The sequence below is a fragment of the Peromyscus californicus genome, unplaced genomic scaffold (assembly GCF_007827085.1).
Source record: "Peromyscus californicus insignis strain IS unplaced genomic scaffold, ASM782708v3 Scaffold_8__1_contigs__length_139910024, whole genome shotgun sequence".
Taxonomy (NCBI): domain Eukaryota; kingdom Metazoa; phylum Chordata; class Mammalia; order Rodentia; family Cricetidae; genus Peromyscus; species Peromyscus californicus.
Genome location: NW_026294606.1, coordinates 104598319 through 104718679, shown reverse-complemented (window position 1 = coordinate 104718679; position 120361 = coordinate 104598319). Strand labels below are relative to the sequence as shown.

The window sequence follows — 120361 nt, the reverse complement described above, 5'->3', positions numbered from 1 at the left end:
TTTGGTTAATCGTCTGTGTTTTATAGTGTGTGGGTCCTCCAGTGTCCCCCCCCCCCCCCCCCCCCCCCCGTGTGTGTTGCACCCACGTTTTGTGGTACACTTTTGCAGAGCAGCTTGCCGGCCCCTTTGCTGGCTCCATCACACCCAGTGTTTGGTGTTGATTTGCTCTCACCGCCGTCTGTGAACACAAGTCCTAGGGTTTTGTTCTGTTTCTAACGACGTCACACAGTCCAGGGCGTCCATCTTTGTAGAGGCTTCAGAGCCACCCCCAACCTGGTGACCGAGCTGAGGATACAGTTCTGACTGAGATCAGGGCGGTCTGGAGTGGAAAGTTCAACCTGGGATGACTAGTCGGCCCTGAAAAGACCTCTGGGGTTGGCTCTCTTCAAGTCTCAAATCTCTCCCCAGACTTCTAAAAAGCTCCCAGCCCAGGAGAAAAGAAAAAGTGAATCTTTAAGGATGGATGTGGTGGCGCATACCAAAGCTCCCAGTCCTGGGGAAGGTGAGGCTGGAGGGGTGAGAGTTCCAATCCAGCCCCTGCTTCATGGTGAGACTGTCTCAAACAGCAGCAAAACAAAAGTTCTGGAGCTTTCCAGTGAGAAAGGTCTTCCATTCCCTGAGGCCTGTCTCCTCAGCCGCCTCCTCCCATTCTTCTCACTAACTCCCCTCACCCCAAGTGAGGTCAGCCTGGCTCGCTTCATAGCAGGCCTCCTACCTTGTGGCTGACCTAAGCGATGCTTTGTTTCCTCCATCAGGGTGCAGGTAATTCCATACGCCCAGTCATTGCATAGCCTGAGAGGGGTTTTAAGACGCAAGTAGAGAAGAGTGCCCGGGTGTCCAGTCAAGGCAGGGGCTGTCTGTGAGGTCAGCTGGGTGACAGGCCACCATGACAAAGTTGGGGCAGTCCCCCTGGGAAGCCCCGCCAGCAGCCCACCCCGTAGATGTCTAGTTTGGCTCACCGGGGAACTCTATGGGCCATCTCCCATAAGAGAAGTGATGGCAGAGCCTTCCTCCCGCCTCCCACCAACTCCTCTCCCCACCTCCACCCCCGCCAAGACAGGCTTTCTCTGGGTAGCCCTGGTTGTCCTGGAACTCCTCACAGAGATCTACCTGCCTCTGCCTCCTGAGTGCCGGGATTAAAGGTGTGTATCACCACCACCTGGCTTCCCTTACAACTTTCCTAAGGAGGCAAGGTTCAGAGGTCAAATTCAGGTCCTGCACTTCTGGATAAGGCCTTGGGCAAATCGCTTCAGCTTTCTGTGCCTCATTTTTCCTATTTGCAAATGGGTGAGTAAAAAGTTTTCATCTCAGCAGGGTGCCTGGCGCTGGCGGGCTGTGTAAGGGAGATTGCTAGCACCACTGATGTAGGAGGTTGAGGGAGTGATAGGTTCCATATATGTGGAACCTTCCTGAAGAGTGAACTTCAGTGGGAAGAATTCCTGGAAACTCCCGACTGCTTGGGACATCTTCAGTGATCTGAGGTTATCCCAAAGGAACTTCCCTTTCCCCCCAGCAGAGGGCACCATTCTCCAAATCAAACCACATCTGTAGCTTGCATTCCCAGCCTGACTTGCCAGGGTAGGGACTCCAGGAAGTGGGAGGGCACACACCACAGGGCCACTGGCCGTGGCATACCTTATGTGGAAGTCCGCTTGTGAAGACAGACCTGCCTGCACACAGCACATGCTCAGTAAATACTTGTTGAATCACCGAAAGTAAAAGCTCTGTGATGGAAAATGTACCATTCTCAGATGGGGAGGGAGGCTGTGTGGACAACAGCAGTCCCTGTTTATTGGGCTGTGATTGGCCATGACCTTCACCAAAGAATCACTTACATTCTCTCAAACCACCTGGAGAGGGAATTTTTTTTATAATTTCCTTTTTAAAAGGAAATTGAGGGCCAGAGAGATGGCTCTGGTTAAAAGCACATATTGCTCTTGCAGAGGACCCAGGTTCAATTCCCAGCAGCTGCATGGTGACTCACAACCATTCATAACTACAGTTCCAGAGGATGCAAAGCCCTCTTCTGACTTACATGGGCACCAGCATTCACACGGTGCACAGACATACATGCAAGCAAAACATTTGTACACACAACATAATAAGATGAATAAATCTAGCCAGGCAGTGGTGGCCTACTCCTTTAATCCCAGCACTTGGGAGGCAGAGACAGGCAGATCTCTGTGAGTTTGAGGCTAGCCTGGGCTACAGAGCAAGTTCCAGGACAACCAGGGCCTACACAAAGAAACCCTGTCTCAGGAAAAGAAAGAAAGAAAGAAAGAAAGAAAGAAAGAAAGAAAGAAAGAAAGAAAGAAAGAAAGAAAGAAAGAAAGAAAGAAAGAAAGAAAGAAAGAAAGAAAGAAAGAAAGAAAGAAAGAAAGAAAGAAAGAAAGAAAGAAAGAAAGAAAGAAAGAAAGAAAGAAAGAAAGAAAAGAAAGAAAGAAAAGAAAGAAAGAAAAAGAAAAAACTAAATCTAAAGTAAAAGAGGAAATTGAGAGTTAGGGTCAGTGCTGGGCATAGTAGCTCACCAGAGTGTGTGTTTGCAATCCCAGTAATTGAGAGGAAACCTAAGACATGGGGATTGAGAGTTCCAGACCAGCCTGATTGACACAGTGAGAGGAAGAGCTATGATGGAGACAGGTTCAGATCTAGTTCTCTTGGAGCCCCAAGGATGGGCTCTCTGTGTTTTCTTTAAGGACCATGTCTCAAATATCCCAGGCTGGTCTGGAATTCAAATTTGAACTCACTATGTAGCCTTCAACCCCAGATTGTCCAGTCTCTGCCCCCCAAATGCCAAGATAACGGGAGTGCCCCACTACACCTTGTTTATGAAGTGCTATAAACTGAATCTAAGGCTTCATGAGTGCCAGGCAGGCATTCTGCCAACGGAGGTACCCCTCCAGCCCTCTTCATCATCAAGAATAAAACCTCTGACAGGCATGATGGCAAATGCATGTAATCCCAGCACCCAGGAGATAGAGGCAGGCAGATCTCTGTGAGTTCTAGACCAGCCTGGTCAACACAGCAAGTTTCAGGACAGCTAGACTTACACAGGGAGACTCTGTCTCAAAAAAACAAAACAATAAACCACAAAACAAAAGCAAAAAAAGTCGATGGCTTCTAAAGAACAACATCCAACTGAGGTACCTCCCGGCCTACACACACACACACACACACACACACACACACACACACACACACACACGAAAAACAGGAAGAAAAACCCTGCAAGGGCTGGGAAAGTAGCTCAGAAGTGAACCCTTGCCCAATATGCACAAAGTTACACAAAGGCACACCCACTCTGCCGGAGATTACAGCTGGGGCCAAAGTGCAGGCGTGCAGGACAAAATGCCCTTCAGATGGTTGGCTGGTCCTGCACTACGGCAGGACTGCTCGCCTGACTGTTGAACTCCGTGCTCTGCATCAGCCCTTCCAGCCTCTTCTGGGGTCCTTTGGAGCGAGGTGGGCGTTATCTCAGGGCTTTTGTATTTGTTCATGTAGCAACTATTTATTAATCAAACTTGTCCTATACCAGGTACCATGTTAGCGCTGGAGAAAAAGAAAGTCAGTAAGCAACTAAAAATCCAAACTCAGACATGTCAGGGGCTCTGGGCAAAAATATCTGTAGAGAGGCTTGGTGCAGTGGCATATACCTGTAATCCTAGAACTCGGATCAGTGTTCAAGGCTGGCCTTGGCCATCTACTGTATAAAGAATTTGTGGCTAGCCTGGGCTGCGTGAGAAAGCGTCTCATAAAAACAAAATGTGTAGGGCTTACCATGCGGTAAGAGGCTAGCCAAAGGGGGAGAGAGGGCTGGGATCGGGCAAGAGGGAGAGAGGGTTGAGATCTGCAAGGGGAAGGGCTGGAGTGAGGACTCCATTCTAGCAGCCGATAAGGCTGTGTGAGCAAAGACTTCAGAGAGCAAGCATACAATTGTTGTGCCTCAGTATGAGGAACAGAAAGTGAAAAGCTCTGTGCAGAGGGCCTGGTGGGGTTCAGCAGGCAGGCTAGGATGTCTGGAGCGGAACAGCCGTAGCGGTAGGAAGTAAAGAATGGGACCCAGGGTGCCCAGTGCTGGGCATCTTCCTCCACGTCTGGGCTAAAGGCTGAGTGAAGGACCAGGCCCAGCCCTGGAAATCCTGGGAAAAGTCCTGACTCAGCTCGGCTCTGGAGCTGGCGAAACCTGATTCTTTCACTGAGCCATCCCCAGTCACCAAGGGGGAGGCCAGGGCCTGCCTGGACCTGTGTTGGTTGCAGACCTGGCAGACAGGAACAGCGAGATTCTTCTCTCAGGGCCCCAGGGCAGACTGGGAGCGGGTCAGAAAGTAGTGTCCTGGTTAAAGTGCAGCCCCCCTTGTGTGGCAGGGATGTGGGGTGTGTGCGTGCGTGAGCGTGTGTGTGTGTGTGTGTGTGTGTGTGTGTGTGTGTGTGTGACTTCTCCCAAAGGGCCCAAATGTGAGGTGATGTTTGAGGAACGCCCAGTGTCGGTGCCTGGCCTGACATGCAGCTAAGTTTCCGTAAGAGGAACCTGCTGCTGTTCTCCCGGTTATCTGTTCTCAGGCCCTCTCCAAGTTCAAGGTGGTCCAGGAGCCCTGCCCGCTCCTCCCCATCACTGTGTTCTCTTCCCAGCAGGCTGCACGGTAGGGTGGGAATCTGAAAGGGGATGGGTGGGTCAGGAATGCTGGAATCTGGCCCTGTTATTCCTGTCCCCACTGCCCTCTTAGTAAGCCAAGGCTCGGTGGCTATCAGGGCAGGACAGACAGAAAGGGCTTGTGTGTCATCCTGGGACCTGACTACCACAGCACTCCTGAAAGACAGTGCTGACTCATACATAGGGCTTACTAGTGCTTGAGGTTCATGACTGAAACACCTCCTCCCACTGCAGGACACTCTGGTCAAAATTCCCTCCCTCCAAATCAAACCCACTACCTGGGGGCCTCTACATTTGCCTTTTGCCTGGCATGCCCTTCCTCAGACACCACCCAGCCTGTCAGGGATGCCATCCTTGGATAGCCCTCTTGGTTTTCCTTTTAGTGTGTGTGTATGCGCAGGTGTGTGCTGGGGATGTGAGAGACTGATGTTGGGTATCTTCTCAATTGCCCTCCACCTTAGCAGCATCAGCAGCATTATTACTATTTCTTCTCTTTGAGACAGGGTCTCACCTTGTAGCCCTGATTCACCTAGACCAGGCTGGCCTTGAACTCACCGAGATTGGCTGCCTCTGATTCCCGAGTGCTGCAATTACAGGTATGTGCCATCGCATCTGGTGTGCTGGTGAGTTTTTTATTAACTTGCCATAAGCTAGAGTCATCTGGAAAGAGGGAACATCAGTTGAGGTATTACCTCGTCAGACAGGCCAGTGGGCAGTTCTGTGGAGCATTTTTCTTTCTTCCTTTCTTTCCTTATTTTTTAAAGATTTATTTTATTATTTTATGTGTGTGAGTGCCTTGCCTGCATGTATGTATGGACACGATGGAGGTCAGAAGAAGGTGTCAGATCCCCTGGAACCGGAGGCACAGACAGTTGTGAGCTGCCATGGAGGTGCTGGGAACTGAACCCAGCTCCTCTGCTGGAGCAGCAAGTGCTCTTAACCGCTGAGCTAACTCTCCAGCCCTCCTTTTTCTTTCTTTTTTCTTTTTTTCAAGTCAGGGTCTTACTATGTAACTCTGGTTGCCCTAGAACTCACTATGAAGACCAGGCTGGCCTCGAACTCACAGAGATCCGTCTGCCTCTGCCTCCCCAGTGCTGGGATTAAAGGTGTGCGCCACCACTGCCAAGCCTGTGAGATGACTTTAAATGGTGGATAAAAGCCCAGCATGGTGGTGCATGCCTTTGATCCCTGTACTTCCTAAAACAGCCAGGGCTATGCAGAGACCAATGCCTTTAATCCTTGCACTTCCTAAGACAGCCAGGGCTATGCAGAGTCCAATTTAAAAAAAAAAAAAAAAAAAAAAAAAAGAAAGAAAAGAAAAGAAAAAGATGGATGAGCAAAGGTATTAAAACATCGGGTAGCCGGACGGTGGTGGCGCACGCCTTTAATCCCAGCACTCGGGAGGCTGAGGCAGGTGGATCTCTGTGAGTTCGAGGCCAGCCTGGTCTACAGAGTTAGTCCAGGACAGGCTCCAAAGCTACAGAGAAACCCTGTCTCGGAAAAAAAAAAAAAAAAAAACCATTGGGTGGCACTGAACCACATAGAGAGTAGACTTCTTTTTAACCCTTCTCTCAGACCTACTTCCATTGAAGAAGAAGGTTCTGCTTTGCACTGGTGCTTTGTTTGTTTGAGGGGGAGGTAGATGCTGGGCTTTGGACCCAAGGCCTCACTCGTATTAGGCAAGGCTCTACAGCTGAGCTACGTCACAGCCTTGCTATTTTATCCTAAAGATTTTCTGGTGTTCCCTTTCTTTGGAAAGAGGGTCTTTACATCCAGAAACTAAGAGAAGAATCAAGTGCTCAAAATTGCCCGGGTGGGAGAGACTGCTGGAGAAATCTAGGAAGGCAGTTTGGCGGAGGCCTGTAAGAGTGATTGTGAGGCTGAGGCAGGAGGATCACCAAATTCAAGGCCCGTCTTGGTGATAGAGTAAATTTAAGGCTGGCCTGCACTAGTGAGAAAATCCAGCAAGGAAGAAGGAAGCCCTTTGAGTCGGCCTTGAAGAATATAACTTCAATCAGAGGCTCAGAGTAAAGGGGGAAAGAGGGACTGAGGAGATGGCTCACAACTGCCTGTAACAACTGCGTGTAACCCCTACTCCAGGGGATCCGACTGACCCCCTCTTCTGGCCTTCTTGACCCTTGCCTACATGCATGCTCTCAGGAACACTGTGCACACACACACACACACACACACACACACACAATTAAAATAAATAACAGAAAACACAGGCATCTGGAGCTCCATGCCTGGCTCAGACTTCTGCAGACATGGATCGAGGCTTCGCCAAGTGCCTGGCCTGGGCCGGGCCCTGGAGATGCAGCCTCATGCCTCCCTCACAGGGTTCCAACCTGAGAAAGGGAAAGTGATCCCAGCGAAGGGAAGCCCGAGCTGAGCCCAGATGGAGAGCTGGGCAGGATGTTTCCAGGGGCTTGGGAGGACAGCAGGAGCGGTGTGGGCTCTGCGGGGACAGGAGCATGATCCAATTGGTGCGCTAGAACTGATTCCTCTGGTCGTTTTTGATGGACATTTACACATATGCAAGATGACATGGGAACAAAGGCCATTCATTCCACCACTGCACTGTCTGCATAAGCAAAAGATGGCTAGTGACCTTTCATCCACTAGTGGGGTCTGCTCGAATAACGTGCCCCATTTCCTGGAACCCGCTGCCACTGAAAATAAAGGATGAGGAGCATTGCTGTGTGCTGATGTGGAAAGATCCAAGAGAACCGGCTGACAGAGTAAGATGGAGATCTGTGTTTAAAGGGCAATGCCCCCAGAGTAGAAATGGAGAAAGTTAAGACTACATGATTTTTGTTTTGTTTTTGCAAGTTTTTTTTTAACTTAAATGTGTGAGAAATTCTAAAACAATGCTGTCCAATAGAAGTTTCTACAATGATGGAAACAGTCTATACTTACACTAAAAACAAATAGAGCCGCAAGCCACCTCCAGCAATGAGGACCTGAATTTTTACTTTATTTTATGTATTATCCCTGCTCCAGCTTTTACATATTGGGAAATCTAACCAGGGCTTGATGCATGCTAGCCGAGCACTCTACCAATTGACCTAAATCCATAGTGTACCCCCTTTCCCACTGAAACAAGACCCTTACTATATTTAAGACGGGGTCTTACTATGTAGGTCACGCTGGCCTCAAGCTTTCCATCCTCCTTCCTCAGCCTGCTGAGTGCTTCGTTTATTAACATCTGTCTCCATACCAGGCTTCATTTCCGTGCTAGTCTACTGCTACAATGAAACACTCTGACCAATAGCAACTTGAGGAAGGAAAGGGTTTATTTCAGCTCACAGTTCCAGGTTACAGTTCATCACGGAGGAAAGTCAGAACAAGAACGGAACAAAAAGCCATAGCGGATGAATACTGCTTACTGCCTTGTTCTCTGGCTCGTGCACTAGCTTGCTTATACAGGCCCCAGACCCACCTGCCTAGGGATGGTGCCACCCACAATGGGCTGAGCCCACCCACATCAACCATCAATCAAGACAATGCCCCACAGGCACGGGCCGCAGCTGCAGGCCAATCTGATCAAGACACTACTTCAATTGAGGTTCCCTCTTTCCAAGTGACTTTGGTTGTGCCAAGTTAACAATAAAAAACCAGCCCATTTGCTAAGTTTTTAAATTTAAATCAACATATATGCTGAGTATGAGCAGGGTGCACAGGCTTATTATAATCCCAGTATGCAGGATGCAAAGGCAGGAGAATCAGGAGTTCAAGTTATATATACCAAGCACAAGACTGACCTGGAATTCGGGACACCCTGTCTCAAAAACAATCTAATAATAAAGCAAAACAAAAGGAAAGGAAAGTGGGAGAGAGAAAGAGATGTGGGGCCCTGTATCTGTATGGGGAGTGGTTAGGGAAGAAGAAAGTGAAAGTGCTGGGTTCGGTCGGTCCTCAGCTCCAGTGAGGGGGTGGAGAAAGTGAAAGTGGTTGGTTGAATCAGAGTGCTTTCAAGAGACAGGGGCACATGCACAGAATCACCTGCAAGCCTGGATATTTGTAGCCCAGTGGTACAGTGGTGTGAATCATACTTAAACCCTGGTTCTAGTGCTAGTGCTTCAAAACAGTCCCACTGAGGAGTGTAAATGATGAGCTACTCACAGCCCGGTGATGGGGCAGTAAACTCGCAGCTAGAGGATCCCCTGTAGTGAGAGCTGAGCTGCTGGCTTCTTGCTATGGATATGTCCTCCTGCTCATCTGGGGAATCCCTCAGTGCGTGGTGAGTGAGGACCATCCCGTACTGTGAGGCCATCTCGTCCATCACAGAGATCATCCCTTGAATTGTGTGGGCCACCCTACACTGTGAAGGCTGTTTCATTGCAGTTCCAAGATGCAGGGGGCTGGAGAGATGGTTCAGTGGTTAAGAGAACTGGCTGCTCTTGCAGAGGACCCGGGTTCAGTTCCCAGCACCCACGTCATGACCCATTCATCTGTAACTCTAGTTTTAGGGGATCTAACTCCCTCTTTGGGCAGCAGGCACACATTTGGTTCATAGACATACAAGGAGGCAAAACATTCATACACATAAAATAAATAAGTCTAAAATTTAAAAAAAATTTTTTCAATATATTTAAAGTTTGAAAGCTGGTCATGGTGGCACATACCTTTAGTCCCAGCACTCAGGAGACAGAGGCAGGTAAATCTCTAAGTTCAAGGCTAGCCTGGTCTACAAAATGAATGCCAAGATAGCCAGGGTTACACAGAGAAACCCTGTTTCAAAAAAAAACAACACACACACACACACACACACACACACACACACACACACACACACGTATTGAAATGATTGTCAAAGGTCTTTCACAGGAAAAACTTCATAAATTAAAGACCTGAATTTTGAAAAAGAAAAAGAAAGTTTACATTGCAGTCTGTTTTAAGTTGCTTGGCCTTGTACAAGCTTGTTAATCTCAAATTGGCAGCGAAGCACTCTTCTCTCTCTGCCCACTCCATTCTTGGAGGAGGGTGGGACGAGAACCTGGCTGGTGACAAGAGCTGATCTCTTGACCCACCTGGATCCCTGGTTAAGAACCACTAAATGAGGGTGACTGTATTGGTTAGATTTCTGTCAGCTTGACACAGGAGTGTCATCTGGGAAGAGGGAGCCTCATCTGAGACAATACCTCCAACCGACTGGCCTCTCCGTAAGTCTTCTGGGACATTTTCTTGATGAATGATTGATGTGGGAGGGCCCAAGCGATTATGGGAGGTGACACCTCTGGGCAGGTGGTCTTGGGTTGTATAAAAAAGCAAACTGAGCAAGCCATGAAGAGCAAGCCAGTAAGCAAAGCTCCCCACGGCCTCTGCTTCAGGTCCGACCTCCAGGTTCCCGCGGTCAGGGCCCGCATGACGAGAGCAGGAGTCATAGACACACAGCCTCTCCTGGGGACACTCCAATTTCATCTCCTTCCCACCTCATCTCTTATGGGTCCCTTCATGCAGTTTATTCAAGTACCCAGGGAGTGAGAGTCTCTGCCAAGGATCAAGGGTCTAGAGCACCGAGCAGGGGAGAGTGGGCCTGGGAAGGACAAGCGAGGAGGTCACAGTGGTGACCCCAGCAGAGCTGACGGGCGAGTAAAGGGCTGGAGGGGAGAGAACAGAACTGGATTCAGGGATACTCGGGAGGACACCAGCACTGAGGGAGAGGAAAGGCAAGGACACTGAGCATCTAGGCTGAAGACAGTGACCTCTTCAGGCTGGAAAAGGGCACTTGACTGTAATGGGTAGCCGTTCTAGCTTTGACCTGGAAATACCACTCCCTTTGAGGCTTCGGTACTGTCACGCCTACAAGACTGAGCCGGGAGAGGACCCCTGAAGACCCGGGATCCGGATGGGGGAGCTCTCTTGGTTCCTGGACCCTGGACGCTGGAGGTAGACCGAGCAGAGTTCTCTAGAGAACACCGCTGGACTGCGCCACACCTTTCCAGACCCTGTAACTTATCCCTTCACTTGTAAGTTACTCCATAAAATAAACCTCCCTTTTAACTACATGGAGTGGCCTTAATATTTTAACCAATACTTGACTCTTGTTCTGAGTTCATGTTTATGTTTTGTTGTTGCTCTTCTTTAGGTTATTTATTACATTGAACTTTATCTGCTTATTGTGTGTGTGTTCTGTTGTTCTTTGGAGTTTTTGTTAATTAAATTTATTTATCTTGTGTGTGTATTTGGTTGGGGTTTCTGTTGGTTTTGTTTCATTTTGGTTTTGTTTTAAGACAGGGTATCTCTAAGTAACCCTGGCTGGCCTGGAACTTGCTGTGTAGACCTTGTAGGCTGTCCTTGAACTCATGGAGATCTGCCTGACTCTGCTGGAATTAAAGGCATGTACGTGGAACTGAAACCAGGCCCAGGCAGTTTACTTGTTTGTTTTACTTAACTTTAGAATTTGATTTATTTTATATATATATGGATATTTTGACTTCATGAATGTGTGCAATGGCTGCAGAGTTCAAAAGAGGGCATTGGCTCCTCTGGAACTGGAGTTAGTTACAGAAGGGTGTGAGCCACCATGTGGATGCTGGAGATCAAACCCAGGTCCTCTGGAAGAGCAGCCAGTGCTCTTAACCTCTGAGCCATCTCTCCAGCCCCCAAATTTTGGTTGTTTTGTTTTGAGATAGTCTCACTCTGTAACCCAGGCTGGTTATAATCCTCCTGCAATCCTCCTGCCTCAGTCTCTTCAGTACTGCAACTCCAGGTATGCACCATACACCACTCACCCAGTCCCAAGTCACTTCTGAACATTGCATTTGAGAAGTCTATGGGACAAGCAAGTGGATATGTTCAGTCGGGTGCTGGAGAGAGTTCTGTGTTGTGTGGCAGCCAGGAGACTCCAGAAAGGAGAGGCGTCACTCCCAGCTTCCCACAGACTCTGCTCTGCTTCCCACTAGAGTTGGGAAAGAGAAGTTAGCACCAGCCACAGAGGAAGAAAAAGGATGAGGAAGGAGAAGTGGCGGTGTGAAGGGAGCTCACCTCCTCTAGTTCGTGTTTCTCATCTCCTCCCCAGGGTGGTTTCCAGGACAGAGAAGTAAAACTGAGTCACTCCTGAGTCTACAGCACAGACCTCTTCCCAAATTGGAGGATGCAGGATGCCCTGTGCCAACTGGAGGGTGTCAGACGGTGGGGGCTGGGAGAATGAGGCTGTACCATGGTCTACCTCTGGTGCAGCTAGAGCCTGGCAGGGCCCTGCAGTGACAAAGCTTGGGGCTGAGGAAGCAGGAAGATGGCAAGGGGACAATCCCTGTGCTGAGGTGCCAGATACCATGGGTCAAGGACCAGAAAGGTTTAAAAGGACAGCTGGAGCTGTGGCCAAGCAGACACTCTGAATCCCCAAGAAATAACCATCTGTAGGCTTTCAGTAATGACGCTGATGATGATCGCATTTACGATACCGATGATGATCGCAGTGTCCCCTTCGGCTGAAGAGTCTTCTCTGTGCCAGCACATCTGCAGGACAGTTTAGAAAAATCAGACTTCATTCAAATATCCAGAGCAACAAGATCTAAGATACAGCAGGTACAGTGACATTCCATTCACTGATCCCCAGCTAACAGAATGGTGGAGAATAGTCCACAGGTTTGCCTGAGATCTGAACCTAGAGCTACACAATTCCGAGGTTCTTAGGCAGTCCACTGCTCACCCAGCTGGCCAGTCCTCCTTCCTGCCGTCTCCTTCCTGTGTGGCTTTGCCGCGCTGTCCTCCGCCTGCGATCTCCCTTCTGTTCCTCCTTCCACTCCTCTCTGTGTCTTGGGGAAAGAATCAAGATTATTAGTAGGCCTACACTTTACATGGACAAACTTTGTTGTTGTTTGTCTTCTGAGACCCGATCATGTAGCCCAGGCTGGCCTCCAATTTACTATGCATCTGAGGATCACCTTGAATTTTTTTTTCTCCTTTATCAGTCCATTTCCCAACTACAGAGATTACAGGAGTGTGCCACCACGGCCAGCTAGATACACTCTTCAGGTGATTGTGTACTTTATATATTGTTCCCTTTAAGGAAAAACAATAGAATTAAGTCACTTTAATTTTTATTTTTTTTAAGATGTGTGTGTGTGTGCATGCATGCTCGCCCATGTGCATACACATTGGTATGTGTACCTGGGCAAGGTGCATGTGCCTATGTGTGGGTGTGTGCAGGGTCCAAAGCGGGGACGTGAGATCACTCCAAGCTGGAGGTCCAGGCGTTTGAGGGACATCAGGTTGTCACATGAACGCTGGGATCTGAACTCCAGTCCTCATGATTGAGCAGCAAACACTCAGCCCCTCAGCCATCACACCAGTCCTTTATTTAATGTACTTTTTAAAAAGATTTATTTGGCGGGGCGGTGGTGGCGCAGGCCTTTAATCACAGCACCGGGGAGGCAGAGGAGGCAGATCTCTGTTCGAGGCTTTTGCTTCTTCCTCAGGAAAACACCAAATGGCGGATAGGTGCCAGGAGATGCAGAGGGAGGGCCTGGAGGAGTGGGGGCGGGGCAGGATTAATTAGGAGGCCCCCTGCGACTTCCGAGGAACATTCAGCAGCTTTCTTTGGGGCTGTGGTCATGTTATGAGGTCATGTCCTAGGTTGAGGCCACAGGGGCTCCGGGAGGTAAAGCTTCAGGAGTGGATCCCCGGCTCCAAGTCCCTGGAGGAGATCTACCTATTCTGCCTGCCCATCAAGGAATGAGAGATTATTGACTTTTTCCTGGCACATCCCCAAAGGATGAGGTTCTAAAGGTGGTACTAGTGCAGAAGCAGACTTGGGCTGGCCAGCAGACCACTATTGGGGACTACAATGGTCGTGTAAGGGGCCATCATCTTGGTCGAGCTTTCCATTGTTCCTGTGTGGAGAGGGTACTGGAGAATGAGACTGGCAAGCCCCCACTGTCCCGTGCAAGGTGACAGGCTGCTGTGGCTGTGTTGGCGCACCTCACCCCTGTCCCCGGATGCACTGGCATCTTCTATGCTCTGGTGCCCAAGAAGCTGGTGATGATGGCCGGTATTGATGACTGCTACACATCAGCCCGGGGCTGCACTGCCACTCTGGGCAACTTCGCCAAGGCCACCTTTGATGCCATTCTCCAAGACCTACAGCTACCTGACCCCCGACCTCTGGAAAGAGACTGTGTTCACCAAGTCTCATTATCAGGAATTCATTGAGCATCTTATGAAAACCTGCACCGGAGTCTCTGTTCAGGGGACCTAGACCCCAGATGTAGCCACCACATAAGGGTTTTTATGCAAGAAAAATAAAGTGAATTAAGTCTTTTTTTAAAGATTTATTTATGTATAGGGGTGTTTTGTCTGCATGTCTATCTGCACACCAGAAAAGGGCATTGTATCCCATGGGACTACAGTTACAGACAGTTGTGAGCTGCCGTGTGGTTGCTGAGAATTGAACTCAAGGCCTCTGGAAGAACAGCCAGTGCTCTCGCCAGCCCCAGATTTAATGTTTTTTTTTTTTTTTAATTTTTTAATGAATGAATGAATGAATACATTTTTTAAAGGAAAGGCTTGCTTTTGGCTCCCAGTTCAAGGGTACAATCTACAATGGCAGGGAGTCTGGGTGTGGCGGGGAGTCTGGGTGGCAGGAGCTGGTCACGTCCTAGCCACAGTCAGGAAGCAGGAGATGAAATAAGTCATTCCCCTTTAATAACTGCGCTCTTTTCCCTCTAATAATTCAGTGGCTCTCAACATGGGTTCCCTAGTCACCATCAACAAGCATATCAGGTTGCTGCTGGCCAGTCTCAGGAGCCTTTATTATCTTAGGCATATTAGACATCTCCCTCAGAAGCCACCAGGGAATAACAACATCAGGGCTTGGATTTCGGGTCAGCTGACAAGCACTGCCCCCTCCCTTTCTGTGCCCACTTCCTCTGGCCTCGGCCAGACCACGGACCTCCCCATTGAGTGGAGTGCAGGAGCCTGTGCCTTCCAGACCAGTCTCTTAGAACACAGCTCTCCTCCCTCTACGCCAGAACACTGCATTGCGTTCCCACGGCCCCTTCAGTGAAATACAAGGAGCAGGCTATTTAAATCCTTCTATTTCTGGCCTTGGTCCAAAAGACCCAGCCCTGCTGACCTGTCCCATTTCCAGGTACAGGCCACATGGCCTCACGGCCACACGAGACAGTTTCCTTCCCCCTTGCTGGAGCGTAGGCTTTGACACTGTGACACCTCAGTGTCCCCACCTCGGGTATCTTCCCTTTCATACTGGCTTATAGGTTTTGTTTGTTTTTGAGTCAGGGGCTGACCAGAGTCAAGGTTAGCCTGGAACTCACTAGCTAGCCTCAACTGACCTCCCACTCAACACAATCCTGCTCAGCCTCCTGGGTGCTGGGATCACAGGCATGAGCCACCAGAGCTGACTTCTCTCAGTTCTTACAAACATTTGCTCTGCAAAGCTTCCTCACACCTAGCAGTGGAATTCGCTGCTCTTGGACTGGGGCACTTTGTGTCTTCCTCTGGCAGATCTCGACAGGGTCTGTTCTTTTTTCTTTCTTTTTCCAAATTTACTTTACTTTGTTTGTTTGTTTGAGACAAGGTCTCATGGAATAGCGCTGGCTATGCTGGAACTTGCTATGTAGATTAAGCGAGTCTCAAACTCAGAGAGCCAGCTGCCTTGGCCTCCCACATGCTGGGATCAAAGGTGTGCGCCACCGCATTAGGTGAATGTTTTTTAATGACACTCATTGTATGTGTGGTCCAAGTGCCATAGTGCGCATGTGGCTGGAGGTCAAAGAACATCTCGTGGGAGTTGTTTCTCTCTCCTTTCATCATGTGAGTTCTGGGAATCTAACTCAGGTCATTGGACTTGGCAACAGGGAGGAGCCATTTCATTCACGCAGAGTCTGCTTGTCATACATCTCAAGTGCATCTCCCCCATTGACCCCATTTCATTCACCCAGATCTGCTTGTCATACATCTCAAGTGCATCTCCCCCATCGGCCCCAAGCTGACGTCTTATCTCCAACACTCACTTCATCCCCAGCGCCGAGCGCAGTTCCTGGGACTCCTGTGATGGCTGAGTTGAAATCTGAGAAGAGAAACCTCTGTCTCTCCGAGGTACTTTTCCAATAATGGAATTTAATGGCCGGTCTCTCTCAAAGCCACTTTGCCTCTGTACTAACCTGCAAGTGTCTTGAGACTTGATTCCTGTCTAGATACCTCTTATTCCAGAAAGTCTTCTGGGTTTGTCAGCCCTCCGGTGACAGGATTTCCACGGACCTGCATCAGTGCACCGTAGCACCTGCCTGCACCATATTGAGACACACAGCTAGGAAGCAGAACATTTGAGACCAGGCCATGTAGCTCTAGGGCCCAGCCATCACCCACACAATATGAATGTGCGCATGCACAACCCACACATATTCACAACTCCCTCAAGTACACACACGCTATGAGACGAAATAACACTCAACAACAACAAAATGCTATTGGTGATCTATATTTACTGAGTGAGAAGAATTGGGACCAATGGCCAAGTAGCCTGGGCACATCCTGGACCCCAGATCATCTTCCCCACAGGAGACAGAGTCCCACATCAGCCTACAGAGAATTGCCCTAGAGCAAAGCCAAACTCTGTACTAAGGAAGTGCTCTTGGCGGATACCATTTTAATAGAGGCCTCTTGTTCTTCTCTCCCTGAGAAGCCACCACATTTCCTGCCACACCATGAGAAGGTCCTGGGAACGGTTAGCATGGCTTTGCTGAAAGACTAACCTCGGGGGCTAACTTCAGAAACAAAGACCGTAAAGGACCAGGCCGGTTGCCAGACCTCTCAAAGAGGGTCACCCTTCCTCGCTTGTGGGCACAACAGAAGACTCAAAACCATAACATGTACATATTCTCATTTCTTAAGATTTCTTGCTTTTATTTCTGTGAATGTGTGTCCGTGCCTGTGTGGAGGCCAGGAAAAAGTTTCAGGAGCCTCCCAATGTGGGAGAATTTGAGAAAGGGTTGGAGTCCTTGCAAGAGCATTGGGCGCTCTCATGCGCTGGACCCACTTTTCAGTCCTGCGCACGCCATTCTTGACTCAGTAACTCTAAGAAACTGATCCTAACAACTGTCCCATACAACTCTGCAAAGCTCCACAGAATAAGCAGGCCTCATACATGAAGTGTTTTTTTTTTTTAATAACAGCATATAAGAATAAACACTGTGGGATCACGGCTCCATGGTCTAACATTGTTAATACGTGCAAAGCCCTGAATTCAATCCTCAGCACCAAAAATTTTATTTTTATTTATTTTTTTAAAGATTTATTTATTTGTTTATTTTATGTATATGAGTGTTCTATCTGCACGTACAACTTTAGGTCAGAAAAGGGAATCAGATCCCACTGTAGATAGTTGTGAGCTGCCATGTGGTTGCTGAGATTTGAACTCAGATCTCTGGAAGAGCAGCCAGTGCTCTTAACTTCTGAGCCATCTCTCCAGCCTCTCCCCAAATTTTTGTTAATTAAACTGAACATGGTAATACATCCCATCCCTGTGATTCCTGAAAGCTGAAGTAAGAAGACAATCCAGGACTGGAGACTGAAGACTAAGTTAGTCCAATGGATCTTCAGTTCAAGGTTGACCCGAGCTACAAATTGAAACCCTGTCTCCATCCCTACTCCTTCCGACCCCAAAATTAGTAAAATAAAATGTTTTCAGAAGGCCAAGGCTGTGGCTGAGTCAGTAGAGCACTTCTTAGCATACATAAAGCCCTGGGTTTGACCCCCAGCATCACAGAGACTGGGCATGCAATCCCAGAATTTGGAAAGTAGAGACAGGAGGATCAGGAATTCAAGGTCATCCTCGATTACACATTGAGCCTGAGTTTGAGGCCAGTCTTAGGTGCATGAGACTCTGCTTCAAAACAAAAACAAAAACAAAAACAAACAAATAAAACAGGGGAGACTTCTTTCATGTAAGCATGAGGACCTGAGTTCAGATCCCCAGCACTCACATAAAAAAACAGGCGTGGTGATGCCGGCAGGTAATCTCAGTGCTGGGGAGGAAGAGTCAGGAGGGGCCTGGGTTTGCTGGTCAGTCATTCTAACCAACTGGTGAACGAAGTCCAAGCCCCGTGAGAGGTCTTGTCTCAAAAACAGTGCAGAGAAGGAATTGGGGAAGACACCCGTGGTCACTTCTGGCGTCTGCACACGGGGGTATACAAGTGCATGAGCACCCTACATGCGTGCTCCCCAACATCCACACAAAAAATGGTACAGTGTTCCTGGGGACCCACACATCTGCATTTACTGATGTGGTACACTAATCATGAACTAGCGAGTATCACGGAGCATTCTACAGAACAGGCAGAGGAAGGCAGTTTGTTCCTGAAGGGCGCAAAGACGATGAGATTAGCTGCTCCGAGGGAAGGAGAGAGCAGGCCAGGGGCGATGGGAGAGAGGGTTGCTTTAAAAATTTGAAGGCACTGAATGTGATGACTCCCAGCACTCAAGAGGCAGAGGCGGGTGGATCTCTGTGAGTCTGAGGCCAGCCTGGACTATAGAGCAAGCTTCAGGCCAACCAGAGCTACATAGTGAGACCCTGTCTAAAATAAATAAAGATAGATAGATAGATAGATAGATAGATAGATAGATAGATAGATAGATAGATAGATAGACAGATAGATAAAATAAGGGGCTAAAGAGACAACTCAGTGCTTAAGAGACTTGTTGAGTTCTGTTCCCTGAATTCACATGGGGGCTCACAACCATCTGCAGTTCCAGGGGATCTCTGCTGGTACCAAGCATGCACATCCATATATGCAGGCAAAACACTCATACACATAAATAAATAAATCTTTGGTTTTGTTTCTTGTTGTTGTTGTTGTTTTTTTTTTTTTTTTTTTTTTTTTTTTTCCTTTGAGACAGGGTTTCTCTGTGTAGTTTTGGTGCCTGTCCTGGATCTCTCTCTCTGTAGACCAGGCTGACCTCAAACTCACAGAGATCTGCCTAATAAATCTTACAACAATAGTTTTTGAAGGCACTTCGTATTTATGGAGTTGGATTGATTATAGTGTCTCATTCCTGGTGTGTGTGTGTCTGTGGATAATCTGTTTTCAGTGTAATACTTACGCTTCTTTCTTTTTAACTTTTTGTATCAGTTGTGATGATTAGAATAAGAAAGGTCCCCTTGGGCTCATAGGTTTAACTGTTTATTCACTAGGGAGCAGAACTCTTTGATAGAATTATCAGAATTAGAAGGTGTGGCCATGTTGGAAGAAGTGTCACCGGGAGTGGGCTTTGGGGTTTCAAAAGCCCAAGTCAGGCCCAGTTCTCTTCCCCTGCTTGTGGATCAGGATGTATCTCTTAGGGACTTCTCCAGCACCGTGATTGCCTGCTGCCATGCTCCCGGCTGCCATGTTCCCGGCTGCCATGCTCCCTCCCATGATGATAATGGACAAAGCCTCTGAAATGGTGAGCCAGTCCCCAGTTAAATGCTTTGAGAGTTGCCTTGGGCATGGTGTCTCTTCACAGCAACAGAACAGTGACCAGGACAGTATCAAACATAAGGATATCTTATATCTGCCTAAAGGATCCTCCTTGGCTTTGCTCCCTCACATCCCCCAGAGGTAACCAGTCTTCTGATACTCGTGCTTTTTCTTTCTTTAATTTTCTCTTTAGTTGAGCATGTATCTATAGGTGGATTAAAACACTGAGTGGAGGCTATGAGGTGGCTCAGGAGCTAAAAGTGTTGTTGCCAAATCTGGTGACCTGAGTTTGATCCCCGAGACCCCATATGATAGAAGGAGGGGATCAATTCCCGAAAGTTGTTCTTTAATCTCCATACATGTGCCATGGCACACATATGCTCACACATACAAAATAGATAAATATAAATTAAAAATAAAACATGATGATTAATTTTTTTCTGAGGCAGGGTCTCATGCGTCCAGACTGACCTTTTTCTCTCCTATATAGGGAACAACTTGTGAGAGTTTGTTTTCTCCTTCTGTGAACACAGACCATCAGGCTTCGTGGCTGGTGACTTTATCCACTGAACAGTCTTGCTGGCCCAAGGAATCTAGATTAAAAGTACATATGTAAGCTATAAAATTATAAAAGCATGGAAAGGGGGTGTAGCTCAGTTCAGTGCTTGTGGAGTGTGCATTAACTGAAGAAACCACATACCTATAATTCCAGCACTCAGGAAGTGAAGGCACGAGGATCAGATATTCTAGCTTATATTGGCTACAGGGATGCAGTGTGAGGCCAGCCTGGGCTATAAGAGACCCTGGAGGCGGGCAGTAGTGGCGCACGCCTTTAATCCCAGCACTCGGGAGGCAGAGCCAGGTGAATCTCTGTGAGTTCAAGGCCAGCCTTGTCTACAAAGCGAGATCCAGGACAGGCTCCAAAGCTACACAGAGAAATCCTGTCTTGAAAAAAAACAAAAGAGAGAGAGAGAGAGAGAGAGAGAGAGACCCCAGAAATAGAACCCAAGGTTTTGTGCATGGTAAAACACTTTACAACTGAGCTAGCTACGCTCTCAGGCTGAGACCCTAGTTTAAACAGCACCTCCCTCCCAAAAAAGGAAGAGGATAAAGTAAAGCAGACTTATTGAAACATCAAATTAAAATATATAGTACATAGTTCCTTGGCAAGGAAGTGGTATATCATAGAAGTTGTAGAAATTCAATTTCAATGTGTTAAAGCACAATTTAAAAGCTATTTTTTTATTGGGGGTCTTGATTGGAAAGTTCGCACAACACTAATCAGGTTTACTAAAGTTCAGACAGGAGACGCTGACTCCCCGAGGTCACATAGCCTGCCCAAGTTCAGTAGTCCTAGCCCCCAGAGTAAAGGCCATTCAGTCCTTCACCCGCTGACAACTACTAACCTCCACCAGCTCCCATCCTTCCCCACCCCCTGCACTGGAAACACTTTGACAAACCAGACAAACTTGCCCTGGCCTTGTCCTGCCGGCCTCAGCTCCCAAGAAGGACAGAAAGCTGCTGATGTGGTACGCAACAGCCACCACTTCTTACACCTGCGTGTTCCGCACCAGACACTGGTCTGCACATGGGCTTGTTAGTTGATTCACAGACAGCTAACTAAATGGGAAGTGCTATTACTGACATCATGAAGCCATTTCATAATGGGGAAATGGAAGCTCGCAGAGCCAATAATTTGCATGTCTGGTGAGCAGTAGAGCTGGGACTGGAGCCCAGAGTGCCTTGCTTCAGTGTCTCTGTCCTCAAGCACCACCAAAGGCCCAGTTCTGCCTTTAAACAGATGCTTACAAGGCTAAGTCACAGGAGGTTGCCAGCTCACAAGAGATGGGCTGACATAAACCAGTCTCAGTAGCGGAGACTGCACACTTGACCCCAGAATCCATTTGTCATTCTATTTTCGGCTCTGAAAAAAAAAAAGTTTTTAAATTTTTAGGTCAACCTGTGACTAAGTTTTGTCTACTGAAGAGGAATGTCTACAGAAAACCGGTCCCCCTCCACCCCAGCAGGCACAGGCCCCTCGGACTTCTAGAAGAGGAGAAATGTGTAAGACTGAGAACTGTTGGTCAGTTCCGGAAAGGGGGCCCTGTAGGGGTCAGGACTCAGTCTCAAGGTCAGTGCCACCTTGTTACCATTAGAAGCTTCTGCAGAGATCCTCAGCCTGCCCCGGGGGACTGACTCCTCTTGACTCCCAGGGAGCCAGCTGAGGCTTAAGGACTAGTTTTTCTGTGTACAGAATCAGCTCCCTCTGGATGAGAACACATTCATTTTCCCTTAAAGAGCCACACCTCTCCCACTCACCAGCCACTAAGAAATCTCTGCCACACCCTCTAGCCTCTACGTTCTGTCCAGGTTCATGGAGGCAAACATATGGAGTGAACCTTCTGTAATCAGGCACCGAAACTAATCCTCCCAGAATTTGTCCATGTGGTCCTCCTGGGAAGCTGACTCCTAGTGCTGGTTCAATGACCCGACCTTACCCAATCAGAATCTTCCAGCTATCTCGCTGGCCATAGGGAACTGGTGCACATATCAATTGAGAGCATAGGGCTCTTGATTTGAAAAATTTAGTCCCTTGATGTCTTCTAGGAAAATATGCAAGCTCCAACAGGCTGCTCAATTCCTTAAAATCTTGTGGGGTTGGGGATTTAGTTCAGTGGTAGAGTGCTTGCCTAATAAGCCCAAGGCCCTGGGTTTAGTCCTCAGCTCCGGGGGTGGGGGGGGTAGGGGGGTGGGGGGATGGGGGGGGGAATCTTGCCATTAGGAGGTATCATGGAGGTGCATACCTGTAATCCCAGGATTCAGGAGCTGTGGGCTGGAAGATCAGGAGTCTATAACCAGCCTCTGCTATGAAAGGAGTCCAAGGCCAGCCTGGCCTGCATGAGACCCTACCTCAAAACAATGGGGAAAAAAATTACTGTCTGCTTCCTGACTGCAGAGGCAATGGAGCCAATCTGCTTTCACTGTTCCTGCCACCATGTTGTCCCTGCTGGCCGCTATGCTATGATTTATTTAAAAACGGTGGGAAGGAGTCAGGCCGTACGACAGGGCTCACATGGGAGGTTTATTGGAAGAGGAAAGAGAAGGGGCAAGAAGGGGGTGGAGACCAGTCCCTGGGGACAAGAGCAGCAGAACAGAAAGAGATGGGAGGTGGGCAAGGCCTGCCCCCCTCTTTTTTTTTGATGTACATTGATTAGTGTGTTGCCTGCATGTATGTCTGTGTGAGGGTGTTGGATCCCATGGAACTTGAGTTACAGACAGTTGTGAGCTGCCATGTGGGTGCTGGGAATTGAACCCAGGTCCTCTGCAAGAGCAATCAGTACTCTCTAAACCGCTGAGCCATCTCTCCAGCTCCCAGGCCCACCTTTTATAAAGGAATGTAGAGAGTTCGTGAATGCTCACAAGGGGTTGCTCTTAGCGCTGCAGCTGAGGACATATCCTCAGGATGGGATCCTAAGGGCAGGCCAGTACCGCTGCCTGAATACTAACATTCCTCCCCTTTGTTTATTATAAAAAGGTGAGGAGTTAGAATGGGGTAGCAGGGATAATTGTCAGGTCCTGGGAGAGCTAGTGTATCATGTGTTATCCAGTCTCTGTGTAATGGGAAAGTGCAGCACTTATCTCAAGTCCTGGCTAGAGCAGTCTGTGAGGCTGGACCATCTCAGCTAGCCACCTTGAAATTGTCCTGGGCAGTTTGTAGTCCAAAGCTGATCTTTGGGTGGTGTTTGTCAGCTTAGTGGTACTATCACAGTCCTGGTAGAATCATGATTGTGCGGCCCCTTCCTCCTTTCGAGACTTTAAAGGTCACTGTTAGGCATGGTCATGGTTCACTGCAGAAAACTTAAACATTTTAAATGTCATATGCAGCAGATCTCAAAGAGGTTAAAGGACCATAATTTGTTATATACATCCAGAGTATAAAAAATTAATTAATTCCAGGCCAGCCTGATCTCCAAAGCGAGTTCCAGGAAAAGCGCAAAGCTACACAGAGAAACCCTGTCTCGAAAAAAAAAAAAAATTAATTCCTAGTTATCTGACAGTGATTCAAACCCAAAATCACATACAAGAAATTAGATGAAGCCTTTTTTCTAGAATTAGTTCTCTATATGACCATTAATATCATAACAAAAAGTTGAAAATATAGATATATATTAATTTTATAATTTTTGAGATAATATTAACCTTAAGAAAAGTTTCAAAGAGTCAAAATAATACCAAAGAATTATGAGATTAGTAGCAATAGGCTAGTCCCTTACTTTTGTTATTTCTTCTGTCCCATATCAGGTGGCTCTTCTGACACGAGACAGAGATTTTGCATTTTCCTTTTAACAAACATGCTTGGGTTTAGAGAAGGAGAAAGCCATGCTCCAACTCCAAAGCCAGCTTTAATTTTTAATTGAACTGGGACTACAAAAAGACCATTTGCAATATATGTGTGTAGAGAACAGCAGAAATAAACATTTGGGAAGATATATGAAATTTTATCCTGTTAGAAATGTGATATACCAATCGGTCAATTTACTCTTTTTCTTGGGACATTTTCTCTGGCTGATTCGTCCTTTTTCTTCAGATGTCTCATTTGTCCAGTGGTCTTCAAATACCTTAACTGGATGCCTTTATTCTCCTGGAAAGACAAAAACAAAACCCTGTCCCAATTCTAACTTTGAGGAGTTTCCCTTTTGGCAAGTTATATCTGATCAAATGAAAAGCATTTGTTAGTCTCATAAGTTAGTTTAGATTGAAAGGTCATGCTGGTTAATGAATTATCATCTCTTCTAATCAAGAGGTCTCTCTTGTCCAAATCTAATCTTTATCAATTTTGATGGTATTCATAGCTTTTTTATTCTCCTGTGGAAACAAAAACAAAACCTTTTAACCAACATAACACATAGCCTGGTGTCCATTCTGAGGTCAACAGGCTAATTTTAAAGTATACAGGCTAATTAATTCAGTAGTTTTTTTTTTTCTATTACACAATGTCTCTCCACAGCTGTTGTTCCTTTCTCATTAGCATTTAGAAAAGTCCAAGTAAATAAAGCATTATACTGGGTCTGATCCTCAGCTCCATAAATAAATAAATAAATAAATAAATAAATAAATAAATAAATAAATAAATAAATAAAGCATTATATAATCTATCTCTGGGTGTCTTTATTAACCCTTTCTGTATATCCTTTAGAGTTTGATTAGATCTTTCTGTTACTGTTTGCCCTATAGGCTCTTTCTGCAAAAAACTGTTTCATTTTACTAGAGACATATGCTGAGCTTTGTCAGTCTTAACTTGTACAGGTGTCCCCATGATGACCATAACTTCTAACAAATGTGTAATTACAGAATCAGCCTTTTCAGAACTCAAAGCAGTCAACCATTGAAACCCTGAAAAAGTATCTATGTTATAGCATACATATTTTAATTTTCCAAACTCTGCAAAATGAAACACGTCCATTTGCCCAGTTTCATTTCTCTCTCTTTCTTTCTTCCTTTCTTTTTCTTTCTCTCTCTCTTTCTTTCTTTGTTTTGTTTTGTTTTTTCAAGACAGGGTTTCTCTGTGTAGCTTTAGAATCTGTCTTGGAACTCAATCTGTAGACCAGGCTGGCCTTGAACTCACAGAGATCCACCTGCTCCTGCCTCCCAAGTGCTGGGATTAAAGGTGTGCACCATCACTGTCCAGACCAAATTTCATTTCTTAGAGTACCCTTTGGGTTACTCCTGCAGGTAGTGGAGTTTGGTTATACAAGGAACAAGTAGGACATTTTCTTATAATTTCCTTGGCTTGTTGCCAAGGGATGGAAAAATCCTTTTCAAACCTTTGCTATTGACATGGTGTTTTGTTTTTTTTTTATGAAATTCTGAGGCTTCTAGTACGTTTCCTACCAATAGTTGATCAATTTCATCATTACCTTATGCTAGAGGACCTGGTAGACCCATATGGGATCTAATATGTATTACATATAAAGGATGATTTCTATTTCTGATTATTTCTTGTAACTGAAAAAATAACAAAGTCAATTCTGTATCATCTAGAATAAATTCAGCAGTTTCATTTTTTAATTTATTTACTTTAAAAAAAGTTTTATGTGCATTTCTGTTTTGCCTGCAGGTAAGTCTGTGTGAGAGTGTCAGATCTTGGAGTTACAGATAATTGTGAGCGCCATGTGGGTGCTGGGATTTGAACCCAGGTCCTCTGGAAGAGCAGTCAGTGTCCTTAACCGATGAACCATCTCTCCAGCCCCAAATTCAGCAGTTTCAATATGTAAAAAACTCTTTCTGCATATTGAGAGTCAGTAACTATATTAAGAGGTTCTGGAAAATCTAATAATACCATGAGAATAGCATATAATTCTGACTTTTGAACAGAATCATTAGGGCTTTGAGCCACTTTATTCAAATTTCCTGATTTATAACCTGCCTTTCCTGACTTGTTTGCATCAGTATAGAATGTAGGGGCTCCGGAAATTGGTGTTCCTCATACGGTGTGAAGAATGATCCTGTTAGTTCTCTTTACAAACTGAATTATCTTGCTTTTGGGATATTTGTTGTTAGTCTCTCCCAAAAAGTTACTGCAAGCTCTTTGCCAATGTTCATTTTATCCCAATAAAGAGGAAATTTCAGCATTAGTAAAAGGTACCACAATTTCTTTCGGGTCTGTTCCTGCTAATTGACGAAGTCTCAATTTTCCTTTTAGAATCAATTCAGGAGCCGGGCGGCGGTGGTGGCGCACGCCTTTAATCCCAGCACTTGGGAGGCAGAGGCAGGGGGATCTCCGTGAGTTCGAGGCCAGCCTGGGCTACAGAGCGAGATCCAGGAAAGGCGCAAAGCTACACAGAGAAACCCTGTCTCGAAACCCACCCCCCCAAAAAAAAATCAATTCAGGAATCTTTTCTACACAGTTCTTTATTTTTTTTTCTATGTGTGATAAAAATTTCCATTCTAAAATATTATCTTCTCTCTGTGTTAAAATTCCTGGAGGGAAATTCGTAGAAGGTAAAATACCCAGAATGCTTCCAAACTCTGGATCCAAACAACCCACATGTGCATCTTGTAACTTTTTTTCTACCAAAGCCTGTTACCTCTCAGCTTCATCTGATAATTTTTTTTTTTTTTGGATTATTTAAGTCCTTGTCACCTTGTAAGGTTTGAAACAAATTACTCAGTTCTGGAGCTGTTAATCCAATTGTGGGCTGTAGTAGACATTTAATGTCTCCCAGCAATTTTTGAAAGTCACTAAGAGTCTGCAATTGATCTTTCAGGATTTGTACCTTTTGGGGTTGAATTTTTTGTAAACTTATTTTATATCCTAGGTAATTAATAGAATCTCTTTGTATTTTTTTTCAGGAGCAATTTATAATCCCCAACAAGGAAAAATTTTCTTTACTTCTTCAAACATTTTCTCTAAAGTATCTACATTAAAATCAGCTGGTAAGATATCATCCATACAATGGTCAATTATAGACTGAGGAAACTGTACGCGAGTCATTTCCAAAGGCTGTCCTATGAAATCGGCATACCACATGACACTACTGCTTCCTTGTATTTCTTCAAATCTAACCTTTCCACAGGAGTCCAATCTATTCTTACATAGCCTTGGGGATACTTGTCATTTGGCAATTGTTCCCCTAAGGAGACTGGATAATTAAGGTTGGTTGTTTGATAACCTTGGGCTGTTCCTCTCTAATTTTATAATGTAATGGTGAGGTTGGTTCTTCTTTAAATTCCTCTGTTTGGGTCTGAATATCTCTACAATCAGTTTTAGTAAGTTTTTCTAAGGCTTGTATCTTGGCACTCAAGTCAACCAACATTTTTAGGGATAAAACAAGAATTATCAAAATGATAATTAACATTATGTCAGTCTCAGTTGATTATCCCTTCATTTAATTGTTCCATTTTTAAACCATCCATTGTGTAATCATACAGAGACCTAACTTCCTCGATTGTAGCAGTGTTTCCCTTTTTTTTTTTTTTTTTTGAGACAGGGTTTCTCTGTGTAGTTTTGGAACCTGTCCTGGATCTTACTCTGTAAACCAGGCTGGCCTTGAACTCACAAAGATCCGCCTGCCTCTGCCTCCCAAGTGCTGGGATTAAAGGCTTGCACTATCACTGCATGTTTTTTGTTTGTTTTTTTTGTTTTGTTTTTCCATGTGCACTGGTGTTTTGCCTGCATTTATGTCTGTATGAGGGTGTCAAATCACTTTGAGCTGGGTTACAATAGTTGTGAGCTGCCATGTGGGTGCTGGGAATTGAACCTGGGTCCCCTTGAAGAGCAGCCAGTGCTCTTAACTGCTGAGCCATCTCTCTAGCTCTGTGTTTCCCATTCTTAACATGGAACCCCCCCCTTAACTAATTCCACCCTTTAAGAATTCCCAGTTGTCTCACCAAATCTGCTGACGATGATGGTGAAGTGTGAGGCTGGCTGCTGCTGCCTAGAACAGTAGAAGCCTGAGCAGGTGTCAAGGCAGCAGCCCGAGGAGGGGCTCCAGGAAAAGCCCACAGCCCACCAGGAGAGGGAGCCAGCTGTCTGAAAAACACACAGGGGATTATGGGAAAGAAGCACATGTTTCAGGAGATGCCTGAAGGCAGAGCTGACTGGTGGTGAGAGGCTAACTCTGCGGTGCAGTTTGGAGCCCAAGTGCCTGTGGAGATTGCTATAGAGAGGCTGCAACAGAAAAATCCCAGACTTGCTCAGAGGACTTGGGGGGAAAAAAAAGGAAAACCTAGCCAGTAGGGTGGTGACTCCAGTGGTAGCCCCCCACATGCAGCTCCGGTGTGTGCCAGTGGCTTTTTCATGAATTTGTGCCCCAAAAGTTGGATGCCAGATGAAGTGTAAATCTAATGAATCTTATCAACAAAAACCAGGAGTCAGATATCAGGGTAAAAGCTGAAAGATCAGAGAAGCAAAGGAGCAGTCACCAGTGACTTCTTACCTCTCGAGATCCTCTGACCCAAAAGGGCCGAGATCCTGTCTCAGCCCAGCCTGATCACTTCCTGTCTCGTGTCTGTACAGACCTCCAGACCTCTATGGTTAACTAGTGGCTAGCTCCACCCTCTGATCTCCAGGCAAGCTTTATTTCTCAGAACACAGACAAAGCATCACACAACATTCCGGGACAATGTTTCTCTGGGTAACAGTCCCGGCTGTCCTGGAACTTGTTCTGTAGACCAGGCTGGCCTCAAACTCAGAGATCTGCCTGCCTCTGCCTCTGAGTGCTGGGGTTAAAGGCATGCACCACCAATGCCCACCTAACACTTCTAAGAACTAAAAAGAATTAATAGCTGAGCTGGGCTTGGTGGCACATACCTTTAATTCTAGCACTTGTGAGTCAGAGGCAGGAGGATCCCTGAGAGTTTGAGGCCAGCCTGGTCTACATAGCAAGTTCCAGGACAGCCAGGACTAAATAGAAAGATCCTGTGTCAAATAAACAAACAAACACCCACCTATCCCCAAAAAAGAATCAACAGCGGAGAGTATAAAGTTCCATTTAAAAATAATAATTAGAGACTGGAGAAATGGCTCAGTGGTTAAGAGCTCTGGCTGCTCTTCCAGAGGACCCAGGTTCAATTCCCAGCACCCACATGGCAGCTCACAACTGTCTGTAATTCCAGTTCCAGGGGATCCAACACCCTTACACAGATGCACCAATGCAAATAAATAAATCATTTAAAAAAATAATTAAATGACTGGTATGGCTAGCCAGGCAGTGGTTGTGCACATCTTATATCCAGCACTTGGGAGGCAGAGACAGGCAGAGCTCTGTGAGTTCAAGGCCAGCCTGGTCTACAGAGCTAGTTCCAGGACAGCCAGGGCTACACACACACACACACACACACACACACACACACACACACAAGAATGACTGGTAAAAATAATAATTAGAGGGGGACCCTAGGATGACTGTGGCTTATAATAAGTTTTGGTTTTACTCAATTACTGGGCAAGCCTCAATAAAACATTTCACAATTAAATAATAATAATAATAATAATAATAAGAAGAAGAAGAAGAAGAAGAATCTTGCAACAGAGGCTGGGTTGTAGCTTCGTGGTAGAGCACATGCTTAGTATGTGTGAGGTCCTGGGTTCCATCCCAGGCACAAACAAACAAATAAAACAGTACCCCACTTCCCTGTTGTTTTCAGGGCAAGGTGCTGCTCACAATCAATGCAGTCTACACCCGTGCTCACTCCCTACCTTCCCCTCAGGTGTCATCTTCTCCTCAGGAGTCCTATCATCCAGCTTTTCCCTGGAAGTGGTGACCTTTGGCCTTTCAAAAAAAACAAAAAACAAAACAACAACAACAACAAAAAACTGGTTCCCTCAGTTTTATGATTTTTTTCTTTTTCTCTCCAACTCCTTATATAGCTAAAAATGACCTTCAACTCCTGGTTCTATTGCTTCTGTCTACCAATACCTGGACTACTTATGTGAACCAAATTCCTGGTTTGTGCAGTATGGGGCTTGAGCCCAAGCCTCTGTGCATATGAGGCATGTACTCTTTTTATTTTTATTTTTTTATTTTATGTGCATTTGGTGTTTTGCCTGCATGTGTGTTTGTGTGAGGGTGTCAGATCTTGGAGTTACAAGCAGTTGTGAGCTGACATGTGAGTGCTGAGAATTGAACCTAGGTTCTCTGGAAGAACAGCATGTGCTCTTAACCACTGAGGCATCTCTTTAGCCCAAGGCAAGTATTCTCACAGCTAAACTACATCCCCAGGCCTGCTTCATCAGGTTGATATTTCCATGGCCAAGTCTTCCCTGGGCCTCTCAATCACATCATCTGGTTAGTCAATAATTGGCACCTAACTCCAACCATGAATATGGCTCACTTGGTTGCTAAAATACTGTGTGGAATGTTTTCATATTGGTTAGTGAACAGTGACTTTCCCTAGTCCATCAAAAAAAAAAAAAAAAAAAAAAAAAAGCCAGACAGCAGGTGGTAGGGCACACCTTTAATCCCAGCACTGAGGAGGCAGAAATAGGTGGATCTCTGAGAGTTCGAGGCTTACCCGGTCTACAGAGCAAGTTCCAAGGGGTTACATGTTGAGACCCTCTCTCAAATAAACTAAACAACAAAACCAAAAAGGTGTGTGTGTGTGTGTGTGTGTGTGTGTGTGTGTGTGTGTGTGTGTGTGTGTGCCATGTGAATTCAGGTGCCTCTTGGGACCAGAAAAGGATGTCTGATCCCCTGGAGCTGGAGTCTCAGATTGCTGTGTACTGACAGATGTGGGTGCTGGGAACTGAACTTTGGTCTCTAGAAGTGCAGGAAACACTCCAAACCGCTGAGCTGTCCCAACAGTCCCTGGATTCTAAGTCCCTGGTTTCCTTGTCTGTTTGCTCTACCAGATCAAAGCCCTTGAAGACAGAGACACCCCACCCAACACTTCTGGACTTAGTGCAGGCTGGAGTGCTCAGTGAGGGTTTGCTGACTCACTGACGCACTGACTGACTGACAGTAGCCTAAAACCTCGGGGAGCCGTTAAATAATACCGGCTCCTCTCCTAAAGTCTGGACTCTGGAACTGTCCCTGACTGCTTTAGGAACTTTGTTCTTTAACCACATTTTATGACTCTTGTTTCTCTCCCCCGGCAGGAAGTTTCTGCTACTTGCCTCTGGCTCCAGCCTGCCTGCTATACAACCTGGGAAAATCAGACCTCAGCCATTCTACTATCACAGGCGTAAGGGAGCATGTGCACACACACTAGTCTGTAAGTGTGCAAGGTCACACAATGCTCACTGACTCTGGGATGATCAAATTATAGAAATTTGTATGGGACTGCCCAGGTGTTTTTTGTTTGTTTGTTTGTTTGTTTGTTTTGTTTTCCCGGACAGGGTTTCTCTGTGTAGTTTAGGAGCCTGTCCTGAATCTCACTCTGTAGACCAGGCTGGCCTCGAACACACCGAGATCCATCTGGCTCTGCCTCCTGAGTGCTGGGATTAAAGGCATACACCACCACCGCCCGGCTGGGACTACCCAGGTTTTATCAAAGTCTTCTGCCCTGGGAACCTTTCACCTCAGGCAAATGGGGACAGTTGATCACCCTAGCACTGGGTTGGTTGGGTCATTCTTTGTAATGGAGAGGGCAGTGGCCCAAGGATGGGTTTTCCTGTTGAGGTGTTTAGCACAGTATCTGGCCCACCATGGCTTACCCCAGTTTTGCCATTTACTGGCCATGGAAAATCTTACCACCTTTCAGTTTCTTTAAGTGGGAAGAGAACCACAGCTTTCCCAGGAAGCTTTCCCTAATACAAGTAGGCACCAGTTTGCATCATGGTGTCTGCCTCGGCCTCCCAAGTGCCTGACTTGCAAGTTTTAATCATCATGTATTATTTAGAACATTTCTATTTTGTCCTGTAACTGTAAATATTCCTTCTGGGCTTTTTCTGGAGGTTGAGCCGAAAATTGAAAATCAGTGGACGCTATCCACAAAGTCCACTCGTTTGAGAACTAACTCCAAGCTCCTATGAGAAGAAACGGGTGACCCAAACAGTACACAGCATCCAATGTGGAGAAGCTCAAAGTCAGCCAGGCTTCGCAGTGCTGCCTATAATCCTAGCTACTGGGAAGTCTGAGGCAGGAGGATCATACATTCAAGATCAATTTGGGCTATGGAGCAAGGTCAAGGCCATGTTGAAATTTAATGAGACTTTATCTCAAAATAATTAAGATTTAAAAAAGGCTAGGGAGCACCAGGATGCTGCTCAGATGGCTAGGGAGCATCAGGATGCTGCTCAGATGGCTAGGGAGCACCAGGATGCTGCTCGGATGGATAGGGAGTACCAGGATGCTGCTCGGGTGGCAGAGTGAGTACGGAGCATGGACAAAGTCTTGAGGTTCATCCCGTAGACAGCATAGCTAATGAGCACATGGTGCACACTCCTGTGACTCTAGCACCAGGGAGATGGAAATAAAAAAATCAGAAGTTCAAGGTCCTCCTCATGAATGCCAGATCAGCCTGGGATCCTGGAGACCCCATCTCACAAAACCAAAAATGAAAAATAAAAGGGAGTAGGCGGGGTGACACACACCCTCACTTCCAGCACTCTGGAGGCAGAAACAGGGGGATCTGTGAGTTTGAGGCCAGCCTGGTCTACACAAAAAGACGCTCAAAAAAACTAATGAATGAGTAAACTAATTGATGTAATTAAATCAACTCAAATTCATAGTTCTTGGGGCAGAAGAAAACTGGGGACATTCTAGGCTGGTGAGTTGCAGAGGGGAAACTGAGACTTAGTAAAGAAAAACAATCTTGTTTTCAGATCACACCAGCCAGTTTCCTCCAGTATGTCTGTTTACCTCCTAGGATTTGAAAAAAATAAATAAATAGTGGGAGTCACAGTTTCTTTCTTTCCTCTCTTGGTGTTTTTGAAGGAGGGTTTTATTGTGTAGTCCATGCTGGCCTGGAACTCACTATGTAGGCCAGGCTGGTCTCCAATTTATAATCCTCCTGACTCAGCCTCCTTAGTGCTTGAATTACAAGTGTGTATTATTATGTCTGGCTTCAAAGTTCCTTATCATAAGGAAATTTTACATATATATATATATAATTTCACATCTAGTATTCAATGATAAAGTCTAAGAAAACAGTATTTTAATTTGAAAAACAAAACAATCTGGGCATGGTAGCACAAATCTGTGATCCTACCATTTAGGAGGTTGAGGCAGGAGAATCAGAGTTCAAGCCCAGCCTTAGCTACATGGTGAATTTTAGGCCATCTTGGACTACATGGGATCCTGTCTATTTCAAACAAAGTAAAAGCACAGTTGTTTGTCTCTAGATAGCCCACACGCACACAGCACATGTATGCATATACACACAGCACACACACACACACACACACACACACACACACACACACACACACACCGAGCACATACATGCATGTACACACAAACGAAGTAAATTCCCAGCCCATCTCTCGGTATTTTTATTCTAGCCAGGCTGAAATTGGCAGGGAGCTATTTCATTGGTTGCCAATCCTAAGAGGGATCACCCTTTGGGAGGGGGGCGGGTGTTATCGCTCCATCTCCACTGGATTTGACTTGGCCTGATTCCCAGGCTCTGAGAGGTAGAGTTGCTTGGAGGTGGGACATGTTGCTGCAGATCTTGGTGCCTCAAGAGTTATCCTGCAGTCCTAATTGGTCATTCTTGGGACACTAAGTCCAAAGCTATCTGTACAATGGGGGAGACTCCTGCCACCCTTGGTCGGGAAGCCTGACTAACTCTAGGCTGGAGAGGGCCTGCTATCTGTGGACTTGGCTCAGGGAAAGCCCTGCCCCTGAGCAATGTGCAATGTGGAAATGATAATAGTTAATGTTTACTTAACATTTCCTGTCTGCCATGTTTGTTTAGGTTACCTCACCTAATTTTTTTTCTTTTTCTTTCTTTTTTTTTTTTTTGAGACAAGGTCTCTGTACATAGTCCTGGCTGTCTTCCCCTCACCCCACAAAACAGGATTTCTCTGTGTGTAGCCCTCGCTGTCCTGGAACTCACTCTGTAGACCAGGCTGGCCTTGAAGTCACAGAGATCCACCTGCTTCTGCCTCCCAAGTGCTGAGATTTAAAGGTGTTCACTGCCCAGACCAGCACCTCACCTAATTCTTAAACCTACTCAATAAAGTAAGTGCTCTAACTATTTTCCCTGGAAAGATGAAAGAATTGGGAGTCCAGAGAGAGATCTTGTTTGTTTATTTGTTTATTTTTTCACTGCTGGGATTGAACCCATGATCTCAGCTTGCTAGGAAAACATGCTACTCTTGAGCTAAATCCCCAGACCCCACAGAGAGTTTAAATGGCTTGTTCAAAAGCCTGTGATTAAGCAGTATGTGGTATCGGACACATGCCTGTAACTCCAGCATTCAGGAGCCTGAGATAGGAGGACTGTGAATTTGAAGCCAATCTATATATAGCAAAACTGTTTCAGAAAACAAAAAACAAAACAAGGGGGCTGGAGTGAGGCGCAGCAGTTAAGAGCACTTCCTGCTCTTGCAGAGGATTTGGGTTCAGTTCCCAGCACCCATATGACTGCTCACAACCTCCAGGGAACCAGGCACATCATGCATAAATACATGTGCAGGCAAAATACTCATACATAATAATAAAAATAAATAATCCTTTAAAAACAAAGCAAATGGCCAGGTGTGGTGGTGCACAGATTTAACCCCAGCACTTGGGAGGCAGAGGCAGGGGGATCTCTATGATTTTGAGGCCAGCCTGGTCTATATAATGAATTCCAGGACAGCCAAGGCTACATAGTCTCAAAAAATAAAAAATAAAAATAATCAACCAATCAACTAACCAACCAAACAAATGAAGAACAGAGATGGACTTGGGACTTAAAACCAGAAGCATGGTCTCAAACAACAACAACAACAAAAAAAAAAACCACAAAAAACAAAACAAAACAAAAACTAATAGGCACGGTCTGGAGAGATGGCTTAGCAGTTAAGAGCATTGGCTGCTCTTCTAGAGGACTCAGGTTCAATTCCCAGCACCCACATGGCTGCTCATAATGGTCTGTATCTACAGTTCCAGGGGATCTGACGCCCTCACACAGACATATATGCAGGCAAAACACCAATGCACATAAAATAAATAAATTATTAGAAAACAAGAACCAAATCAAACCAAAGCAAAACAAAAACTTGGTAGGCCTCAGGGATTCAGTCCCAGGCGAACAGACGTTAAATCTGTGTAGGGAGCCAATGCTGGACTAGTCCTGGACCTACACCACCCCAGCCTCAAGGTGGCCTCTCCCATGAAACTGTGATCATCTCTCTGAGGCTCAGCTGCTTCCTCTGTAAAATGGGGCAAAAATTTCTCCTCTATAAGTAAGCTGCAGGGTGGACTGCCCCCACTGTCCCCTGGACCCAATCCTCTGTATGGTTCCTCCTCATCCCTCACCATACTGGAAGTTTCGGCTTGGTATACACAACATTGGGAAACAAAAGATGAACATTAAAAACAAGACCTCTCTCCAGACTCCCAACGTCTTCATCTTTCCGAGGAAACTAGTAGCAACACTTGGTGCTCTTACCCCTTGTAGGCCGCCTACTCTTGGCTACCCTGACACTGGAGTTTCAGCCAGGGCAACAGACTGTTTCGTGCTGAATTAAGCAAGGTTTAGACTCAGGGTGCAGGCCTGTAATCACAGCTACCTAGAGAGCTGAGACAGGAGAATTATAGATTCTAGTTACAGAATGAGTTGAAGGCCAGTCTGGGCAACTAAGTGAGACCTGCCTCAAAATAAGAAGTGAAAGGGTTGAGGATGTTGCTCAGTTGGTACAGTGTTTGCTTAGCATGCAGAAAGCCTCGGGTTCAGTCACCAGTACCTCACAAACAGGGCATGAAGGTGTGTACCTGTAATCTCCACCCTGGGATGGTAGGGGCAGGGGATTCACAAGTTCATGGTCATCCTTAGCTTCATAGTAAGTTGGAGGGCAGTCTGGGGTACTTGAGACCCTATCTCAAAACAAAACAATAACAACAACCAAAAAAATATAAAAGTAAAAAAAAATTTTTTAAATTAATAAATAAAGGGCTGGAGAGATGGCTCAGTGGTTAAGAGCACTTGCTGCTCTTACAGAGGACCTGAGTTTGGCTCCCAGCACCCACATTGGGTAGCTCATAACTGTCCGAGTTCAATTCCCAGCACCCACATGGCAGCTCACAATTATCTGTAACTCTAATTCCAAGGGATAAACCCTCTCTTCCCCATGTTGCTTTTGGTGATGGGGTTTTATCAATAGAGAGCAAACTAAGACAGTACCATCCAATCTGCTGGGGGCCCCCACAAGATAAAGGGTGGAAAAGAGGTGTGCTTGTTCCCTCATTGGAAGCCAGGATGCTCTTCTCCCCCTCGGCAATCAGAACTCTTGCTTCTACTTTTGGACTACGGGACTTACACCAGGGTTTCTCCCTCTCTAGTTTCCCCGGCCTTTGGACTTGAACAAAGCTGTGCTACCAACTGTGGATGTGCTATCAATCCTGTTCTTTGGGGAGCTCTGGCCATCTGTAACTCTCTACCTCTCTATGATTCTCTCTTCCAAATCTAAAATATGGATATATTGATGGCAAAGTGCTGGATGAGGACAGGTGGGATTATAGGATAAAAGGGCCAGCCAAAGAACCCCACCCTGACCCTGAAACCACAGCTGTCCCTTCACAGCTTCAGGTAGAGTCTGACTTCCTGACAAGTCAGGATACGTGTGTGTGTGTGTGTGTGTGTGTGTGTGTGTGTGTGTGTGTGTGTGTGTGTCCCGCTGTAACACTTGCAGAGATCATGGGTACTGATGCAATTGCTGGCTTCTAGTACAATGCCTGACACATACTTTTCATTCTCTAAGTATTTCTTGTTTTGTCTTTTTTTGTTTGTTTTTTGTTCGTTTTGAAACAGGGTTTCAAACTAAGACACTGGAGACGGCCTTCAACTCCTGGTCTTTGTTGTTGTTGTTTTTGGAGACACATTTCTCTGTGTAGCCCTGGCTGTCCTGGAACTCACTCTGTAGACCAGGCTGGCCTCGAACTCAGAGATTCACCTGCCTCTGCCTCCTGAGTGCTGGGATTAAAGGCATGTGCTACCACCACCTGGCTACGTTCTGTAAGTATCTAATAAATAAATGGATGAATGTTTATTTGTCCATAGCCCCTACTACCTTATGAGCTTCATAAAAGCAAGGGCCATATTTTGTTTATTTCTGTGTCCCCTGTGTTGAGCAGAACATCAGGCGCACGGGAGTACTTAATAAATGCTTGTTGTGTGACTCAACGAGATAATGGAGCCCAGCTAGAGAGTCATCGTCCCTTGGGCTACAAACCACAAGGTGATGTAGAACTCGGAGGATCAGCTGACACCGCCTGAATCTTAGCTTCTGAAGAGAGAACAGCCAGAGGATTTCCTGCTTTTGGATAGTGTGCTATAGGAAGGGCCCAGCCTCTGGAGTGTTGTGTGCGCGCGTTTTAATTACGTTTATTCACTCACATGCAAAGGCACACTATAGCACAAGTATGGTAGTCAGTTTTCTCCTTCTGCCATGTGGGTCCTAGGGGTCAAACTCGGGTTGTCAGGTTTGGCAGCAAGCACCTTTACCTGCTGAGCCTTCTCACTGAACCCTGATGATGTATTTTTGCTTAAAAATTTGACTCTGGTATGGCATAGTGGCACACGCCTTTAATCCCAACACTCCTTAGGAGACAGAGGCAGGTAGATCTGTGAGTTCTAGGACAGCCAGGCTACATAGTGAGAGCCTGTTTTAAACAAATAAATAAATGAATAAAAGTCATGTGGGTGCATGGCAGGAAGACAAAGAGTAAGCTGGCTAGCTGGACTAGTCAGAATTGTCAAGCTCTGGGTTCACTGAGAGACCTGAAGTAAAGGGAAGACCCTCCGATGTGTCAACTTCTAGCCTCCGCATGGACACATGTGCACTTGCAACTGCATACACACCATGCACACAGATATGCTAAAAAAAAAAAAAATGCATCTGGACCAGTGAGATGGCCCGGCAGGTAAAGGTGCTTGCCCCCAAGCTTCATGACAGAGTTCAACCCTCAGGATCCACAGGATAGAAGGAGAGAATCTATCTGTAATCTGTCCTATGACTTCCATACTCCATTCACACCATGGCATTTCCCCTCAGACAGATAGATAGATTGATTGATAGATAGATAGATAGATAGATAGATAGATAGATAGATAGAGAGAATATAATAAAAGTTGTATCCAAAAAAGAAAAGAACGATAAAGTAAAATTAAAAATTGTATCCAGCCGGGCGGTGGTGGCGCACGCCTTTAATCCCAGCACTCGGGAGGCAGAGCCAGGCGGATCTCTGTGAGTTCGAGGCCAGCCTGGGCTACCAAGTGAGTTCCAGGAAAAGGCGCAAAGCTACACAGAGAAACCCTGTCTCGAAAAAAAAACCAAAAAAAAAAAAAAAAAAAAATTGTATCTGAAAGTTGGGTGTAAAGGCATACCATTTTTCTCAGCACTTGGGAAGCAGAGGCAGGTGGATCTCTGTGAGTTCAAGACCAGCCTGGTCTATATAGAGAGCTCCAGGAGAGCATATACAAGCAATGTACAACATCCACATTTGTATTATGTAATTTGGAGATGACTTTTTTTTTTAATGTTTTTTTCCAGACAGGTATTTTTTGTGTAGTTTCGGTGCCTGTCCTGGATCTCACTCTGTAGACCAGGCTGGCCTTGAACTCACAGAGATTCACCTGCCTCTGCCTCCCCAGTGCTGGGATTAAAGGCGTGCACCATCACTGACCATCTCAGAAATGACTTTCATAAGGAGACTGTACATTGTTTATATGCAAGTAACCATGTCCTGCCCACACCCACGCCCCTGCCCCTTTGATAAGATCTCACTATGTAGCCAAGGCTGGCTTGGAACTGTCTATATAGACCAGGCTGGCCTAACTCACAGAGAACTGCCTACCTCTGCATCCAGAGTGCTAGGATTAAAGGCTTGTGCCATTACATCTGAGAAGACATTAGTGTTTTTTGCAGCCCAAGACTGCTCAGGGGGTTAATCATTAGCCTCCTCGTTGACCAGTAAGGCATCCAGGAAATGGAAGTCCATCAGCCATAGCCTCATTGTGCAGTGGAAAAGCCTATAGCTTCCGATCCACCGAGGGCTGGGTGCCATTCATCCAGAGTGGGACAGTCTGTAATGTTCCTGGAGGGGTCTCCAGGGCACTTTTCCCTGTTAGGGCCCGAAATTCCCAGGTTCCTAACTCCTGGATTTTAATTTTTTTTTCTCCTCCCAAGTTGAGAAGCATTGGGTGCAACCACAGACCCTCTTCACAGCACATCCAACACATCAGGTTAAGTCTCCTGCACTAGCTCTGCGGATTTCATTCCTTTGTCAGCAGCAAATTCAGCCCCCAGCATCCTCTTTAAAATGCAAATGACCCTGAGAAGTTCTAAATGATTAGCTGGATTGTGCGAAAGTTTTTCCCAGGCCACAGATAGCCTAAGAGGCTTTTCTGGTGGGTGTGGGGGAAAAGAGAGCCTGGAGCTGGGGAGGTTCCCAGGGTACTCATGTTTTTTGTTTTTTGTTTTGTTTTTCTCCACAGACTGTTTCTCTAGACTGTTGCTGAACAGTGCTACATAGGCAGCCAGGCCTGGCGGTTCAAGCCTGTAACTTTCACAAGTTCAAAGCCTGTCTGGGCTACAGAGTGAGTTTAAGGCTAACCTGGGCAAATAGTTGAGATCTTGTCTAAAAAAAAAAGAAAGTACAAAAAGGGCTGGGGATACAGCTACACATAGCCTGTGTCCTGGGTTCAGTTTCTACTAACACGAAAGTGCTATAGAGTATGTAGGGGAGTCTTCTGAGGGCTGGGGAATATCCAGTTCAATTTGTAGAGTGCTTGCCTAGCATTTACAGGGCCCTGGGTTGGATTCCCACACACTCCCGCCAACCTGGGAAGTCTGGTATGGAGGCACACACACTTGAAATCTCAGGACTCTGGAGATGAAGGCAGGAAGATCAGAAATTTATGCTTATCTTTTAACCTACATAGTATGAGGCCATCCTGGGCTAGAGACCCTATGGCAAGACAACCACCACCCAGGACTAGGGGTGAGTGGTAAATAACTCAGCTCCCACAGTGCAGTCTCTACATACTGGCTCAGTGGATCTTCACACTCAGGGTTTATGCCTGTTTGACAGAAGAGTAAACTGAGGAAGTTCACTGCCTCACAAGGCCCCAACTGTATAGGGAGTCCCTTTGTGTTCTCTCCTCAGCCTGGACAGCCAGGGTGTGTGGGGGCGGGGATGGGGGCAGGGTGAGTGGCCCTTTCTGACCCTCTCTGAAGCCCGGAGAAGGCCTTGATAAGAAATCTGAAGAGATGCATCAGGCCTCAAAAGTGCTTCAGACCTGACCTGTCCTTGCTGCCCTTAATCGTCGAAAATCCTTTTTATTGAATTATCAGAGTGTAATGGAAGAGTCAATGAGAGCCGTCACAGAGTTCCACGGCCAGTGCTTGCTGGGCAGAAGAAATCAAAGCCCCAAAGACTCCCTGCACCCAGCAATGATATAAAATATGTATTTTTACATAACTAGGAGGAAAAACAATAAACGTCAAGGCTGCCCCGTGGGGGGAAACGCCTCTTTATTTCCATTATCTTGTTCAGTGCCAGATCTGGGCAGGAGCATCAGTGGGAAAGGAAATACCAGAGCCCTCTCCCTCTGTGCCTCCTGGTGGGCTAAGAGGCAGAAGAAGCCAAGAAGCAGAAATCCAAAAGGCTGCTGGGTGTGTGCTTGGAAAGCCATTAAACTGGAGGGGTCAGCCTCGGGGAGGGCTGGCAGGAACAGTGTGGGTTATGCGGGTTAGAGGCAGTACCTCTACAGATGAAGCTGTGCTCTTTGTGGGCTCAGGTTCCCCGTTAGCTTCATGGGAAATACTGTAATCCTGATTATCCCCGGGGATGGGGAGATAGGGATGGGCCTTTCAAAGGCACAACCCTCACACCTCAGTGATTGCTTTGGCCTTGGGCTCAGGTACAGACGAGGACACTAACTTGCCTAAGGTCACACAGCCAGTGACAGCAAGAACATCTTGTAGTTTTGGGTTGCTTGTTTGAGATTCTCAGGCCTCGAAGTCAGGATGGCCTTGAAGTTATCATTCTCCTGCCTCCACTTCCCAGGTGCTGGGATTATAGTAGGCAGCACCACCCCTGGTGTATACAGGGATGAGGGTGAAATCCAGGGTCTTATTCATGTTTGGCATGCACTCCCCAAACTGAGCCACATCCCCAACCTCTGTTTTGTAGTTTTGTCAAAGCCTGGTTCGATGGGAGGGTGCCTTTGTTGGCATGTAGCCCAGCCACCCAGACATGGCAGGCCACAGGCAGACAGGGAAACTGGTCTAATGTTTATCTATCTTATTTTTGATTCTAAAACTATGTACCAGGGACAGAATTCGTTGAAGAAGGTGTTGGTGACTGTGGTATGGCTATGGCGTTAAAGGCCTTGATCTAGCTGGGAGGCAGATGCAGGCAGATCTGTGAGTTTGAGGCCAGCCTGGTCTACAGAGCGAGTTCCAGGACAGCCAGGGCTACACAGAGAAACCCTGTCTTGAAAAACAAACAAACAAACAAACAAACAGCCTCAATTTACGGAGCAGGAAAGCTTGAGTTCTAGTCTTTTTTAAAAATTTTATTTATATTGGTGTTTTGCCTATGTGTATGTCTATAAGAGGATGTCAGATCCCCTGGAACGGGAGTCACAGTTGTGAGCTGCCATGTGGGTACTGGGAATTGAACCTGGGTCCTATAAGAGAGTAGTCAGTTGCTCTTAACCACTGAGCCATCTCCAGCCTCTGAGTTCTAGGTTTTTACTAAAACTGATGGATGTGGTGGTGCTTGCTTGTAATCCCAGCATTTAGGATGCTGATGCAAGAGGATCCTAAGTTCAAAGCCAGTCTGGGTTACTTAGGAAGAATTTGTCTAAAAACAAAGAAACAAACAAATAAAAACAACAACAACAAAAAAAAAAAAAACCCACAAAAAAAAAAAAACAGACAAATGTGAGCTGGTTGTAGGGAAACATGCCTTTAATCCCAGCACTTGGGAAGTAGAGGCAGGTAGATCTCTGTGAGTTCCAGACCAGACTGGTCCACATAGTGAGTTCCAGAGCATCCAGAGAGACCTTGTCTCAAACAATAAGCAGATAAACACGGGGCTGGAGAGACGGCATAGGAGTTAAGGGGGCTTGCTTTTCTTCCAGGAGACCACATCGAGCAGCTGAAAAAGTCCCTGTAATTCCTGCCGCAGGGGGTTCTAATCCATTGGGTCTGCTCCCTGACTCACCAACCTGCTGGGAACTGAAGTTAAAAGAACAGATTTTAGTGGGACATGGTCTGTAGTTCCATCCCGAAGTGGGGAAGCTGAGAATGGACAGTAGTGAGTTCAAGACCATACTGGGCTGCATAGCAAAACCATGTCTCAAAAGGGAGGGGGACAGATGTTAGAAAATTAGATGATCAGATGAGCCTGGTCTGGCGGCTCACTTATGCAATCCCTGCGATGGGAGGGGAAGCAGGAGGATTGCTTCGGCTACTAAGACAGTTCCAGGCCCGCTTGGGCTGGAAAACAAAAAACAAACAAACAACACCCAACTCAGGCTATAAAACAAAATAAAACAGCAGAGGTGGTTCTGTCAGCAACGGCTGATGATGGGAATTCAAATGCCGGGACCTTCTTGGTGGAAGGAGAGAACTGACTCCTGCAGGCTGTCATCTCCACTTGGGCTGTGGCGCCTGCGTTTGAGAGCACGCGCGCGCGCGCGCGCGCACGCGCACACACACACACACACACACACACACACACACACACGCTAAAATGTTTTCTAAAAATCCTTAAGACAAAGTAAACCAAACCAAACAAACTCCTCCAACCAAACACAATAAAGAAAAAACGAAATAAAAACCTAGATGAAGAGTAAAGTCCTTTGTAATCCAAGTCTCAATGGGCCACCGCAAGGCTGGGCTGGGATTCGAACGAACGTGGACTAGGAAATGAGGAAGTCTCCTAAGCCCGGCCCCATGCCACCAACTACAGTTGAGGGTGGAGGAAGTCGAGGGCCGTGCGGCTCCCTGGCTGCCACCTGCAGGTGCGTCCTCAGCCAATCAGTGGCGCCGGGGGCGGTGCCTTGGGGCTCACCTGGCTGCCCGCAGCCTCTGCCTGGCTCAGTGGAGTGGCGAGGCGCGGCGCATCAGTGAGTTCTCGGGAAGTTCTGCTAGACTCCAGCCCGGCCTAACCCGGCCCTGCCCGACCGCACCCGAGCTCCGTGTTTGCTCGGCGCCCGCTCGGCCAGCCATGGGAGCCCCGTGCCGCAGCCTTTCCGCGATCCTGCTCCTGCTGCAGGTACTTGGAGTGTCCTGACGCCCGGCAGGACGCCTTCCGGCCCCACCACCCCCTTCGCTCTGCCTTTCTGCCTGCTGCCCTCCCGCTTTCCTTCTTCCAAGAAAGTTGGGGTCCAGAGGGTCAGATCTCCCTGGAGGCTGCGCGGCGCGGCGCGGAGCTGAGTGCTGTGGAGTGGGAGGGGGGTCCAGGCGAGCGCGGAGTGGCAGCCTCTCCCGCAGGTTCCCAGGTGGGGGCGCGCCACGCTGCGAGCTCCCGGGACCCCGAGTTGAGCAGGGTCCCGGTTTGAGGCGGCCAGAGGGGGTGTGGAGCAAGATGGGGGCCCCCGCATGAAAAAGGCGGGGGCAGAAGCAGCGCGGACGATCCGAGATAAGGAAAGGGACTTTAGTAGCATAGAAACACCTGCCGAGTAAAGACGGGACGGTAGGCTGGGGATGGGGGCTCTCTGGAGTAAGAAAGAGGAGTCTGAGGGTGTTCGTTGAGACCATTTGCCGTCTAAGGAAAGTGGTGGCCAGAAGAGTAAAGGGGTCTCCAGTGAGATGCAAATGGAGCCAGGCAGGGAAGGTAGTCTAGGCTGCGAGGTGGCGACCCTAGAAGTCCCCTCCCCCAAGAGTTCTTGGAGTTTGGCGGCTGGTTTCGGGTTGAGAGGGTGGCGTCCCTATCTGCCCCGAGGGGGGTCCTCCCACGATCCCGACGCCCCAGGCGCGGGAAGGGTTACGTCGTTGGTTTCGGTGTGGGCACCCCAAGTCACCAGGTTGCCTACCTTTTCTCCACCCCAGGTCTCCTCGTGGCTCTGCCAGGAGCCGGAGCCTGAGCCCTGCAGTCCCGGCTTCAGTGCTGAGGTCTACACGTTCCTGGTGCCGGGGAGGCACCTGGAGAGAGGCCACCTCCTAGGCAGAGGTAAGGGCGCTCTGCTGGTGTAACTGGGCAGAGTTAGGTCGGGTGGGGTCGGGTGGGGAAGGTGCCAAGAAATCGTGCTCCCATGCCGTGGGATGGAATGGACAAAACTCTCCTTTGGGATTTAGGCTGATTTGGGAGTCTAAATTTATCGATTGTGGTTGATCAAGGTAGATATGTCTGGCTGTGCTATTTATACAGGGGCAGGGATGGGCCAAGGGTATTTAGAGGTTATCGGTATTTCTCCGACTTATTACTGGAGCCGGCCCATAATTTCAGACCGCCAAAACCTGCTGGGTAGGGCCAGTTGGTCTGTATTCCCATTTAATGAGCAATCGGAGGCCCAAAGGTGACTTCACAGGGTCAGCAGGACAGGCTTCTGAACCGGGATTTGACTCCCACTATTTAGGCAGTCACTGAGGAACAGGCTCTTGGTGACTTGTGGCTTTTGTTCATAGAGATGAAAATATTTGATACAGGTATTGTTGTTTTTTTTGGGGGGGGGTATTTCGAGACAGGGTTTCTCTGTGTAGCTCTGGCTGTCCTGGAACTTGCTCTGTAGACCAGGCTAGCCTCGTTGTTTTTTACTTTAAGAAAAAGATGGTAGCTCTGACTCATACATGTAATCACTCAAAATATTTCAGGTCTTATCTCAATGTGATAATCTAGAATTTTCTTTGTTTCCCTGTTGGACATGGCTAGGAGCAAGGCAAGAGGACCAGTTTTGTTTTTTTTTTTTTTTTTTTTTTTACCGGCTTCCCTAGTTTCCAGGTGCGTCTTATGTATCAAAACCACCTCCTCCTCTCTCATGATAAACAAAAAAGAAACAATACAAAAAGAAGTCACTCAGAATCCCCTTTTGGGAATCCTTTGACCAAGTTTGTTCTTCCAGCCATACCTGAAAAATCACAGCAATCATGATGGTGTCTAAAATTTGTTTGTGAACTTTGGAAGTTGTGCCCAGGTCTGATGATGTGTTTTACAGGGAAACAGCAGCTCGGTTGGTTAGTTGTATTTGCTTTTCTGAGACCTGGCTGGTTCTGTGGAGGTTTCTAGGGGCCGAGGAAGGCAGTGGCCCTGAGGTCGGAGTGGTCACTGATGGCCCAGCCCGACTTACGCCCAAGGAATAATCTGGGCCTCTGGTGGGTTGCTGAGAGTATTTCATGAGGTCCTTCGGTGGCACTTTGGGACAGGTTAGTGAGGTGTGGGTGGCCTAGGATGTTTCCAGTTGTACCAGTGGGTTTCTGGAAAGAGGTAGACACCACTCAGTCTTGAGCCGTGCAGGGTTAGACATGGGGATTTGTAAGTATATATTAGGTATCCCAACCCAAGGGCTAGTAGCTTTGTTTTCCTGTGGCGGGATGACACATAGCTGCACCTTAGTTAGGATGGTCTTTGTGTGCATTAGCCGTGCTGGGGATCAAACCCAAGGCCTGCTACATGCTAGCCAGGCACTTACCACTAGTCTGTTGTTTTTTTGAGACAGAACCTCCCTATGTGGAGTGGGCTGGTTTGAAGTTCATAATTTGATCCTCCTGCCTCAGACTCTGTGAGTGCTGGGATTACAGGCTCACTTTGGCACTACTCTGCTTTTACTGTGCACATCTAAGCTCTAGTGTGTAGTCACTAATACCACTGCATATCAATAACACTACCACTTAGAGCTAACGGTGCCACCTGTTCACTTCTGCCCCCAGCTGTGAGTGAGGGCTTCATTTACTTGAAGGGAAAATGAGAACTTCTGGAGGGTGGACAACGTTCTGGTCCTTAAGGAACTCAGGGGCTTGACTGGCTTCTGTATTGCCTGAAGCATCTACAACTAGTCTTTCTTTTGATTCCCTTTTTTCTCAGAGAGGGAAAGAGAGAGAGAGAGAGAGAGAGAGAGAGAGAGAGAGAGAGAGAGAGAGAGAGAGAGAGAGAGAGGAGAAACACAAGTGAGTGAAAGCAAGTGAGAGCTGAGCTGAGGCTTGGTGTGGTGGTTCACACCTATAATTGGCACTTGGGAGGCTGAGGCAGGAGGATTGCTAAAAGTTGTAAGTTTGAAGTTAGCCTGGTCTGTGTAGTGAGTTCCAGACTAGCCTGGACTACAGAGTGAGATGAGATGAGACTCTTTCTAAAAAACAAGAAAGAAAAGAGAGGGAGAAAGGGAAGAAAGCCTGAAGGAAGGAAGGACAGGGCATGTGTGTCTGCTGTGTTTGGGGAAAACAGGGACTATTGTATACAGCATGCATGACTACAAGTCAGAAGAGGGCACCAGATCTCATTACAGATGGTTGTGAGCCACCATGTAGTTGCTGGGAATTGAACTCAGGACCACTGGAAGAGCAGTCGGTGCTCTTAACCTCTGAGCCATCTCTCCAGCCCTAACAGGGACTATTGTAAAACAGACTGAGGACAGAGGTCTTGAGGTGGGGGAGCTGAGGGCGGCTGGTGATGGAGATGGAGGGGTGCTGTGGGAGGTGGAGGGGTCCTGGCTGGTGGTTTAGGTGGAAGAGGCAGCTTCCACACCGCATCCCACAAGCTTCCGTGTGGCTGGTTCCAGTTCCCTTTATGGCTGAGGCTCCTTCACTGCTCAACAGGGCTCTACTTGCCCCAGTGGTGTGTGGAATCGCTGGAGGTCAGATGTGCCTTTCCAGAAATCACACCTTACACCTCAGGAACTGCTTTGTGACTTAAAAGAGTTGTCTAGATTAGGAAGGTGGTGGTGTCACTCTCTCTGGACCTCCCCCAGGAAATGGAAGATTGCGAGGCATTGACTCCAGGCTCTACTATCCAGGCTCCTGAAGAGTTTGCTGCCCCGGAGTTTGGAAATAAACCTGACACTGGTGGCTAAAAGGTCACAGATAGTGTTTGATTGAACAAAGGACTTGGCGGTTTGCAGGCATCATTCCCATGGCCCGTTAACTTGACTCCACAGCTTCAACCTTCTACAGTCTTTCACTGGCTTCGGAAATGCAGAATCTTAAAAAAAGAAAAACAAACCCCTTCTGCTATCTAAGCATATTCTTTAGTTAGGCTGATTTGTTCATTGGTTCTGTTTTTTGTCTGTTTGTTTGTTTTGTTGCTTTTTGTTTTTGAGAAAGGGTCTCACTATGTAGCCTTAGCTGGCCTGGAATTCACTGTTGTATTCATTCCATCATTCACTCGATGTTGAACTCATTGAGATTCCCCTGCCTCTGTTTTCTGAGTGCTAGGAGGCAGATATCAGTTCTGGCTGTTCTGTTTTTTTGTTTGTTTGTTTGTTTGTTTTTGTTTTTGAGACGGGCTTGGGTAACTCAGGCTGGCCTGGAACTTGTTATGTAGTAGTGGATGACTTTGAATTTGTGATCTTCCTGCCTCCACTTCCTCGGTGCTGAGATTACAAGTGTGCACCACCATACTGGGTTTTGTTGTTTGTTTATAAGCTGGTTCTGTGTTTTCTTTTTTCTTATTTTTTATTTTTTTGGTTTTTCGAGACAGGGTTTCTCTGTGTAACTTTGCGCCTTTCCTGGAACTCACTCTGTAGTCCAGGCTGGCCTTGAACTCATAGAGATCTGCCTGGCTCTGCCTCCCGAGTGCTGGGATTAAAGGTGTGCTTCTTTTGTTTTTTAAATAGGAAGCTCTTCACCAATTTTCATGTCATCCTTTTCTGGGGGCTATGCTAATCTCTGTCCCATTCCAATTTTAGTCTAAGTGCTGCTGAATGAAACACTTGTGGTTTATTTAGACAAGGTCTAATCCAGGCTGGTATGGAACTCACAGTGTAGCCCAGTTTAGTCTTGAACTCACGGTGATCCTCCTGCCTTAGCCTCCTGAATGCTAGGATTACTGACAACAACTGCCAAGTGTAGTTTAAGCTTCTTTAGAGTGTGGATTATCTTCCTTTTTCTGAGCACAAACTTTTCAGAGACCCAGGTGATGAGACTTTCGCCTCTCAGAGTACTAGACAAATGCACACGGGTACATCTCTATGGAGTGAGAAGGACAGCTGACGAGCCGATGGCTTCCTCCCATAGCCGCCTTTACCAAGTCTGGAGGACAAACAGCCTTGTATTTTGGGCCTGGGCTTTGGTCATTTGATGAATTGACCTAGTTCCCAGGCATCCACCTGTGTGGACTAAATACACCCATTTCCTCTCCTTTCTGAAGGATGTGCTGAAAGCTGCCGGAGACAGTGACAAGAGCAAACATGGAACTCTTCTAGGATCCTCTTACATCATAAGATACCCACTTCCCACCCCCAGCCTCCTAAACTTCCCCTAATTACTCATGCCTGTGACTGGGGCGCATGTAGGCCTTCCTAGGAAGGAGACTCACAGCTGCCACTCTGTCCTTGTCTTTGTGTTTCCTGAGGAGTGTGGGCGGCCAGGTCGCAGGCTAAGCCAGGCCATTTAAGGAAAGCCACCTCAACTGCTGCCCGGCCCTCCCTGCCAGGTGGATATGGAAATCCCTGTTTACTCTCTGGGGCTTTTTATTGGCTGAAATGCTCACCTTGGTATCTATTACACATTTCCTTCCAAGAGCAGCCCGAGATAAGCCAGGTGTGGGGACAATCAGCTCTCGAAATCTCCCAGAAGCTGCCAAAACCCTAAATCAGCAAGAGACACCCATCATAGTCCAGACTCAGCCTTTTGGGGTTTTATTCTGCCTCACCCCGATCTCTTTTCAGGGCATAGTTTTCTAAGGAGAAGAATGAAATCATTATAGCAGGTCAGTGAGAAAGTGTGGAAAGACTCAGGTTTGAACATAAGTAGTTACTACCAATATGACTTTGCATAAGTCAGCTTACTTCTATGAGGCTCACTACTCATCTGTTGAGTGTGAAAATCATATACATTTGTTATGTTATATACATTAATGCATATGTGACGAATTAATCCCTAGTGCTAGCTGGAGTGTGGGCATCTGGCTGTCCATATTGAGTTGCTGTTTTATGCCAGCATTAGGCTAAACCCTGGGGAATACGGCTGAACATAGACATGGGGGTGGGAAGAAATCGTGAATGTAAAGAAAGCACAGATAAGAAGGGCCAGTGAGCTGGGCATGGGGGCACCTGCTTTTAATCCTAGCACTCAGGGGGTAGATCTCTGAGTTCCAAGGACATCGAGGGCTACACAGAGAAATCCTGTCACACACTCACTCACACACACACACACACACACACACACACACACACACACAGGTCAGTCAGATGATTTAGTGGGTAAAGGCACCTGCCAGCAAGCCTGAAGACCTGATTTTGATCCACAGCACCCATGGGAGGAGGAAAGGACTCCCAAGGGTTGTCCGCTAACCCACACTCATGCAATGAGTGTGCACACAAAATAGTTTTTGTTGTTGTTTTAAAAAGCTGAGAAGGCAGAGTTCAAGGCCAGCCTGGTCTACATAGCAAGTTCCAGGCTCCATAGGGCTAGGGACCCGCTTCCGAAGGAAGGAAGGAAGGAAGGAAGGAAGGAAGGAAGGAAGGAAGGAAGGAAAGGAGGAAAGAAAGAAAGAAGGTCTTGAATACTCTTCCACACCTTGACTAAGGTCCTAGAGTGAAACTCCAGCCCCTCCCCCTCACTGTCATTGCCAAAGTCAGTCTCCCACTATGACCTGTATCCTGATAGCCAGGGCAAGACAGTTTATAAAGAGAAAACAGTCTTATCTGGACAAACAGCTTCAGAAGAGAGAAACTGAAGGCTTGCATGTAGCCCCAGGAGTTGTTTTCCCCAAACTTCCTGTGTTAGCCCCAAGTATCCTTTCTGCCTTTCTTAGACCCCTTGCCAAAGGAGAGTGTCCTTCACTGTTTGAAAAAACAGTCCAGTCTGTTGAGGTCAGTCTGCAGTCTCCCCTACTGCCCATAAATTGCTTCAGAAATTCAGTAAGAATCGTTAAATAAATCAGGTATGGTGGTCCACACCTGTATCCCAGTGCTGAGAAGGCTGAGGCAGGAGGAGGATCTCAAATTTGAGGCTAGCCTGGGCTACCTGTGGAACCCTGTCTTTTTTTGGGGGCGGGGTGAGGGAAGGATTAAAAAAAAAGAAGCTGATCCTGGAGGCACATGAGGCAGGAGGATTGTTGGAAGTTTTGAAGACAGGCTGGAGAAATGGCTCAGTGGTTATGAGCACTGGCTGCTCTTGTACAGGCCCCGGGTTCAATTCCCAGCACCCACATGGCAGCTCACAACTGCCTGTAACTCCAGTTCCACAGAATCTGGTACCCTCACACAGACATACATGCAGGCAAAACACCAATGCACATAAAATAAATAATATGTGTATATAAAGAAGTTTGAAGACAATTTGGTTCTGTAATGAGTTTCAGGCTAGGTAGGGTAAGAGGAAGAGGAAATGGAGGGAAAAAAAGTGGGTAATAATTTCTTGGGGGACCCAACAGGCTTTCTAGTCTTGTTTTGAACAAAGGAATGGATGTATGAATCCACTTTTGCTACCTTGACTGAGTTCCTCTCAGGCTCCATTCTGTGTCCCCAGAGCGGCCCCGGAGGGCAAATGAACAGGGCTGAGTAGGTTGTCTGGAATCTCTCTCTAGTGTTCTTATGAGACCTCTCTGGCCAGCACTCTCTGGAAGCCGAGAGCCTGGCCCTAAGCGTGTCCTTGGGGATACTGTGAACCAAGTACTTTCCTTTGAAAGCTTCTGAGGCCACAGAAGGGAGACCTCAAGCCTGGATCTGGAAATGAGCAGTGAGTCTTTTTTAAGTGATTTTCTTTGGTCAATTAAAAAGAAAATTGCTCCTTCTCTTCTTTCTTATTTGATTTATTTACTTATTTTTGAGTTTCACTATGTAGCCTTGGCTGGCCTGGAACTCTCTAATTAGACTAGATTGGTCTTGAACTCAGACATCCGACTGCCTCTGCCTCCTGAGTGCTGGGATTAAAGGCATGCACCACCCCACACCAGGCCCTGTTTACAGGCTGGCTTGGAACTCATCATGTAGCACTGGTTGAAACCTCTGGACCTCTCAAGTGTTGGAATTATTAGTGTATGCTACCCAAAGCCCAGTCGGTCTGAGAAGGTTCTTGAGGCAATGTCTCTTGCCAGATGAAGAATTCCTGCCAAGACTTTTCTTCTCTCAGACTTAGTTTCCCCATCTGTAATGTGAATATAACCATATACATCTGTATCTTAGGGGCATGTGTCAAATGCTCAGTGAATACTCAGCATAGGATCCTCTGCAGGGCCCTTGGCCCTTGGTTTGCGACTTTCCCTTTCCTATGATTTCTGTGCTTGGTTCAAGAGCTGGTTGAAAGTTCCCCCTGAGCTCTCTCCCGCCCAGCAAACCAGCCAAACCAGTTCCCTCAGTCTCCTTGCTTCTGTACTAAGCAAACACTGCTTTGCAAACAGTTGACCAGGAGCTCACCTTTGTTAGAAAAGGAAATTCAATGGCGTTTTCTTCCTTACAATGTTGGGAGTGGGCTGCAATGGGATTGCTATGGATTAGAAACGGTTCAAACTGGGGCGGAAGTAGGGTAGAGTAACTGGGGGTTGGAAAGTCAGGATGGCCTCAAGTTAGTTGTTCCCAAAACCTCAATTTTTAGAACTATTTCCTAATACACATGCTTAAGGATACTTATCTGTTGATCCATTGCAAAAGGCTTTCTGGCCAGCTTTTGAGACCATGGTTCACCCCTCCCCCCACCATGGACAAGCATTGAGTCACCTGGGGCCATTTACAAATACAGATTTACCCTCCTGTGAATTTACTGGACCTCAGACTCACAGATCTGCCCACCTCTGCTTCCCAAGTGCTAGGATTTTAAAGTTAAAGGCCCATGACTCCACACTGATGGACTTGGCTTTTTTTTTTTTTAAATGCTCTCCAGGTATCCGGCACACATTCATTTCACCGCCAGCCCAGGAGTTAGATCACTGGTGTTTGATGAGTAAACACCTGGTGCCAGTCAGGGTGTGGGCATCTGGCTACCTACCCTGAGGCCCAGGATCCAAGAGCACCCATGGTCAGTGGGACTAGTGGACCCAGAATGTAGCCAGTGCACCAGAGATGGAGCCTCTGTCCTCAAGGAGGTTCAGAACAATCCCTGCTTAGAGAGACTTCCACAGGGCATTTGGGAGGAGGGCCCAGTAGAAGTGGTCAGTTTCACCTGTTGGGCCTTGGTGAGTAGGAGGGCGTGGCCAGGCACAGAAAAGGAAAGTCACAGGCTCCCATAGGACCTTGGGCTTTTCTGTCCAGGGGTGAGGTTTTCTCCTATTCTCTTAGGCAAATTATCATTTGGCTTAAAAAGCTTAAATATACATCAATAGGAGTAAATGTTTACATATGGCTGACACTGAGCCGTCCTCTCAGCCTGTCTCCTCACCCAGGCCTTCCCCAGCACAGGCTTCTCTTGTGTGGACTGTCTCAGGATCTCCTTGTGGAAATGGCAGGAAGAGTGTTGGGATTCGGCTCTGTGGTCCGGTGTGAGCCTCCTGAGTGTGAGACCTACCCTGGCTGGCTTTGGTCCCTAGCATTGAGGAAAATCGGAACCAGATCCCAGTTCTCTACTGCCTGTTGCCAAATCCCAGATGTCCCATGGAGCCTACTTCCCTTCCTAAGGGGAAGGGAACCCACTTCCTTTCCAGAGGGAAGGGATTCCCTCCTCCCCCTGGAAAGATGATGTCTCTGTGCCTCATTGATTTTTGTGACAGCACAATTGAGTTTTTGCCTTTGAAGGGCCTTTTTTTTTTTTTTTTTTTGCTTTTGCTTGGGCAGTTTTCACAGCCCGTTTCCCCCTTTGTTGCTTAACTAGGGTCTCCTGCATCCTAGGCAAGCCCCTCAGCCCTTGAGCTACACGCTCCCCCCCTCCCCCCAGGCAGGGTTTCTCTGTGTAGCTTTGGCGCCTGTCCTGGATCTCACTCTGTAGACCAGGCTGGCCTGGAACTCACAGAGATCCACCTGCCTCTGTCTCCGAGTGCTGGGATTAAAGCCATGTGCCACCACCACCCAGCACATCTCCATCCTTTTGCTTTTTAAAAGCTTTTCATTTGAGACAGGGTCTCACTGTTTCCCAGGCTGACCTTGAGCTTGCTCTGTGCATCGGCCTCATGCATCTGCCCACCTCCTAGTACCTGACTGAGAAGGCAGGCCTGTGCCACCAGCCTACCTCAGCCTCTTGACCTTCACATGCAAATACTGCTCACTGAACAGCCCTGTCTTTTTCATTTTTGGGGGTCCTGAAAGAAAAAAAAAAGATCTTCACCCCCATTCTGCCATGGGAAGGTAGGAAGCATTCCCTACCTCTAACAAGCCGTGTTCCCCTAGGACTTGGTTTAGGGCACATACGCCAGACAGATGTGGGGGTGCACTTCGGTCCTGAAAGAGGGGGAGGGCAATGCCTAGATGCTACTAGTAGGACCTAGTGGGGTGTACCTGGAGATGAACCTGTTCCCCATGAGCCAGCTCATAAATGCCGGCCAGCACAGGACCCTGTGGGATAATTGGCTGAATCCTAGATAATAATTAGGTAGCTTTGTAATTAGGAGAGCTTGTAAGAAGCCGAAAGTGTTTCAGATTTATTTTACCTGGACAAGTTCAAGACTAAACTAACACCTGTTTCTGTGGTTTGGCATGCAGACCCATCTGTTTCCAAAGGGGATCTCTACAGCGGCTTCCTTCTGGTCCTCTGCCCCCCCCCTCCCTCCCTTTCCCACAGTAGTTTCATTTCTTCACCCAGTAGTCAGAGTGATTTTTTTTTTTTTTTTTTTTTTTTAATGAGACAAGGTCTTATTATGTAGCCTTGGCTGGCTAGCCTGGAACTCACTATGTAAAACAGGCTGCTTTCGAACTCATAGAGCGATAACTTGCCTCTGCCTTCAAAGTGCTGAGAGTAAAGATATCATGCCAGGTCAGAGTGACGAATTTTTAAAAAATTAAACTAGAAAGTGTCATTCCTACTTAAAATTGCCTGGGATTCCCTGTTTCATACAGAGTAAAAATCCTGTCCATGACTTCCAAGGCTCTGGTACTGTGTCCCTTCCGCAGCCCATGGCGTGGGTCCTCGTTTTTCCCATCGTTGTTCAGCCACTTTGCTTCCTGGTTGTACCCAGAATACCACAGTATTTCAGGCCAAGGCTGGTTTTGAACTCCTGACCCTCCTGCAAGGGAGTGATGGTATTTCAAGTATGTATAACCACACCCTGTATATTACCTGTTTGTGATGTCTGCACTGCTCACCTGTGTCCTACAAAGCTTTGCTAGAATGTTGCCCATATGAGGACTTTCCTTTTGCTTTATTTTTCTGTACCCTCCCCCCCATTTTTGGTGACAATGATGGGGATTGAACACAGGGCCTTGCGCATGCTATGCAGGGCTCTATAGCTGAGCTACATCCCCAGCCCTTCTCTGGCACTTTTCACCAATGAACATATCGTGTTTTCACTTATTTCCTCAGTTCATAGTCTCCTTCCATAAAATCACAAATCCTAGGAGGTCAGGGCCTTCTGTATTGCTTGTTCTTGAGCAATATACCAGGCAGAACAGAGGCTAGGCCATAATAAGTTCTCAGTCCACATCTGTGGAGTGAGTGAATGGAGGAGGGTGTATATGGTCTGTGCATTTCTTTTTAGAAAATATGCGTGTTTTTGTTTTTCTAATATAAAGTGGGTTCCGGAGAGATGGCTCAGTGAATAAAGATACCTGCTGCTGTATCCCTAGGCAATCTGAGTTTGATTCTCCACAACCCATGTAAAAGCGGAAGGAGAAAATTGACTCCAAAGTTATCTTCTGACTTCCACATGAGCATCATGGTCCTGCCTACATCACACACACACACACACACACACACACACACACACACACACACACACACACACACACACACACACACTTATAAAAGACAGAATGAGCTCTTAAGAGTGTAGGCCCGTGAGGAAGAAGGGATGCTGTTCTCAGGCTCTGTGTTTCTTCTTGGCACCCCCTAGTTTCTCTGAACCCTGCACAGCTACAGTATAACCTTACCTAATTGTCTTGTTACAAAGTAGCTTGCTGCCGAGAGTCTAAAGGTCAGATGAGTCTCTTGGGCCCACACTTCTGGGTGTAAGGAAGCCAGATGGAGATCTCAAGGAACACAGGACACTTCTTTGCTTTCCAGTTGTCAGGCCCCACCTCCTTGAAGGAGGCTCTCTCAGCCCTGCCCTCTCACCTCCATCCTGCAGCCCATTAATTGTTCAAGACCTTCTAGTTATTGGCAGGCCCTAGCATCTTGGAAGGAACTTGAAGAGAGAGGTAGAAAGCTCGAAGATAAAAATGCAAAGCTAACTTGATTAGACCAGCCAAGGTAAAGCTCTCAGGGCTAAAAATCCATCCAATCAATCAATATCCGTAGAGAATAGAGTTCTACATCCTTATATAAGGTACTTCACTCTGCTTCATAGCTAGAGGTGCCAAACCAAAATACAGGATACCAATTCACTTCTTTTTGAAGTAAGGTTTCACTATGTAGCCTTTGGTGTGGGAGTGGCAATGTAGACCATGTTGGCCTGGAACTCAGAGATTCGCCTGCTTCTGCCTCCCAAGTGCTGGGATTAAAGACATATGCCACCACTTACTTTTGAATTTCACATTTTTAGAGTAAGAATGCTCCATGAAATATTTGAGAAATACTTAATTAAAAACATTGTCTTGGGCCTAGAATTGTAGCTCAAAGGAGGAACACTTGACTGGCAAGTGTGAGGCCCTGGGATTGGTCACCAGTGTTGGAAAAAGGACAGGGGAAGGAAGGAAGGAGGGAGGGAGGGAGGGAAGGAGGGAGAGAGGGAGGGAGGGAGGAAAGGAAGGAGTGAGCTGTTGTTGCTTGGATTTTTTTTCCTAAAGATTTACTTACTTCTATTTGTGTGTATAGGTATCTGTGTGCCTGTGTGAGTTTATGGATAACACATGTGTTATGTGCATTGTCCACAGAGGCCAGAAAAAAGGATTGGATCCCCAAAACTGGAGTTATAGGCAGTTATGAGCTGCTGAATATGGCTTCTGGGAACTGAACCCAGTACCTCTGCAAGAGCAGTAAGGGCTCTCTTAACTACTGACCCATCCCTCCAGCCCTAACCCTAACAATAACATATAACACAAAAAAATATGCATAAGTCTTAATAAAAATAAAAAATAGCCAGGTGTGGTGACACGTGCCTTCAACCTCAGTGCCTGGGAGGCAGAGGCAGGTGGATCTCTGTGAGTTTGAGGCCAGCCTGGGCTATAAAGGGAGTTCTGGGACAGCCAGGGCTGTTACACAGAGAAACCCTGTCTCAAAAAACAAACAAACAAACAAAAAACAGCAAACAAACAAATAAAAAATAGAAGAGGTAGTTTGGTAGCCTATATAATTCCAGTAATGGGGAGGCAGAGGCAGGAGAATTTCTGAGGCTCACTAGTCATCCAGCTTCACCAAATCAGAAACCCCAGGTCCCAGTGAGAAGACCCAGTCTAAAAAAAGCAAGGTGGATGGTCTGTAAAAAGGAAAACCCAAGGTTGACCTTAAAAGGGGCTTCTAATGTAAATATACATTCACATGCATAGCACACACCCAGAAATAAAATTAAAACATAAATAAAAACCAAAAATTTGTTGTATTATAGCTCAGTAGTAGAGTGTTTGCCTTAGATACATGGACCCTCGGTGTATTTTTCTTTCCTTTTTTCCTGAGACAGGGTTTCTCTGTGTAGCCCTGGCTGACCTGAAACTCATTCTGTAGACCAGGCTGGCCTGAAACTCAGAGATTTGCTTGCCTCTGCTTTCCGAGTGCTGGGGTTAAAGGCGTGCGCCACCACTGCCCACTTGTGCCCTAGATTTAAACCCAGTGTGGCAACCATCAAAAGCAGCAGACATTACCTAAAGTTACATTGGGTCTTGTGGGTGCTGACCTCCCATGCTTTCAAGTACTTAATCGGTAGCATTTGCTGAACAATCCTGAGGGCTCGGAACAGCCCTGGCACCTTTAAAAGGGTATCAGATTCAAACCAGGAATCGAATGCTCTTTCCCGGCCACCCCACCTCTTGGCTTGTTGCCTAAGGAAAATGGCTCTAGTCTGGTTCCCCAAAGTTCTCATGGCAGAGGGGCACCTTTGTCCGTTTCCATCACAACCTCTTGGGCACTGCCCTGGTGACCCACTACTGATGTGGAAGCCAACAAAGACTTCAGACTGCCGACCTCCTCCCCCACAAATTCCTCACCACCATTGTGTGGGAGTGTTTGAAAAGGGAACAGGATGACCAACTTGTTTGTGGGAAAGTTGTGGCTTTCCTTGAGTCAGCAGGGGACATACCTAGGTACTTATCGACAGGTGGAGCAGGGTCCTGAGTCATAGAGAGGCCTCACCTGGGAAGGTTTCTCTTTCAAAGATTGAATCAACCATGACATCACCCTTCAGAGCAGCAGGTACTTCACTGGCCCTTACCCATGCTTCCTGGGAGATACTGGTCGCTGCCTGTCTCCTCCCTGCCTCCCTCCCTCCCTCTCTCCCTCCCTTTTTTTCCCCTATTATTGAAAACTGATTTTTTTTATACAATATATTCTGATTATGGTTTCCCTTCCCTCAGCTTCTTCCAGTTCCTCCCCATATCCCGTCCCATCCAGATCTACACTCTAACTGTCTCTCTCCTTAGAAAAGAGATATCTAGCTGGGCAGTGGTGGCGCACGCCTTTAACCCCAGCGCTCAGGAAGCAGAGCCAGGCAGATCTCTGTGAGTTCGAGGCCAACCTGGTCTACAGAGCGAGATCTAGGACAGGCACCAAAACTACACAGGAAAAAAAAAAAGAAAGAAAACAGAGAGATGAAATGAAAGCAAACAAATTGGAACAGGAAAAAACAAACCAAGGGAAGAAAAAGCTCAAGAAACACAGAGACACAGACGTTTGCACACAGGAATTCCATAAAAACACAAAACTGGAAGCCACAATATATATATGTAAAGGACCTGTAAGGCTTTAAAATGCCCTGACACATCATAATGAGATAGCTTCCAAAGACACCATTGACGTCGATTTGTGTTGGCCATCTACTGCTGGGCCTCGGGCCTGCCCTTAAGAGCGGTTTGTTTCCCCAGTGAGACACCCTTAAAGAAAACTAATTTTCATTTTCAAGCGGTTATCAATTGGAGATAGCTTCTGGGTTAGGGATAGGGCTCTAGGACCCCATCTGGTGCAGACCCATGAAGTCCCTGCTTGTCTCTGAGTTCACACATGCTTTGTTCAAACTGTGTTTAGAAAGTCTTGTTTCCTTGAGTCCTCCAATCCCCTCTGGCTCTTACAGTCTTTCCTCCACTTCTGCTGGGTTCCCTGGGCCCTAAGAGGAGGGATTTGGTGGAGACATCCCATTTAGGGTTAAGAGTTCCAGGTCCTTCACTCTGCCACACTGGGCTCTTTTCCTAGCTTCTTGCTCAGGAGCTTTGGAGAAACAGGGGTCCAGCAGCGACTTGATAAAGTTTATGTGGCCAGTTTCATGACCACCCTGCTCCCAGGCTTGGGATCATGACTAAACTTTGGAGAAAATCCTGTTTATGGATATGTTCCTTTCTAATCTGCATTTGAAAGGAAATCCTCTACCCACTCTCACCTGTAATCCCAGCCGCTGGGGAGACTGAGGCAAGAGGTACTTGCCTGGAGGTTTAGGGCTAGTCTGGACCGCATTATGAGACTGTCTCACAGGAGAGGAAGAGGGAGAGAGACACACCTTTTGTACACCTTACAGGTGAGGGGAGTCTCTGGGCTCAGGATTGGAGTCTGATTTTGAACTTACTTGTATGCCTGAGCTCGCTTTTCACTGGAGTTAGTTAAAATTTCTCCTTTTTCCTTCTCTCAGCAATTCTTTTACTTGAAGGATAGGAGTACTTAAAACTTGGGGAAGGCAATAAGTACTTTACAGGTGAGACCCTGTCTTAAAAAAATTCCAGGGAGCCGGGGGTGGTGGTGGCACACGCCTTTAATCCCAGCACTCGGGAGGCAGAGGCAGGCGGATCTCTGTGAGTTTGAGGCCAATCTGGGCTACAGAGTGAGTTCCAGGAAAAGTGCAAAGCTACACAGAGAAACCCTGTCTCGAAAAACCAAAAAAAAAAAAAAATCCCAGGGAACCAGGTCACCAGGTGTGAGGCTTATCAACAGTGTGGACAGATGTTAAGGTTGTGACTTCAGCATTTGCTCCTTTTCAGTGAAATTACAGGATGAACGGAGAGTAAAGGTAAACCTGGAGGGGAGAGGGCCCTGGGCGGCCTGGACACCAGCTCCTCCTTGCCATTTGACCTCAGCAAACTACTTAACCTCAGTCCCTCAGCCACTTTACCTGTGAAGGAGGCTAAGCAGTCCTCCCTCACGGGAGCCAGTGAGCTAGGGAGCCAGTGAGCTAGCGTTCATTAACCTGTGCATTCCGCGCCTGGCGCATGTGGAGGACTTGGGTGTTAGTTAGTTAGTTAGTTAGTTTGTTAGTTAGTTTGTTTGTTTGTTTGTTTGAGACAGGTCCTCTGTAGTTCAGGCAGTCCTTGAACTGAATGTGTAGCCCGGATTGGCCTCAAACTTGAGATGATCCCCATGTCCTGTCCTCAGCATCACTGGCATGACTACAGATGTAAGCCACTGTGTCCTGTGGTTGCAGTAGCCATAGCCTATTGATTGCCATTACTAATAGGGAGTGGTGACAGGAGCCTTGGCTTAGAAACTTCCTCCTTCGGCCGAATCAGTTTTCTTTCGATTCTGGAGGTTAGTTACGATTTCTCCATTTCTTTTGCTAATCCTTTCTTCCACCTGAACCGTGGGAGTACTTCAATTAACACCCAAGCACATGAGTGTAGATGCCCTGAGGAGGCCAGAAGCACCTGATGCCCCCGGAGCTGGAGTTACAGGAGGTGGTGCGCCTTCTCATGTGAGAGCTGGGAACTGAACCGGGGTCCTCTGCAAGGACAGTGTGTGCTCTTGACCACTGATCCATCTCTCTAGCCCCGTCATCTAGTTTCTCAGTTTGTAAATTGGCAAGTTCAGGGAGCGCAGAAGAACTGGCCAAGTGTCAGAACCAGACTAGTAACATTATCACCAAATGATAGCTACAGTGTTTATGGCGTGTGTTGACTGAATACTGAACTAATTGTGATGTGTGGTTTTGACTTTTAATCTGCACCAACTTTGAAATATTTACTATATAGACAATCTATTTCCAACTAATATAATGAAAGCTTGTAAAAGCTGCTCACCTACCCAGGATCTCCCATCTGGTAGAGCTGCATGGAAAAGGTATGTCTTCTGCCATGCCCACATTTACCCCTCCTGGTCCTCAGCGGCTGTCTGTCTGAGAATATCTGCACCCAAGCTTCTGGGAAAGAACCTGGGGTCCACCCATGCAGCCCCTCCCTATTTCTAGTCCTTTGGTTACTTGGAGCCTCAAGCTCCTGTCCCTTTTAAAACCTGGAATAAAAGGGTGTTACTGGCCCCCTTGGGCTCCACTTGAAATCTGAATGGCGATTGGAGATGGAAGGGCTTCAGCTCTCTTCTGGCACCTTTTAATTATTATTGTTTTTCTTTTCCAAATTACTACCCGTGAGTTTCTCATAACCACGTTGGTGGGAGGTAGGGTGAAGTACTCAGTTAACTCTGAGTGCTCCAGACAGTTGGAGGGAAGCAACTGAAGGAAGTTCACATAACAACAGTAGTAATGGAGGGCAAGTTCTCTGTTGTTAGAGAGCAGCATAGAGTTAAAACCGATGCCTGGGGTGGGGAGAGGAGATGGAGCATGCGCAGCTCGCCGCCACAGAGGCTTTGCTTGAACAACTAACTCCTTTGTCCTCTTTAGATATTTTCAGTCTCCTTTATAAAATTTGAACAAATTGTGTAAGTCTGAATCAAAGTGGCAGATGAGAGGGACAGTTAAAATTCCCCACTAAAATCCAAATAATGCTCAGAGATGGGAAACGGATAGTCTCAAACTCCTTCCCAGACTCAGTGGCTCCCGCAACCAACTCTGTGTGACTCTAGTGGACATCTTCCTGGGTTTTTTGTCTTGTTTTGCTTTTTGGTTTGTTTTATCTTTTAATTGGAGTTTTTCCCATAAATGAGAATATAAAAACTGCTTCCCTACCTATCATTTATAACAGGCCTTGGGTAATTTTGTCAGTCTGTGGGAACGCTCACCCCCTTCTCTGTAGGGAGATCACCATATATCCTCCTCTACACCCCGTGAGGGCCTCCTGGGAGTTTTGTGTTGGTCACAAGCCTCCCATGTCCCGAGGGGGTCTGGAGATGGATCTGAGGTGGTGGAAAGTGCTGAGGAGCCAAGTTATCAGACAATGGGCACATTGAGAATGCAGGTGGGGCCAGGCCTGTGTGGGCCCAGGCAGCTGTTGAAGCCTCAGGGGGAGCAACAGGCGCTGCTCCAGAGCAAGAAGGAAGAGGCAGCCTCTGTGCCTGCTGAGAGGGGAGGGCCATAAGGCAAGGCAGTGGGGAGGAGTGCCCCCCCCCCCCCCATTCCAGGGCAATGGGATGTTTGAACGATGACTCAGACAAAAGAGGCGGGATCTGTGAGCAAACTTCCTGTTGGAAGCTTGGTCTTGGTGGCTGACAGACCTTACCAGGTCATAGAGACAGTAATAGGGCTGGGACCTGTTAGGCCACCAGCAGGGTGGGAGAACCTGGAGATCAGGAGGAACAGGCCTTCTCCCTCTCTTCTCCCTCTCTCTGCCCCAGGCTAGCTGGAAACCTGGGGGAGGAAGGGTGTTGTCCCATGAGAGGCCTGCATGGTCAGACCAAGCCTGGGGCTGTTCTGTGACTGCCTCAACGTGCTTACCCAACACTCCTCCTTCCTTCTCCCCAGCTCCGCTTCTAGATTCTTCTTTCAGGAGCCCATCTGAGCAAGTGACACCATCCTCTCTTGGCAGCCATCTTGTTTATTCATCCTGTGCTGGACTGAAGATGCAGAGCTGTAAGGGAGGAGAGCTCAGAGGCTGTCGAGCAGCAGAACCAGATCATGGCATCTGCATTCTGGACGTAGGGCCCTGGCGAGCTGGCAGGAGCAAGCAGTAAACACAGGCATATAAAACACTGAATGTGCCAGATGGTGGTGGCGAATGCCTTTAATCCCAGCACTAGGGAGGCAAAGGAGGCAGATTTCTCAGTTCAAGGCCAGCCTGGACTACAAAGTGAGTTGCGGGATAGCCAGGGCTACACGGAGACACCAAACAAAACCATACAACACTGAATGTGAGGGTGGCAGATGTTTAGGGAAAATAGATCTGATGTGGGACCTACTCGAGCACTGGGGAGGTCTGAGAAGTCCTCACCAAAGGAGGACATTTAAGCAGACTCAAGACAGGAGAATATGGAAGGGTGTTCCGGCCTAAGAACAGCCAGGGCAGAGCCTCTGAGCAAAGGAGCAGGAAGGCCATTGTGCATGGATTCAGGTGGGTCACGGGCAGCAGGAGACAGGAGGAGCACAGGTGGGTGGCACTGTGCAGAGGGCCTGGCACTCGTTCATTGCAAGGACCCTCTGACCCCCTCTAGCCTGACCTTCCCCCTCTATTCCAACAGTAGTCTAGTAGTTAATGACCTGGACACCAGCCTCTGACTGCTCAGGTTCCCAGCTGGTCAGAGCTGTGCCCTCCCCAGGGCTTCTGATCCAGGTGGCACAGGGTGGGGCCCCTGATTCACATTCCTGATAGTGCTGCCAGGTTCCCTGCCACCGGCTGGCACATTCTGTCTTCCCTTTCCAGCAGCACTTGGCTGGGCTCCCTGCCCAGTTGACAGACCTGTTAGGTCCGCTCAGTGGATGCTTCCTCCAGGATGCCCTCTCTGATCTCCTCCTTTGGCTTCCGCCCAGGTGCTGCGGTCCCTGGCTTCTCCTGTTTCCCTAGAGTAGCACCTGGTGTCAAGTGTTCAATAAGCAGTTAGGAGAGGTGTGAACTGGGCCTCAGGGACCCCCAGAGACGCGAGGCTTATCTCCCATCTCTTAAGGACTTTTGGAGAGGTGCATTACAGGGAAATCGGATTCTTACATTTTTTTTCCCCCAGCTTTGTTCTTCTAAACAACACGAGGGCACCGCTGCTGCTGCTGCTCTTCCTGGCCACCTTTTATTTGTTTGTAATGTTCCTTTTATCACCCCTTTCCACTACGATGAGAGCTTTGAAAGGTTTTATTCCTAGCTGGGTGTATTAGCACGATACAGTTGTCCCAGCACTCGGGAGGTTAGGGCAGCAGGCTCAGAGGTTGGAAGCTAGCCTGGGCTAATAGGGAGAGAGAGAAGGGCATTATTTTCTCCATCACCATCGAGGCTATTTGCTTCCTAAAGATAATCCCCAAACCCAGCATAGTTTTAAAGGGTGCTCCTTACGCTTTTCGCATCGAGGAAAATTGGTGTGGTGGCTGCTGCTGTTCTGAGCACTCAGGACCAACCAAGAGGCTCGAACTTCATTTGTACCCAGTCTTAAGTGTGTGGAACTGCCCAGCCTGTGCTGGCCCACAGGGGTTCTACAGAAGGCCTGTGAAAGCGTGAGCCACCAGCTCCTCCTGGCTTCTGCATTACAGCAGGAAAGAGGGGCGGGGGCGAAGGGACAGCTTCGGGAGATTATACCAATTCTCCGATGCAGGGGAGACAAAGGACTAAACAGTGGGGGACACCCTGGGGGTTGCACCTCCAATTCCTTTATTGCTGCGGTCCTCTCTGCCTCATCACGTTCCTGTTTTACAGGCTGAAGACTGAGGTTTAGAGAGGCAGCCTGGGGTGTAGGTGGAAGGGTGAGGGGAACCTAGAGGAGAGACAAGGAGCCAGGTGACTGTGGGACCAAAATGGGGGGAGGGAGTCAACCTCTCTCCCTCTGGTCTGTTGGCTCCATCTTTGGAAATGCTGAGTAGTTAGTTAGCAATTGTTAAAGGGCTTTCAGCTAATTCTGGGGAACACTACTTTTACTGACTTGCTTGTCCCTTCAGTGGTGGGAAGGAGCCTAGGGCCTCTTGCATACTGGGCAAACACTCTACTGCTGAGCTGAATGCCCTACCCATCCCCCCACCCCCAGTGCAGGTTGGCCTTGAATTCACATCCATCAATCAGCCTTTGCTGGAATTTCAGGTGCACATGCACACCACCCCTTGAGGCCCTTCAGTGTGCTTGAACTAAGGAAACTGCCCTGCTTTATCCAGCTCTCCATCCCTAGGGATTCTGATTTTATATATTTGGGATGAAGGCTATCTAGGACTATGCATTTTAACTTCATTGTTGTTTTTGTAGTACTGAAGATTGATGCAGACTCTCTTGCTAGGCAGTAGTCTATACCTGGGACTCTCCTTCCTTCCTTTCTCGAGACAGGGTCTTTACTAGCCTAGTCACTAGATAGACCAGGACAGCCTTAACCTCTTAAAGGTCTGTCTGCCTCTGCCTCTTGGACTGGTGCTGTTTGGTCCCTACTGTGAGGATCATCTGGACCAGAACATAAGTCCTCAAACCGAAGCTTAAAAGTGCACACTCTAGCAGGATGGTGGTGGTGCACACCTTTGATCCCAGCTATCAGGAGGCTGCAGAGACAGGTGGATCTCTTGAGATCAAGGTCAGCCTGGACTACATAGAGAGATCTTGTCTCCCAATCCCACCCCTACCCCCAGAAAGTGCAATCTCCATGGGGCCTGTCCATCTTGGAGAATGGAGGCCAGGAATCTGTGGGTGGTTGAGGGTTTGATGCTTTATCTAGAAACTTTCCCCAGATGGCTCTGGACTTGGCATGAGGAGAAGCTACTTAAAGTTGTAGACAAGGTGTGTGTGCACATGTATGTGTCTGTCTCTGTATTAGACTGGATCAGATGGTCTACAGTGTTCACCCTTGCATGTGTATATATGTGTACTCATGCATGTTCATGCCTGCATTCAAATGTTCCCGAGCCTGAGATTGGGAGTCTTCTCTAAACACATTCTCCCTTACTCATTGAGGCAGGGTCTGTATGCTGAGCCCAGAGCTCTCAGCTTGTTCCAGGGGCCTCTATGTCCCCTTCCTGAGGCGCTCCCATGCCCACCCAACATTGATTCTTGGGATCCTTATGATTATGCATCAAGCACTTTTTTTTCCCCCTCAAGTGTGCTATGTAGCCATGTAGCCAAGGATAACACATAACTCTGGATCCTCCTGTGTCCATTTATGGGCGTGCATTTTCCCTGAGGGATATGAATTCCCCTTGGAAGGTGTTATGACTCACCCTTAAAGCAGAATCGGGTCTAAAGTGGGGATGAATCTCAGGTTCCTTCAAGGAAGAGGTGTAGGGAAATAACGGCTACAAACTGTACCCCCTCCTCCCCATCCATCTCCACTCCTTTATGAGCTCTGAGTGACTGGAAGTCACTATGTAGACTGGCTGGCCTTGACCTTGTGGCCAGTCTTTCTGCCTCTGCTTCCTGAGTGCTGAGAGCCGCCCGGTGTTCTGAAAAGCAGATGTAGGCAGGTAAATTACGCAAAGATGTGTGACAAAATTCCAGCATCCTTAGAGAAGAGAGCATGGACGGCCAAGGCACCCCTGCCTTCTCCAGCCTTGCTCTTTCTTCTTACTGGGAGAGTGGTTTGGTTAATCACCCCAGTGGGTGACTTTACAAATTAACTCACTTGGCCTTGGACTTAGGCATCTATAAACACAGCTCCCTAGTTTATGAGTTGTCCAGCCCCGTGTTAAAATGCATGGCTAAGCCCTGCTGTTGTCTGGGAGAAGCCAGTGTGAAACTCAAACCGAGCAGAGAACAGATCCAGCATGGAGATAAGGCAGCTGCAGTTTCAGTTTTGGGCTGGGCCAAGAATTTCGGGACTTTCTTCGCCATCGATGGCGAGTTTGCTTTTCTGCTGTGTGTGTGTTGGGGGCGGGGGTGTGCTGATTTAATTTATGATTAATTCATCTGGGGTTTGACAGCAGGTCCAGTGAATGCATAATGTATTTCAGATACTTGATTTTGAATGTACTCCTGATATTTAAGAAAGGACAATTAGTCATGAACCTGAGGGTTCTTCACATCTATTTGTTTTGCTTGTAACAAGCTAAGCAGTGACAGGTCTGTTTTAGTTCTCCGTTTCTGTGTCTCTGAGTCTTCCTCTGTGTCACTCTCTGCCTCTGTCTCTCTCTCTCTTCTTGAGACAGGTCTCATGTAGCCTGGGTTGACCTTGAACTCACTATTTAGCCAGTAGGGCCTTGAGCTGATCTTCCTGCATGCTGGGGTAACAGGTCCTCCCCCTTTGAGGAAACTGGCCTGTAGCTGTGGTCCTCCGTGAGACCCCTGTATTTCTTTGGAAGTCTTGTGACTTCTTGTGATTTCTTTGGATTCTCTTGTGATGGAGCCTGGTGAGCCAGACCTTTCAAACCACTGGTAGTTTGAATAAGAATGGCCTCCATAGGCTCATGCATTCAAATGCTTAGTCACCAGGGAGCGGCACCATTTGGAAGAATTAGAAGAATTAGGAGGTGTGGCCTTGGTGAAGGAAATGTGTCACTGGGGGGTGGGCTTTGAGATTTCAAAAGCCCATGTCAAGCCTAGTGTCTGTCTGTCTGTCTACCTTGGCCTGCAGATCATTTTGTAGTTCTCAGCTACTGCTCCAGGGCTATGTGCCACCATGCTGTCTGCCATGATGATAATGGAGTGAATCTCTGAAGCTGTAAGCAAGCCCCCAGTTAAATGCTTCCTTTTATGAGAGTTGCCGTGGTCACGGTGTCTTTTCAGAGCAATAGAACAGTGACAAGGACAATCACTAATTCTCCAGAAATGGGAAAGTTGGGATTTCCCTAGAAATGGGAATTTTCTCTGCCCCGACGCCAACATTCTCTTTCTAAGCCTTCATCGGGGACTTCTCCCTGCTGGTGTATTGCGTCATTTTTTCCATTCCTCTCTCGCTCCAGTGAAGAATTTGTTTGCACCTGTATCTCAGGTGCATGAGGGAGAGAACAAAGAGAAACTAAGGATGGAAGACAGAGCTAAGTGGCAAAGTGATTGCCATGCAGTTTAGACGCTGCAGAAAGCAGACCACAGATCTGCCTCTGATGTTCCTACCGGCCAAATAAAGAGGGAAATTTGATCAGCCCTCCCCCTGGGTTTCAATGTTTTGGGCATTAGTGGGGTGCCTGGCTCCTCCAGAGAGAGCTCTTGCTTTGCTGCAGTTTCAGCTCAGTCTCCTAATGTGCCAGACCTCCGATTTGCAATTGTCTTTATTAGACAGCTAATACTGTGGGGCAGCATTACATACTGTAGATATGTAAGAGAACAAAGATTTCAGTCATGTGTGTCACCACCTCCATGAGAAGTGTTTTTGCATCTGTCCCCCTAGGAGTAAGATCTGTCTTGTATAACACAATATAAAGTCATAGCGTAACAATATATAATGGTGGAGATTTTACTAATGTTATTGGTTACCCAGCACTCTGCTGCCTCAGGGTCATGGTGCTTACCACTCCCTCTGCTGGGCACCTTTGCCCCGCCATATGGCTCATTATAACTCGCTGGTAAAGATTCCCCCATATTGGGGTCCACTTCATAATAGAACATAGAATTTCCTTTTCATAGTCTTTATTATAATTAAACTTAATACTATGCATTTGCTTTCTCCTTCTACCCTCCAACATCCCCTCCCCCAGCACAGGGTCCTTGAAGGTGCAGCCTGCTCTGTATTGTTGGTTGCTGTCCTTGTAGGGCTCGAATGCTGCCTCAGATAGTAGATTTCTCAGTTGATTTCTCCCCCTCTGAGTTAGGTGCTAGGGATTGAACCCAGCATCTCACTTGCTACACATGCTGGGCAAGTGCTCTTCCACCGAGCCTCCAGATACATGACTCACTCTGTAGACCAGGCTGGCCTCAGACTCACAGAGATCACCTGCCTCTGCCTCCCAGTGCTTGGATTAAAGGTGTGTGCACTGCCACCACCGCCCGGTCATACATACATAGCTATTTCTTTTATTTCTGCATCTATTACATTTACATAGCAATAACAACTACTAGTGTGCACCTACAAATGCCTTACAGATAGTTTTAAGAGAGTCCATGTGTAGTTCAAAATGACAGTCATTTTGTGTCTGCTGTTGGTTGGGCTGCTTGCCGTCTTTTGAGGAGGCTCATGATAAGATGGCTTTCAGTTGGACCATGGTCCACTAGCTGCTTCTATCTAGTAAATGTAATTTTATGAAGATATTTTATCCTCACAGGCCATGCATTTAGGCTTTAATAGACACAATCACATAATCATGAAGACAATAGGTTTCTCCTCCTCCTCCTCCTCCTCCTCCTCCTCCTCCTCCTCCTCCTTCTTCTTCTTCTTCTCCTCTCTCTCTCTCTCTCTCTCTCTCTCTCTCTCTCTCTCTCTCTCTCTCTCTCTCTCTCTCTCTCTCTCTCTCTCTCACACACACACACACACACACACACACACACACACACACACACACACACACAATAGTCTTGACATAGACCAGATTGTCCTTGAACTATCCTGTCTCAGTTGAACCATGCCCAGACATAGTGAGACTGTATATCTCTAGCTGGCCTGCAACTTGTTATATAGACCAGGCTGGCCTCCAACACACAGAGATCCATCTGCCTCTGCCTCCCAAGTGTTGGAATTAAAGGTGCATGCCACCACTTCAGGAATCAGCCAGAGATTTTTAAAAATCCAAATATAGGCCGGGCGGTGGTGGCGCACGCCTTTAATCCCAGCACTCGGGAGGCAGAGCCAGGCGCATCTCTGTGAGTTCGAGGCCAGCCTGGGCTACCAAGTGAGTTCCAGGACAGGCGCAAAGCTACACAGCGAAACCCTGTCTCGAAAAACCAAAAAAAAAAAAAAAAAAAAAAAAAAACAAATATAAAGCCAGGGTTGTTACACAGAGAAACCCTGTCTCGGGGAAAAAAAAAATCCAAATATAAAAAGAATATTATTCATCACCCCCTCTAGAAAATTGGGGAGGGGTATATTGCAGTGGCAGAGGATGTGCTCAGCATTTGGGCAGTCTCGGGGGTCAAGAGTATTCTGCAAAAGAAAAGGCAAAAAAGATCCTCTGATGGAGGAAGGACTCCCTGAAAAGAACAGGAGGAAGAAGCTTCCGGTAGATGACCAACCAGGACAGGGAGTCTTGAGCAGAATGAGCAGAGTGAGCAGAGAAGGGGGAAAGAAGCTCGTGTGGCTGAGATCCTTGCGGGTCTGTAGGTGCACAGGTGTGGAAATGAGGTTGGAGGGCTACCTAGAGGCCAGACCTGTCTCCTGAAGGGTGCGCAATTGCCTCCTTATCTATCAGCTTCCACCAAGATGAAGTGATGTGAACCAGTCTGTTCAAACTGATTCTTCCTTCTGGCCAAGCACACAGTGGGGATGGGGCACTGGTGTGTGTGTGTGTGTGCGCGTGTGTGTGTGTGTGTGTGTGTGTGTGTGTGTGTGTGTGTGTGTGTGGTTCCTCTAGCCCAGCAGCCTTTGGGTCCTTTGGAAACAAAGTGCAGGAGACCAGAACATCGCTCATTCTTCACTGGGCATGGCTCAGCACAGCATCTTGTGTCAGAAAGGATCTGGGGTGCATGTTTGATGGGGATTAGCTTTGCTGACAATATCCTGCCTTTTGGCTCCAGCTGAATGTGACCTTCCTTGCTGTTGAATTCCTGCTCATTTTCTAGCAGTCAGTATTACCAAGCACTCATCCTGTGTGTCACAGTGTAGAGGGCTTTTCCTGGATTAATTTGTTCAACCTATCCCACCTTAGAAGATAGGAATCGTCACTGTTCTGACATGTTAATGTACTATTTGTGTGTGTGTGTGTGTGGGGGGGGGTTGTTTGTTTTTGAGATAGGGTCTCTCTGTAGCACTGGCTGTCCTTGAACTCACTATGCAGACCAGAGATCTGCCTTCCTCTGCCTCCCAAGTGCTGGGATCAAAGATGTGTGCCACTATGCCCAGCTGGGTCTTGTTGTTATGTTTTGTTGGTTTTTTGAGACAGGGTTTCTCTATGTAGCCCTGGCTGTTCTGGAACTCCTGTAGACCAGGCTATCCCAGAACTCAGATCCCCCTGCCTCTGCTTCCTGAGAGCTGGGGTGAAAGCCGTGTGCTATCATGCCAGGTCTTGTTTTTGTTTTTGTTTTTTTTTTTGGTTTTTTGAGACAGGGTTTCTCTGTGTAGCTTTGTGCCTTTCCTGGAACTCACTTGGTAGCCCAGGCTGGCCTCGAACTCACAGAGATCCGCCTGCCTCTGCCTCCCAAGTGCTGGGATTAAAGGCGTGTGCCACCACTGCCCAGCTGTTTTTGTTTTTTGAGACAGAGTCTAGCCTCAAATTCTCCAGCTCTCTGAAGTGCTAGGATTATAGGAGAGAGCCACCAATTCTGCCCCATTCTGGTCTATAGTTGAGGAAATGGAGGCAGAAGGGTGAAGTGATGTATAGAGACTGTAGTAATGAGTGGACCTGAGATTTGAACACGAGTCAGTTGACCTTTGAGCTGAGCTTCTAGCCAATTTATAGCCCATGCTGTGGCCTTGAGACAAGAACACAGACCCTAGGCTCCTTATCACAAAGTTGGCCCCGCACTGAAGATAACCAGTGGTTGATGTCCTTGCTTTGATTGTACCTGACCAGACAGCCCTTGCCTACAGGCTCAAATAAAGTCTCTCTTAGCATCTGTGCTTCGTGCCATGTATGGCTCCTAATCTTGAATCTTCATTTCTAGTTTAGGATTTTGATAGTTGCTACTCCATCCCTACCTCTTGTGGAAGAAGGGTAAGCCTCTTAATCGGTCCACTAAGATGAATAGGCCTTTCAAGGCAGGTTCAGTAACTGTTCACTAAGATGCCCCTCACCCAAGTTCTGATAATTGAATGTAGGGCCTTATTCAGGCTAGACAAGCACTTGGCCACTAAGCTACATCCCCATCTACACTCTTTTGTCTTACTCAGCTTCCTAGGCTGGCCTTGGGCTCACTCTGTAGCTTAGGCTGGGATAGGGATTTGTATTCATCCATTGCCCCCCACCGAGTAGCTGGGGGTATAGGCTTGCAGTAGCCACCCTAACTTTCACTTCGTATCTTTTGTGACAGTGCTGGGTATTGAACCCAGTACTTCCTCCATGGTGTGCATATGTCCTACTGTTGAGCACATTCCAGCCCTCAATAAACATCTTTTATGCACTAAACTTTGTTTACAAACAGTGGGAGAACATAAATAGCCTATGTCGGCCAGTGTTTAGGATGGGGCAAGCTCTGGGCTACGCTTCAGCTGTGTACGGTCTTACCCGTGCCTTACCCCATAGTCTCGAGCAAGGTAGGAACTATGGTTCATTCTATTGAAACCTGATACAGCTTCCTTAAAAGTCACCATGGCGATTGACTGACACAAGCCACCAGACTGTGAGAAAGGAAAATGGAGTTTGGGGTTCAGCATTTGTGTTTGGCTTGCAGAAGGCCGGTGGTGGTACCTATGGTCTCAGTGTCTTGTGGGTCTGAGACAGGAAGATCCTTTGAACCTAGGTGTTCAAGTGAACACTGGGCAATATAGCAGGACCCTGTGTCTGTCTCTCTCTGTGTATCTGTGTGTGTGTGTGTGTGTGTGTGTGTGTGTGTGTGTGTGTGTGTGTGAGTCTTTCTCTGAGACAAGGGCTCTCTCACTATGTAGCCTTGGCTGCATTGGAACTCTCTATGGCCTTGAACTCATAGAGATCCCTCTGCCTCTGCTTCTGCCTCTGCCTTTCATGTGATGGGACTAAATGTGCCACCATGCCAGGCCTCAGGGACCCTGTCTCTTTAAAAATAATAAAGCAGGAGTAAACACCACACTTCAACATGATACCTTACAAGGATTTTATATGTGTTCTGTAGCTGTTACTGTACAGCCAAGGATGGGACAAGGGTTATCAGAGATCAATGGAAAGTTTGAGCACCAAATGTGAGTGGGTGTGGTGTATCGTGCGCCTCATGAACTGAGGCTGTGTATGCTACTGCTTTGAATTGTGCGCTTGCAGCTGGGTATAATTTTCTGTATTCACCTGGTGTTTCTTGTAGAAAAAATCATGCCATGAGCAAAATAGACCTCTGGGCTATGCTTAAGTGAGGCAGACCTCTGGGCTATGCTTAAGTGAGGCAGACCTCTGGGCTACGCTTAAATTGTCCCTTATGTGTCTTGTGATGGAAGGAATGTGCACTTTCCAAACAGATGCTGTAGAAGAACTATCATTTCCATTTCGCATGAAGTGAGCTGAGGTTCTGAGAAGTAAAGGGGTGGCCCCGGGGACAGGGTTACACAGTGGAGAGGTGGAGGAGCCTGGATTAAACTGGGGTTCTCCTCTGTGTGTAATGTCCGTCACAGAGTCCTTCCTATTCGTATTTGTAGAGATCAGTCTGCAGGAGACAGAGTCTCTGCTCCCTGAGTTCAGTCTCTGCGCCCTGAGTTCAGTCTCTGATCCCTGAGTTCAGTCTCTGCACCCTACACAGTGGAAAGAGAGAACTGATGCCTCCAAGTGTCCTGACCCACACAGGCACACTACAGCACATCCACAATAGATAAGTGAATGTTTTAAGAAAGGTATAGAGGACTGGGAATACAGTGGTAGCTCCTAATACAATTATTTCTGCATTATAAGAGTTTTCTTGTTTTTTTTTTTTAATTATATGTGTTAATTTTTGAGTTTTGCTGTGACTTTCTTTTTTGTTATTTTGAGTGAGAGTCTCTCTGTGTAGCCCTGGCTATCCTGGAACTCTCACTGTAGACCAGGCTGATCTTGAAATCAGAGATCCACCTACCTCTGCCTCCCGAGTACTGGGCTTAAAGGTGTGTGCCACCGCCTCCCGGCCTTGAACAGGCCCTTATGAGACAGGCTGGATGTGAACTCTCAACCTTGCTGCCTTAACTTACCTTGCCAGTGCTGGCATTACAGGCATCTGCCTGGTTGTGTGTTAGATATATTTAGAGATGATCAGTACAGCTCAGATCTTTTGCAGTCAAAGTGGATGCCTGCCATTTTGTGTTCAAGTAAGTCTATATTCTCTGGGCAGCAGCTGGAGGACACTGTGGGCATAGGGAAGATGCCCAGGGCAGCTGAATCAGCGGGTCCTCATGGCATGTCAGCCTCCATCATGTTCTCAATGTGTACATGGTTGGACGGTTACTTTGAATTCCTATTGTAGGACCTTCCCTTATCCCCAAATGTTTCCGTTATAAAAACCTTTTCAGAAGTGCAAGGAACCACCTCAGTTTTCAGTTCATCCTGCAAAGCTTGTTGCTTTGTGTCAGTCATTTGCAAGGATGTTGCACTCAGAGATTGGAAGCACTCACAATGGTGCTTGCCAGAGGCTGAGAGGAGGAGGTTAGCAGGATGTGGAAAGGTGGGTCAGGAGGCACGTTACAGCCAGGTAGGAGAAGTAAGTTCAGGCGTTCCACCCGCAGGAGTGTGGCTGCGGATGATGGGAATGGTCAGTGCATTTCAGATGAAGCCAGAAGGAAGGGCACTGAACATGTCCCTACAAAGGAGCAGTAAATGTTTGAGGTGGAAGGTAGGGGTGCCCTGAATAGATAGGGGTACCTGAGTTGAGTATCACACAATGTGTATTGAAGCATCATGTGCTATCATATAAACAAGTTTAATTTTTTAAAGTTATTTTAATTAAATAAATTAAGTTTTGTTTTTTTGAGACAGGGTTTCTCAGTGCAGCCTTGACTGTCCTGGAACCCACTCTGTAGACCAGGCTAGCCTCCAACTGAGAGATCTGCCTGCCTCTGCCTCCCAGGAGCTGGGATTAAAGTCATACAACACTACACCCGGCTAATCTTGTTTTTTAAATCATGTGTGTGGCTATGAACATGTTTATGTATGTGCGGGTACCTGTGGAGGCCAGAACAGGGCATCAGATCCCCTGTAGCTGGAGTTATATGTAGTTGTGAGCCACCTAATATGGGTGCTGGGAACCAAGCTTGGGTTCTCTGCAAGAACACTGCACACTCTTGACTGCTGAGCCGTCTCTCCAGCCACAACAATATTTAAGTCAGTATTTAGGAAAACAAAGTGTGCCGCTGACATGTCTAGCTACTTGAGCTCCATTTTTCAGGAGACAGGATGCCCCTTCTGAACCGTGACACTGTTCTCACAGGCAAGGAATTTACAGTATCATCTGACATCTAGTCCTTATTCAAACACCCCAATTATCCCAAGAATGCTTTATTTAGTGTAGCATCTTAAATGCAAGGCATTTCAGACTTGACCTCTGGTTCTGTACAGTCAGGATTGTAGGGAAGAGGAGTGCCTTGCCTTGGATCAGCCGTCCACACCTCTTTGTTCTCCCACTTGGGGGATGAGCCTGGAAGCATCTTATTGGATTATAGGAGTCAAGATTCTGGTGTTGTATTTTTAAGCACATGGATTTCATATAAGCTATATCCATGCACACAACAGCCACAGACAGAGCTCAGGTTTGTAATTTAAAAAGGCATTATATGTCCCTTCCCTCTAATGAAGCCAAGCTGGCATTTTTGGATCTGAAGTTTCTGATGGTGTCGGAATGTTGCTTTCACAAGGAATAAAAGGCTTTGAGGTAGATGCTGGAGTTAGACGTGCTGGATAGAGTTGGAGGGTCAAGACGAGTAAGCCCGGATCTGCACGCTTCTCTTACGCCATCTGCCCTCTACAGACTCCTTTCCTCAAAGTGGGGAATTTAGTAGAGAGAGTTGTTTCTCCAGCAGGCCTGGAACTCAACTATATAGACTAGGCTGGCCTCAGACTTCTGGCAGTTCTGCTTTGGCTTCGTGTGTGATGGGATGGTTAGCATCTAGGTTTGGTGCCTAGGCCTGTAGTCCCAGTACCGGAGGCAAGAGGAGTGCTGGAAGTGGAGCAGCTCAACTCCCTCCCGCGGCTTTAGGGAGGGTCGGGAGAGCAGAACAGCTACCCAGGACACTTCCTTTTACGATCACAGCCATGTTTCCAAGTGCTCTGGGAAGGGAGTGGCTGGCATGGACAGACACTGTTCCCCTAGCACCAAAGCTTTGTTGAGGAGGAGTAGGGAAGGATCAGTTTCCCAAAAGCGGAGCTGTGTCAGAAAACTTAAGGGAGTCTTCTGCCGCCCTGTGACTTGGCATCGCTGAGCCATCTTGCCAGTCCTTATTTTTATTCCTTTTTCCCCCCCTTTGAGATAGGTTCTCACTGTGTAGCCCAGATGGGCTTTGAACTCGCTATGTAGTCCAAAGTGATTGCAAACTCTTAGCCGTTCCCCCAGAGTTGGAATTACAGGTGTGAGCCACCCGTCCAACCTGTCCTAGCTTTCAGTAAAGGACCTCCCCCAGTGAGTCTTGCTGGCCCTGCCTCCTGTGAGGAACTTTGCTTTGCAGCCTTCTGAAAACCAGAAAGGATTCTGAGAAGTCTCAGCTACCTGCCTGCCTGTGGGAGAAAACGGACACCGAGATCCATTTGACGTGCTGTGTAACCGGAAGGCAGGCTCAGGCCGGCGGGTTTGCAGATGAGCCTGTGATGATGGCTTGGGAGGGTGTTTAAGAGAGAGAGCTTGAGACTGACTGGCCTGAAGTGCCCAGTCAGCAAAAGAGGTCCATTAAGAAGGAAGGTATTTAAAGCTGGCATCAATGGAGAGAGTTGGTCCCCGCATCCAGGGTTAATGCATAGTTTTTGTGGGACTGATTGGAGAAAGCTTTGTCCTGTGGGCCAGACCCCCACCCCCACCCACTCCATGTATCTTGTTAGAAGCTAGGGCTTTCTCTGGGAATTAACACCCAAAGGCTTTGGTTTTACTTAAGCAAATGAAGGCCTTTGGGAATATCCAGATGGCCTTTTTAAGTTTTGCTAGAGTCAACAATGCCAAGGTGTGGAGCCAGCTTAGTCACAACTCCAGTCCCCGCACTGTCCAAGTCCCCCAGGCCCCTTCTGAGTGGGCCTGTGCCATCCGCCCGCCCCGTCAGCACTTTGGTCTACTCCCTGCCCGGTGGGGTGTCGTGGGCTGCACTAGTGGACTGTCTCAACACAGACTTCCCATCCGGAGTTCAAAGCCATGCTGGTGGGTCTGGAGGGATTTATCTGCAGGTGCTTAGAGGATTTGGGTTAAGGGGTGGAGGTATTGGGAGCAGCCAGTCATTGTGGCCACGGTGGGGGTCTCCAGCATTTTCTCACCCACCCCTATCTTCAACATCACAGCACCCCATTTAAAAAAAGATTTAATTTTTATTTTGGGTACATGTGTGCAGGTGCTCACAAAGGCCAGGGGTGTATTAGATCCCTTGGGGTTGTCATTGTGACTGGTTGTGAACCCCCCACCATGGGTGCTGGGAACCCAACTCTGGTCCTCTGGAAGAGCAGTACACACTGAATGATCTCTGAGCCATCTCTCCAGTCCCCTAAAATATCCATTTTAACCCCTTATGGATATTTCCAATGCAGAGATCTCTTCTGAGAGTCTGGGACCCTCTGGAGAACCATCAGTTCAAGGCCATGGAGCCTCCAACGGGCGTCCATGTTCTTACCATTCCAGGGGCTCACATCTTCTGATGTCCATTTACTAACCTAAGTAAACCCTGGCTCAACTCCCTCCTGAGGCTTTAGGGAGGGTTGGGAGAGCAGAACAGCTACCCAGGACACTTCCTTTTACGATCACAGACATGTTTCCAAGTGCTCTGGGAAGGGAGTGGCTGGCATGGACAGACACTGTTCCCCTAGCACCAAAGCTTTGATGAGGAGGGGTGGGGAAGGATCAGTTTCCCAAAAGCGGAGCTGTGTAGACACCCCCCACAGGCAGGGGCAGCCACACCCATAGGCAGGGATGACTAACTCTGAGGGCGGCCACTGAGGCCGGGGAGCCCTGCTGGCATCCCAGCCTCCTCAAAACGTTCAGCCTCCCTTAGAGCCTGCTCAGTCACCTGGATGCCACCTCCCCTGCAGAGTGACCTTTGAGGCAGCTGCAGAAGATTCTCATTCTGCAAATGTAACAACAAATTGGGCCACTGCAATGTAACAACAACAGCATCAATACTTAGTAGCTCACTTTGTAGGACCTCCAGATTTTCCTGATTCAAACAGTCTCACTCTGTAACTCAGGCTGCCCTGGAATTCATACAGTCCAGGCCACTTCAAGCTTGTCGCAATCCTCCCCCTTCCGACTCCTGAGAGTAGGGTTACAGACATAAACTCTGATCCATGGCCATTATGTTTATCTTTGGGGTTTGTGTGTGTGTGTGTGTGTGTGTGTGTTTTGTTTTTGTTTTTGTTTTTTTTTTTTTTTGGTTTTTTGAGACAGGGTTTCTCTGTGTAGCTTTGTGCCTTTCCTGGATCTCACTCTGTAGACCAGGTTGGCCTCGAACTCACAAAGATCCACCTGGCTCTGCCTCCCGAGTGCTGGGATTAAAGGCGTGCGCCACCACCGCCCGGCTTATCTTTGTTTTATGTAGCCCAGGTTGACCTCCAACTGGAATGCCTTCTCTTGCCTTGGCCTCCCCAGTGCATGGGCTACTGTATCCAAACATTCGATTTTAGAAAGAGGATGAGTGAATTTTCCTGGTAGTCCCACAGGTAGGTAGAGGCACAGTTCAGGCCAAAGTCCAGATTTATCCAGATTCTGTGTTTATACACCACAGGCAGTGCCTTGAAGCGGTGGCACCTGCTGGAGCCACCTGTGCCCACAGCAAGGGGCCTCCAGGAGGGGGCTGGTCCTATCAGAGGTTGGCTTTCAGCGCAGGAATTCTCCTGCTCCTTGCTGCCTCTGTTACTGGTCTCTGCTGGTTTTTTTTTTTTTTTTTTTTTTTGGTTTTTCGAGACAGGGTTTCTCTGTGTAGCTTTGCGCCTTTCCTGGAACTCGCTCTGTAGACAAGGCTGGCCTCGAACTCACAGAGATCCGCCTGGCTCTGCCTCCCAAGTGCTGGGATTAAAGGCGTGCGCCACCACCGCCTGGCCTTCTGCTGGTTTTTATCTTACCCTCCGGTGCCCTTGTGACTGGCCCTTCTCCATGAAGTCAGCCACATAATCCTAGCGTTCCTGATTCTTGTCCCTTTCTGTTCCTCCCTTTGCGGAGGGCCACTGTCCTTACCCCTTGGCCCTGGGACCAGCTCCAGGGGTCAAAGTCCCTCTTAAAGCCTGACTCTTGGAAGGAGAAAAACATCATCTATCATTTATGTTGTTAGATTGCAGCCCTGAGAAGGTTCTTATCAAACCGCAGAGAATCAGGCAGACCCACAGGCTCCCGTGTCCTGAGTATCTTCCCCCGGTAATGCATCTGAGACCCACATCCAGGGGTTTGGAAGCTGTGTCACCCTGGTTGCTGTTGGCTACAGTCAACTAAACACAGGTTCCTCTTTCAGTTCTGCTCTCATTAAAGACAAGGAAAACGTCTGTTATGTAAAGGCAGGAAAACGAATAATCTATTTACTTATTTAAATTATGTGTGCACCTAGTGCGTGATACGTGCACATGAGAGTGCACAGGAGCTTGTACGCATGGAGGCCAGCCGCAGGATGTCAGGTGTCTTTCTGTATTCCTTCTTAGCCTTATTAAAGGTCCTCTCACTAAGTATGAAGTGTGTTGGTGAGGCTGGCTGGGTGGTCATTGAGCTCTGGACCTGCCAGTCTCTGTCCGCTCTAATACTGGGGTCACAGGCATACACAGGTATTCCAGCTTTTTATGTGGATGATGGGCATTCAAGCTCAGGCCCTCTGGCTTGCAGAGCAAGTGCTCTTACCCACTGAGCCATCCCCTCACCCCCCAAAAATAAAAAAATAAATGATATAGAAAAAGCCCTTTTGCAGTAGTGAGGCATGAACCCAGGGCTTCCTTCATGCTAGGGAAGTGCTTTGTTGAATTACAAAAGTGCTTTGTTTTTGTTTTGTTTTTCAAGACAGGGTTTCTCTGTATAGCCTTGGACCAGGCTGGCCTTGAACTCAGAGATCTGCCGTCTCTGCCTCCCTAGTTCTGGGATTAAAGGGGTACGCTACCACTCACCCTTGTTCTTTGTTTTGTTTTGAGACAAGGTCTTTTTCTATGTAGTCCTGGCTGCCCTGGAACTCACCACGTAGACATTTGCCATCGTGAAGAGCCTAGCTGCTGCCACTTGAATTTCGGCATCCTTTTCTATTGAGCACAAGCCTGCTGCCATGCTCTTAACATCTTTTACCATTGAGAATAGGCCTGACTTCCTTGTTCAGCTGCTTTTGGGCAAGTATCTGAGTCTTGCGGAATGAAGTCTCGTAAATGGGCTTTGTAGGAAGGAAGGAAGGATTCACACACATAAAATCTGTAAGTATAGCCAGAGTGCCTCCAACCACTGTACTGAGCCAGATGTGGTAGTGCATTTTTATAATCCTAGGACTTGGGAGACAGAGACAGGAGGTAGAAATATTGAGAGTTCAAGGCCAATTTGGCTGCATAGTGAGATCCTGTCTCAAAGATAGATAGATAGATAGATAGATAGATAGATAGATAGATAGCTAGCTTGCTACAGCACTCCGGACCTTTGAACCACATCTGTGCTAGTTCAGTTCAGCCTCTGTGCATTACAGATGAGAACACCTACCTAGGAAGATCCAGGGAACTTGACCAACCTACTGTAGGAGGATCCAGTCACCAGACTTGGTTTCTATCATGCTTCTCTCTAGACTGCTGCCAGCTGCCTATGGTGCCCCTTCCTCTTTCGCTCATGTGTGGGTCTACCACCCCCCTCAGCGCTGTAGCAGACGCCCTCCCCTACAAGTACTCCTGGGTCCTGTGATGCACAAATTCTTGGGAAGGTCTCCATCCTCAGGGGGTTGGCATGTGGGACCTTCTGATTGGCCTGTGACTTGCTCCCAAGTCCTGAGCATTTGCAAAAACATCCATTATTTGGTTGTTTGTTTATTGAGATAGGGTCTCATCCTATTAGCTCAGGCTGGCCTGGAGTTCACTGTGTAGTCCACGCTGACCTGGAACTCTTGACAATCCTCTTCCTGCCTCCACTTTCCTATTGCTGGCATGTGAGTCACTGTGCCAGCCCTAACATAATGTATTGATGTTATTTCCACAGCCAGGTATACACAGCTTTGTTTGTTTTATAGCTACATATATTTTCCCCAAGAAAGTGCCATCATTTATTTAGTTAATTCTGCCCTGATGGATACCTGGGTTGGCTCCCACACTTGTGTACTGCAAACAATGCCTTAGTGAGGAACCTTGAATGGGGAATTTGCATGTGTGCAAGTTTCCAATTCTTGACCACATTGGAAACCGGGAGCACACCAGGTAAATGGATAATGGAGTCTTTTGAAAGAGCTGCAGCCATGGAGGTAAAAGATTTTGAAGAGCTGGGCTAGGGCAGGTGCTACAGCATTCATACGGTGGCATCTTGAGTATGTGACCTGTGAACGTACACTGTTTTATACTGAAGCCTGCATCTGATACCTACTGGCTGGCCTTCATGCTGTTTTTTTTTTTTTTAAATAACTCTTAATTGTCAGTGTTTTACTGTGGAACCCGGCTGCTTTCAGGCTCACTCTGGCATCTAATTCATGATCCTGCCTCTTCTCTCCAACGCTGGAATCACCAAAATCACTACTGGCTGTCACTACACGCACGCGCGCGCACGCGCGCGCGCACACACACACACACACACACACACACACACACACCCCTTGTGGTACTGAGGTTTGAACCCAGAACCTCTGGCAAGCTAGTAAGCACCCTGCCACTGAGTTATATCTGTCCCTCTTCATTTCCTCTTTTCATATTTTCTGACTTGGAATTCTTAGAATGAGCACCCCAAACTGAGATACTCTTCCCTGTGCCTCTCTAAGGGACGGGGCATTGTTGTGGGGTTTATTTCCTGAGTAATTACCTTTCCAGGCAGGCAGAGCAAGGTTAGCAAACACTCTTGGAAGCAGCTGCCTTTCCCATCAATGCTTGCTTGTTCTGGATAATGAAAAATGATGCTAGCATCCATTAAAGAAAAAGCTGCCTCTTGTAAGTTCTGGTGGACAAGTGGGCGCTTGTCATGGAGTCATCTGCTGATGCATGTGACCTGGAGACTGAGAAACGCCTCCCTCTGCAGCCTGGACTTCTAGCCATTCTTTGGGTTTGTTTAGAAGTTTTGTTTAAAGGTCAGAGGCAGAGGGTCTATGCTTCTCCAGCACAGCCCACGTTTGGTGAGAGTGCAGGCCACGTGTTTACTCTCTACAGAAGAGGTTTTCAGATCTCATTCTTGAGTTACTGAATGAACCAAATATTCTGGATTTCCTGGAGTCTCAGCAACTCCAGAGCCTGAGGCAAGAGAACCACCTGAGTTCAGGAGTTAAAGGCTAGCCTGCATAACACAGGCCGTCTCAAATGAAAGTTCTGAACTCCGTGACAGCTTTCCCTGGCTCTGTGACTCTCAGCTGCCACCAGCAAAAAGTTGATTAAAAAACCCAACCTTAACAGGGCGTAGTGATGCACATCTTTAACCATAGTATTTGGGAGGTAGAGGCAAGCAGATCTCTGAGTTCAAGGCCAGCCTGGTCTATATAGTGAGGTTCAGGACAGCCAGAGCTACTGCATCAAGAAATCTTGTCTTGAAAAACAAAAACAAATAACAACTACAAAAAAACCCAGAAAACCTAACTGGCTCCCCAACAGCATAGGAGCCAACATGAGGTGCTCACTCATTACCTATACATCATGTCTGCTACTGTGTTGCTGTGGTGGGATGTGGAGGTCATAAAACAACTTGTGGGGATTTGGGTCTCTCCTACTGTGTGGATCCCAGGGATTGAACTCAGGTCTTCAGCTTGGCAGCAAGCATCCTTGCTAGCCAAGACATCTCTCTGGTATGCCTATTTGTTTTTTTTTTAAGACAGGATCTCATGTATCCTAGACTAGCTTTGAATTCTATGCAGATGACAGTGATCTTGATCTCCTGATCTTCTTGTCTCCGCCTCCAAAGTTTGTGGATTATGGGCATGTGCCACCACATCTGGCTCCTAGTTGCTCTTGTAATTACTGTTAATTAAGGAATATTTGTGGCCTCTCTCTTCGTTCTCCACTTTTTCATAGCTGTGATATTGTTGGGTGTGTAGCCCTTGGCTCACGGGGTACTCCTCAAACGAAACCCTAATAACTATATTTCTTCAAGTTCATCGAGTTGTAATTTACACACCTTACAATTTACCCAGTGTAACTGCAGGTTAATTTTTATAAGTGTACTCAGGGGTTCACCCATCACCCTGATCCAATTTTAGATTTGCTTTACTCATGAGTCCCCCCTTAGATTTACTGGCAATCAAATGCCCACCTTGCCTCAGTCCCGTGTTACCATGGGCCTACTTTCTGTCTCTAGCTTTTCTTTTCTCTTTTCTTTTCCTTTTCTTTTCTTTCCTCCTCCTCCTCCTCCTCCTCCTCCTCCTCCTCCTCCTCCTCCTCCTCCTTCTCTCTCTCTCTCTCTCTCTCTCTCTCTCTCTCTCTCTCTCTTTCTCTCTCTCTCCTTCTCTTTCCTCTCTTTCTTTCTTGAAGACAGGGTTTCTCTGTGTAGCCCTGGCTATCCTGGAACTCATCCTGTAGATCAGGCTGGCCTTGAACTCAGAGATCCACATGCTTCTGCCTCCCAAGTGCTGGGATTAAAGACTGTGCCACCACATCCTGCTGCCCTATGATTTCTGAGTTATATAAATGAGATAAGTAGCTTAACACTTAGTGTTGTTAAGGTTTACCTATGACTTTGGAAGAGCTGGGGATGTAGGCCAAGGGCAGAGTGCTGGCCTAGCATGCTCAAGACTCTGGACTCTACCTCCAGCACTGCAAAAGGAAAATGTTTCTAGACGTCTATGCTGCTGCATTTATTAGCATTATGTTCCTTTTTATTGTGGAGTCATGAATGGCTATAGCATAATTTGTCCATCCTGGTAACACAACCGTATGTGTATTGTATGTGCCTCTGTAAGAGCAGTAAGCACTTTTAACCTTGGAGCCATCTCTCCTGTTCCTATGTTTTGTTTTCTTTTGTTTTAAATGGGCAAATGTAGAAAAAGAAGCGGGGGGGGGGGGGGGGGGGGGGGGGGGGGGGGGAGATTTACTTATCAAATATCACACCCACTGAAATGTTGAATCAAATGCCTTTGGTATATGCACAGAGTTTGCAGCCATTCCCCCCCCCCCCCCCCCATCAATTGTAAAGCATTTCTATTGGGGACTGGAGATAAGAACAGCCCAGCGGATAAGAACACTTGTTCTTGCAGAAGACCTGGGTTCAGTTCCCAGCACTCACACAGATGTTTACAACCATCTCTATACTTGAGTTCCAGGGCTGACACCCTCTTCTGGCTTCTGAGGGAGCTAGGTTTACATGTGGTGTACATACTTCCGTGCAGCCATACACAAACATTTAAAAGCTAGATTAAAAAAGAAGTTGGGTTTGCCCATGCCTTTAATCCGAGCACTTGGGAGGCAGAGGCATCCAGATCTCTGTGAGTTCAAGGCCAGCCTGGTCTATAGAGCTAGTTCCAGGACAGCTAGGGCTACACAGAGAAACCCTGTCTAGAAGTTGTGTTTGTTCTCAAACTTCAAGAAGACAAAACTTTACAAAAACAAAATAAAACAATATTTTTGGCAAAACCCCCAAGATTATTCACCCTGGGCCAGTGAGATGACTCCGTAGTGAGTCTTTACCCACTTGCCTCAAGGCCTGATGACCTGAGTTTTCTATCTCAAACTTACGTGGTAGAGAGAACTGACTCCTGCAAGTTGTCTCCTGGCCTCACACATGTGCCATGACGTGTATACACCCCACACATACAAATACACACAAGTCAATAAATAAAACATTACTAAGGCGGTTGCAGAGATGGCTTAGCGATTAAGAGCACTCGCTGCTCTTTCAAGGACCCAGGTTCAATTCCCAGCTCCAACATGGTGGTTCATAACCACCCATAATTCCAGTTCCAGGGGATCTGATGCCTTCCTATGACCTCTGGTGGCACTAAGTACACATGTGGTGTACAGACATACATGTAGTTAAAACATTCACACATAAAGCAAAATTAATAAGTATATATATTTAATTATTAAAAAGAAATTCATTCCCACCTGCCATCCCCGAGTCCTGTCTGTAGATTTTTTGTTTTGGAACATTCACATACAGCAGATGGAATGATGCAGGGCATGGTCTTTTGTGTTGGGGTCATCCATGAAGTAGCAGGCTCCTCTGCTTCATTTCTTTTCATTGTTGAACAACACTCTGTGGCTACATTATATTTTATTCAGCATCTGCTTGTCTCTGCTTTGACATGTTAGGTAATGCAGGGTATCATCTTGTAACATCTGCCACCACTACCGCCGCCGCCGCCACCACCACCACCACGACACACACACACACACACGTACAGGGGGCATTGCTGTTGACGTTAAAAACCAAACCAAGCCCTGATCTGGGACAAAAAACAGACACCCCGACTGTGTCTGAAGAGGTGATATGTGCCTGTCTCTCCCATCGTGTTAGGACCTGACAGTCCATGTTAACAATTGGAATGACAGACACTGTGTTCTGACTTCCCATTATCAGGCAGGGGAGTGAAGGAAACCCCAAAACCCAGAAGGTTGGGCTGTGGAGAAGGACTGTGTGGGTTCCTGGGTCAGCTGGGTCAGCCAGAGTTTGAGCCCTACTCTGCCACTTATGCTGTGTGTGCTTGGAAGAGGCACTTAACCTCTCTGAGCCTTTGCTGAGTAATGTTTCCTCATGATGGTTTGTGAAGTGCTTATTATGTCTGATGCAATAACAGTTTTTTTTGGCTTTTTTTTTTTTTTTTTTTTTTTGAGCTTTTTTGCTCACATAGGAGCTTGGGGAAAAAGTTAAGATCTATCAATTCCTGGACTCTCTCATTTCTGGATAGCTGCATTAAGTTAGTTGAAGTTAGGACCCGGGTTCAGGCAGTTTTCAAAGCACCCCAGGAGAGTATGTGCTCTGTGCATTGGATCCCAGGGAGAGATTTTAGGCATTTTGGTCAGCATGCTTTAGTTCCCAAGTGGGACCAAAGCCTGAGAGCTCAAAGCATTTGGGCCTGAGGCTAGGAGGGCCTGGTGCACCAGTCCTCAGGACTGCCTCTTCCTTTGGGGAGACATCAGGGCTTGAGGGTGAGGGATTGATTCTACTGCTTTGGGATTTAGAACCGGGCCCTCCCTAGGCCTACGAAATCCCACAGAAAGGGAAAGTGGGCGGCCTCCTCTTTCTGATCAATAAGCAGACAGGTCCTGGAGTCGTCCAAACAGCCACAGGAATGTCCCCTGGGTTCCAGCCAGTGTCAATGCCAGTTAGCACCCCTGTATTTAGGCAGTGAGGGACTGTGTCTGCTTGTGGCTAAAAGCCAGGACACTATAGTTCTGACTTAGTGTGGAAGCCAAAGGGTTTCTCCTTAGCCCCCCCTCCCGCCCGCACCCCCTTTTAAAAACCGATATGCATCTCTTTGTCTGCTCCTGTCAGCTAGGCCAGAAGAGAACGTTAGATCCCCTGAAGCCTGAGTTAGAGGCACTTGGGAGCTGCCTGACAAGTGCTCTTAACCTCTGAGCCATCCCATTTTTGCCCGCCCCACCCCCCTTTTCTTGAGGAGACCAAATAAGTTTTCCTATTGTGGCAGGAAGGGGCTGGAAGGATAAAATGCAGCTAAGTGGACAGTACCCTCGGCGGGCCCTGCCAAGGTATGCCCCTAAGAGAACACGCCACACACACCGGAGTTAGTGCAGGGGCTTGTTGGGGAAGAGTGAAAGAGAGAAAGGCCGTCTCAGACTGGGGACATGAGAAAGGCAGCCAGACAGACAGACAGAGTCCGGGCAAGAGAGGAACAAGAGAGACAAGAGAGAACTGTGACTGAGGGACACTTAAGGCGTGCCTGTGTCCCTTAGCTGACGATGGAAGGGCACCTGGCGGCAGGTGATGATGTCTCAGTGACTGGGGCAGGCTGGCCACCACAGTGGGAACTAACAAGGACCACGTCCTCACCTTCTTTCACCTCATTCCCATTTCTCTTAAAATAGTTGAGAGTCCTCACCAAATAGTGCCTCTAGGGACATCAAAACCCAGTGCTGGGCCTTCTGCAGGGAAACAATTCTAGCTGTCCCGCTGATCCAGTGGAGCCCCGCAGGGCTGTGCTGTGATTAAGCCTTGGGAGGTTTTGTCTGCAGACACTGGGCATTTCGGGGCTGTCCAAGAGGAAATGATTTCAAACTGGCTCTTTTCCTTGGTTTTTCCGTGAAGGACAAGGGAGATGGGGAGGCCCTAGCTCTTCTGAACTGGAGGAGCAGGAGCCAACGCTGGGCATGAGCCTGAGCAGACCCACAGGCTGTCATTACTCTAACTCAGGTACAATGGCCCACGTCTGCTGTGTTCTCACCTGGCTCTTCTGTGGCACATCGGAGACCCTGGCTGTGCTAGACATGCAGTGCTTGGGTGGGCCTTGGAACTGCCCCTGCACCACCCTGAGCCACACTCTGGCTTGAGCACATAGTCGGAGCCTAGCTAATTCCTTCTGCTGTTCTTGGGGCCCTCCCTGTTATCCCTCATTGAACTGGTCCCCTCTACCTCAGTCCTCAGAACACGTTACCTCCTCTGTTACATTTTTCTTTTGCCTTCCTTCCTTCCTTCCTTCCTTCCTTCCTTCCTTCCTTCCTTCCTTCCTTCCTTCCTTCCTAAGACTGGCGGTCCTGGAATTCAATCTGTAGACCAGGCTGGCCTCAAACTCAGAGAGATTTGAGTGCCGACTAAACCCATGCGCCTCCACCATCTGGCTGTTTCTTACACTTCGCATTCCTGACATGAACCGCTGTGTCTGTTACCTCTGTTGCACTGGATCACAAATCTTGGGAGGACAAAGACCTTGTTATTCACTGTTTGCAGTGAAGCAGAGAGTGAGAGCTTTCTGTATTTGTTGACGATCTAAGCATGGAGGTACAGACATGTAATCTCAGCTACACTATACTCTCGGGTTGCTGGGGAAGCTAAAGCAATAGGATTACAAATTCAAGGCCTGCTGAAGGCCACAAAGGGAGTTCCAGCCCAGCCCAGGCAACTTAGTGAGCCCTTGTTTCAAATTAAAAATTAAAAACGATTGGGAATGTAGTTTAGTGATAGAGCATTTACCTAGCATGTGGGGCCCTAGGGTCGACCCCTGACACCCCCAAAAAGGAAAGAGAAAACTCACACATTTTTGAGAAAGGAATCCTTAAACTCCTGAAGGAGACATGCACGTCTGCCTTTTGCAGATGGAGAAACTGACACTTGGCGGAGGTGAGAAAGAAAAGCGGGGACTCGAACTCTTGAATGTGGTTAGCCGCATTCACCAAGATGTAGAATATTAACCTGGCTGTTGACTCAGGATGCCCCATTTGTGAGACTGATGGCAGTTTTCACCCTGATGATTGTGGTTGGCACTCACTGGTATTTACTGTGGAACTCGAAACACATTAGCTCAGGTAGAAACTGGGCAGGTGTCCACAGTCAGCACTAATGACCTCACACATCTGGGGACAGTCTGGGTGATGATGGATTGCCCTTTATCCTGTTTACTCCCAGAAGTGAGGGCGGAGTGAGCCTGAGTGAATTCTCCTTCGTCTTTGCTTTTGCTGGGCTCTCCTTTCTGTGCGGTGCATTTGGTATTTCTCGATGGAGATTGATCCCTCCCTCCCTCCCTCCCTCCCTTTGTTTTTGAGACAGTCTCACTAGGGGTCCAGGGAGGGCTCCAGCTTGCTGTGTGGCCTCTTGATCCTCCTGCCTCCTCTGCCTCCCGGTGCTAGGATTAAAGGTGTGCGCACAGCCAGCTTTGTGGAAGGTTCCCGAGTCTAGTTCCAGACTTCCTCCTTTGTGTGGCCCCTGAATGCCCTCCGAGTACCCTTGTGTTTTTTGAGGACTGTGTCTATGGGATGATCTTTCACTATTCTTGTTCTTGTAACTAGCTACCTCAAATAAATCTCTACTCAACTAACCAAGTGTCCTAAATGACTCCCATGGTGTAGGCAGACTGCCTAATGGTTAAACCCTGAGAAGTTAATGTCCCAGACCACAACCTCATCTGTTCATAGACATGTAGTGTAGCTTGGCTACACCCCTTTGCCAGGTGTATCTAACCTGGGACACTGCTGTATCTAATAAAGAGTAGAGTGTGTAGTTCTTATCCACGGCTCTCCAGAGACGGACACAAATAGTGACTTATCAGAGTGAACCCATATGTCTTAGGCGACATGCCCCAGATGTGATAGACCGAAGGATAACTCGTCCTTGCCCTGTTTTTCGCGCTATGGTGACATATTCTCCTGAGTGTGGTTGATTCACAAGCCTGTAGTACTTTCTAATTTTGTGGCCACCCATTAAAGGAGGATGTTCCAGCATTACCCAGTGCCATCTAAGAAAACGATGGACCTAGGGAGATGTTTTCGGGGTGTTGACATCTGTGGAGACTTTAGACACCGTACTACTGAACCACAGAAGGAGAGACTGTTTACCTCAGTCCTTTCATCCATCAAGTGAAACTTCTCTTCCATCTTCAGTGTTTGAGTCAGAAAATGCAGCTGTAGTTTGGGGTCCACAGTGGCAGTGTGGCCCCCAGGAGCTCGGAAGCCTCTCTGATCATACGTTTGTAACCCTGAGCCAAGTATGTGTATGTCTAAGTGGTCCTTAGAGTAAAGCTAAGCACCAAGGTCTTGGCTGTGGAACTTCTCTAGGGCGGGGGTGGGGGGGGGGGGGGGGGAGCCGTCCCTTGCATCACCCCGTGTGTGGTGTGGGCAGAGAGCTCTACTTTCAAGCCGTTGTTTTTGAGGGACTGGAGCACCATCAACCGTGGCCAGCTGCCTTTGGTGACAGCCCCGGCATTTTTTGCAATGTTCAGAGATTTCCTCGCGAGTTTTGTTTCTACCCACTCACATTCCAGTGACGGCCACCCCAGTGGAGGAAGAAATGGGATCCTTCAGGCGAGACTGGCCCTGGCATGATGGCAATTACATGAAAAGAATGTTGCTGAGGCTCACAGTCACCCGCTGCCACCAGAGGCTTTCATCAACTTGGGCTTTATTTGTATTGCACTTAAGTTGTCTCTTACAGGGTTCTCTGCCTTTAACTACTACTTCTTCCAAGTAGGCTGGAAGATGGGTGCTGATGAATGCAAAAGTTAGACACACAGCCAGAAAGACGTTCTTGCTAGTTTTTGTCATTTAAAGAAAGAATTCATTCTAATTGTAATCAGCAAAGAAACAATAAGACATCCCCCTCACCCCTTGGGTGGGCAGTTTGAGGCAGTCTCATGTAGCCCAGGCTGGCCTCAAATCTTCTGTGTAGCCCAGAACTCCTGATCTGCTTTTTAAGTGTTGGGATTGAGACCAACCCCCTGCCCCACATTGTTGGTAATTGTTAGGCAAGTACTCCGCTATAGAGCTGTGTCTCCAGAAGAAAATATATTTTATCTTTAAAAAAAAAAAAAAAAAAAGCTGGGCGGTGGTGGCGCATGCCTTTAATCCCAGCACTCGGGGGCAGGCAGATTTCTGTGAGTTCGAAGCCAGCCTGGTCTACAGAGTGAGTTCTAGGAAAGGCACAAGGCTACACAGAGAAACCCTATCTTGAAGAAAAAAAAAAAAAAGCCCTGGGGCTGGAGAGATGGCTCAGAAGTTAAGAGCACTGGCTGCTCTTCCCGAGGACCCAGGTTCAATTCCCAGCACCCACCTGGCAGCTCACAACTGTCTGTCACTCCAGTTCCAGGGTATCTGATATCATCACCAATGTACATAAAATTAAAAAAAATTATTTAAAAAAAAACACTTTTAAATAAGGAAAGGTGGGCTGGAGAGATGGCTCAGTGGTTAAGATCTCTGACTGTTCTTCCAGAGGACCTGGATTTGATTCCCAGTACCCACATGGCAGTTCACAACTGTTTTTGTAACTCTAATTACAAAGAGTCTGACACCCTCTTCTGGCTCCTTGTGAACAGGTATGCATGTGGTACTTAGACATATGTACACACAAATATCCATACATATAAAAATGAAAATAAATCTAAAAAGGAAAAAAAAAGGCAATGAACCCAGGGCAAGGGCCTGCTATAGACAGAGGCACAAAGTGCAGTCAAGGGCATGAGATCTCAGACTGCCCGGGTCCAATCCCGAGCCTCGCTAACTTACTCTCTGCCTAAATTTCCCCATCTGTAAAAAGAGAATGTGCCAGGCATGGTGGCACACACCATTAAATCCCAGCACTCGGGAGGCGGAGACAGGCTGATCGCTGTGAGTTGGAGGCCAGCCTGGGCTACACAGTGAGCTTCAGGACAGTCAGGACTACATAGACCCACCCCCACCCCACCCCCCTAAAAAGAGGAAGAAAAGAAAAAAAGGATGCCAAGAGCATCAGCTGCATATGGTTCTGGGTTTATGTGGTTTAATATTTGTGAAGAGCTTAGAATGGAGCCTGGAATGGTACGGTCCTACAAATACTTAAAATGTGGGTAAAACAGTTGGCAAAGGGTAACTGAAATTGTTAGTTCAGATTGTAGGGTGTTTTTTTTGTTGTTGTTTTAGGGGTCTTGGTGTGCAAGCCAGGATAGCCTCAGACTCTCCAATAATGGGATTGTAGGTGTGCACCACCACACCCAGTTTGAGACTGTTGACTACTGTGGTAGGTTGTCCCATTTAGAGGTGCACAGAGTCCTAGTTCCTGTGTGGACCGACGCAGGTCATAACCCTGTAAGGAAAGGTGTCATGCTGAGTGGGATTGACTTGAGTCCCTTATCGGCTTTCTCTATTCAGCACCTTCTATGTGGAAATGTCCGTGTGTTCTTGGTGTTCTCAGATCTCTGCATGGCTGAGCTGGGCCAGCCCTGGCCCAGATGGAAGGCACCTTCCAGAATCTTCCTGGGGCTGGAGAGCCCTCCAACTTTCCTGTAATTATTTCTCAGCCCAGAGGATCTGGTTTTACTGAAAGATAATGAGCCTTAACCAGCACCTGGAAATTCAGGTTGGGGCTCTCTGTCATATCTAGGATGTCACTTCTCCAAGAGTGAGGCCGAGCCACCATTGAGAAGTGCCTTGAGCAGTTAAATGCCTTGCACCACGTTATTACAAAGCCATTTTCACTCTTTAGCCACCACCCTTGGCAAGTCCAGTCATGCTCCTGTGATTTTTGACTGCCTAGATTTGTGCTGGCTGGGGAAAGGAAAGTCAGCGCCTGTTCCCTGCATATGACAAGCCCCCAGATATGACTCAATCCCCCCATTACTTGTGCTGTGGGTTGGGAGAGTTTCTTTAAAAGCATCTTTAAAGGTTCCTAATTTAGACTTTAAAAGTGGTATCTGGGAACTAGGCTCAGTCAGTTAAGTGCTTGCTGAGCCCATGAAAAAGTCTCACAAGGTTGGGGACTTGTAATCTCAGTACGGGGAGTTAGAGACACCAGATGGAGTCCTGGCGCTCGCTGGCCAGCCAGCCTGGCTTGCTTGTTTGTCTAGTCTTACAAAACAGGGCGGGCAGCATCTGAAGAACCATACCAAGGCTGACTGCATAGACAGACAGACAGACACACACACATACACACACCCCTATACATACTTATTCCTCTCATAACCAAGAATAGTTTAAGTTCACATAGATTCTTCTGCAATTATCATTTGGCTCCAAAGTATGTATGTTAAAGAAGCATATTTTGCCAGTGGGATTGATGGTGGTGCCTGTACCCTTCTCACCACTGAAACAAGATATTCATGTCTATTTCCTCTGGCAAGCATAGGGCTTTTGGCTTCAGACATGTTTACCAGGGCGACCTCTGGTGGGAGAAATGGACACTGCAGGACAGGCAGAACACCCAGGTCCAGAGTGGAGGATGCCAAGGTGCCTGGCTTTGTAAAATGGGCACAGGAATGGGAATTTTCAAAAGAGAATGCTGAGATGAAATGGGAATTCCATGGTGAGGAGTGATGGGCACTTGTGTGAAAAGGTGGAAAGTAAGCTAATTCCTGAGTTTAATTGTGAACTGTTCTTTTCAACCTCTATCCGCGAGGTCTTCTATTACATTTCTCTCTGTGTGTACACGTGAGTATCCCATGGTATGCCTGTGGAGGGAGGTCTGAGGACAGCTCACAGAGGTCAGTTCTCTTCTGTGACTGAGCGCTTTCTCTCTGGGGGTTTTTACAATTGCTCTCAGGTTGTCAGGTTTGGCTGTAAGCACCTTCCCTGTTGAGTCATCTCGGTGACCCTTGTTTGTGTTTTTTTTTTGAGGCAGGGTTTCGTGCAGCCTCGAATTTGCTGTTTAGCCAAGAATGACTTGAAGCATCTGATGCACCTGTTCCCACCTCTGAAGTGCTAGGATCGGAGGCATGCACTACACTATTTATTTGGTTTTTCTTTTTTAAGAAACAGTTTCACTGTGTGACTCACTTGGCCTCAAACCTATTGCGATTCTCCTGCCTCAGCTTTCTGAGTACTGGGATTAAAGGTGTGCGCCACCACTGCCCAGCTTCTGTTTTCTTTTTATGATGTACTTATTTGTATTTTGTATGCATGCCAGTGTACTGTGTTCATGTAGTGCCTGCAGAGGCCAGAAGAGGGGATCAGATTTGCTGGAACTGGAGTTACTGACTGTTGTGAACCACTATAATGGGTAGAACTGAACCTGGGGCTTCTGGAGAAGTTTTGAGGCAGGGTGTCTTGTCTCTGCAGACTTGACTGTGAACTGTAGGCTAGCTGGCTAGTAACACCCCTGAAAGCATTCTACTGCAACTCTCCATTTGGTGTAGGAGTCCTGGGCTTGCAGATGCGCATCACCACTCTTTGCGTCACATCCTGCTCTGTGCCTGGGTTCTGGGGGTCTGACCTCTGGGCATCAGGCTGAACTGTAGGCACTTTGACCCGATGAGACATCCCAACCTTGTGGTCTGTTTTCATACTGAACCACTTCTCTTGATTTCACTCTGAAAATGAACGGTTACTTTATAGACAAGATTCTATTTTCACTGACAGACGAGGAAAAAGAAGCCAGCCTCCAAAGATCAGTTGCCCTTGATTGGGAAGATCTTAATGATGAGGAGGAGGCCTCCTGGGTACGGGTTGCTCATCGTCAGCTTGTGGTTTGTTGAGCTGGTATATGCTCCGTATGTTTGTTTGGTGGGTGGATCAATTCAAGAAGGAATGTCCGTATCTGTGATCTAGCTGTCCAGTGTCTTAAGTGCTGTGATCTCTGTCCTGCAGTGAAATTCGAAGGGTGCACTGGTCGACCAAGGACAGCCTACTTTTCCGAGGACTCCCGATTCAAAGTGGCTACAGATGGTGTCATCACGCTCAGTCGGCCTCTAAAGCTTCATAAACTGGAAACCAGTTTTCTTGTCCATGCCTGGGACTCTACTCACAGGAAGCTTTCCACCAGAGTGATTCTGAAGTCCGTGGGGCACCACCAACACCGGCACCACCACCATGTAGGTTGGGGTATTCCTTGGATGTGTGTGGATAGTTTTCAGATTGTTGTTTGATCTGGGTCCCCTCGCCTTGGCACTGGGGACTTGTTGGGCAAGATAATTTTGTGGGAAGACTCTGTAGGATGCTAAGTGGCATCCTTGATGCCAGGAATACCTGTCAGTTACAACAGCTAAAACTATCTCCAGAAACTGCCTGTGACTCTTTGGGTGGTCGTGGCAAAAATATCCCCAGTTGAGGACAGTCTTTCTGACTGAACTCATTCTTCTGGGGGTTTGGGGGTTGCTGTTGGGTGATGGGGATCTGGTAGTGTAGGATAAGGAGGAAGACATGGCCCCTGCCTGGGACTGTTAGCCTGCCATTGCTCTTTCTTACCTCTGACCCCAGTAACCACAGAGGAATCATTTAACCTGTGTGGGCTGAGTGAGTTCACACACAAAACACTAAGAGCGTATGTATACTCTTGATATCCACAAGGAGTCCCCTCTTCCTTTGTAGATATCAAACTCTGGATGCTCAGGTCCCTTATATAAAGGGGTATCGATAGCCACACATAGCCAGAACATCCTCTGGTTAGTGCACTCTTCTACATAAGATAATGCCTGACCCATGACTCGTGTGACAATTGTTACATTCTTCTTATTTAGAGATAATGATTAGGGGGAATCTGCTTATTTAGAGGTAAGGGTCTTGCTATAAAATAGCCCAGGCTGGCTTCAAACTCACAGTCTTCCTGCCTTAGCTTCTTGATATGGGATTACAGGTGTGTACTAACGTGTTTGATATGAATTTCTTTTTTTTTCCTTTCTTTTAGATAGGATCCCTTATAGCCCATGATAGCCTCAAACTCGCTCTAACCTTTCATCTCCCACAGGATAGGATTACAGGTTCATGCCACCACACCTGGTTTTGTGAGGTTCTAGGGATTAAATACAGGGCTTCATGCATACTGGACAAGTATTCTGCCAACTGAACTAGCTCCCCAGCTCTACATACCTTAAAAAGTCTTTTAAAAGCCAAGCAGTGATGATGCATGTCTTTAATCCCAGCTCTTGGGAGGCAAAGGCAGGCAGGTCTCTGTGTGTTTGGGGCCAGCCTGGTCTACAGAGCTAGTTCCAGGATAGTCAGGGCTACTCAGAGAAAGATGGCTTTGAAATAAATAAGAGAAAGATGATTTTGTGTAGCTGAGGTTGTCCCCAAACTTGATATGTAGCCCAAGGTGACCTAAAACTCCCAATCCTGCCTTTGCCTCCCACGTGTGGTATTAGAGGCATACACCACGGTATCTACCTTTGAAAAGAAATCGTTTCTATCTGTACTTGGTTGAGCACAGATGTGAACCTGAGCTGTGGAGGGAGGGCTGGGTGAGTTAGATTCTCATCCAATACTAGCTGTTGTCATAGCCTTCCTGGAGGCAAAATGAATAAGGTGAGGTGCTGGGGAAGACCGGTAGGAAGTCTTTGTCCCTCTGTAGAGCTGGAGAGGCAGCCCAGCAGTTAAGGACGTTCACTGCTCTTGCAGAGGACGTGGGTTTGATTCCCAACACTCACATCAGGCACGCCAGAACACAGTAACTCTAGTTGCAGGAGATACAGGACCCTTTTCTGACCTCCACATGGTGCACATAGATTCATGCAAATCTATACATAAATAATAAACAAGGCTGGGCGGTGGTGGCTCACACCTTTAATTCAAGCACTCAGGAGGCAGAGACAGGTGGATCTCTGAGTTCGAGGCCAGCCTGGTCTACTGAGCGAGTTTCAGGACAGGCTCCAAAGCTACACAGAGAAACCCTGTCTCGGAAAAAAAAAAAAAAAATTAAACAAACCAACAGTGTTAAGCCTTCTGTCCACTGTCACGTGCATCAGATTCTTCCTTCCCCATGGTGTTTGCGGTGTCTGCTGTGAGGTCTGGCTCAGTCCAGAAAACCAGCAAACATCGAAGAGGCCGATACACAGACTGATTGTGTTGTCTAGATTCTGGTCATGAATGTCCCTGGAGATTGTTACCAAAAGCCTTTGCCCATTTTGAAAATGCTCTCTTGGTATTTCCTATCGTGTCTCTCCAGGGGACATTCTAGCCATATCCTGCTTCCTGCCTCAGAAGTGTGGATTGTGCCCTATCCATTGCATGCCAAAGCCTTTAAGGCTGATCCCTGTTCTGTTCTCTGAAGACTCTTGAGAATCACGGAATTTAATAACCCCCTGATCAAGTTTTTCTCTCTGATACAATTAGAGAAGTAAAGAACTTCGTTCAATTACATTAGCCATGGCTTCCTGACTCGAGCCCTTCCGCTGGCCAACCATGCATGCAAGTTCAGCACGGGAAGTCCCTGCCGGGCAGTTGACTGGGAGCCTTCTAGGACCAAGATCAGCTTGGGACTTGTTTTTCCTACACACACACACACACACACACACACACACACACACACACACACACACTCTCACACACACTTTCGCCTCTACTGACTTTACTCTGTCTCTGTTTCTGCTGTATCAGGATTTGATTCAAGTATGCATTACAGAAACTCCCAAGCTGGCTGTGGTGGTGTCTGCCTTTGTGTTTTTTGTTTGTTTGTTTGCTTTTTTAAAAATTTTTTGAGACAGGTTTTCTTTGTGTGATGGCCTTAGCTGTCCTGGAACTCGCTTTGTAGACCAGACCAAGCAGGCCTCGAATTCACAGAGTTTTGACTGCCTCTGCCTCCTGAGTGCTGGCACTAAAGGAGTGCGCCACCACCTGGCATCTCCTTATCTTTCTGTTTTGCTATCCTTGGCACACGATGCCCCCACTCTAAGACTTTTAGCCTAAGCTGAACTTAAGCTTGTGGCCCTCCTGCCTCAGCCTCCCAAATGCTGAGATTACAAGTGTGCACTGCAATGAGCACATGGCTTTGTTTCATATTGTTACTATTTTATAGACAGGGTCTCATTGTGTAGCCCAGGGTAGGCTTGAACTCCTGATTCTCCTGCTTTAGCCTTTCAAGTGTTGGGATTACAGGTGTGCACCACTAGAACCACATGTGGCTTGATTCTTATGGCTACCTCATGGTCTAAGTTAGCTGCTGGAATGCCAATTATCCCATCTTTATTGGGGATGGGGAGATAGGAGACATGGAGGTATATGAGACGGAGTCCCACCATTTAACTCTGGCTGTCCTGGAACTTGCTGTGTAGACCAGGCTAACTTTGAACTCAGATCTGCTTGCCTCTGCCTCCCAAAGGCTGGGATTAAAGGAGTCTGTGCAATACAATGGCTGGCATCCCTTCTTAATTGTGATATGAAGGAGAAAAAGAATTCTCATATAGCTTAATTGTCTGTCTACCTTTTAAGTGAATTAACAATATGAATTTTATGGAATTCTCAAACACTAATCCCACTTATATTAGCCACATCGAGCTGTTAAGTGTAGCTTTTTGAACAAAAACCAAAAAGTGGTGTTAGTGTGCATGTGTGTGGAGGCCAGAGGTCAATGGTAATTTTTGTCACGAATCTTCCTCACTCCCCCCCCCCCCCCCCCGCCCCTTTTTGAGATAAGGTCATACTTTGAAGGCCTGACGCCTAGAACTCACAGTGATCCACCCGCCTCTGCCTCCCAAGTGTTGGGATTAAAGGGTATGTGCCACCATGCCCCGTATCCACCATATTTTTTGAGACTGGGTCTCTTGCTAAATCTGGACTTTGCTGATCTGGATGGTGGTGAGCCGCAGGGATCTCCCTGTCACTGTCCCCAGTGCTGGGCTTACAGGTGTGTACCACTGTTCATGCATAGCAATTGCTCTGCCCACTGAGCCATCTAGTCAGTTATCGCCTCAGAGCCCAAATGTATCTTCTTAGTTCTGTACATTCCTAGGCACAAACCTGAGGTATATGTTAGAGAAAAAGAGAGTTAAAAAATATTCTTTTAAAGATTTGTTTGTTTTTATTGTATATGTACGGCTGTTTTTCTTGCATATATGTGTGCGTACCACATGTGTGCCTGGTACCTGTGGAGGCTGGAAAAGGGTATGGGATCCCCTGGAACTGAAGTTTCAGATGGTTTTAAGTTTCTATATGAGTGCTGGGAATTGAACCCATATCCTCTGCAAGAGTAGCAAGTGCTCTTAACTGTTGAGGCTCTTAACCACTGAGCCATCTCTCTAGGCCCTAAGTTTTGGGTTTAATAAGAAAGGAAAAATCTGGGTGTAAGGGTAACCCCAACACTTGGGAAGCTGAGACAGGAATTTGCATGACTTTGAGGCCAGCCAGGGGTAAATACTGCAAGACCCTGTCTCACAAACAAAGAACCAACGTGGTGCCTCAATCTGTAATCCCAGCATTTAGAAATCTAAAACAGATTTGCTCTGAGTCTGAGGAGAGCCTGAGCTACATAGTGAATTCTAGACCAGCCTGGGCTACAGAATAAAACTCTGTCTCAAAAAAGCAAAACTAGGGCTGGAGAGATGGCTCAGCGGTTAAGAGTACTGGCTGTTCTTCCAAAGGTCCTGAGTTCAATTACCGGCAACCACATGGTGGCTCACAACCATCTATAATGAGATCTGGTGCCCTCTTCTGGTCTGCAGCCATATATGCAGGCAGAACACTGTATACACAATAAATAAATAATTCTTAAAAAAAAAAAAAAAAGCAAAACTAAGCCGGGCAGTGGTGGCGCACACCTTTAATCCCAGCCAGCGCTTGGGAGACAGAGGCAGGCAGATCTCTGTGAGTTTGAGACCAGTCTAGTCTACAGAGTGAGTTCCCAGACAGCCAAGGCTACTCAGAGAAACTCTCTCTCAAAAAAACCAAATAAGCAAACCCAGGTGAGGAAAAAAAAAAAAAACCCAGAGTACAAAGAGAAAATGGAAGAATGTCCACACAACACAAGAGCTTGTATCACACACAAAACACATTTTGAAGTGAAGGCTTAGAAGATACAGCACTTGCTTTGTAAGCAAGAGGATGACCTAAGGGTCAATTCCCAAAACCCACACAGTGGCCGGATGAAGTAGTGTGGGTCTGTAGATCCAGGACAGTGACACGGGCCAGCTAGCCTGGTGTGCAGCGACAAACAGCTAGAGGCTGAGGTTGTCCCCTGGTCACACACCCCTGCTGTGATAATCATACATGCAAGCACACACAAATCTAACTTTCTAGCTCTTCCCCTTTGTCTGGTTAGGCTTTCTGAGAGAGTTTCGTGTTCAGGGTGTTCAGGCCTGGTTCCTTTTGCTCTCACACAGGGAAGTTCATGTTACGTTACGTACCATTTATTACCCGTCTCTTTAAATACCCTGCAGCTTGGCAAGGCAGGGCCTTTGTTTCCTTCTCAATATTGCCATTGGGTTTGTGTTCATTTACCCGTGTCCAGTTATTCACCGTGGCTCGGTCAGATGGGCATTTGAAGGCTTAGGGTGCACTGTTGATGGACGGTTTCTTGTATTCTTCCTGCACTGGAGTTAAATTCCCCCCAAATATTATGTCAGTGTTTTCCAACCATCGTCATCTTCATTTACTGAGCACCTGCTGTGTTTCGGGCAATATTCTAGATACTTTATTATATGTAAACAAGTATCATTTAGTCCTTCCAAGCACTCTAGGACATTGGCACCAATATCATAATCTCAATTTTTGCCAGATGTGGTATCACACACCTCTAATACCACACTTGGAAAATAGAGACAGGTGGATGTCTATGAGTTAGAGGCCAGCAAGGACTTCACTGTGAGGCAGGCCCTATCTCAACAAAACAAAACAAACCCCCACTTTAGACATTGGGACAGTTCACACAGAAGTTACGTGATCTCCTCTGGGGGAAGATGGGGAGCTAAACTGAGAATTAAGAGCTAGGCAGCCAGTCCCAGAGCCAGCCCTTATCCCATGCTGGCTTTCTTCTGTAGGTGACAGATGCAGAGTGTGACAGATGTGTGTGTTTATGTGTGTGGCAGGAATGTGGGACTGGGTTCTAGAATACCTGGTCACATTTTATGTCTGTCCTTAATGTTTTGAATCTTAGAAAGAAAAACAAAAAACAAAACCAGGAGGGCTGCAGATGTGAAAATGTAGCTCCGTTGGTAGAGTTCTTGCCTAGCATGCATGAGCCCCTGGCTTCTATTCCCCACCATCACACAAACAGCGTGGTGGTACCTGCCATCATCCTTTGGTAGGTGGAGGAAGAAGGAACTGAAGTTCAAGATCATCCTTGACTACACAATTTGAAGCCAGACTGGGGTTCATGAGATTGTTTCTAAAAATGTCCAAACCAAACACCAAGCAAGCAAACAGGAAATAGGGCTTGATTAGAACTTGGCAGGCTGTGATCTGTGTTGGTAAGTGAATCTCCCTGTGAAGGGAGAGGGTGAAACTTATAGAACTTTGTTACCATGAATCATTCTAAACACTTAAACAATTTAGGAGGCATTTTCCTTTCGTCTTCAGCTCTCTTATTTCCCTGAGTGTGCATAAAATTATCTTTATTGCACGTTGGAACTGTTCAATACGAGACTCCAGGTTATTTTTGTTTCCCATCCCAGCAGCTTCTGTTAGAACAAATGGAACCCTTATAGATAGGACACAAAAACGATTAACACATTTGTATCGATCTCAAAGTAGTTCTTAGTAGCAATTCCCCAAACTTAAACAAGATTGACAACTCCACTTTAGAGAACTATATCCCTAGGAAAACAAAAGAAAGGAAGCTCAGAACTCCGAAACATCTAGTTACTGGAATCACCTCTGATATTATCAGAGTATAATGTTTAAAGGACATGAATTATGTAAGTTTGAAATAACCTTTAAATACAATTCTCAGATGTTCACACCCACAAATTGTGTATTCACAGTGGTTATTTGAATTATGGATATTAAGAATTTAAAAAGATCAGCCTGGTGGTGATGGTGTACGCCTTTAATCCCAGCACTTGGGAGGCAGAGGCAGGTGGATCTCTGAGTTCGAGGACAGCCTGGTCTACAGAGTGAGTTCCAGGACAGCCTGGCCTACACAGAAAAGAATTTAAAGAAAAAATAGTGTTTATTGTATGGCCATGTTAGTTAGCATTCCGTTTTATATATATAGCATTCCATTAGTTATAGCATACTATAACAAAATTCCTGAGGCAATTAACTTAAAAAAAAAAAAAAAGGGTTTGACTTGGATTTTTGGTTCTGGAGGTTTAAGACCAAATAACACTGTGGGAGCATAGAGGAGAATAAATCACTTGTCTTATGATAACAAAAACCAAAGAAGAGACTGGGGTCTCACCGTATACTTCAAGGACCTATTCCCTGTGATCTGAAGAGCTCTCATTAGCCACTATGTTAGGAACCAAGCTTTCAAGCATAGGGACCATCATGGGCAGTCAGTGTACAAACAATAACATTGACAGGAGTTACTTGGGTTATGTTTTAGCTCCTTATTTTGGATGGTATATGTAATTTGTGAACGATTCATTAAATTCAAATGTACACCACCTGCAGCAGATGGGAGACATCAGTGGGGTAGATTGAACGGGTAGAACTGTATGCCTTCTGAATTATTTCATTTTGTTAATCTTCTTTCTTCTTAGGACCCTAGCTCTGGATCCCAGCCGAAAGTGCTCACATTTCCCAGCTCTCACCAGGGTCACAGAAGACAGAAACGAGACTGGGTCATCCCTCCCATCAGCTGCCCAGAAAATGAGAAAGGCCCATTTCCTAAAAAGCTGGTTCAGGTAGGGAAGGGCTGAGAGAAGAGAAAATGGAAGGACCCGATGGCAAGACCTTTCCTTGCCAATTCTGTTTCTTTTCTGTTTTGTGTTCAGATCAAATCCAACAGGGACAAAGAAACCACGGTTTACTACAGCATCACTGGCCAAGGAGCAGACAGACCCCCTGTTGGTGTGTTTACGATTGAGAGAGAATCAGGTTGGCTGCAAGTGACGGAGCCTCTGGATAGAGAACATATTGCCAACTACACTGTGAGTATTTCTTAGATACTTGTTGACCATTGGGTGACAATTGTCAAGTTTGGGGAGCAACCCAAGTTTTATTCTCGGGTCGGATGCTCTGGACCTATTAGTAGCTTAACTTATCCCTTAACATGTTGATAAAGTGAGGACTAGAGAACAATTTGGGATGGTTAGTTGTTTGTTTTGTTTTCTTCTAGGAGAAAGGCAGGGATTCCTCGCATCATACATGAGCATAGGCAGAAGTTGTCAAAGTGGGGCTGGAGAGATGGCTCAGTGGTTAAGAATATTTGTTGGTCTTGTAGAGAATCATGACTTCAGTTCCCAGCACTCACATCAGGTGGCTCACAACTACCTGGAACTCCAACTCCAGGTGCTCTGACACCCTCTTGTGACCTCACTGGATAACTGCATGAAAGTGCATGTGAACACAGAGAGAGAGAGAGAGAGAGAGAGAGAGAGAGAGAGGAAAAGATGTCAACTAGTTCTTGGGGCTGGAGAATTTCTTACCTAGACGAAATGTATTCTGATGACATTAATAGGGAGCAAAATCCACTTCCGGGACTTGGTTACAGTGTGAGCTTAAGGAAGAGGAAGGTAATCTGTAGATGCCAAATGTAGAAACATTTCAGGGAAACATTAGAGTGGAAGAGCCAGAGGGAAATTATCTCAGTTGAAGTGTGTCTCTGTGTGATAAATGGGCATTCTGCCTGGCGAGTGTGTTCTCTAGCCCTGAGACTTGAGTTCATTAAGCAGCAGCACATGGTGTGGAAAATTCTCACTTAGTAGAGGCTAAATTCAGAAACTGTAGCCACACCCCCTCACCCAGCCCCTCTTGGTCTGGCCAGGGGCTAAGTAACCCTCCCTTGGCTCTTGCAGCTCCTTTCCCATGCTGTGTCATCAAATGGGCAAGCGGTGGAGGACCCCATGGAGATTGTGATCACGGTGACCGATCAGAACGACAACAAGCCAGAGTTCATCAAGGAGGTCTTTGAGGGAACTGTCATGGAGGGCGCTCTTCCAGGTAAACCAGTCACAAGGAACGGAGTACCCAGAAAGACACCAGGTCTTTGGGATTAGAACTTGGGGTCAGGTCACTAATGTTCAGACATGTTCTTTGCAAGCCACTGTGAGAGATGAGGTGGAGTGTGGGGGAGCATATATAACATTCTACCTGTAGAAACATGTGTAAGTAGAGGAAAACCTTCCTAGGGCTTGGTGCATACATGTGACTCCAGTTCCAGGGGATGGGATGGCCTCTTCTGGCCTTTGAGGGCATCTGCATGTACACACACACACACACACACACACACACACACACACACACACACACACACACACACAAATAATAATAGTGATAATATCTTTAGGAAATAAGATAAGAACTAGCAGGAGGAACAGAGAAGGACTTGGTAGGGATATTCTAGTTAATTTATTCCCTGCACTCTCTTCCTTTCTTTCTCACACCTAAATTATAGGCTTTGAAAAGTTGAGTTCCCTGAACATGGCTGGTCTGGTGTAGTGCTCCCTCCACTGGCAATTTGATGAGAATTTTAGAAATAAAAACTGTGACCCAAGTGTGGTGATCTCCTAGGACAGGATCGTTCTCAGCAGTCAGATGCAGATCTCAATGGAGCACCTGCAGCCCATTTAAATGTCTTCTCCTTTGACGCTTCCAGGAACCTCCGTGATGCAGGTGTCAGCCACCGACGCAGACGATGATGTGAATACCTACAATGCTGCCATCGCCTACACCATCATCAGCCAAGATCCTGAGCTGCCTCACCCAGACATGTTCACTGTCAACAGGGACACAGGGGTCATCAGTGTGGTCACCTCCGGGCTGGACCGAGAGGTCAGTCATGGCTCGGGAGGGTGGCAGTGGGAGTTGAAGGCAAACGTATACTAAATCTCACGGACGGTGTAACCCTCTGCTGAGCCTGCAGCCAGTTAGTGTGAGTGGCTCAGCTTTGCATCTGAATACCTGCCCAGCAGCTCTGTGACTGGAGGCAGGCAGCCTGGGCAGTGAAGCAGATAGTCTAGTTTTCTATATGCAGTGGGCTGCACCGGGCTTGGGGCGGCTGTTGGAACGGGTTCTGATTCCACATGTTTGCTATCTGCAGAGTTATCCTGTATACACCCTGGTGGTTCAAGCTGCTGACCTTCAGGGCGAAGGCTTAAGCACAACAGCAAAAGCCGTGATCACCATCGTCGATATTAACGACAACGCTCCCATCTTCAACCCCAGCACGGTAATTCTGCAGCCCCTTAGTCCTGTGAGAGGCAACTCATTGTTCATGAGCTAAGTTTTGCCTCTGTGCATGGGTGAATCCCCAGGTTAGTGAATGTGAACATAGAAGCCAACATGCTGGAGTAGCTACCGTCTTTGAAATCTTCCAAACTCATCTCCTAATTCTGCATCTTTTTAGTCTTCCTGGGTCTCACTTATCCATCCCATTTCCTAAGTTCCTATTCCACCCTGTGTCACACACTGGAGACATGTCAACACACAGAGCAGTCAGGTTTTCTAGTCTTGTGGAACTTACAGATGATTTATAGGAGTTATTATTTTGGGGGATGAATGATTTGAGCCAGATCTTATTGTGTGACCCAGCCTGGCTTCCAATTTAACAATGTGCCTCCTAAATGCTGGGTTACAGCTGTAAGCTGCCATGCCCAGCTTCATAAGAATTATTAAAAGCCAAGAATAACTAATGCATTCAAGGAGAAGGTTTTAAGAGCTAGATATAGAAACTTCATACACACCCAGGTTAGCAGGCAGGTATGTAGTGCCATGTTCAGCTTTTTAGTTTTGAGGGAAGATCATATTTTACTGAGTTAGTTAGAAGATGATTTAATGGTTGGTTAACAGAGGCCTGAACAGTGTAGTTTCAGAAAGCAGGGTTGGCCTTTTCTCTCTCTCTCTTTTTTTTTATTATTATTTATTTATTGTGTATACAATGTTCTGCCTGCATGTGTCGCTGCCTGCTAGAAGATCTGCTTGCACCAGATCTCATTACAGATGGTTGTGAGCCATCATATATGTGGTTGCTGGGAATTGAACTCAGGACCTCTGGAAGAGCAGCCAGTGCTCTTAACCTCTGAGCCATCTCTCCAGCCCCCGACCTTTTCTCTCATATGGCACAAAAGGTCCAGGAATAATTGCTCTTTTATCATTTATCTTTTTTTGTTTTGTTTTGTTTTGTTTTTGTCATCTTGTCACTAATGACTCGGTTTTCCCTTTGCTCTGTAGTACGTGGGTCAAGTGTCTGAGAATGAGGCCAATGCCGTTATCACCACCCTCAAAGTAACTGACGACGATGCCCCCCATACCCCAGCGTGGGAGGCCGTGTACACCATAATCAATGATCCTGAACAACAGTTTGTTGTCATCACAGACCCCACAACCAATGATGGCATTCTGAAAACAGCCAAGGTTTGTATGGTGCTTGGTGACTGATGTGCTAGCATCCGAGCCTCTCTTGTCCTATAATGTCTTCTCATGAGTGTGTCAGCACCGGCAGGGGAAGGGTAGAGTCTGAGGATAGTCCTGACCTTCTGAGGCTTGTAGAAACTCTCTTGGCCATTTTGCTGGCTTGTTAGAAGTGAAGTAAGTATGGCTTTTTAGAAGACTGTCCCTAAAGCCTGAAGCTAGGCAGTGATTCTCAACCTGTGGGTCCAGACCTTTTGAGGGCTGAACGACCCTTTCACAGGGGCGGCCTAAGACCATCAGAAGACACAGATCAACAGTAGCAAAATTACAGTTATGAAGTAGCAATGAAGTAATTTTATGGTTGGGGTTCACCACAGCATGAGGAGCTGTATTAAAGGGTTGCAGCATCAGGAAGGTTGAGAACCACTGGGCAGGGAAGACAACGGCCCAGTGGGTAAGAGCACTGGTACTGTAGCGAATTTAGGTTTGGTACCCAGCACTTACAACTGCCTGTAAATCTTTGGAAAATGTCCAAAAGAATGTCTAAAGTAAACGTGGGTGTGACTTACTGATGCATTTAGAAAAGTTAATAGATGCCTAGAGTGCTTACAGCTTTAATGCCCTCTTCAGAAAGTGAGCAACGACGTTTGAGAACTACTGTCAATAATCAAAAGTGGTAGTTGAAATTAAACTCTTTTTGGTTTTTGGAGACAGGGCTTTTCACTGTATAACCCTGGCTGTTCTAGAACTTGCTCTGTAGACCAGGCTGGCCTCGAACTCACAGATCCGCCTGCCTCTGCTGGGATTAAAAGCATATACCATCACTACCCAGCCCCCTCCCCCCCAATTTTTTTTTTTTCTAACCATTTTTTTAAAAAGCTTATTTATTTGTTCTGTGGCAATGGTGGTTGAACACAGAGCCTTGAACACCTGGGCAGGTGCTTTACCACTGAGCCATACACCCAACCCCTGGTGTTTTAGTTTTAACTTCTTTTTCCCCTCTTGTTCTCTAGGGCTTGGATTTTGAGGCCAAGCAGCAGTACATTCTACATGTGACAGTGGCCAATGTGGCCCCCTTTGAGGGGACTCTTGTCCCTTCCACAGCCACAGTCACTGTGGATGTGCTCGATCTGAATGAAGCCCCCATCTTTGTGCCTGCCGAGAAGAGAGTGGAGGTGCCCGAAGACTTTGGTGTGGGTCAGGAAATCACATCCTATACTGCCCGGGAGCCAGACATATTCATGGAACAGAAGATTACGTAAGTAGGACCAATGGCTAGTATTGAGTGGGCATTGGTATAGATTTACACTTTTGTTTTGTTTTTCAAGACAGGATTTCACTGTGTAGTCCTGGCTGTTCTGGACTCACTCTGTAGACCAGGCTGGCCTCGAACTCAGAGATCTGCCTACCTCTGATTCTGAGTGCTGGGATTAAAGTCGTGTGCTACCACTGCCCAGCTACTTTGTTGTTTACACATATAACTTAAATAAGTATAAATGTAGTCATTTGTCACGTAATAATAAATTCTGAGAAATATGTCCCTGACAAGTTTGACCATTGTGGGAACATTGTATAGTTTTTGAAACAAATTAAGATGGCTGCAATTTCACTGAAGAATCACCTTTATGTGCACAGTCAATGGGTGTCAGTCCTTTCCTTCCGCTGGGAAGGAAGGTCAAATTGGCAGACTTGGTGGCAAGTACCTTTACCCATTTAACACACCACCCTCAGCCCCCACCAAAGGGCCGTAGTTCAGTTCTCAGCACCCACACAGGGGCTGACAACCATCTGTATGTAACTATAGTTCCTGGGGATCTGCTATCTCTTTTGACCTCTCGCACCATGTGGTACCCGTACACACACTAGGGCACACTCACATATACACAAAGTATGTGTGTGTGTAACTGTGTAACAAGTGAAGAGAACCCGTGACCTCGGTTCCATTCTGTTTGCTGCCCCCACTCTAAGCAGAGCTTGTGCCCTCAGGTATCGGATTTGGAGGGACACTGCCAACTGGCTGGAGATTAACCCAGAGACGGGTGCCATTTCCACTCGGGCCGAGATGGACAGAGAAAACTTGGAGCACGTGAAGAACAGCACGTATACAGCCCTCATCATCGCCACAGATGACGGTACGGACACCGTGTGGCCCGATCCAATCACTGGGCTCCATTACTCTCTAGCCTGCTTGCCTCCTTTGCCTCTGCCTTTCTTTTGGAGTCCTGATTTCATTCCTTTTCTTTTATCCATAAAAGAATACTTGGTAACAAAATTCCAAAGTTTAGTTCAAGTTGGGTTTCCTTTTCTCTTGTCCCTCTGCACTCAAAACTTCCCTCCTTCCTGCTGGAACCTGGGTTTGTATCCTAGGTTCATGCCTGTGAACATATTATTACTTAATTTTTGTTGTTGTTTTTTTGAGACAGGGTCTCTTGTGCAGCTCTTGGAAACTCACTCTTTAGGCCAGGCTGGCCTCGAACTCAGAGATTCACCTGCCTCTGCCTCCTGAGTGCTGGGGTAAAAGGCATATGCCACCACTGCTTTACTTTACCTCAGCCACCAACATTACTTAATTCTTATAACCTTAATTTATTTTTTAGACATGGTTTTACTGTATAACCCTGACTAGTTTTGAATTCACTGTGAACTCACATGTAGCCCAGAAGGCCTCAGATTTGAGGTGACCCTCCCTTGCCTCATCCTGTGAAATTCTAAGATTCCAAGCAACTACCAGGTGGTGGTGGTGCACACCTTTAATCTTTCACTCAGGAGGCAGAGTTAGGCAAATCTTTTGAGTTCCAGGCCAGCCTGGTCTACAGAGTGAGTTCCAGGACAGTCAGAGCTACACAGAGAAACTCTGTCTCAAAAACAAAACAAACAAACAAAAACAAGATTCTAAGCAAGTACTATGGCACTTAGCTTTTTAAAAAGATCTGCTGGAGTCAGGCTTCTATAGGAGGCTGAGGCAGGGGGATTGTAATTCCAAAGGCTACATAGTAAGACCTTGTCTGGAAAACAAACAACAGCAAAAACAGTAAACCCCCAGACTTAAACGGATTAATAATGTTACATCAGGAAGAAGAGAGCTGCCTGTGATACGAGGAATAATAACCCAGTCGTTGTACACAAAACACGATGAGCTTGCGGTGGACAGGTGGTGGGACAGAGGCTGTGTGGGTAGTGTGGAACCTGCTGAGGGGTCGCAGACACGCTAAGACAAAATCTGCCCTGCTGGAAGGTGATAACAGCCCTGAGCTGTGACGGCTTTTCTGTTTTCTCTCAGGTTCACCAATTGCCACCGGCACGGGGACTCTTCTATTGGTCCTCTCGGACGTCAATGACAATGCTCCCATCCCAGAACCTCGAAACATGCAGTTCTGCCAGAGGAACCCACAGCCCCATGTCATCAACATCATCGATCCAGACCTTCCCCCTAATACATCCCCCTTCACCGCTGAACTAACCCACGGGGCCAGTGTCAACTGGACCATCGAGTACAACGACCCAGGTGTGAAGTCCAGCTCCATTTCGTAGAGCATCTCTGCCTGCCTGGCTTCTGCCTTCCCACTTCAGGATCTCCCTTCTAGCTCCAGATGCACCCGCCTCTCCCTTCCCCTTGATATCTACGCCAGGTCCTTCTGCAATCCCTGTATTCTCGTTTTTCTCTGAGATGCTGCACAGTACTGCGAACCCCGAACCCTTCCTTCACCCAGCGCTGCGTGCCTTTGGTTCCCTACACATTTGGGTTCCCTGAGCTTTTTGTTTTGTCCCTCCCCTGCTCTCATCATTTCTTTGTTTTGCTCTCCCCAGCCCAAGAATCTCTCATTTTGAAGCCAAAAAAGGCCTTAGAATTGGGAGACTACAAAATCAATCTCAAGCTCATGGATAACCAGAACAAAGACCAGGTGACCACGCTGGACATCGTTGTGTGTGACTGTGAAGGGACTGTCAACAACTGCATGAGGTCGGGTTACGTGGAAGCAGGATTGCAAGTTCCTGCCATCCTAGGGATTCTCGGAGGGATCCTGGCTTTGCTGAGTAAGTGCAGCCGGCAGGTGCCTCAGTCTGTGATCTCTAAGACTAGGAAGGGTCATTTCCTAGGAAGAGCTTTTGTTAGGGTACAGATTAAGCTGGTCATGAGGTGAAATGGGACCCAGGATCCTTCTGGATTTTTGTTTGTTTTTGTTTGTTTTTCCATTTTTTTGTTTGTTTTGTTTTTTGTGCATCCCAAGATTGAATGCATGCAAGTCACCTGTGCCCCTCAGTAAAGCGAGAATTCAGACCCAGGGTGCCTGGTGAGGATCCTCAGAGGCTGCATTTTGAATCAGTTTCCAAGTGATGCTGAGGTTGCAGGACCACATGTGTGGCAACAAGGCCTTGGCACACTCATTGTTCTCATTAGCACAGTCAAGGCTGGCAGCTACCCCCCTACCCCCGTTCCATCTTGGAGGGCAGATGAGAGAGGAAGTTGAGGCTACCTAACTTCAGGTTGTAGACGCCACTACCATTCACATCCCATTGGCTCAAGTGCAGCCATACCAAATTGCTGGGCAACCTCGAAGTTCCTGCTCTTAACTGGGTGACTATGAGCCCAGTGAATGCTTGGGAGACAGTGGAGATGGTGGGTAGGATGAGCAATGAGTATCCATGGCTGAAAAGATGGAGAATGGAGATACTGGAAGGAACCTGGCATTTCTGTCCATAGTCCTTGATCGGATTTTACCTGTAGAGTGTCCTGGGCTTGGTGCTGATACCCCGAGGTTTTCTATGATCAATGCTTTTTGTTCTTGTTTTTCCTGAGGATATATTTGAGCCCCCCCCCCCCCCCCCCGGTAGATAATAGTTTATTAGACTTGGCTAAAGTTTGGAAGATTCTCTCCTATTAGTCATTTAAAGCAGAAGTTCTGCTAGGAGCCAGATGTCCAACCTGTTTCTTGTTTGTGTGTGTTGTGTTTTGAGAGGGGGTCTCATCTGTAGTCCAGGCTGGCCTGGAACTTACTATGTAGCCCAGGCTGGACTTGAGGAAGTCCTCCTTCAAGGATCTACCCATCTGCCACTTTCCTGGAGTTGCAAGGCTGTGGTGCCTGTGACAGTTGCTTCCTCTGGTCTTCCTTGCCTGTGGCTCATCACTCTTTCCCTCCCTTCCTCCTCTGTCTCCAGTTCTGATCCTGCTGCTCTTACTGTTCTTACGGAGGAGAACAGTGGTCAAAGAGCCCCTGCTGCCCCCAGACGACGACACCCGGGACAATGTGTATTACTATGATGAAGAAGGAGGTGGAGAAGAGGACCAGGTGGGTTTTAAAGATGCAAAAAACTTTTAAGTCTGATTGGAGGTGCCAGACACTGCTGTTTCAGTGAATCGTCCTTACAGTACTGCTCTGGAGCACAGAACCCTATGATCTCAGTGATACACAAAAAGTCAGGTGTCTTCCCAGACACCCTTGTGTTCTCTGGAGCATTGGTTGATTACACTGAAGCTCACAACATCTGTGAATCTGAGGACTCAGCTAATCTAGGCGGAGTTTTGCTGATAGGCCCTAAGCTGCACCCTGTGTCCAGGTCTCCTGCACGGGAACCTAATCTGGGGTCCAGTAGGCCAGCATCACGTGCTGTCTTGATATCTGAAGCCCCTCCCATGACAGAGCCCATTGTTAACAGGCATCAGCTGTGGTGGGGGAGGACTGAGTAAAATCTGCCAAGTAATAACTTGATAGTCATGTCCTGTGAAATGAATAAGACACAACAGTTTGCATTCCTAGAATCCCCACGTTCTCTCTTTTCTTTCATTGTGAGTTAGGAGACTCTTAATTTGGAAAGTGCCATTTCATATGCTCTGGGGCACGTGTTGGTAAATCCACACAGGGTGGGGGTAGTTTGGGCTTTGTTCTGTGACACAGTCTGATTCCATGAAGTAAAGAAGCCCCGCCTATGTGCCTGCTTCCTTTTCACTGGTTGGCATATTTCTGCCCTTCTCTCTAGGACTTCGATTTAAGCCAGTTGCACAGGGGCCTGGATGCCCGACCTGAAGTGACTCGAAATGATGTGGCTCCCACCCTCCTGAGTGTGCCCCAGTACCGTCCCCGCCCAGCCAATCCGGATGAAATCGGCAACTTCATCGATGAAGTAAGTAGGCAAAGCTGTGCGCCAAGGCACAGTGCATCTCTTCACTCAGGATCCCAGGAGAAAAGCATTCCAACGAGGAGAACCTTTGAATTCTTGCCTTTCGGTGTCACTTATCCAGATCCTTGAGACAAAACCAAGATCTACTTGCAAAGCTTTAGTAGACCTAGAAGGAGTTACCAAGTAGACTTAGTTTGGCTTTATGAATGCCTTCCCTGCATTCATTACAGCTGTTTGGGATAGTGTCTTGGGAAGCCTGGGGCAATAGCTCAACAGGTCGGTAAAGCATCTTCTGAGCAAGCCTGAGGACCAGAATTTGGATCCAAGGAACCAACATAAATGCTAAGTGAGCATGGTGGCTTCCTTTCACTCTGGCATCCAGATTAGATATCCCAAACCAGCAAGCTGTAGGTTCAGTTGAGAAACCTTGTCTTGGGGAATACGGTGAAGAGCAGTTGAAGATGACTCCTGATGATGTCCTGATGAAGACCTTGGGCCTTAACATGCACATGTGCACACACATGTAAACACAAATACATGACATGTATACCATGCACAAAATGTATCCCAGTTTACCTAAGGTCCATGAAAACAGCATCCATCATGTAACATACCCATACATTATGTACGTGTCAGAAATATGTTCCACTCTAATCAAAAAGCTTAAGCAGACAGTAGGAGATGCACTTTGTGCATGTGGAAGGCTGAGCTCAGCAGTCTAGTCTGCTGTAGATATAACACATAACTCTCCTACCTTCCTGCTCCATTATCTTGGTGCCTTAGTTACTTTTCTGTTGCTGTGCTGAGACACCATGACCAAGGCAACTTATAGAAGAAAGAGTCTAATGTGGGGCTCCAGAGGGTTGGACTCCATAATTAATCATGGCAGGGAGCGTGGCAGCAGGCATGCATGCATGGCTGGAGCAGTAGTTGAGGGCTCACATTTTGATCTACAAGCAGGAGGCAGAGACAGAGACAGAGAGAGAGAGATGAAAGAGCTAATGGGAAATGGCTGGTTTTTTAAAACCCCAAAGACTGTTCTCAGTGACACACCTCCTCTGACAAGGCCACACCTCCTAATCCTTCCAAATAGTTCTAACTGGGGACCAAGTATTCAAAGCTTATGTAACTCTGGCTGGCTTTGTACTCCCTATGTAGACCAGCCTGGCCTTGAACTACGTAGCAGAGCATCTTAGTGCTTCTATTGCTGTAAAGAGACACTTTTTTTTTTCTTTCCCTGAGACAAGGTTTCTCTGTGTAGCACTGGCTGACCTGGAACTCACTTTGTAGACCAGGCTGGCCTTGCACTCATAGAGATCTACTTGCTCTGCCTCCTGAGTGCTGAGATTAAAGGCATGAATCACCATTCCCAGTCCAAGGCAACTCTTAAAAGGGAAAACATTTAATTAGGGCTAGCTTATAGTTTAGAGGTTTAGTACATTATTTTCATGGTGGGTGGCATGCAGGCAGACATGGTGCTGGAGAAGGAGCTGAGAATTCTACATCTGATCTGCAAAAGGTAGCAAAAGGAGTCTATGTACCACATTGGGCATAGCTTGAGCATAAGAACCTTAAAGCCCGCCCTCTACAATGACACACTTCCTCCAACAAGGCCACACTTACTCTAACAAAGCTACACCTGCTAATAGTGCTGATCCCTGTGGGCCTATGGGGGCCATTTTCATCCAAACTACCTCACAGAGGATGACTTTAAATTACTGATCCTTCAACTTCACCTTTCAGAGTTAACATTTAACAATGATAGTTTGGCATCCATCTTCTGAGGACCTTCGGGTTGAACTGCTATCTATGTAAATAGTCTGACCATTCTCATTGATTTTAGCATCTGTCCATCCTGATTGGAGGTATGGGATCCTTCCTCTGATTTCTGGGGACCCCATCCTGGCAGGCAGTTGCCCATCTCTCCATGCTGACACATAACTTATCAACCTGAGTTAGCAGAAAAGCATCCTGTGGCTTGTCCATCTGTGTTGATGGGTATGCCTGCCCCTTGAGGGGGTTCTACTCCCTGTTGCCTTTTCATGTTTTGGGCGTTGTTTACCTCAGATGCACAGTAATAAATATGATGCTCTTCCCTTCAGAATCTGAAGGCAGCCGACAGCGACCCCACAGCGCCCCCGTACGACTCTCTGTTGGTGTTTGACTATGAGGGGAGTGGTTCTGAAGCCGCTAGCCTGAGCTCACTTAACTCCTCCGAATCGGATCAGGACCAGGACTACGACTATCTGAACGAGTGGGGCAACCGTTTCAAGAAGTTGGCTGACATGTATGGTGGCGGCGAGGATGACTAAGCGCAGAGAGAGGAGCCCCTGGGGGGAGCCGCGGGAGATGCAGGATGTTGTTGCCAGTGGCCTTTCAGCTCCTTCCCTGAGAGACTGATCCGAGATGCAATTAGTGTAGTGGTCACAGGCTACCAGTGCACTGTATGTTAGGAAGGTTTTCACTTGTTCTTGAAATCGGTTTTTCATTTTTATAGTGCTGGGCTCTGATTGAACTCCACCACTGAGTTACAGGCCCACCCTCTCCTTTTTTCTTTTTTTAACACACTCCCCCACCACCACCCGCCCCCGCCCCCACCCTGCGCATGCGCGCGCCCCTTCCATGGATGGGGATGAATCTGTGACTTTACAGTGTGAGGCAAGTACTCCTGTCACTGAGCGATAGCCCCAGCTCAAATTTCTTATTTCAAAATGATAATTCGAGCCTCAGAAGGGTCAGCCAGCACTGACAGGTTTCCTTTAAGAGGCAGGGGAGGGAGTCTGCCCCATTTCTGTCTCATTGTGTATAGAAAATGGTTTGTTTTTGTTTTTGAACTAGGGATCTAGGTTAGTGTCCTGCCCCAGAGTTACAACCCCAAGCTCTTCACCCCACACTAAAAATTTTAAATTGCATACTTCCCCACAAGTACCACATCTGTGTTCTGCATTCTAATACCCACTTATGCTCCTGAATTCTGTGGCCCTGCCCACGTGCAGACAGGATGCAGACATGACTGGGTCCTTTTATGGTGACAGCCAGGTAACTTGGTATGGGTGCGACTGAACTTGGTATTGTGTGTTTCAAAGACCTTCATGGTGTTCCTTCCTCACCTCCGGAGTCCTTACTTGAAATGGGCATTCTTTGTTCGGGGTCCCTGTTTCTTAGGGGAAAACCCTAGTAGGACATGTCGCCTTGGTTCTCTACGGGGAGCTTTGACCGGAACACATAGGAGGGTTTTCGGGTACCGCTTGGTTCTTATGTTTCCTTCACACCACCATAAAAGAGTGATGGACTCTGAGAGTCGGACCAGTGCCCAGAGCGCTGCAGCCCACGACGGAGGAGAGCGAATGGGAGAGCCTGGCCTGGGGGCAAGTGTGTCACTGAGCCTGGCCAGCTAGCACACTGGTGGTGAGCGTGTACAGGTGGCTTGGCCTCTTTCTCAGGAAACTTCTGGAAGACTAGAGGGCTCTCACCATGTGTTTCCTGACTGGAATCCTTGTCCATGCATTCCCGAAGCCCAGGAGACATGCCCTTTCAATGCCTGCTTTTGATGGTAGCTACAGAAAATGCTGACTGATTGGACCAAGCTTGCCCAATTCTAAGTATGCATAGAAAACTGAGATGATTAGAAATTGTGCATTTTCTCGTAGAAGCAGAAAGAAAACACTGTTCTAATGGGAGAAAGTGGGTGAGGGCCTGACTCTTTCCTTTTAAGTCAAAATGCAAATCTCAGCTTTGTGATTACCACTGGTGAGAATTTCATTGAAAGTGCTTTACTCTCAGCTGTTTTTGGAAGAAAACAATGACTTCAATCAACTGTGAGAACTGTTGATTTCTCTGTAGTTTAAATGTCTGATGTAGTCAGTGTAGAGTGTCACTTGTATGTAGTTTGAGTGTATATGTGTGTGGGTGCTGATAATTTTGTATTTTGTGGGGAGTGGAAAGGTAAACAATTGAAACTGTTCTAAGATACATTTTTATAAATTTTATTAAAGAGTTTTGTTAAACTGTTGTAACGCTCGATTGATTTGACTCTACTAGAATTCCAAGTGAGACAAAAACACAAAGGAGGTGAGCTCAGAATCCCAGCACTGGGGAGGCTGAGGCAGGTGGACCTCTGTGAGTTCGAGGCCAGCCTGGTCTACGGAGTGAGCTACTCACAGAGAAACCCTGTCTCGAAAAACCAAAAAAAAAAAAAAAAAAAAAAAAAAGAAAGAAAGAAAAAGCATGGGGACAGGAGCTTCCAGCTGAAATAACTTCTCCATGCTTTCAGTCTTTCTGCTTGGGGAAGAAATGCATTCACAGGGTCACAGCTCAGAGGCCCCATCCATGTGACATGTGGGGAGACCAAAAAGTTCCAAGGTCAATGGGACAGAAGCGGACTCGCTGTTTCAGGCTGCCAGTGAACGTTGTCCAAAAGTGGAGGCTGCGGTTCTGCATGACGGAAGACTGTGGCCTCCTCCCCGAGAGACATTTATCATTTCCCTCCCACTAGCTCTCCTCCCATTCCGTGACTTGAACCTAGGGCCTTGCACACGCTGGACAAGGGCTCAACCATTCAATTGTGCCCCTTTAGTTACTGAGAGAGAGAGAGAGAGAGAGAGAGAGAGAGAGAATGAGAATGAATGCTGGTGCCCATGGAGACCAGAGGTTTCAGATCCTCTACTTACAGTTATAGGTGATTGTGTGCCAGCCTCTGTGTGTGCTGGGAACCAAAACTGAGTCCCGTAAGAGCAGTATCCATTTTTTTCTTTTAAATGTATTTTTTTTGTTTGGTTGGTTTGGTTTGGTTTGGTTTGGTTTTTCGAGACAGAGTTTTGTTGTGTAGCTTTGGAGCCTGTCCTGGAACTCACTCTGTAGACCAGACTGGCCTCCAATTCACAGAGATCTGCCCACCTCTGCCTCCCAAGTGCTGGGATTAAGGGCCTGCGCCACCACTGCCCAGTGTTAAATGTATGCTTATTGTGGTACTGGAAATTGAATCTGCAATTGCAGGCCTGTGTCACTAGATCCAGCTGACATTTCCCGTTATTTTCTGAGATAGCTGGGAGGTGCTACTGTCATGCCGTTAAGGCTGCTGGATGTCCTCCAATGCACAGGACAACCCTCACAAGAACTGACCAGCCCAAATGTCATTATATTCCTCTTGAAAAACCTGGTGATAGGAGAAGTATTTTTTTCTCTTTTTTCTTTTGTAACTTTCTATATGAGCAGTTTTCCTTTATGTGGGTGTATGCAGAGATATCCATGAAGGTCAGAAGAGGTTTTGAGATCCCCTGGAGGTGGAGTTATAGGCATTTTAAGGAACAACTGTATTGCAGCATGTATCAGAACCTTATTCCTTTATTGGGAAGAACAATATCCCACTAGACACAGACACATATGCCACATTTTGTCCTTGGGTTGGACCATTGAAATGACGTGTGTATGGACATCTGTTACTCTTTAGGACTACACTGTGAAGCACAATTGCTAGACTGTCTGTCTGGGACCCTGATGGGTCTCTTACGTGCAATAATGGTAATGTAATTTTGTCAGAAAACCTTTATTCCTGGGGTCCAAATGCTGAAAGGTGAAGTGTTAGGATATCTGGGAGATAACAAGGAAATGGTTCAGAAATGACAGAGAGAGGTATCGAGAGAGCAAATTCAGCAAATAAAATGACTGGCTCCAAGGGAAAAGCAGTGTGAACTGCCCTTGGATTTTGTTTGTTTTTGTTTTTAAGACAGGGTCTCACTACAGTCCAGACTGGCCTGAAACTGCCATGTAGTGTAGCTCACACTCTGAATTTGCCATCCTGTTTCAGCTCCCTGATTACTGGGTTATTGTCCTGCATAGGCCTAGATTGACTCTATTCTTTTTTTTTTTTTTTTTAAGTTGGGAAGAAGGAGCCCAGAAAGAAATCTTATAAAGCTGGTGTCTTAGTGTCATTTTGTTACTGTGATCAAATACTGACCAAAAACAACTTGGAGAGGAAAGGGTTTATTTGGCTCATACTTCTGGGTCACAGTCTACCACTGAGGGAGGTCAAGGCAGGGACTTGAAGCAGAATCTGTAGAGGAGCCATGCTTACTGGCTAATGATCAGCTTTTTTGGCGTGGGGGGGTGGGGTGGGCAGGAAGGGTACAACTGTATATTCCTGGATAACCTGGAACTTTGTAGATGTGGGTGGCCTCAAACTCACAGAGGTCTTTTTGCCTCTGCCTTCCAAGTGCTGGAATTAAAAGTAGACTACCGTACTTCGCCTCAGCTGGCTTTCTTATCCAGTCCAGGCTCACCAGCCTAGGGATGGTGCTGCCCACAGTGGGTTAGGCCCTCTCCCGTCAGTCATCGGTCATGACAGTTCCTTCTAGTGGTACAAAGGCCAATCTGACCTGGGTGGCCTCTCGTTTGAGACTCTAGGCTGTGTCAGGTGGACAGCCAAAGCTAATTAGGAAACCTGGTCAAATGATATTTGAATGGTTTCAAAGCCACTGGGAAGGGGGAATGGAGGGAGATAGGCTTTTTTTTCCACAGTGGGCTGTGAAGATTGGCTGATGGCATGTAAAAGGATGAACCTGAGCCTTCCCTTCACTTACGTATTGATGGTTGTTCAGTGGATCTGAGACTAAACAGAATGACTAAACCTATAGAACTCTTAGAAGACAGCAGGAAAGTTTTGTGATGTTGGATTAATTCTCTGAACATGACACCAGAGGCATAAACAACGGAAGAGAAAAGGAGTAAGAGAAGAAGTAGTAGAGTGCCTGGCATGTGTGAGTAGGGAGACAGTTGCAGAAGATAAAGAAACGCAAAGATTCCAGCTATCACAAATGGCTTTCAAAGGTAGTTTCCACAAGAACCTTATGTGCTGGCATCTTTCCTGAGAATTCTGTGCTTGTAAGACAGCCATTGATATCCTGAAAGCTGTTAGTTTTATTAGTTCTGGGTTGAGCAAACAGGGACAAGCAACCTTTGTGTACTTTGATGGCTTGTGTAGCTGCTGCCCCTCAAGTCTTAATAACGGGCTCCTTGTTGGGTGACTTAATCAATGGAACATATTTTACATGAATACCTCTGAGAGTCTGTCTTAAACATCCACAGATGTGTCTTTGCACAGAGTTGGTCCTCTTCTAGATATTGTTCTTGTGAGGATAGGCTTTAATGGATGCTTAATAGCATATTACCGGGGGGCTCTCAGATGTTTTATGTTTTGTTTCATTTTTAGATCACTTTATTTTATTTTATTTTTTTTTCACTATTTTATATGTTTATTTTTTATTTTTTATTTTTTTTTTTTTCGAGACAGGGTTTCTCTGTGTAGCTTTGCGCCTTTTCCTGGAACTCACTTGGTAGCCCAGGCTGGCCTCGAACTCACAGAGATCCGCCTGGCTCTGCCTCCCGAGTGCTGGGATTAAAGGCGTGCGCCACCACCGCCCGGCACACTATTTTATATGTATGGATGTCTTAATTTCTTTTCTAGATTGTTTTCTTTTATGTGTATGTGTAACTTACATGCCTGGTGCCTGTGGAGGACAGAAGAGGGCATCAGATCCTCTAAAACTGTGGGTGCTGGGAATCAAACTTGAGTCTTCTACAAGAGCAACAAGTGCTCCTAACCTTTGAGCCAGTTCTCTGGTCCCGTTAATTGTTTTTTGAGACAGGGTCTCACTACACTACCCTCCTCCTTTTTTCTGAGACAGAGTGTTTGTTGTTCCCAAGTTTACTGAGTAGACTAGACTGGCTGCCCAACCAGCAGCCCCAGGGATCCTGTGTGTGGACCCAGTGTGTGGATCCAGTATGCACACTCGGCTTTTTTTAAATGTGGGTTTTAGGCATCAGACTCAGATTCTCTTGATTATAAGGCAAGCCCTTACTGACTTAACTTTCTCCTCCATACCCCCTTTTCTTAAATTAAAAAAATTACATTTATTTGTGGGTATGATTTATTCAGTGTGTATAGGAGGGGATGGTTGTGCATGTGGAAGTCAGGACATTGTTGGCATCAGGGGGTCAGTTTTTTCAGTTCCAGGGATAAAACTCAAGTTGTCAGACATGGTGACAACCACCTTTACCAGGTAAGCCATCTTGCTACTCCCCTCCTTTATTTTATTTATTTATTTATTTTTTTTTTGAGACAAGTAGCTCTGACTGGCCTTGAACTCTCTATGGAAGAATAGGCTGGCCTCAGATTCCTGGGCAATTCTTCTGTCTCAGCCTGCTTGCTGAGTGCAACACCCTGTCTGGCCTTGCTAAATATTTAACACCTTCGATCACTTTTAGTAATTTTCCCCCGGATGAACTTGTGCCTATGCTGAGGGGAAATTGTCTAGAAGCAAGCCCAGAAGGGAATGTAGACAGTGAAAGAACATGGTAACTTCCAAGGATCCTGTATTTCCCCATCAAACACATTTCCCCACTTAAAGCTGTCCACAGGGTCTGGAGGCAGAGACGGTGAAAAAGAGTCAGTGAGCATTTCCCCTGTGGCAAATATTGCCAGTGACTGACAGCAGTTCTTTAAAACTTCTCTCAGTAGCACAGTGAATGCGTTTTCTCTTTCGAGGTTGGAAATGGGGTGGGATTGGGTTGGAACCTTGAGGGCTGAGAGGCCGTGAGGGGGCCTAACTGGCTCTGATGAACAAGTTAAACTTTTTCTTCTTTCCCCATGACTGTGGCTACATGTGGAGTGTTTCTGCTCCCCAAGACTTCTAGCTCTGATTTGGGAAGGGAGGAGTCAGCCATGCTCCATCCCAATGCACCTCAGGGACAGTCAAGGAGCATTTTACACAGTAGGTCTTGAGAGGGAAGTGACAATGGTAATGGACCATGATTGACTTTTCGTGTCTTTTTTCCTTTTCCTCTTCTTCCTGCTTCAGCCTCCTGAGTGCAGAGATGGGTGTTTACTGGGGAGGAGCAGACATACTAAAGATTGTATTCCTAGCATTGTCCTGGGACAGGAAGAGGACCAGTAAGAGAGAGGAAGATGGACAAGGGGAAGCAATGAGCTGGGGTGGCAGTGTACAAGCAAAGGACAGTGTGTGTGTGTGTGTGTGTGTGTGTGTGTGTGTGTGTGTGTGTGTGTGTTATAGATGTCATAATGAGTTTTCTTATGCTAACTAAAAATAATTAAGAAAAAGCATTATCCTGAGATCCTTGAATGTCCCACCAGGATGGAGGTGAAAAACCTATTGCTGATTATCTGAATTCAAACTTAAGTTCTCATTTCCATATAAACATGATTTGGGGGGTGATGGTTTTAGTATAACATGAATTTTCTGGTAATGTAACAGCCATATAAACAGAACAAAGAGGAATTTTACTAAGGATGTTTCAAAACCTTACCACTGGGGATGCTAATGCAGTTTATTGGTAGAGAGCATGAGCTAGAGGCTCTGACCTTAATCTCCATCACCCAATAAAAAAACCATATAAACCAATGGTGATGTTTGTAGCTATTACATTCACAGAGGATATATGTGTCTGTGTATTTACTTTTAGAATTTTTTTTTTTTTTTTTTTGGTTTTTCGAGACAGGGTTTCTCTGTGTAGTTTTGTTGCCTGTTCCGGATCTCACTCTGTAGACCAGGCTGGCCTCAAATTCACAGAGATCCACCTGGCTCTGCCTCCTGAGTGATTGGATTAAAGGCGTGCGCCACCACTGCCCAGCCACTTTTAGAATTTTTAAAGAATTATTTTATTTTATAGTTATGAGTGTTTTGTCTGCGTGTATGTCTGTGCACCACATGTATGGCTGGTCCTCTTGGAGACCTGAAGAGGTTATTGGATCCCTTAGAACTGGAGTTATAGATGGTTGT

At 46.9% G+C, this 120361-nt stretch overlaps 1 protein-coding gene, 1 non-coding gene and 1 pseudogene across 2 annotated transcripts; 2 read left to right on the top strand and 1 right to left on the bottom strand.

Moving 5' to 3' along the window:
• Positions 1-13217: 13217 nt before the first annotated feature.
• LOC128104562 (40S ribosomal protein S2-like) lies at positions 13218-13856 on the top strand (annotated as a pseudogene).
• A 28893-nt stretch (positions 13857-42749) lies between these two features.
• Positions 42750-113119, top strand: Cdh1 (cadherin 1). Its single transcript, XM_052728154.1, has 16 exons — positions 42750-42956; positions 43733-43853; positions 92880-93103; positions 100640-100783; positions 100874-101029; positions 101897-102041; positions 102697-102872; positions 103141-103269; positions 104271-104453; positions 105464-105708; positions 106437-106582; positions 107731-107955; positions 108258-108485; positions 109608-109738; positions 110427-110570; positions 112670-113119. Exons 1-16 carry the CDS (start codon positions 42909-42911, stop codon positions 112877-112879), a joined length of 2655 nt encoding a protein of 884 aa, XP_052584114.1. The 5' UTR covers positions 42750-42908; the 3' UTR covers positions 112880-113119.
• LOC128104825 (U6 spliceosomal RNA) lies at positions 47438-47541 on the bottom strand. Its single transcript, XR_008216125.1, has one exon. It is a non-coding gene; the product is annotated as a U6 spliceosomal RNA (small nuclear RNA).
• Positions 113120-120361: the final 7242 nt, after the last annotated feature.

Excerpts from the sequence above, each read along its gene's own strand:
- Cdh1 (XM_052728154.1), top strand. The coding sequence starts at position 42,909 with ATGGGAGCCCCGTGCCGCAGCCTTTCCGCGATCCTGCTCCTGCTGCAG. Across the intron at positions 102,042-102,696 it reads CATGGAGGGCGCTCTTCCAG|GAACCTCCGTGATGCAGGTG; the intron begins GTAAACCAGTCA and ends TGACGCTTCCAG. Across the intron at positions 105,709-106,436 it reads TTCATGGAACAGAAGATTAC|GTATCGGATTTGGAGGGACA; the intron begins GTAAGTAGGACC and ends TTGTGCCCTCAG.